The 142,681-nt window shown below is 41.3% G+C and overlaps 7 protein-coding genes, 6 non-coding genes and 1 pseudogene across 21 annotated transcripts in view; 4 read left to right on the top strand and 10 right to left on the bottom strand.

The window, feature by feature from the left end:
- LOC102777511 (NLR family CARD domain-containing protein 3-like) overlaps positions 1-16,481 on the bottom strand; it is a 21,005-nt gene extending 4,524 nt beyond the window's left edge. Inside the window, exons 1-7 of the mRNA XM_087834849.1 lie at positions 16,366-16,481; positions 15,480-15,587; positions 14,796-14,900; positions 14,327-14,413; positions 2,650-2,819; positions 513-2,289; positions 117-290 (exon numbers count right to left, since the gene is read on the bottom strand). Coding sequence (XP_087690975.1) covers positions 117-290; positions 513-2,289; positions 2,650-2,819; positions 14,327-14,413; positions 14,796-14,900; positions 15,480-15,568 — 2,402 coding nt within the window. The 5' untranslated portion in view covers positions 15,569-15,587; positions 16,366-16,481. The remainder of the gene's footprint in view (positions 1-116; positions 291-512; positions 2,290-2,649; positions 2,820-14,326; positions 14,414-14,795; positions 14,901-15,479; positions 15,588-16,365) is intronic.
- Positions 16,482-26,992: 10,511 nt separating this feature from the next.
- Positions 26,993-27,074, bottom strand: trnas-gcu (transfer RNA serine (anticodon GCU)). Its single transcript has one exon. It is a non-coding gene; the product is annotated as a tRNA-Ser (tRNA).
- A 7,650-nt stretch (positions 27,075-34,724) lies between these two features.
- trnas-gcu (transfer RNA serine (anticodon GCU)) lies at positions 34,725-34,806 on the bottom strand. The gene has a single exon. It is a non-coding gene; the product is annotated as a tRNA-Ser (tRNA).
- A 1,083-nt stretch (positions 34,807-35,889) lies between these two features.
- Positions 35,890-35,971, bottom strand: trnas-gcu (transfer RNA serine (anticodon GCU)). The gene has a single exon. It is a non-coding gene; the product is annotated as a tRNA-Ser (tRNA).
- Positions 35,972-37,031: 1,060 nt separating this feature from the next.
- On the bottom strand, positions 37,032-37,104 carry trnaa-agc (transfer RNA alanine (anticodon AGC)). The gene has a single exon. It is a non-coding gene; the product is annotated as a tRNA-Ala (tRNA).
- Positions 37,105-37,742: 638 nt separating this feature from the next.
- On the bottom strand, positions 37,743-37,824 carry trnas-gcu (transfer RNA serine (anticodon GCU)). The gene has a single exon. It is a non-coding gene; the product is annotated as a tRNA-Ser (tRNA).
- A 1,178-nt stretch (positions 37,825-39,002) lies between these two features.
- Positions 39,003-39,084, bottom strand: trnas-gcu (transfer RNA serine (anticodon GCU)). The gene has a single exon. It is a non-coding gene; the product is annotated as a tRNA-Ser (tRNA).
- An 8,212-nt stretch (positions 39,085-47,296) lies between these two features.
- LOC102777793 (transmembrane protein 184C-like) lies at positions 47,297-54,786 on the bottom strand. 4 transcript variants are annotated; one of them, XM_006806080.2, is made up of 12 exons: positions 54,462-54,786; positions 53,326-53,483; positions 52,919-53,049; positions 51,857-51,893; positions 51,488-51,693; positions 51,332-51,406; positions 50,450-50,543; positions 50,004-50,116; positions 49,806-49,905; positions 48,856-48,933; positions 48,148-48,241; positions 47,297-47,941 (listed from the first exon to the last, which is right to left on the bottom strand). In XM_006806080.2, the coding sequence occupies exons 2-12, from the start codon at positions 53,440-53,442 to the stop codon at positions 47,667-47,669; spliced, it is 1,320 nt and encodes a 439-aa protein (XP_006806143.1). In that variant the 5' UTR covers positions 53,443-53,483; positions 54,462-54,786; the 3' UTR covers positions 47,297-47,666. The 4 variants fall into 4 exon arrangements, with proteins under 4 accessions (XP_006806143.1, XP_006806138.1, XP_006806139.1 ...); XM_006806075.2 differs by having other exon boundaries at positions 54,485-54,786; XM_006806076.2 differs by having other exon boundaries at positions 54,491-54,786.
- A 1,337-nt stretch (positions 54,787-56,123) lies between these two features.
- LOC102788017 (endothelin receptor type B-like) lies at positions 56,124-67,568 on the bottom strand. The gene is made up of 8 exons (XM_087834329.1): positions 67,453-67,568; positions 64,174-64,948; positions 63,492-63,619; positions 61,437-61,638; positions 58,227-58,379; positions 58,012-58,148; positions 57,820-57,928; positions 56,124-56,705 (listed from the first exon to the last, which is right to left on the bottom strand). The coding sequence occupies exons 2-8, from the start codon at positions 64,681-64,683 to the stop codon at positions 56,607-56,609; spliced, it is 1,338 nt and encodes a 445-aa protein (XP_087690455.1). The 5' UTR covers positions 64,684-64,948; positions 67,453-67,568; the 3' UTR covers positions 56,124-56,606.
- A 7,778-nt stretch (positions 67,569-75,346) lies between these two features.
- ttc29 (tetratricopeptide repeat domain 29) lies at positions 75,347-85,297 on the top strand. Its single transcript, XM_087834339.1, has 12 exons — positions 75,347-75,369; positions 75,855-75,946; positions 76,955-77,041; positions 77,592-77,651; positions 79,650-79,813; positions 79,996-80,172; positions 80,422-80,634; positions 81,783-81,868; positions 82,818-82,909; positions 83,198-83,321; positions 83,454-83,543; positions 83,873-85,297. Exons 2-12 carry the CDS (start codon positions 75,873-75,875, stop codon positions 84,038-84,040), a joined length of 1,335 nt encoding a protein of 444 aa, XP_087690465.1. The 5' UTR covers positions 75,347-75,369; positions 75,855-75,872; the 3' UTR covers positions 84,041-85,297.
- Positions 85,298-85,549: 252 nt separating this feature from the next.
- Positions 85,550-96,017, top strand: slc10a7 (solute carrier family 10 member 7). 2 transcript variants are annotated; one of them, XM_006806086.3, is made up of 12 exons: positions 85,550-85,801; positions 87,712-87,794; positions 87,889-88,025; positions 88,657-88,732; positions 88,814-88,852; positions 88,980-89,015; positions 89,745-89,828; positions 89,907-90,072; positions 92,495-92,546; positions 93,032-93,105; positions 93,498-93,643; positions 95,069-96,017. In XM_006806086.3, the coding sequence occupies exons 1-12, from the start codon at positions 85,702-85,704 to the stop codon at positions 95,099-95,101; spliced, it is 1,026 nt and encodes a 341-aa protein (XP_006806149.1). In that variant the 5' UTR covers positions 85,550-85,701; the 3' UTR covers positions 95,102-96,017. The 2 variants fall into 2 exon arrangements, with proteins under 2 accessions (XP_006806149.1, XP_087690581.1); XM_087834455.1 differs by lacking the exon at positions 95,069-96,017 and adding an exon at positions 93,760-93,812.
- A 3,320-nt stretch (positions 96,018-99,337) lies between these two features.
- reeld1 (reeler domain containing 1) lies at positions 99,338-102,848 on the bottom strand. The gene is made up of 4 exons (XM_087838217.1): positions 102,641-102,848; positions 102,156-102,471; positions 101,906-102,066; positions 99,338-99,978 (listed from the first exon to the last, which is right to left on the bottom strand). Exons 1-4 carry the CDS (start codon positions 102,846-102,848, stop codon positions 99,338-99,340), a joined length of 1,326 nt encoding a protein of 441 aa, XP_087694343.1.
- A 14,057-nt stretch (positions 102,849-116,905) lies between these two features.
- LOC148103814 (uncharacterized) lies at positions 116,906-123,916 on the top strand (annotated as a pseudogene).
- A 7,116-nt stretch (positions 123,917-131,032) lies between these two features.
- The window catches only part of LOC102780375 (uncharacterized), a 20,260-nt gene continuing 8,611 nt past the window's right edge, over positions 131,033-142,681 (top strand). Inside the window, exons 1-7 of one of the 5 annotated variants that reach the window (XM_087834034.1) lie at positions 131,194-131,442; positions 132,861-132,903; positions 133,120-133,573; positions 137,202-137,387; positions 138,942-139,622; positions 140,197-140,257; positions 140,352-140,425. In XM_087834034.1, the coding sequence (XP_087690160.1) occupies positions 133,375-133,573; positions 137,202-137,387; positions 138,942-139,622; positions 140,197-140,257; positions 140,352-140,425 (1,201 nt within the window). In that variant the 5' untranslated portion in view covers positions 131,194-131,442; positions 132,861-132,903; positions 133,120-133,374. Of the gene's footprint in view, positions 131,074-131,193; positions 131,443-132,526; positions 132,904-133,119; positions 133,574-137,201; positions 137,388-138,941; positions 139,623-140,196; positions 140,258-140,351; positions 140,426-142,681 lie in introns of those variants that run through there. The other 4 variants (XM_087834025.1, XM_087834039.1, XM_087834030.1 and 1 more) reach the window with 4 other exon arrangements.

Here is a 142,681-nt window from a genome sequence, read left to right as displayed (position 1 = left end):
TATGAAGAACAAGACCTGTGCTAAAATAACTTCTGCCAGGTGATATCTGTTTCACTTTGTAGGAGGTTGGATGGGTTGTCTGTGTTTATATTATGATACATAAAAATTTAATGTACCTCAGAGTTTCCAGTCTGCAGCACTGACTCGACAGTCCTTTACAGAGCAGGTCCACTCCTGAATCTTTCAGGTCATTGTTGCTCAGGTCCAGATCTCTCAGCGGTGAGAAGGGATATTTGAGAGCAGCGACCAGATGATCAGCCCACTCTTCACTTACTTTACAGTCTGCTAGTCTATGGAGGGTGATGGGTGTTTATTAATTTTTATAGAAACAGATAGATGTAAAGGAAAGGCATGTTTAAAGATACTTAATGGCCAACCATGTGATTCCCATTTGTAAAACAGAGGACTTGTCCCCTCTCCTTCCTCTTTTGCATTCTAGCTAATAGTCCAGTTTGCTGAAATTATTTAAGGGTGAAGAGTTTATCTCACAAACAAGAGTGAAAAAAACTTACAAGGCCTTTTTGCTGCTCCTCACAGCCGGTATCAGCCTCCTCCTGCCCTCATCTGATGTGTTGTAACTCTTTAAGTCCAAGACTTCCAGATCATTCTTCGATACCTGCAGCATGTAAGCCAGTGCAGAGCAGTGCAGGGGTGTCAACTCTGTTTTTGAATGATCTGACAATTTGAGATATTCCTGAATCTCATCTTTGACTTTGTGATCTCTCATCTCGACCATAGTCTGGAAAAGGTTGATGCAGCTGTCTGGAGAGAGGTTCTTCCTTCGCACAGATTTGATGTGAGTCAACATTTTCTTGTCAGTATCTTGGCTTTGATCTGTTGGAGTCAGCAGACCATGAAGGACTCTGTGATTGGGCTCAACCGTGAGGCCAAGGAGGAATCTCAGGAAGAAGTCCAGGTGGCCATTTTTCTTCTCCAGCACTTTGTCTACTGTTATTTTAAGAAGTTCAATTAAAGTATGCTCCTTGCCCTTTAAATCAAAGAAGATGCTGAGCTCTTTAGTATCATTGTTAATGAAACAGTCATAGACGTAGATGGCTGCAAAGAACTCCTGCACAGTCAGATGCACAAAGAAGAAGACATTTTTCTGGAAAATTATTTTTTCTTCCCGAAGAACTGTGGTGCAAAATCCAGAGTCAATGGATGCTGCTTTAACATCAATGCCACAGGCCTCCAGGTCTTCCTCATAGAAGATGAGGTTGTTCTTCAGCAGCTGCTCAAATGCAAGCTTGCCGAGTTTCAGAAGAAATTTCCTCTGTGTTTTCAGAAGCTTCTCTTTGTTTGTCTCAACCTTCTTGTCATATTTTCTACTTCTGTGTTTTGTTTGGACACAAAGAAAGTGTGCCATCATTTCTGTAAGAGTTTGAGGAATTTCAGTTTTCTCGTCTCCACCAAAGACTTCCTGGAATAACACTGCAGAAATCCAGCAGAAGATCGGGATCTGACACATGCTGTTGAGACTCTGTGAAGACTGAATATGTTTAATGATCCTGTCAGCAAGACCAGGTTCATGACTAAATCTCCTCCTGAAGTATTCAGCTTTTTGAGGATCATTGAAACCTCTTATCTCTGTCACCATGTCAACATGTTCTGCAGGGATCTGATTGGCTGCTGCTGGACGGGAAGTAATCCAGAGGTTTGCATCAGGAAGAAGGTTACCCTGGATGATGTTTGCTAGGAGATCACTCACAGGTGCTACTTCCTTGACAGATGTTATAGTCTTAGTGCCTTCAAAGTCCAGCTGAAACCTGCTTTCATCCAGACCGTCCAGGATCAGGACAGTCTTGGTTTTGGTATAATCCACTGAATCTTTGAGATCAGACAGTGTGGGGTGAAATAAAGTCAGGAGCTCATGTAGGCTTTTTTCACCTGTAATCAAATTCAGCTCTCTGAAAGCAAGACTGAAAACAAAGTCTACATCCTGGTTTGCCTTCTCTTCGGCCCAGTCAAGAATTAATTTCTGCACAGAAAATGATTTTCCAATTCCTGCGACGCCCTTCGTCACAACTGTTCTGTGAGGTTTGTCTTCATCAGGCAACGGTCTGAAGATGTCACTCAGACTGACTGATGAACACGTTTCCAGTTTACTTGTGCCATATCTGAACTCGTGCTCTGTACGAGGCCCTTCACTCTCCCCAGTGGTGATGTAGAGCTCTGTATAGATGTTGTGCAAAGGACTCGGCTTGTCACCATTACCTTCAGACACCAAAAAAAATTTCTTTTGCATCGCTTCTTTCCATGTCTTCTTTGCCTCAAACAGTTTGATGTCACCTGTAACAATGAAATGCAAGATGAACAAGCCCAAAATTACATTGTTAATACCAAATGATTTCCTTTTTTTAAATAGGAAAAATGCAAAATCACAAAATGACAAAGAGAACAAATCTTGAAATTAAAGTTTTCACTGGTTTAATTGTTTAAATTTTGGGTAAGATGAAAAAAAATTAAAACCCAGAAAATTCACCAATTACAAAGAACCCTACACACCTAAAAACTGTGTATAAAAGAGATGTTTTATTAACAAGAAAATCCCAAATATTCAAACATTCAAAATACCACTCAAACTCATTTTACATCTAATGAGAGTTTAAAATGTTTCTCATAGTAGTTCTACAAATTCTTAATACATACCATGGTCATCTTCAGTATCTTTCAGGTTTTTCAATGTTATTCTGGATTTCTTTCCACACTGTGGACAGGAGTCCTCTGCTGGTGAATCTGAAGTGACACACTGTCTGCAGGACTCATGTCCACACATAAACTGGACTGGATCCCTTAAAACCTCCTTGCACACTGGACAGCTGGATTAGATGGGAGATGAATAAAACATTTCGTTATTATTGTGCATCACACACAGTGATGTGACTGTATCTGAGGCAGCATTTGATCTACAAACAAAGAAATTATTCTCCTGTATTCAGAAACCTGTTGGTCTGGAGATTTATATCTATACTGCTATGGAAAATAAACAGCCTTGAAACATCACCTTCATACACCATCAACACCACATCATACACTTCTTCTTTTTATTACTTAAGTTACTGTGTCGTGTCGTGCCAACGTTGGACAGTTTTCCAATTTCATTGTACTATTGTACTCTGTATGACTGTGCAATGACACTGAAAAACAAAGTTTTATCAATTTAGAGTCCACAAACATCAAACGTAATATTCCTCAGCAGAAACTAATGTTGCCCCTTTAGCAGGATTAACCTAGATCCTGTTGAAAAGACCTCCAGGTTCTTCAAGTATTTTGTCACATGATGCAGAATTCATCATTGAATTTGTGACTGTTGGAAAACATTGATCTATATTCTGCATGAAAGCTCATTGTTGTTACTAGATCAAGGTTTTTCTTTGAAAAAGCTATCTATTGTGTGCCAATATCTTTTGAGGCCACATAACTCTTTCGCAATTAATCTGTTCTATGATATTATTCCAAAAAGCCTGCCTTTGTGTTCACGAGCAAACTAGATTTAGTGTGATGTTTCTGTATGAAAGCAAAGGGTTTTCCTGGTAAAATTCCATGCAGCTAAAACGTGCTGAACAGCTGCACTTAACAACACCGACAGTTGAAGAGCACATTGTCTCATCAAATTTAGGGCCCTTGAAGATTTCTTTTGCATCAGATACACTATTGTTAGGCTAAATTTAATGAAGCATTAAGCATTACTCCACCAAAGTGACTGTGAGTGCTCTGAAATCGAATCCAGTTTTGTATTATGCTTCTTAAAGTGAAATGATTATAACTTTTTCAAGTAATCAAAATCTGAATCATAGCATGAGCGAATCACTCAGGACTCACTCACCCCCTCCCTCCTGGCTCCCAGCTTCTTTTTCTTGGTTGGCAACTAATGTTAAGGCGCATTACCGCCCCCTGGCTCACAGCTCAGTGGACATTTACATGAGAAAATATATATTTGACACATTTGAGGAAAACACTAATGAGTTTGAGTGAAAATGTAAATTTTTTGCACTCTCTGGGAAACTGACTAATTGACTCAAATGAAGCAAAAAATCCGATTCAATTTGGTGAGTGACTCATTCAAACTCGATTCAGTAAAAATAATCAAATTTACCATCACTACTATGATGCTCATACACAACTTTGTGATCTGTAGTGAGAGTAGGGAACAAGTGGGAAAGAACCAGGAGAGGTGGAGTTATGCTAATCCTCTGACTATTAGTGCTAAAAGTCCGCTCCTCAGTATTATACTTCGGATGGGAACATGTTCAGTGTGGTTCAGCACTGCTGAGAGGTGTGTCGGAGGTGTAACGTATTTACTTTCCTTTGGGAGTTAAAACTGTGTGCGTGCTTACCACGTGAGTATTGTAAGATAAGAATGATGTTTGTTTAACTTTATCTGTGTTATTTGCTAAGTAGCTAGTCCCATTGCTATCGCTAAGATGTGGCTTTGGGCTACTACAGGCAGCCTTGGTTTTAGCCCATATTTCATTTTATATATGACTTACTATTGTAGTTGTGAGTGGATGTAGCTATCTTTACGGTTATTGCCTGAGTAGTTGTAACCTGTAGATTTGCCAACAGATATGTATATATATATATATATATATATATATATGTATATATATATATATATATATATGTATATATATGTATATATATATATATATATATATGTATATATATATATATATATATATATATATATATATATATGTATATATATATATATATATATATATATATATGTATATATATATATGTATATACATATATATACATATGTATATATATATATATGTATATATGTATATACATATGTATATATATATATACATATGTATATATATATATACATATGTATATATATATACACATATGTATATATATATATACACATATGTATATATATATATACACATATGTATATATATATATACATATATATATATATGTATATATATATATATGTATATATGTATATACATATGTATATATATATATACATATGTATATATATATATACATATGTATATATATATACACATATGTATATATATATATACACATATGTATATATATATATACACATATGTATATATATATATACATATATATATATACATATATATATATATATATATATATATATATATATATATATCAGTGCCGTGCAGAGAGGTTTAAAGGGGCGGGTGCTCAAAGTTAAAAAGGGGCACATTGAACCAGGCTGAATAACAACAACACACATTCATCAAGAATCTAATATGGGAAGGGCAGGGCTGTGTTGATCTGAGACTGTAGACATTAAAAAGTCCATAGGAGAGATGGTAGCTGATTAAACAAGTGTCATGAGATAATAACAAAATGCAAAGATTGGTAACAGCGCTTGGAACCATAAGGCAACAAAAAACTGTGAGAAATAATTTAGGCTCTGCCTGTGAATCACTCTTTGCTTCTCTTCTTCCTTCCATCATTTCATATATCACTCTCCACTTGCTGTCTATCTGAGAACAAGGCACAACTTGCTATTGCAATAAACTATAATCTAATTATCCACACTGTGACAAAGTGGCTAGGAAAGAAGTCATTTGCCATTTGTCACTTGTGTATATTGTTATTCTGTGTTCTGTTATCTTATAGTCTTTCATAATGCTTTAATGTAAACACAGCACATGTAACCTTGGCTCTACATACTATCCCGGGTCTGTTTGTGGTAGCATTGGTTATATTCATTTCATCTGTGCAAATGTACTTAAAGCTAAAGGTCACTTCATCATTAATTGATTTGAATCTTTCATTTGTTTATGTAGTTTGGTTATACTTACCATTGTGTGTGTTCCTCTGGACAGGTCCTATGTGTGAAACAGGTATGTGGGAATGGCCGCCCCAGTACTTCCTGATTTTATAGGATATGATGTCACTGATCATGTCAATTGGGTGTAACCAAATGAAGGGGTGTTTCTTTTGTGTAAAATTGTTTATTTCATTTAAAATAACCTCATGAGTCAGTAAGTGAAGAGATTGACTTTTCAAACTGTTTAGTTGGGTGAATGAGTTTGTTAAGTGGAAAAATTATTTTATTTCTGTTTCTTTGGACTAGACTGTGTTATTTAGTCTACCCTGTTTACCCAATGGTGGAGGTTAATGAGATCCAGGTGTGAGTAGAATTTTATATAAAGCAGGTGAGATTTTGACTGAGAGGTTCTTATGTTTTTTGAAATAATTGTTGAAAGGCGACGCCAGAAAATAAAGAATGCTTAAAAGAAACTTGAACAGTCTGCAGATGCTGTCTTCCTATCACCTTCCATGCTGCTTATGTCACGCTACTTCACAAATGGTGGCAGCAGTGGCTCCAGGCCAATAGGTGATAACAATGCAGAAATCAACCAAGTCAAGGAAACCTCAAGGGCCAACAGATTTTCCCCCAGAGGAGGCCCAAGATGATGGCCACCTGCCAGAAGCTACGGGTGAGCACAGCACGGAAGTACAAAGTCTCTCAGAGCTCTCAACTTTATTAAAAGGCCTGATGCAACAGCATGCTGACCGTGAGGCAAAATGGGACCAGGACAGACAACGCCAGGATGAACGGTGGCGTAGAATGCAACACCAGTTCAGCCAACTGCAACAGGAGGTCCAGTCGGAGCGCCGGGAGCATCAGATGCTGTTGGAAGGTGCAGTAGATGATTCCGGCACGCCTCTGAGCCCCTCAGTGCGGCAAAAGGTGCAGCAACCTGTTCAACAGAGAGGAAACCACCCTGAGTCTTCCACAGCACCACAGTCATCCAATCTGGGCAGAGTAAGCGGCTGGAAAGGCCCGAAGATGCAGCCCTATGGTGAGGATGAAGATATTGAACATTATTTAACCACTTTTGAGAGGATTGCAACAGGATGTCAGTGGCCACAAGAAGAATGGGCACTGCATCTGGCTCCACTTCTTAGTGGTAAAGCACGTGCGGCATATGTTGCTATGGACACTGAAGAGACAATGGACTATGATAAAGTAAAATCTGCCGTTCTTGAAAAATTTGAAATAAGCGCTGAGACTTACCGAATCAGGTTCCGCAACATGACGGTGAAGGACGATGAGACACCCAAAGAGCTGCGAACGCGCCTTAAAGACCTATATGAAAAGTGGATGCTTCCAAAGGAGAAGACAAAGGACCAAATAGGAGATGTCATAGTGATGGAGCAGTTTCTCAGAGTTCTTAACCCAGAGCTGAGGACCTGGGTGAAAGAGCGCAACCCCACCACTTCAAAAGAAGCTGCAGAGATGGCAGAGGCTTTTCTTGCAGCCCGACGATCACAAAAAGGGTACATGGTAGGAAAACCCAGTTCAGCCCCTGTATTTGTGGGTAAGTCAGGGGGTGGGAATGGGTACAGAGCTAAAAGCCCTAAACAAAGTTTCCCAATCACTAGCAGTAGCCGTGCTAGAGAAGTAAGGCAGAGAGGCCCGTTGGTGTGTCATGCCTGTGGTCAAGCAGGTCACTTTAAGGCAGATTGCCCAGGTCAGCAAGTCAGTAAGACTTACATGTGTCTTTCACCACAGTGTTTTGACTTGTTAGAGGAAGAAACAGAGTCTCTAGTACCCTCCAGTGATCAGGAGCACACTATCTGTGTTTTCATTGAGGGAAAACCGTGTGTTGCCCTCTTGGATTCAGGCAGTAGCCGCACACTTGTCAGACAAGATTGTCTCCCTAGCGACACCACATTTTGTGGTAAAGTGAAAGTCTGGTGTGTTCATGGTGATAATGTTGATTATCCTATTGCCAACGTTTGCCTTCAAGTTAATGAAAAGGAGTATATACTTACAGTTGGAGTAATTGATAAACTTCCCTACCAGATTGTGTTGGGCCAATTCATGCCAATTCTTGGGGAGTTATTAGCAAAGACAGAGAAGGACAGAGAAGAGAAGAATCTGCATGTTCCATGTGAAGGTCTGCTAGTAGTCACTAGGTCTGGTAATAAAGCTTCTCATTCTGAGCTAGGTTTGAGTGAGTTGCCCTATGCAGATAGTGAAATTCCAGATATTGACAGACTCAGTAGGCCGCATATAAAGAAAAGTAAAATGCAGAGAAGACAGGAAAAAGTGAGGGGGACAGAAATTGCTGAGTCACTTCCTGAACCAGAGATTGATGAGCTCTTGGTTGTCCCGAGCAATATTGTCCAACTCCAAAGGGAGGACCCCTCTTTAGCACCCCTGTTTGCTAAGAGCACCCAAGAATCAGCACAGATTACAGACAGAGTACGGGAAGTATTCATTGTTAAGAACGAACGACTATATCGTCGTAGCAAAGTTGGTGACCAGCTGGTTGTTCCCAAAAGCTTAAGGCCTGTAGTCTTGCAGTTGGCTCCTTCAGTTCCTTGGGCAGGCCATTTAGGACATCTTAAAACCTTTTCCAGAATGGTAACTCGTTTTTTTTGGCCACAGCAATTTTCAGACACTGTCCAATTTTGCAAATCATGTCCACAGTGTCAATTGACAGCCCCGAGTAGGAAAGGTGACAGAGCCCCACTCATTCCTATGCCTGTGATAGACATCCCCTTTTCTCGTGTTGCCATGGATATTGTTGGCCCATTGGAGAGAAGTAGTTCAGGGCATAGGTACATTCTAGTGATCTGTGATTATGCAACAAGGTATCCTGAAGCGTTCCCATTGAGAAGGGTCAAAGCCCGCCAAATAGCTAATTGTCTGATACAGATGTTTTCAAGGGTGGGTATTCCCAAAGAAATCTTGACAGACCAAGGCTCAAACTTCACTTCCAACCTGTTGAAGGAAGTCTACAAACTTCTGGGAATTACCGGAATCAAAACGAGCCCTTATCATCCACAAACTGATGGACTTGTTGAGAGGTTTAATAAAACCCTGAAATCAATGCTGAGGAGGTTCGTAAGAGAATCAGGAAAAGACTGGGACCAATGGCTTCCATTTTTGCTTTTCGCCTATAGAGAGGTACCACAAGCATCAACTGGATTTTCTCCATTTCAGCTCTTGTATGGCCATAATGTCAGAGGGCCACTGGATGTACTTAGGGAAGCTTGGGAGGAAGCTAGCCCTGAAAAACAGTGCTCTTCCCTCTCTTATGTGTTGAAAATGAGGGACAAGCTTGAACAGTTTCAGGAACTGGCTCATTGTCACCTAGTAAGTGCCCAGCAACGTCAAAAACAGAACTATGATAAGACTGCTCGCAGGAGGGCCTTTAAAGAAGGACAAAAAGTGTTGCTGCTCTTGCCAACCACTGAAAGCAGTCTCTTAGCCAAATGGCAGGGGCCATTTGTGATAAACAGGAGGGTTGGCCCTGTCACTTATGAGCTCAACATGCCAGATCGTCGTAAAAAACACCAGGTGTTTCATGTCAACATGTTGAGGGAGTGGATTGGGAAGCCAGAGCAATCACTTCAGTTGTGGGCTCGTGTTGTACTACAGGAAGAAGAGCCTCAAGAGCAATTCTTTCCCACCAGTACTGAAGAAGAGCTATTTCCGGATTTGAGCCATCTATCACCAGAACTGCAGGAGGAGCTCGCGGCCATAATGCCACAGGAGCTTTTCAGCACAAAGCCAGGCTACACCCATCTTATTCAGCATGACATACGCCTGCGTTGTCCGAATCAACCACCCATCAGGGATACCACCTCCAGAGTTCCAGCAAAGCTAATGCCAGCATTGAAACAGGAGGTGGAAGAAATGCTTGCAACGGGGATTATAGAGCCATCTAGAGGTGAGTGGTGTAGCCCTGTGGTACTCGTCCCCAAGAAAAATGATGCAAGACAGAGATTTTGTGTTGACTTCTCAAAACTTAATGCTGTCTCTGTTTTTGATGCATATCCTATGCCAAGAGTGGATGAATTGATTGAGCGCTTGGGTAATGCTAAGTACCTCACAACACTCGACCTTTGTAAAGGTTATTGGCAAGTCCCCCTAACAGAGTCCTCAAGGGATTTAACTACATTCAGGGTTCCCAGCGGACTTTATCGTTTCAGAACTATGCCTTTCGGACTACATGGAGCTCCAGCCACGTTCCAGAGGCTGGTGGACTTGGTTCTGAAAGGAGCTGATGGCTATGCAGCAGCGTATATTGACGACATTGTGGTATTCAGCAAGACATGGGAGGACCATGTGAAACATCTGGCTGATGTCCTGCAACGCATCAGAACAGCTGGACTAGTCATCAACCCTGGAAAGTGTCACATTGCACAGACCGAGGTGGAGTACCTGGGATATGTCATTGGGGGTGGGGTCATCCGCCCTCAGGTGAGTAAGGTCGAGAACCTTGCCTCTTGTCCTCCTCCCACTACAAAGAAAAAGTTGAGATCCTTCCTGGGTTTAGCTGGCTGGTATCGTCGTTTCATCCCCAATTTCTCTACCAGATCAGCTATTCTTAGTGATTTAACTCGTAAATCATGCCCCAACAAAATTAAATGGACTCCAGAGTGTGAGGCTGCATTCATGGATTTGAAAAACTGTTTGTGTAATGAGCCTGTGTTGCAGTGTCCGGACTTTACGTGCCCATTTATTGTACAGACTGATGCTTCAGGAGTAGGGCTGGGAGCTGTGTTGCTGCAAGGTGATGGAGAGGACCAAAGACCTGTGCAGTACATAAGCCGTAAGCTCTTCCCCAGAGAAATGAAGTATTCCACAATTGAAAAAGAAGCTTTGGCAATAAAATGGGCTTTGGACACTCTGAAATACTATCTACTGGGAGGTGAATTTGTGCTTGAAACCGATCATCGAGCTTTGCAGTGGATGAGCAGAATGAGAGACACCAACGCAAGAATCACGAGGTGGTATCTTTCACTGCAGTCATATTGTTTTAAGATTCAGTATAGAGCAGGGAAAAAGAATGTTGTGGCAGACTTCCTTTCCCGTTCCTATGAAGAGTAACAGACTTAAGGGGGGGGGAATGTGACAAAGTGGCTAGGAAAGAAGTCATTTGCCATTTGTCACTTGTGTATATTGTTATTCTGTGTTCTGTTATCTTATAGTCTTTCATAATGCTTTAATGTAAACACAGCACATGTAACCTTGGCTCTACATACTATCCCGGGTCTGTTTGTGGTAGCATTGGTTATATTCATTTCATCTGTGCAAATGTACTTAAAGCTAAAGGTCACTTCATCATTAATTGATTTGAATCTTTCATTTGTTTATGTAGTTTGGTTATACTTACCATTGTGTGTGTTCCTCTGGACAGGTCCTATGTGTGAAACAGGTATGTGGGAATGGCCGCCCCAGTACTTCCTGATTTTATAGGATATGATGTCACTGATCATGTCAATTGGGTGTAACCAAATGAAGGGGTGTTTCTTTTGTGTAAAATTGTTTATTTCATTTAAAATAACCTCATGAGTCAGTAAGTGAAGAGATTGACTTTTCAAACTGTTTAGTTGGGTGAATGAGTTTGTTAAGTGGAAAAATTATTTTATTTCTGTTTCTTTGGACTAGACTGTGTTATTTAGTCTACCCTGTTTTCCCAATGGTGGAGGTTAATGAGATCCAGGTGTGAGTAGAATTTTATATAAAGCAGGTGAGATTTTGACTGAGAGGTTCTTATGTTTTTTGAAATAATTGTTGAAAGGCGACGCCAGAAAATAAAGAATGCTTAAAAGAAACTTGAACAGTCTGCAGATGCTGTCTTCCTATCACCTTCCATGCTGCTTATGTCACGCTACTTCACACACACCTAACAACTCTTGCACTTAATCTATAATAAAATGATGACAGAAAAATGTTATAGCCCTGCCTTTAGTAGCCTCTCACAGCTCCTACTGTTTCCTCCTCATGTCCTTACCAGCCATGTCTGGACAATGTTATATCATGAGTAATATTTTTTTTAAAAATCCATCTAAATAAAACACACACATGCACACACAGTGACATTTTAGACCTTCTTCAGAATACTGTATATACTATTGGCATCATGGTGCTGATTCAGAAACCTTACATTATTATTTATTACTAGAGCTACAATAATAAAACAATGAGGAGGGGGAAGTAATAAATATGAAATAATGTATTTATGATGATTCCATTTGTTTCACTATCCACTCTGTGCAGGCAGAAAGCTTATTACATTTTTAAACTGTAGAGATACAATAATTTTACTGCTGTAAAATCCAAATTTTGTCTTATTTAAAATATAAATCTAATATAATCTGCTTCTTAATGTATGTTCTTTAAAATACAGCGTGTGTTTTTTAATATATTATAATTATAATAATGCATAATTATGTGGACATGCATATTAGATCGTTTTTAGTGAAATATAATCCCCCCAGAAAGGCAGGAAAAGCTCTGTAACCTACTCTAAAACTAAATATGTTCTAAATACTTTAAAACTAAATATGTTCCCTAAAACGGTGACAGAGCTACAGACCCATGACAGCCTTACCCAGGTAGCCAGCAGCTATGACCAGCACTACTTGTGCAGTTATTAAAAGGACAGTTAATGTTTGTCACGCTGTTGCACACACAGCACGCTCGTTTGTTTCAGTTCGTCAGATGCAACAAGACAGCTTACCAACGTGTCCGTAATAAGCTAATACTCCTGTGTGCTATACACTACAGTGTACGCTGTACACCTACTTACTGGTTTTGTCGCATCAGTCTGTGTCTGTGAGTTAATTTGTGTTTCTCCTACAGGTCCGGACCGCAAAAAATGCGCGTGCTCTTTGTGAGCTCGTTCCCGGCTCGTAACCAGCACGTTCTGCCGTCAAGGGCGATCATTGGTTAAATGTGATCATGTGACTGATGCAAGCCAGATCCTTTTATTTAGCAAAACTGTGATTAATATTTAAATATTATTGTTGAGGGGCACAGACAGGACTCCGCACGCACACACACATTAAAATTTTTTATTTTTTTTTAAAAAGTTGCCTCAACAAAAGGGCACTTTGGGCACCCATCAGGAAAGGGGCGGGTGCTCAAGCCCCTCTAGCCCCCCCTCTGCACGTGCCTGATATATATACACACACACACAGGCAGAAAATTCATTTATGGTCTTAGGGTGCCATCTAGTGGCCATGTTGTTATATTACAGATGGTATAACATTATGCTGAAAACCCACAGTATTGTATAAGCAGTATAGTGTTTGACATAGTGGTTAATGCACAAATTAATTCTTTCTGTTTATAGATGACCACACACACACACACACACACACACACTCAAACCTCATTTACCTGCATGTAAATATATTGTAATTCAATCACATCCCTACCAATCCTGTTCATCCTGTTTATGCCATCTGCCTTCTCCTTCATTAAACTTATTTGAACTACATCAATGTGGAGTACCATTCCTTCTGACAGAAGACGACTCAGTTGAAGCGTGATTGGCAATCAGTGCAATCATATATTACAATTAGCATACCTGGAGAGAAGAGGAATGATAGTCAGTGGAAACAAGACAGAACAGGTGAGAAAGAGAGAAAGACGTGTGGGAAGACAAACATGCAGAGATAGTGAAATGGAAAGTTTAAATACCTGGGGTCAACCATCCAAAGCAATAGACAGTGCACAGGAGATCTGAAGCATAGAGTGATGGCACGGTGGAGCAGGTGGAGATGAGTGTCATGGGTAATTTGTGAAAGAAGGGTAGCAGTAAAAGGGAAGGTTTACAAGATCAGAATCAGAGACTATTTATCCCCAAGGCGCAATCACGAAAATAGCAGATGGCAGTAAGAGCTGTTACAATGTACGGTTTAGAGACGGTGACTGAAAAAGAAACAGGAAGCCGAGTTGAAGATGGTCACATTTTCATTGGGAGTGAGCAGAATGGACAATATCAGACATGCGTACATCAGAGGGACAGCTCAGGTTTGGAGACAAAGTTAGAGGTAAGGCTGAGATTGTTTGGACATGTGCAGAGAGAGGATGGTGGATTTGCTTGACAAAAGACTCTAACAGAGAGCTGCCAGGCCGGAGGAAAAGAGGAAGACTTCATGACCATGGATGTAGTGAAGAATGACACGCAGAGGATTGTTGTAAAAAAGGAGCATGCTGGGAGCTTTATGTGACTCCCAAAGAAGATGAACACAGCCTATATAGGTGCTGTTTTAAGAGGATCAAACATTTACTTATTCAGATGGGTTTGAAAACTCAATGTGAAAACATGTCTGGGTGGAGTGTACACTTTGTTTCCATGCATGCTATGATTTGGGTAACTGGGTAAATATTGGGATCAAATTGAAAATTGAACTGAATAAAATTGCCATGCAAAAATCCAGAAAAATCAACATGCCACATGTGAAACTGCAGGTCAGTCAAATCAGTCTGTCACTTAATCTTTAATGTGCTAAATTTATTCCTTTGGGGGGGGGGGGGGGGGGGGGGGGGGAACTTTACCTTTGTGTCTTTCTAAAGTTGACTGGTATGTACATGGATTCTTCACTCTTCATAGAGACAACACTGGGAGCTCTGGACTCAGTTCCACTAAAAACGGAGATATTTGTATTTATGCCAGAAACAAGAAACCATCTGTGTTTCTATTGTATTTGTTTCCAGGAAAAGTGAAAGAAGAATAACTAACTAACTAACTACTAAATTAATGGAAAACATTTTAAAGTACAAAATAAGGATTACCCCTGATGTTGCTTGTCACCAAAATTAGCTGGCTGGTACATGGATCCTTCACTCTTCATAGAGACAACACTGGGAGCTCTGGACTCAGTTCCACTAAAAACGGAGATATTTGTATTTATTCCACAAACAAGAAACCATCTGTGTTTCTATCTATTTGTTTCCAGGAAAAGTGAAAGAAGAATAACTCTAACAAATTAATGGAAAACATTTTAAAGTACAAAATAAGGATTACCCCCGATGTTGCTTGTCACCAAAATTAGCTGGCTGGTACATGGATCCATCACTCTTCATAGACACACGGCTGGAACCAGGAGAGTCATCTCTATTCTTCTGTGAACTGTTCAGAATAGGATATGAATCTTTTTTTTTTCCTTTAAAAAAATAACAGTGAACCTTGATCCACGATGGACCTCTGAGCTAAATGCTAATAGGATGGCAGAAAACGAATGTGAAGGCAGGTGACAAATTAAAGGAAAAACAACAATATGTTGGTGCGCTGGTTACAAGAAGTGCATCAAGTGTCTTGTGAACTTTACGTGAGGGTGAACTCCATTCTCCTAAAAGATTTCCCTCTCACCTGATCAAGAAGCCCCAAACTTTTCCACAGCTGTTCAGCTGTTTGAGATCAGGCAAACATGTTAGACCAGAGTAACATTATTTTCATCCTCATCGGATCATTCAGTGAGACCTCATGTCATGTTCTATCACTCAGAACAACTCCTGAATAATTTATAGACTCTTCCCTCTAAGGGGCTCCAAATCCTGCCAGCATAACATAGCCACTTTTTTTCCTTTAATATGTCACCTATCTGTAAGTATTAAACAAAGAGAGCTCTGTGTAGATAATAAACTGTAACCACACTGCAATAAAAACCGTTTTCCAACGTAGAGTTTCTTTATTTATGATCGGACATACCTGACTAACCGCCCACTGCGGGAGCTGATTGGCTGTTTGGAGAGTGAGGGGGCGGAGTCAGCTTGTTTTCTCTTTCTTGTCTCAGGCATTTCTGCAGCTGAAACACAACTAAATGAAAAAAACAGAGAATAGTTTGTAAATAATAAAAATCCAGCTGTACAGACTTCATACAGTTTATTGGCAATTCCACTGTTAAAGATCCTTCTTCCTGAACCTGAACTGAGCTGCAGTGACAGCTGGCAGCCTGTAGGTGGCAGCTGTAGCTTTATTTCCCCTCCCAGACACTAAATGCACTTTTTTAATATTCAATAAAGTTATTCTTTGTTTACAGACCTAATATTTTTGGTAATCACTGCACTGTCAGGTAAGATTTAAGATTATCTAGATTACTAGTTAATCACCAGCAGCAGTGGGTGAGTAAAGTGAAGTAGTGCGACAGTGCAGGGCCTCTTTAACTGTCTTTTGTTTACACGGATGATCAATGACAGCGTGAAGGTGACGCAGGTATTAAAAAACAAGTTAGAGTATCTATTTCCATCATATTATAAAGCAAGTCAATGGAAAATGAAAGTAAAAGACTTACAATGCGAATTTGACTCGGTTTTATAACGTTACTGGAGCGTTTATAGGGTTAAACGTGGACATATGGATAAACACACGCAGCACCCTCGATCGCTCCTAAATAGTGAATTATAAAAATAATCGATGGCAGAGTTTGAGTTCGTTCATACTGAGTCGCCGTAAACTGTGAAATCTGCTGCTGCGATGATCCTTCTTATGTGCGCAGTTACTGCAGTAAAACAAAAATGTCGGCCGATTAAAAAAAACACGGATCGCTCTGCCCGACAAAAGTCGACATGAAGCAGGAAGATAGGCGGAGACTTACTTTCACGCCATAAGAGTTTTCTTCTTTCTTATAACTCAATCAAGTATTCGTAAGTTTCTCAAGGTTCTCCTGACAATGAGACTCGCTGCTGCACTACAGCATGGCGCAGACGAGATACCCTCTATGTGTGTGTGTGAGCGTGTGTGCGTGTGTGTGTGTGAGCGTGTGTGTGTGTGTGTGAGCGTGTGTGGGGGGGGGGTTTTGTTGTTGTTGCTTTTTTTAAGTTTCACTTTCGTTTCTATGCTCTTTTATGCGCCTTGTTTGTCGATCAGGTCTGTTGCTGATTGGACTGGAGTGTTAGAGCCACATTAAAAAAATATATTTTTGATCTTTTCGAGAATGAAGCTGAAATTTTATTTGTTGTTTCAGGACGAACTGCCAAAGCTGCTTATCTGTCTACAAAATACCTTGTTTAGATGAATTAGTGAAAACTTACTTCATAATCAGATTTTGTAACAAAGAAAAAAAATATTTCTCAGGATAAAGACACTGAAACAAAACACTGGTGCAGACAGCTGCATCTTGAAAGAGTGGAGTTGAACAAAATGAAAAGTCTGGTAATGGACAGATGCAAGTTCATCCATAATGAGGATGGTTAAAACCTCAGGCAATAAAGAGGATGTTTGTTGCATCACAGACATGATAGGATGTTTCACTAACTCATCTAAACACGGCATGTTGTGGAGGGCATAGCAGTTTGTCTTGAAACAACTTTAATCTCGAAATTTTGACTTTATTCTCTTTTTTCTTCTTTTGGGGCCTTAATACTCGGCCATAGTACACTGTAAACGGTTTTAGTAAATTTAACAGTATTTTTACAGGAATATGTATGTATAAGATACTCTAAAATGTTTTTAAATTATTTTACTGCACAAAGCAAAGGATTGTGGGAGACTGTACATTCACTGCTTTAATTTGTCTGTACTGTAAATTATTTTTGCAGCAGTGATCCAACGCGGGAAAAACTGACCAATAACAACAGAGATTTATTTCAAACTTCTTTTTTTTTAAACGTTCGGTGGAACCAACGGTAAAAGGAAAAAAGGATTATTTTCTGGAGAAAACATTAACTCAACAAAAGGTTAGTAGATTCTTATTATGTTTTAGAAAACGAAGCTATTTTCTAGAATCATTTACTTCTAAGCTGATTTCAACTTTTTACAGGTAACACTAAAGTAGTGTATAGTGGAGTAGTGTATTGTCATACACTGGTCATAGCTTGGGCAGCACGGTGGCACGGTGGTTAGCACAGTTGCTGCACAGCAAGAAGGTCCTGAGTTCAATTCCAACACCAGGCCGGGGTCTTTCTGTGTGGAGTTTGCATGTTCTCCCCGTGTTTGCGTGGGTTCCCTCCGGGTACTCCGGCTTCCTCCCACCGTCCAAAGACATGCAGCTTGTGGGGATAGGTTAATTGGAAAATCCAAATTGCCATTAGGTGTGAACGTGCGAGTGAATGTGAGCGCGAATGGTTGTCTGTCCCTGTGTGTTGGCCCTGCGACAGACTGGCGACCTGTCCAGGGTGTACCCTGCCTCTCGCCCTATGACAGCTGGGATAGGCTCCAGCGCCCCCCGCGACCCTGAAAAGTATAAGCGGAAGCGAATGGATGGATGGATGGTCATAGAGACCATCAAATGTTTAAATAATAGTTTTTGGCCTTATTCTCTTCTGAAAATTATTTTTTTAATGCCGTATTCCTACATGATGCCATAAAATATTTATATTTATAATTTTATATTAAGAAACAGAAACTAGCAGGAGTTGTGCAAGTGCAAGTGGCAAGGGAGGAGTTATTTAAGCATATTTTATATTTTCAAAAGCATCTTTTTTTCCCCTTCAAGCTTTTAGCCAAGTCATCATTAGTGAGGTGTTCACTGGAGCCTTTTCTGGCTGGACTGGGTTGGGAACTCGATAAGCTAACATGACTGAATTAACTGAAGTAAACTGAAACTAATGACAAATCAAACGTGCATCTATGTTCTTTGCCTAATGAGTTTAGATGCTTTCTGCAAAAATGTAATTTGTCAAATAACTTTCATTCATTGCTGAATAAATTAGATGCAGACCACTGTGTGTTTTACATTTTCCTCTGTTCTTCATAATTCAGTTCTTGCTTTAACTTCGACCTCTTTTTCTGTTTTCAGTGAAAACTGGACCAACACGTTTCTTAAGCATCATAAGCCATAGCAACCTTTAGCAGTTCATTAATGTCACCAACTTGCTCGATACCTGCTGTAGACTCTGCACACGCCAATCAGAGATCGTACACTGTTAAACTTCCAACATCTGAGTTTATTATTAGCTGTTGAGGTTAAGCATTCAGTCAACACAGAAACACTGGGGAGGATGTTTTCTGTACTCTATAACGACCAGCGATGGATGTGGGGCTGAAGCCTTTAGGTTTATATTGTTAAAAAGTAATTATGAGAGAATTTGTTTCAGGTCATTTTTCAGAGTAGCATGAAAGTAACATAATGAATAATGTAACAAATTAATTTTTAGTAAACTACTACATTACTTCTAAGAAAGGTGTTCTGTGTAATATGTTTATTTATTTCTCAAGTAATAATCTCAACACTGGTAAGCACAGATAATTTTTGTTGATGATGAGAAACTGCTCATTAAGTTTTAAAATTACATTTTAAAAGTCGAATGAACAAAATGTGTGTCAAAACAAGCATTTAGCTCGATTTCAACTTCTCTGGTCTCTGCAGTAACCTCTTTGTGGTGTATTTTCTTCCACTTTAACAGATGTTTCTTTCCTATCTTCCTGTTAAACAGTCAAATATTAACCACAGGCACTAAAACTGTGTCCTTTACATCTGCTTCCTCTCTATTTTATGGCCCGAGTCTCACAGAGAGCAGTAGTAACATGTGGTGTAGCTTACTGATGGCCACTTTAACATGAATTCAAATTGAAATTTCCACAAGTCATAATAGCTAAACCTGGAGATTTAAATTCTTTTGGCACTTACAATCAAGGCCTGTGAGCACCAGTCAATTTACATGAAAGTAAATGAAGTGTAAAATATAACTGTGCACAGTTTGTAGATTTTCTGTGAGTTCCTCATTTTTTCATTTCTTAGCAGTCATATAATGCTTATTTTCTTTGTCACTTATTTGTGTATTTACTGTGTAAACGTTTGTAATAGATAAGTCAGAGCAAGTTTGTTGACGGTGTAAGTCTCATTTATTCTCCAAGTTTCAGTACTGTTGTTTACTGTGGCTTGATTTTCTGTAGAAAGTGCAATGAAGAAATCTTCTGTTATGAAACAGCACATTCCTCATTTCAAAAGCGCAAATTAAAAAAATTATACAATTAATTGTTTTATTTTATTTTTTAGAAAATAACGTAATTAAATACAGAAATAAGACTGAGACTTTGCAGAGCTCTGCACAGAATCCAACACGAGCTCGGTTAGCACGAAAGAAAAAACCCTTGATATGGGCCCCCCTGTTATGCTTCTATGTTTCTGTTTAAACTTGTCCTGTGTTCATTTCCTTTCCTTTCTTTTCACTTCATTTCAACATGTCTGAACACAAATGTTTTTTCTTTATTTCTAATCTTTTCTGTCATTCTTGCACAACCTTAAATCATTGCCACACAGCAGAATGGCTGATTTCAGGTGGACATGGTTTTACAGTCAACTTTGTGCAGAATATTAACAAAAGTATTAAATTTAGGAAAAACCCAAGTGTGAAAAGAGGAAGTAAAAATAAAGCCATGTAGGGGAATGAAGCTGTGGGGCCCAGTGCAAGAGGACCCCGATGTGAAACGTGAAGTAAAACTAAGGTGATTTTTTAAAGGTAAAATGCACAGAAAATTCTCAAAATTATTGATAATTTTCTTAAATTCTTCACAGAGAAATTCCTTGTCATGAAAGTTTTTAGAGTCTGAGTTGGGTCAGATTATTCTGGACACTGGCCCACAGTTGGGCCCCCAGGAAGCAAGAAAGAAAACCTTTTTTTTTTTTAAAGGCACCAGGATTATATTTCCTTAAATATTCAGTTTTAAAACCAATTGGAGGACATAATTTAGTAGTCTGTTACTAAACTGTCCAGACTGTCTGCCAGACTCAGCTGAGTTTCTGGTAAAACTTCTAGAATCAATGAAACAAGAAAATGAAAGAGGAATAAGACACCGACCTGCCTCCTTTAAGGAAAAAACACACCATAAAAATGTAGTTAATTTCTGAGTTACTGTTCAAAAAGATTGAATGCAGGCTGACGCAGAGGCTGCAGCAGCACATGTGCTCAGACTGCTTCATTTTCAGTTTTGAGATGTGATGATTGCTTTTATTTTTCCAGTGAGGTGGAAAAAGTTTGAGGAGCAGCATTTCAGAGGAAGTTAACCTTAAACACACTTTTATTCTAAAAGAACGAAACAGTTTAAACAACGTCAGAGGAGGTCTTAATTTTATGGCAATGATTCACTGACAAGAAAACTTAATTTGAATAAAATATTTTGTGTGAACACTCGCTTTGGAAACTGCACATTTACAGCAGGCAAGTTCACAAATGTTGCAGGAAATTTGGCAAAGTACGAAACAGTAATTATGGCTACAGGTAAAACTAGTTTCTGGTTAATGAAAAGATCTAAAAAGTGTTTGCAGCATTATGTGTTTATATGATGTTTTTATATTTAATTTTTACAGTGAAAAAGATCATCTGTAATTAAATATTAATAGCATTTACCATTATGTCCTCTCTCCTGTCCCTGCCAGTGTACTGAGCTGTACAACACGACCTGTGGCTGTAATCTGGGGGAGTAAAACGTGACTAAATGATACAACAACTGCCATATGTGTGCACACACATGGAAGGTCAGACACAGCATCCCATTAAGCTGCGCAAATTTTATTGTAATTAGAGCTTTTAGAGTATTAGAGTATTCGGGTTGCAGGACTTATTCTGGCACAGCTCCATACTGAAATATCTTGAGGGTTGACCGCGTGCTGAACTGAAATACACTGCATGTGTCAACGTGCTCTGTCTGACTCTGACAAAGTATTTGTGGGAAATATTTTGTAAGCACTTTTTTTAGTTAACTGAACAGCAACATGACAAAGACACAAAACACACCCCTAACATGCACCAACAAGAATAAACTGCCTTCAAGTTTTAAGATCAGCTTCTAAAAGTTGTAAAGTGTACTTACGTCTTTAACAAGAGGCCTTCAGCTTGAGCTTTGTGGCTTTTAAAAGCGCGGTAATTTCTGCTTATCTCACATGATCACATTAACTGACATTTCCTTCTTCTTTGTGTTCAGTTTTTTTACTGTCTAAACTTTTCAGAGAGTCTGCCGCACAGTGGACAAAGGGTTTACGGGTAATGTCACTGCTGAGACTCATGGCTAATCAAAAATCTTGCCTGGAGAAAAGTTGGATTACAAAGATGATGTAATCTTGGTAGTTTGTAAAAAGTCTTCATATTGAAAAAACCCACTAGGAATATCATAAAGATTTATTGACCTTTGATTTTTTTTAAAACATTAAAACCAGTTTGTTACTTTTTGTTCAAACGCCAGTTTGGTTCCTACTGACGATGCAAATCTCCTTAAAATAGTTCAAATGAAAAGATCTCGGTGCTTATTTAGCCTTGTTCTTGTTCAAATCTAAGAATCTGAGGACTTTTCTCATAGATGTAAACATTTACAGTTCCTGGCCCCTTCATTAGGCACATCTTGCTGGTACATCCATGATGTGAATCTCCCGTTCCAGTAAATACTCTACTGGATTTAAATCTGGTGACAATAGAAGCTGTTTGGGTACAGCGAGCTCATTGTCATGTTCAAGAAAGCACTTTGAGATAATTTGAGCTTTGTGACATGGTTTTTTATCCTCCTGGAAGTAGCCGTCAGAAGATGGCAGTGCTTTGGTCATGAAGGGATGGACATGGACGCAAAGTGTGTGGAAATATCCCCCACACCATTACTATAGCCTGAAACGGTGAAACAAAGCAGGATGGATCCATGCGTTCATCTTCTTTACACCAAATTCTGACCATCTCAAAGTTGTAGCAGAAACCTCCACTGTGCAGTTTTGGTGACGCCTAAGTTTCTTGCTCTTATTTGAGAGAAGCAGCACACATGGTTTCCTGCTGCTGTAGCACATTTGATTAAAAGTTCAACATTAAGTGGTTATTTGAGTTACTACCACCTTCCGTTATGCTCGAAGCAGTCTGCCCATTCTCCTTTGACCTCTGACATCAACAAAGGTGTTTTCTCTGCTGCACATGGGATAGTTTGTCCTTTCTCAGACCCTAGATTCCCATTAAAGTCACTTCAGTCATCTATCTTCCTCATTCTGATGCTCACTTTGAACTTCAGCAGAATAAATGCACTGATTTTCTGCCTTGTGATTGGCTGATTAAATGTTTGATTTAGGAAGCAGTTGAACAGGGGTCCTAACAAAGTGAACAGCAAGCACAGACGCCAGAATCGTGTCTACATGGCCACTAGGATGCTCAGGGGGAGCCCGGCTTCATAATGCCTACATGACTAAGTAGCCAGGGGTCTACACACAATTACAAATTATCTGAACTTGCTGAATCTTTGACTGATTTTACAGAACTTTAGTTTATCACAAATATTAAAGTGTAGGCTATGGTTACGTTTCATATTTTAATGTGGGCTTTAATACCAAAATGTTTATTTTTGTTGATAATTAGAGCTGCAGTTAGAAAGTGGAAGCTATGGACATTTGATGAAGAAGTGATTTATCTAAATGATAAATGACACATGAACTGGATTCATATTAACCACTGAAAGAAGCTCAAACCTGAGCTGGAGTGAAACTCTGTTTATGTATGCATGTGTGAAGCACGTGCTCATATGGGTGGTTAGTGTAAACAGTGAAGTTCACAGAGAAGTGAGGTCATTAGAATAGAATTCAACTTTATTGTCATTGCACATGTCACAGGTACAAGGCAACGAAATGCAGTTTGCATCCATCCAGAAGTGCTTAAGCCATGATATAGATATATTACAATATATATTAGCAATAATATAGATATGAAATGGGTCTGTTATCGTATGTTATAATGTACACGGTATGAAGTATGTTATGAATATGCTATAACTGTACAGGCTATGAACAGGATATAAATATTAAAAACTATACAGAAATATGAGATATACAGCTATACAGAAATGTGAACTATGCAAGTAATAAACAGCTGTAGAATTAAAATTATCGTATTTTACAGAAGGATTATTTATACAGAATTATACAGTAGTGCAGTTAGGATAAGCAAGATATGTGGATAATTTCTACATTACTTCTCTGAATATCAAAGGGTTTGTGTCGGTGCTTCCTCATTCAGCTGGAGTCAGTGTGGAGAGAAAGTACACAGAGAGGTAAACTTCATATTTAACTAGGTCTTCCCATTAACACCTGACCTGTCCAGAGGTTCAGTCAATGAGCTTGTAAATAGCTTCAATGCTAAAATGTTAAATGTTATCGACACTATTGCTCCCATTAAGGTGAACGTTATCTCTGGAAGGAAGAAGTCTCCATGGAGAAACTCCACACTGGTGAAAAATGAAAAAAGAGAGTGTCAGAAAGCTGAGCGCAGAAGGAGAAAAACAAACCTCCAGGTTCCTTATGACATCTATAAAGAGAAACTTCACAATTATAATTTACAACTGAGGAGTGCAAGGAGGTCCTACTTCTCTGACATCATCACCAAAACAGTCATAATGCTCGGGTCTTATTTTCTACAGTTGACAGGCTAACAAACCCTCCTGTGTCAGTGGCAGCTGAACTTCATTCGACCATGGCCTGCAATAACTTTGCCAAATTCTTCACAGACAAAATCCAAAAGATTAGACAAACAATTGGTACATCAACAGCAGATTCAGGATATGTACTGTGTCCACTGAAAAACAGTTTAAACACCATCAAACAGTTTAAACCCTATTAACAGCAAACACCTGAAGGACATCTTAGGTCAACTGAACTCCTCCTCTTGCTGTTTAGATGTCCTGCCAACAAGTTTTTTCAAAAAGGTCTCAAAGACTTTGGAGTCAGACCTGTTACAGATCATCAACTTTTCTTTATTATCAGGTGTGTTTCCAGAATCACTAAAAAATTAAACCTATACTGAAAAAGGACAACCTGACAAGACACAAATGAACAACTACAGGCCAATCTCAAATCTCCCATTTTAAAGTAAGATCATTGAAAAAGCAGTTTCTCAACAGATCAATTACTTCTTAAAACAGAATAACTGCTATGATGCTTTCCAGTCAGGTTTTAGACAGAACCACAGCACTGAAACTGCTCTGACCAAAGTTTTTAATGACATATGTCTGAATACAGACAGTGGAAAAATGTCAGTCTTAGTTTTACTGGATCTCAGTGCAGCATTTGATACAGTTGACCACAACATATTACTCAAACGACGACGGAGAACTGGGCAGGTCTTTCAGGAACTGTACTAAACTGGTTCAAAACATACTTAGAAAACAGGAAATACTTTGTATCAATAGGTAACTTCACATCTCATGTGGAGTTCCCCAAGGTTCCATCTTGGGACCCCTTCTGTTTAACACTAACATGCTCACACTGGGAAGATTAAAAAGAACAACAAAACTACCATAGCTATGCAGATGACACACAAATATATATCACAATGTCACCAGGAGACCGAGACCCTGTACAGGCTCTTGGTAAATGCATTGAGGAAATTAATGACTGGTTGTGCCACAATTTTCTCCAGCTAAACAAAAACAAAACTGAAGTAATAGTCTTTGGCGCCAAAGAAAACGATTACAGGTCACCAGAGAACTTCAATCTATACACCTAAAAACCACAAACCAGGCGAGAAATTTGGGTGTAGTGATGGATGCAGACCTAAACTTAGAAAAACACATTAAGACAAAAACAAAATCAGCTTACTATCACCTCAAGAATATTTCAAGGATAAAAGATCTGATGTCTCAACAGGACCTGGAAAAACTAGTCCATGCATTCATCTTTAGCAGGCTTGATTACTGTAACAGCATCTTTACAGGTCTACCTAAAAAATCAGTCAGACACCTACAGCTCATTCAGAACTCTGCTGCTCGAGTCCTCACTAAGACCAAAAAAGTGGACCACATCAGTCCAGCTCTGAGGTCTTTACACTGGCTGCCTGTCCGTCAGAGGATAGACTTTAAAGTTCTGATGCTGGTCTATAAAGCTCTGAATGGTTTAGGACCAAAATACCTCAGTGACCTCCTGACCCAGTATGAACCTTCCAGATCCCTCAGGTCATCTGGATCCGGTCTTTTATCAGTCCCCAGAGTCAGAACCAGACATGGAGAAGCTGCATTCAGCTTTTATGCTCCTTATATCTGGAACAAATTCCCAGAAAGCCTCAGATCAGCTGAAACACTCAGTTTATTTTAATCCAGGTTGAAGACTCACCTGTTCTCAGCTGGATTTGAATAAAACACCAAATCCACACTTTTAAGCTTAAATTTCAAAACTTACATTTTTTAAATCAATTTTAAATCATCATTTTTATTTGATTTTGTTCTTTAATGTCTCTGTAAAGCACTTTGAATCACCTTGTTGTTGAATTGTGCTATATAAATAAACTTGCCTTGCCTTCATATTCTGTCAGTGAGTCATATGAAGTTGGGATTTACAGTATTTCAGTTATTTCACTGTATCACTCACCTTATTGATGTGGTTTCTGAGGCTGAGGCAAGGTTTTAAAATACCTTTTGATACTGAAGTAGTCAGTTGGATGAGTGACGAAACGTTTCTCCCAGAAAACGCTACGTCCAGATGAACAGAATCAACTTTTGGAGATTTATTTTCCTGGATGATTGAGAATGCATCAAGACATACCTTCTTGATAATTAGAATATTATTTAAAACACTCTATAAACTCACTGAAATACAGGAAAATAAGATACCTGTGGCTAAGTATACGTCTGATGTGTACAAGTGTGTGTGTCCAGTCTGCTCTCTTGTGAGTAGGGCTGGGTATCGATTTAGGACTGTTACTGTGTTTATATCTTTTTGTAAAATCCGTTCACCTGCTCTCATTTGCTGTTTGGTTGTTGAAACAGTTATGTGAGCTTTAACCTGAGACTCTGGCATTTTTGGTAAAATACATTTATATTAAAAAAAAAATGATTCAGAATTTAACAAATAAATATCACATTATTCAAACTAAAATCATTTTGAATCAGAAAAATCAATTTTTCACCTTTCAGCTGCTTCTGGAGAAAAAGAGATGTCAGACTGGACTGGAGGCGTTGCTGCGTGACTCTTTGCTGCCATTGGCCAGTATTGTGAAGGTAAGAGGGGAGACAATCACCTCAGATGGACAAACACTGATGAGGTTTAAAGCCAGCGTTAACCTGACCGTACCTGAAAGGTACTCAGAGGAGACATGCAAATAAACATTTGCCAAAAGAAGCCACATGCGTTTGTTTGGAGCACTGACTATTCTGGAAACAAAGTATCTTTTGGCCATTGTATTAGCAGAGCATTCTCTTTAACGTGACCTGTGCAACAAGACCACATGGTGAACTATAGGGAGTACTGAGCCAAAGAAGAGCTGAGGCATTGCATCATGCCTACTTTGGCAGCCAATCTCACAACATGCATTAAGATAAGTAGAAAGAGGACTCGCCGAGGATGGGATTCGAACCCATGTGTGCAGAGCACAATGGATTAGCAGTCCATCGCCTTAACCTCTCGGCCACCTCATCTCCCTGCTGCTGCTTTTTTGCCAGCAGAATTGGGAATTTATTCTGTGAACATGTAGTCTGGATGGACAAAATGCGAGCTGAGCGCTAGTGCATCGACGCAGGGAATTCTACTCCAGATTCCCGACGAGGGGCTGCGTACCACTTTGGTAGAAGCCTGGAGTGATGCTGGCTTCTTCTTTGAGCCTGTTCTTCTTGGGGGTTGCCAGAGTGGATCATCTGCCTCCATCTCACCATGCCCCTAGCATTCTCCTCTGTCACAGCAACCCTCTTCATGTCCTCCTCAACTAGATCCATGAACGTTCTCTTCCGTATTTTTCATTTCCTCCTGCCTAGCAGCTCCATATTTTACACCCTTTTCCCAGTATATCTTATATTCCTCCTCTGCACATTTCCAAACCACCGCAGCCTTACTGGTCTAACTTTGTCTCCAAACCGCTCAACCCCAGCTGTCCCTCTGACATACTCAGTTCTAATCTTGGACACTCCCAACATAAAAAAACGTACCATCTTCAACTCTGACAACTCCATCTCGGCCCATGCCACAGTCATAAAACAATACATCAGAGCAGTTCTCACCACCATCCTGTAAAGCTTGCCTTTCACACCTGCTGCTATCCTGGTGTCACAAATCACCCCTTTATTTCGTCTCCACCCACATCTTCCCTTCAAAGTACTCCTTCCCTTGTTAGCACATTACCATTTCCACCCTTAATGACTTTAAACTGCTGTCCCTTTCTCCATGCTTAGTGTCAAGGCTCACATTGAAGTCACTATAAGGCTTTTCCTTTGACATTGGTCTAGCATCCCTAGAATTCTTATTTACATGACAGCATTACTTTTTCTTTTCATGCCTTTTCCTTTGAATGCTTCCCTAAAGTGATGACACAAAGCCTTGAAAAGTGAGTATAATGAGTAAAGTCATAATGAGACAAAACCAATGGATTGGCTACAGAGGATGCTGGTGGGCTGCTCGGGGATGTACAAAGGGTCCCTGGAGAATGCGGGTATCGATCCCGCTACCTCTCACATGCGAAGCGAGCACTCTCCCATGTGAGCCAGTTCCCCTTTGTTGGTTGGGAATTGTAGCTTCATCTTGTCATATGGACCTTTAACTCCAGCGGATCTAAAGAGGACGTCTCGCCTTCATGGGTTTCTGGGCATGCCAACTACAACAAGACCCCGTGGTAGAATCACTGCACATACGAGACATTAAGGACCAACTCTAGTCTGGGCACTACACATTATGCTGGGAGAGTGTCACCGTTTGTGGAAGCACCTTTCAGCTGCTTCTGGAGAAAAAGAGATGTCAGATTGGACTGGGAGCGTTGCTGCGTGACTCTTTGCTGCCATTGGCCAGTATTCTGAAGGTAAGAGGGGAGACAATCAATGACGTTTAAATCAGCTCACTGAGACAGTGGTTTCTTTACAGAACCCCGGAAGAGGTGTTCGGCCTTCACGGGCTGGCTCGGTGAGTTGTCGCCGGTGTCATCAGCCAGGACACTTTGCTAGGGAGTGCACTGGGGAGCGGGCTTCACGCCACCCCAGAGCAGGTTCTGATTCAGGCCCTCCTTATACCGCAGTTGGCAATCATCTTCCCGCTACCCAGTCGGAAAACTAAAGCCCTCTGAGCTGCAGAGTCACAGTTCAGGTGGGGAGTTCACTAGCTCACAGAAAGATAGGATTGGCAGGCTAATTTCATCGTGTCCAAAGATAGAATGTGCTGATTAGTGGGGTGACTGTCCCTTGTTTGGTGGATACTGGTTCCATGGTTTCCACCGTCACGGAGAGCTTCTTTTTGGCACATTTTGCACCCTGGGGACAGGAACGCCTCCAGTCATGCCATTGGTTGCAGCTTCGGGCCGCCAATGGGCTGGCCATTCCCTACATTGGTTATTTGGAGCTCAGTGTACTCCTGTGTGGCAAGGAAATGCCCTCTTGTGGGATCCTTATAGTGAAGGACCCTCCTGGGGCTACGCCCTCTGTCCCTGGCATTTTAGGAATGAATGTAATCCGCCGCTTTTATCAAGAACTGTTTGGGGCTTTCGGTGGCTCCTTGTTTAATTCTCCTTCTGTGTCACAGGCACCGAGACCAGTTTTGGAGGCCTTACATCAGTGTCACCAGTCTGCAGCTCAAGTCCCAGAGGACCCTGTCGGTACCATTAAGGTACAGGGCCCGCGGGCCGTGCGGATACCTGGTGGTGTCATGCAGCTGGTGGCCACCACCTGTTCTCAGCAGTTGTCAGGTCAGTCTGTGCTTTTTGAGCGTCCTGAGTCCGGGCTGCCAGTTGGGTTGCTGGCCTCTCCATGTTTGGTCCAGGTGGACCTGAAGCTGTCCTCCACCCACGGACCAATTTAGGAGTGATAAGCCAAGCTACTGTTGTTAGCCTCCCTGCTGGTGTTAGCGAGGAACACTCTTTTCCCGTCACCGTTTCCTCCCATACAACCAGCAGCCCTGCTCAAGAGATGGTGGATGCGATTGACCTGTTTGCTCTCGCTGAGTCAGAGCAACATGAGGTTTTGAAGAAGTACCGCTCTGTTTTCTCCACTTATGAGGGAGACTTGGGCTGCACAAACCTCATTTCACACGACATACCGCTGCTCAATGATGCACCTGTCCGGCAGAGGTACAGGCGAATTCCTCCTTCTGATTATGAGGCTGTCAAGTCCCATATCAACCAGCTACTGGAGGCCCAGGTAATTAGGGAGAGTAGCAGTCCTTATGCCTCTCCCATCGTGTTGGTCCGCAAGAAGGATGGAAGCCTCCGTCTGTGCGTTGACTATCGTTTGCTGAATAGCAAAACAAGGAAGGACACCTTCCCCTTACCTCGCATCGAGGAAAGTCTGTGTTAGGAGAAAAACCTCAGGAAAGCAAAGAATCACGGGCCCAGAGTTAATTCATGTACATGGACGATTTCTGTGCACGATCTGTCAACTACAAAGTCAGTGCAGAAATGCGCGCCAGGCATCTGGTCAGACTTTATTATATACTGTCCTACTCATGTAACACTCATGGGTGGAGTACAAGTTAGGAAAAAACAACTCTTATCTGGTGATTGCATATGAGGCTGCACAGAATGCAGCCTTGCAAGACAAAGATGGACAAGTTGATTAACGATCTTATAGTGGGTTAAAACCATACATGTGGGTGTTGTCTAAACTTGAGCAACTTCCTCATGTGATCACTTTGTTCCAGCTAAAGAATTTGCTGACACGCTATGTACAGGCATTTCTGTGCAATTCAAATAAGCTAAACATAAACATTTATCACTGTTGAATATTAATAAAATTCAAAATCTTTTAACAGTCTGGATGCCCTTGCTGGCACACGCTGGTTATCTACCATCGACCTGGCCAGCAGGTATAACCAGGTGCCAGTTTCTGAGCAGGATAAGCCCAAGACTGCTTTTTGCACGCCGTTTGGCCTGTTCGAGGGGAATCGTATGCCGTTCGGGCTGTGCAATGCTCCTGGTACCTTCCAGCGCCTAATGCAGAGGATGTTTGGGGATCAGCAGTGCCAGTCATTACTGCTGTACCTAGATGACATCATTGTGTTCTCCTCGTCTGTTTCTCAGCACCTGCAACGGCTGGAGATGGTGATGGCAAGGCTGCAGCAAGAGGGGCTCAAGGCTAAGCTAGAAAAGTGTGCCTTTTTCCAGCAGAAGGTTAACTACTTGGGCCATGTAATCTCCCGTGAGGGTGTCTCCACCGATCCAGCCAAGGTTGACACAGTAGCCAAGTGGCAGTGTCCTCATTCCGTGTCAGAGTTGCAATCCTTTTTGGGTTTCGCCAGCTATTACCGGCGCTTTGTGGAGGGGTTTGCCACATTGGCAGCTCCCCTGCATCAAGTGGTGGCTAAATTGGCTGGCACCAAGACATAAAGGGCTCGGGACAGAGTTTGAATGCTATTTGGACACCTCAGTGTGAGGAGAGTTTTGAGGCCCTGAAAGCAAAGCTTGTGTCTGCCCCTGTGCTGGCGTATGCTGACTTTGCACGCCCATTTATCTTGGAGATTGACGCCAGCCATAGTGGTTTGGGTGCAGTTCTCTCCCAAGACGTAGAAGGTATTGTTAGGCCAGTGGCTTATGCCAGTCGCGGTCTTCGGCCCCATGAGTACAATATGGACAATTACAGCTCCATGAAGTTGGAGTTTCTTGCGCTCAGATGGGCCATGGCAGAAAAGTTCCGGGAGTACCTGCTGGGGCAGAAGTGTGTGGTTTACACTGATAACAATCCACTCAGTTACCTCTCTTCAGCTAAGCTGGGCGCCACCGAGCAGAGGTGGGCCTCCCAGCTGGCGGCATTCGATTTTGAGATTAAGTATCGCTCAGGCCACAGTAATAGGAACGCTGATGCTCTCTCTCGACAGTATGAGACGAGCTCCAGCTTGGCCGAGGGTGTGTTGCCTGGGACTCCTGTCCCAACTTCACTTCAGCAGGCTCAATGTCCAGCAGTTTTGCCCTCCGTTACTCAGTTGGAGATTGGGGGCTGGGGGATATTCGTGCTTTGCAGGAGGCTGACCCCCTCCTCAAGGATTTCTTGGTATACTGGAGGAGGCACACCCCGCCCTCTTCGGAGGAAAGGAGTCAGGTCCCCAAACCAGTCATGGTTTTGCTGCGTCAGTGGGATCGTCTGGTGGAGAAGGATGGCATCCTTTATCGCCGTATTTTGCATCCGGGTGGAGGTGAGGAAGCCCTCCAACTTGTTCTTCCATAGGCTCTGAAGCCTGAGACCTTGAGGCAGCTGCACCAGGACCATGGGCACCAAGGTATTGAGCGTACCACTGAACTGGTCAGGCAGCGTTGCTATTGGCCCGGGATGTCCTCTGACATCAAGCAATGGGTTCAGCGTTGTGAACGCTGTCAGGTCGCAAAGGACTCAGAGTTGGGGTCTCATAGTTATATGGGTCACCTGTTGGCGTCTAGGCCAAATGAAATCCTGGCCATAGACTTCACGGTGTTGGAACCTTCCCGTAGTGGAGTTGAAAACGTCTTGGTTATGACTGACGTTTTTAGCAAATACACTGTTGCAGTCCCTACCCGGGACCAGCGGGCCTCTACTGTGGCCCAGGCCCTGTTAACAGAGTGTTTTTTTAAGTTTGGCGTTCCTAGCCGCCTCCACTCTGACCAGGGTAGAAACTTTGAGAGTTTGGTGATGCAACAGCTATGCGAGTTGTATCGGGTAGCCAAGTCCCGTACAACCCCTTACCACCCAGCGGGTAATGGGCAGTGCGAACGGTTTAACCGAACCCTCCACAACCTCCTACGGACCCTGCCATCATCTCGGAAACGCGACTGGGCTGTGTGCTTATCACACGTGCTCTTTTGCTATAATAGCACACCCCATCAGGGCACTGGAGAGTCGCCGTTTTTCCTGATGTTTGGCAGGGATCCTAGGCTGCCTATTGATTTCCTTCTAGGCCGCGTTCAGGACCCAGTGCCTGGAGAGGGACAGGACTGGGTGGCCGAGCACCAAGCCAGGTTAATAGTGGCTTTTGAGGGAGCTCGGGCACGGTTGTCGCTGGCCGCTGACCGTCGCAAGGAGCAGCATGACCAGAGAGTCCACCCTGTTCCTTTAAAGGTCGGTCAGCTGGTGTATCTTCGAGATCACAGCACCCGGGGCCGGCACAAGATCCAGGACCTGTGGAGCTCTGTAGTCTATCAGGTGTTGAGGGCACCCCAAGAGAATGGGGCTGTTCGACATGTCCATCGTAACATGTTGAAGGCACAGGTCAGCCTAGGACCTCTTACACCTGGTCCACAGGTTCCACCCCCACCTGTGCCTGCTGACTCAGAGCAGACCTCTCTGAGTGACGACGAGTTGTGGCTCCTTGTCCCTGAGGTACCCTCACACCCTGTAGCACCTTTGGCGTCACTTTACGATGCCTCTAGAGTCCCTTCGGTGGAGCTCAGGTCTACTCCCAGTGTGATTGTAGCACCCTCGACCTCTGCTCCCCCAGGTTCTTCCTCAAGCTCTGTTGAACAGTCTGAGGTGAGTGGGCCACACTTGCAGAGAACAGCACGTTCGACAGCTGGTCAGCACTCGAATGTACATCACTTGCCACGTCCTGTTGAGTCTGTACCGGTCGCCAATCCTCAGCTTGCCATATTCAGGCCATGGTGTTAGGTTTCTTGAGTCATTGTCAGGGTGCCAATGCAAAAAAGGGGGGTAGATGTAGCCGGATGGGCTACTCGCCCTTCTTTTTCTCTCTTTCTCGCTTGCTCTACTACCCTCGCTCTCTTTCCGCTGCACTCGCTCCTTGTATCGTGTGATTGGGTTAATTAGGAACCCACCTGCATATTGATTACAGGGTGGTATTTACCTGTATAAAGGGAAGCCGGTTTTTTTGTTGGATTATTCCTCCCGAGCTTCTGGTGCGATACAGCAGTAAATGCTGGTCTATTGGTTAATTTACCGATACGATCAGATTGTGTGACTGCTACAGGTAGGCCTCCTTTTGACCTCTGATTTCTCTCAAAAGCCGGTAACTAGTAGTCATATTTCTCCGGCCCGCTACAGCGCAGCTGTTTCTCTTTCCTTTACTCCAGCCGTGGTGGAGAGACGCGTGAGTTGCATTCACCGTAGAGTACAGCGCCTCCAGTCTTGGGGTAAGCCGCTTATATTATAGCTGCTAGTATTTGTAAATTAGAGAATATTAAGGTTATCTTTGCCCTTTTTTGTTTGTTTGTAGGGTTTGATTGCCGCTGCACCCTCTCAAGGACCAAGTGCCTGATTTTAAGCGAAGAGTCGAGATGCCTGCCAAGCTGCTGTCTTGTCTTGCCTTGTTTTATCTTGTGTTCTGATCTGTTGGCCGTACAGTCTTGTTTCTGCTGCTTGCCTCGCCCCTGGGGGCTTTGGGTCTCACGCTAAGCCCCTTGTTGGACTATCGTTTCACTCCAGCTTTCGCGGCTGGTCGGGGCGATCTTCAGCTGCATATTGGGCGGGTGTTACAAAACTGGTACTGCCTCTCCCTTTTCTCCCAGTTGTGGAGAGTTGCGCGAGACTGAGTGGGGTTACGGACAATCGGAACCAGCACCAGCTGTGGGCTGGCTCGCAGAGTACGAGTATTTCCAATCTGTGCTCTGTGGTGTGTATGTGGGTGTGTTTTATTGCAGATCTTCGTTTTTCTTTTCATTTCTTTTTTAGTATATAGAGAGCCTGTTTATGTCCCATGTTTTTATCCTTTTTAATGTGTATATCTTGTGCTTTTATTTCAGCGAACTGAGGATCTACCACTGGCCGTGGGATCTTAGGTGGCGGGTCGTTTTCCACACTACTTTTGTTGTACAGCACAAGGTGAGTAGACTATAGTGGGGTTTTTTGTGTGGTTTTCTTTTGGTCCACCGCTGCTGGTAATTCCCAGTTGTGTGTTTATTCTTTTTGGTAATTTGGGACACCATTTTAGACATTTAGTGTGCTGTCCTTGTTGCTTTGTTTTTATTTTTTTTTAATAAATAAAATTGTGTTAATATTTGAGCTGGCCTCAGTGTGTATCCCTGAACCTGTGCAAACGTTGTTGTTGTTTTAATTACATTTTATTTCTAAAGTTCATACTTCCTGGGGGCTAGAAGTCCCCCCCAGGTGGCGTTGTCATTTTATTATTTCTTTTATAACCCCGCCGACCACTTGGTCACAATAAGCAGAAAGAGGACTCGACGAGGATGGGATTCGAACCCACGCGTGCAGAACACAATGGATTAGCAGTCCATCGCCTTAACCTCTCGGCCACCTCATCTCCCTGCCCCGATGCGAGCTGAGCGCTAGTGCATCGACGCAGGGAAATCTACTCCAGATCCCCGACGAGGGGCTGCGTAACACTTTGGTAGAAGCCTGGAGTGATGCTGGCTTCTTCTTTGAGCCTGTTCTTCTTGGGGGTTGCCAGAGTGGATCATCTGCCTCCATCTCACCCTGCCCTTAGGATTCTCCTCTGTCACAGCAACCCTCTTCATGTCCTCCTCAACTAGATCCATGAACTTTTCTTGAATGCTTCCCTGAAGTGATGACACAAAGCCTTGAAAAGTGAGTATAATGAGTAAAGTCATAGACATAATGAGACAAAACCAATGGATTGGCTACTGAGCATGCTGGTGGGCTGCGCAAAGGGTCCCTGGAGAATGCGGGTATCGATACCACTACCTCTCGCATGCTAAGCGAGCGTTCTCCCATTTGAGCTAATTCCCCTTTGTCGGTTGGGAATTGTAGCTTCATCTTGTCATATGGACCTTTAACTCCGGCGGATCTAAAAAGGACGCCTCGCCTTCTTGGGTTTCTGGGCATGCCAACTACAACAAGACCCCGTGGTAGAATCACTGCACATACGAGACATTAAGGACCAACTCTAGTCTGGGCACTACACATTATGCTGGGAGAGTGTCACCGTTTGTGGAAGCACCTTTCAGCTGCTTCTGGAGAAAAAGAGATGTCAGATTGGACTGGGGCCGTTGCTGCGTGACCCTTTGCTGCCATTGGCCAGTATTGTGAAGGTAAGAGGGGAGACAATCACCTCAGATGGACAAACACTGATGAGGTTTAAAGCCAGCGTTAACCTGACCGTACCTGAAAGGTACTCAGAGGAGACGTGCAAATAAACATTTGCCAAAGGAAGCCACATGCGTTCGCTTGGAGAACTGACTATTCTAAAAACAAAGTATCTTTTGGCTATTGTATTAGCAGAGCATTCTCTTTAACGTGAGCTGTGCAACAAGACCACATGGTGAACTATAGGGAGTACTGAGCCAAAGAAGAGCTGAGGCATTGCATCATGGCTACTTTGGCAGGTAATCTCACAACATGCATTAAGATAAGTAGAAAGAGGTCTCGACGAGGATGGGATTCGAACCCACGGGTGCAGAGCACAATGGATTAGCAGTCCATCGCCTTAACCTCTCGGCCACCTCATCTCACTGCTGCAGGTTTGTTTTCCAGCAGAATTGGGAATTTATTCTGTGACCATGTAGTCTGGATGGACAAAATGCGAGCTGAGCGCTAGTGTATTGACGCAGACAATCTACTCCAGATCCCCGACGAAGGGCTGCGTACCACTTTGGTAGAAGCCTGGAGTGATGCTGGCTTCTTAATTTAGCCTGTTCTTCTTGGGGGTTGCCAGAGTGGATCATCTGCCTCCATCTCACCCTGCCCCTAGCATTCTCCTCTGTCACAGCAACCCTCTTCATGTCCTCCTCAACTAGATCCATGAACTTTCTCTTCCGGATATTTCTTTTCCTCCTGCCTAGCAGCTCCATATTTTAAACCGTTTTCCCAGTATATCTTATATACCTCCTCTGCACATTTCCAAACCACTGCAGCCTTACTGGTCAAACTTTGTCTCCAAACCGCTCAACCCCAGCTGTCCCTCTGACATACTCAGTTCTAATCTTTTTCCATCCGGGACACTCCCAACATAAAAAAAACTTTCCATGTTCAACTCTGACAACTCCATCTCGGCCTCTCGTCTTTTCCTCCATGCCACAGTCATAAAACAATACATCAGAGCAGTTCTCACCACCGTCCTGTTAAGCTTGCCTTTCACACCTGCTGCTATCCTGGTGTCACAAATCACCCCTTTATTTGGTCTCCACCCACATCTTCCCTTCAAAGTACTCCTTCCCTTGTTAGCACATTACCATTTCCACCCTTAATGACTTTAAACTGCTGTCCATCCTTTCCAGCTTCATCTCTCTGTCATACCAATTGGTACAAGTCCCTTTCTCCATGCTTAGTGTCAAAGCTCACGTTGAACTCACTATAAGGCTTTTCCTTTGCCATTGGTCTATCACCCCTAGCATTCTTATTTACATGACAGCATTACTTTTTCTTTTCCTTCCTTTTCCTTTGAATGCTTCCCTGAAGTGATGACACAAAGCCTTGAAAAGTGAGTGTAATCAGTAAAGTCATAGACATAATGAGACAAAACCAATGGATTGGCTACAGAGCATGCTGGTGGGCTGCTCAAAGCGTCCCTGGAGAATGCGGGTATCGATCCCGCTACCTCTCGCATGCTAAGCGAGCGCTCTCCCATTTGAGCTAACTCCCCTTTGTCGGTTGGAGATTGTAGCTTCATCTTGTCATATGGACCTTTAACTCCGGCGGATCTAAAAAGGACGCCTCGCCTTCATGGGTTTCTGGGCATGCCAACTACAACAAGACCCAGTGGTAGAATCACTGCGCATACGAGACATTAAGGACCAACTCTAGTCTGGGCACTACACATTATGCTGGGAGAGTGTCACCGTTTGTGGAAGCACCTTTCAGCTGCTTCTGGAGAAAAAGAGATGTCAGATTGGACTGGGGGGCGTTGCTGCGTGACTCTTTGCTGCCATTGGCCAGTATTGTGAAGGTAAGAGGGGAGACAATCACCTCAGATGGACAAACACTGATGAGGTTTAAAGCCAGCGTTAACCTGACCGTACCTGAAAGGTACTCAGAGGAGATGTGCAAATAAACATTTGCCAAAGGAAAACACATGCGTTTGTTTGGAGGACGGACTATTCTGGAAACAAATTATCTTTTGGCCATTGTATTAGCAGAGCATTCTCTTTAACGTGACCTGTGCAACAAGACCACATGGTGAACTATAGGGAGTACTGAGCCAAAGAAGAGCTGAGGCATTGCATCATGCCTACTTTGGCAGCCAATCTCACAACATACATTAAGATGAGTAGAAAGAGGACTCGACGAGGATGGGATTCGAACCCACGCGTGCAGAGCACAATGGATTAGCAGTCCATCGCCTTAACCTCTCGGCCACCTCATCTCTCTGCAGCAGTGTTTTTGCCAGCAGAATTGGGAATTTATTCTGTGACCATGTAGTCTGGATGGACAAAATGCGAGCTGAGTGTATGTATCGACGCAGGGAAATCTACTCCAGATCCCCGACGAGGGGCTGCGTAACACTTTGGTAGAAGCCTGGAGTGATGCTGGCTTCTTCTTTGAGCCTGTTCTTCTTGGGGGTTGCCAGAGTGGATCATCTGCCTCCATCTCACCCTGCCCCTAGCATTCTCCTCTGTCACAGCAACCCTCTTCATGTCCTCCTCAACTAGATCCATGAACTTTCTCTTCTGTATTTTTCTTTTCCTCCTGCCTAGCAGATCCATATATATATGCCATTGGTTTAGCACCCCTAGCATTCTTATTTACATGACAGTATTACTTTTTCTTTTCCTGCCTTTTCCTTTGAATGCTTCACTGAAGCGATGACACAAAGCCTTGAAAAGTGAGTATAATGAGTAAAGTCATAGACATAATGAGACAAAACCAATGGACTGGCTAAAGAGGATGCTGGTGGGATGCTGGGGGATGTGCAAAGCGTCCCTGGAGAACGCGGGTATCGATCCCGCTACCTCTCGCATGCGAAGCGAGCGCTCTCCCATTTGAGCTAATTCCCCTTTGTCAGTTGAGAATTGTTGCTTCATCTTGTCATATGGACCTTTAACTCCGGCGGATCTAAAAAGGACGCCTCGCCTTCATGGGTTTCTGGGCATGCCAGCTACAACAAGACCCCGTGGTAGAATCACTGCACATACGAGACATTAAGGACCAACTCTAGTCTGGGCACTACACATGCTGGGAGAGTGTCACCGTTTGTGGAAGCACCTTTCAGCTGCTTCTGGAGAAAAAGAGATGTCAGACTGGACTGATGAGGTTTAAAGCCAGCGTTAACCTGACCGTTCCTGAAAGGTACTCAGAGGAGACGTGCAAATAAACATTTGCCAAAGGAAGCCACATGCGTTCGCTTGGAGCACTGACTATTCTAAAAACAAAGTATCTTTTGGCCATTGTATTAGCAGAGCATTCTCTTTAACGTGACCTGTGCAACAAGACCACATGGTGAACTATAGGGAGTACTGAGCCAAAGAAGAGCTGAGGCATTGCATCATGGCTACTTTGGCAGGTAATCTCACAACATGCATTAAGATAAGTAGAAAGAGGTCTCGACGAGGATGGGATTCGAACCCACGCGTGCAGAGCACAATGGATTAGCAGTCCATCGCCTTAACCACTCGGCCACCTCATCTCACTGCTGCAGGTTTGTTTTCCAGCAGAATTGGGAATTTATTCTGTGACCATGTAGTCTGGATGGACAAAATGCGAGCTGAGCGCTAGTTTATCGACGCAGGGAAATCTACTCCAGATCCCCGACGTGGGGCTGCGTACCACTTTGGTAGAAGCCTGGAGTGATGCTGGCTTCTTCTTTGAGCCTGTTCTTCTTGGGGGTTGCCAGAGTGGATCATCTGCCTCCATCTCACCCTGCCCCTAGCATTCTCCTCTGTCACAGCAACCCTCTTCATGTCCTCCTCAACTAGATCCATGAACTTCCTCTTCCGTATTTTTCTTTTCCTCCTGCCTAGCAGCTCCATATTTTACACCCTTTTCCCAGTATATCTTATATTCCTCCTCTGCACATTTCCAAACCACCGCAGCCTTACCGTTCTAACTTTGTTCCATTTTCACACCTCGGCTCATGTGATTAGGTAGAGGATCATCAGGGGGTCCTCTGTCCCTCTTTGGGGGGAGGTTTAGGTTTAAATCTAGGTTTACACCTAGATTTAGGACTCCACTATTTGACCCTTAGAACTGAATAAGCTTCTCAGATGAGATGTGAAACGTCTTCAATGAACTTAAACAAGTCCAGACGTTTTTCTTTCCAAGCTCCTTAGCATACAGCCTATAGATGGCAGCAGAGCTTTTCTCCTCTACACTGGAGTCAGTTTATGGCTTTGGACCAATAAAGATCAAAACGTTTCATCAATACAGAGTATGAGTGGGTCCATGAAGTTCAGTGGTGTGTGCAGAGGCTCACTACAATGATTTGTTTACACAGACTTTCATAGTTTGTCATGTGGAGGTGAAGCAGGTTAAACAACAACAAACATATGAACACTACTTACATCATCATCATCTTCATGACAAAGTGAAAAACAAACCTTTTAAACTTGAAACTTCAGTGTTTACAAGTCACATGCTTTTACATAGATTTCTCTAAATGTAAAATTCTAAACTCGGCTGCAAACACAGCTCTTAGTTTGTCATCAAAAACATTTATTATAAAAAATACTGCAGTTTTTATTAGTTCATGAACTCACCGTAAGCTGTACCTGCTGCTGCTCTGGTGACTGTCCCACACATACTAAAACTAAAACAAAACTACATGCTGACATTATTTCTTGAGGTAAATAGAGAAATATGTCCACAAAACTGTGTAATCTCCCTTTATAGATTACACTGGCCTCTTCCCTACCTGTTTTTAAGTCACTCCTGAAAACCCATCTCTTTACCATGGCCTCTGACACCACGTGAGATGTTGTTTTTTAATATATATATTTTTTTATTTTAGTCATTTTTAGTCAATTTTATTTTTCTTTTTAAATATAGGGGTGTTTTAATTTTTATGCATTCTGTGTTTTATTTATTTATGTTTGCTGTTTTCTGTTATTCTATTGTTTTTAACTTGTGTTCTGTTTGGTTCTTTATAAATAAAATTGGTTTGAATTGGATATGTTGGTACTTACTTTCACAGTTGTGTTGTTGTTTAGCGAAATTTGGATCAAATATCCTGAAACCTTCCTGATGAGGAGACTCAATGGTGCAGCACAACATGGACAAATCTCTGAATTCTTCTAACTTCCAGTTTTGTTTCTGGTTTCTCTGAACTGAATTTAACTGCAAATATTTACTCATTTTACCCTCCACAGAATAAAATAGTGCCATGGTCCTGGGTCATTTTGACCCCGCGGTTTAGGTTTCCTGTGTTTTTCCTGTTTATAATTTGTTTCCTGTTTATGTTGAGGCTTACTCCAGGTTTCCTAGGTCATTTTGTTCTGTATTAATGTCTGTGTTGTTGCCCTGTGTCTTCCTCTGTGTGACTGTGTACATAGTGATGTGAGTTATTGTGCTTTGCTCCCACTCCTTGTGTTCCATGTTTTCCTCTTTCCATCGTGCTCCTTCGTGTTCTCTCTGCCTCTCTTGGCTGTCTCTGTACTTCCTGTGTTACGTTTAATGTCCGCGTCTTGGTGTCAGCGTTTTCCGTTCATGTCCTCCCCACTTGGTCATGTGTAATTGTCCTCAGCTGTGTTCTCCGAGTGCTTAGCCGAAACATGACAAATAGACTCTTTTCTGAAAGGCTTTGATGGCAGAATGAGATGCAATACAAGGCCCCCCCCAAAAAAGCCTGCTTCCGACAAGCTTTAAAGTCAATATTTTGGAAAGTAAAAATCCCTGAAATATTTCTGTTGGGGAGTTTGTTCATTCTGTGCTCCAGATGGGTTGATTGCATTAAAAATTGTAATCGCATTAATCGTGATGTCAGCGTTAACGTGTTAGCGTTGACTGCCCTACAAAACACACGAAAACTGAAGATATCCTGATACAGACTTTTTGCACTGATGTGTTTTCTAAATTCTATCGGGGGGCCTTCTTCCAAATAGTGCACATTTCATTCATAATATTGTTAATTACAGTTTTTTCTGAATGCTTAAACCCTAACTGTGATTCTTATAGCACAATTTCTAAAACTATTAATACTTATAGCAAAACCACTCACTGAGTTTGCAAATCTAAAAGCACAAACACTGCTTTGCACTTAGTTTGCCATTTTGTAACACACACTTTGCAAACCTGTAGCTACAATCCACTGCACAGCACTCTTTTTGCAGAACTGTAAACACAACTCACTGCTTTACACTCAATTTCCAAATGATCAATGCACTCCTAGCAAAACTATACACATTTAAGGCCATTATTTACACTATTTTGCCAACTGTCTGGCACACTGTCACATGTGAAAACTTTTTTAGATAATTAGTTCACTTTGCAGTCAGCCTAAGCACTATAATACAGGTAAGCTCTGTGTGTGGAGTACAATGGAGGGAGCAGGAAGAGTGAGAAGTAGAGGAGGCCGAGGAAGAGGACGTGGAGGTGAAGAAGTAGGAAGAAGAGGACGACAAGGACAAGGAGGAGCAAGATGAGGACGAGGAGGGGGGAGAGGAGGACGAGGAGGGGGGAGAGGAAGGGTAAGAAGAGTAAGAAATAGAATTGCTGATGACATCAGAGCTACAATAGTGGACCATGTAATCAACTGTGGAATGACCCTGAGGGGAGCTGGCCAACGGGTCCAGCCTAACTCAAGCCGCTACACTGTAGCAAGTATCATAAGGATATTTTGAAATGAGAATCGGTTAGTACAGTCACTTTGCACTAAGATTTGTAGCACAACAATACCATAGATGTAAAAATACTGAAATTGTTACTTTACAGAATTGCTAGACAACCAGATGCTGGGGCAGAGGAAGCATGTTCACTGCAGACCAAGAAACCCATATAGTCAACATGGCGATTGCAAATAATCCTATACTTGGTAATAAACACTTGTGTTTGTTTTGATGTGTGTGAATAAACACCAGTACTTGAAGTTTGGATCCCTCTATGCTTACGAATCTATGACAAAAGTATGAGCTCAAACTGACATGGCCTACCTTGTGCACAGAGAAAGCAAAAGCCAGATGTGTTTTGTATTCATACCATCAGTGTGCAGTTGGCGCATTGTGTGCTTAGTAGATGATGGCTTGTGTGTACTGTTTGATACGAAAACACCATTTTTACGAAGGTGTGAAGAGTTAATCTAGCTGTGTTCGCTTTTGCAAGAGAACTACAATGTTTTGATAATTGGGTGACAGGTTTTCTTATTTGTGTGTAGAGTTTTGCAAAAATAGCCAATAGTTACAAAAAATGTGCTTAAGCAATCAGAAAAAACTGTAATTATTTTTCCTGGGTTATGTGAACTTCCAGGGGGAAAAAAACCCTATACAAGGTGTAGGTCTATGAGTTTATGTTGTGGGATTGGGTGTTGATACTGGAGTGCAAAATTACTGATGAGAGATGGACAAGAAAAGGTCAAAGCCATCAGGTCCTTGAAAAAAACAGAAAAGAAGAGGAGAAATAAACAAGAGGGCGGTAGAGGGAGTGTTCACCCAGGGCACCAAACAGGCTAGGACCACCCCTGTATAAGAAATATACAATAAAATATGTATGTACACATATTTTACTCTATGTACAAATATGGCATTCTTCCTTGTTCTCTCTTAAATGAATCTGAACTTATACTAAGCATAACAGGAGAAACTGAAATCAGACAGCTCATGTTGCCAGCAGCCATACAAAAACTTAACAAAAAAAAATTGGTTGTATTTCAGGTTTGAAAAGATAACTGACAAAAATAAGCAGTAACATAACAACAAAAACCACCAGGGGGCAGCAGAGTCACAGATTTAAGAAAAAAATAAGCGCTCAGTGGGCTGTAAAGATGAGAACATTGAGGTGGGTTTGAGTCAACGTGCTTCTCAAAATAACATCTCTGAATATATCATTGATCTTTATTTTTCTCGTAATGCCACTAAAACTATAACAAGAGCGTTTTTAGTCCATTACAGGGAAACAACCTACATTTTTATGGTTCTTAATTCTTTAGTTGTTTTATCAATATGACACATGTTATTTATTCAATATTGGAAAACAAATTCACCTTACATACTGTGCAAGAAAACATAAAACAGGATTTACTCTCATATGAATCCTGTTTTTTTCTCTGTATGTCATGTGATATGGGTATTTATTGAAGTCAATATTTTGTCACTTTATGATTTAGACATTATACTAAGACAATGCTAATCTTTGAGTCCTAGAAAAAACAAACTACATGAAAGTGATTGGTTTGGTTTCAGAGCTGGACACTGCCTGCACGCGTCTTGTATTGTGGCTCTGCTGCAGGCTCTGAAAGGGAATCTAAATATATATTTAATGAGATCATCTGCATTACAGTTTTTCTCAGTTGCTTTGGTGCATTTCTCACAACAGAATTAAACTTTGCACCACTACTAAGGCTCTTCTCAAAACAATTAGTGCAAACTGCAAAACATGGTGGATAACTTGCAAAAGTGAGTCACTTCATCAAAAAGAAAAGTCAGTTGTTCAAAATAAGTAGTCAATGCTTCAAAAGCAAGTCCCTTAATCAAAACAGATAATATATTCATCAAAAGCAAGTACTTATATCAATCAAAGTGTCAGGGCTGTCACAATTACAAGTCATAACACCAGCACCTTTGGTCACAAAATCAAATGGTTTGAACATGTTCTCATTGTGACGGATTTCTTTGTAGGTGCTTCCCAATGACATGTCAAGTCTGGACAGCATGCATGGCATGTTGAAAACCATAAATTGTAAAGGAAAATCAACACACTTCATATGCACTCTTGATAATATTCAATTGAAACTGTTCACAGCATTGTGCAACTGGGGAAATACAGTAAATCAAACATTTTACAGCAAACACAAACTCACTTAGACAGTAAACCTTACTGCAGTAGTTATGAAACAAAAACAAACAAACTGAAAAACAGACACTGCTGCATATCAATCATTGATATCTAGACGCTCCTGTCTGTCTGCCCACATATTTGCATCAACATCACAGCGAATGTCAGCTCTATCGATGCATCGGGGAAAGTATCTTCTGGAGTGTCGAATCCACCCTCTGCAGGACTCTGCTGTGATGTCATCACAAGCTGCATCCATAGCTGCTAGCAGGGTCATTTGGGTATGTGGATGCCTGTCATATACCTTCCACCTCCAGGAAGAGAAAAACTCCTCAACTGGATTTAGGAATGGAGTGTAAGGGGGAAGAAACTCCATAAGCATCCTGTCGTGTGCTGCAAACCACTGCCTGACTACAGCAGAGTGATGGAAGCTAACATTATCCCAAACCACTATATACATTGTCCGATTGGTTCACCAAGGTTCACCTGAGAAAAGTAATTTATGGAGATTTTCATGGAAACTCCTTAAAAATAGGGTTTTCAAAATGGGTGTACAAATTGTTTGACAAGATGTTCAACAATTTTGAGTGCACTGACACAAGCAATGAAATGAAGACTATTAGTTGTAAGGACAATGACTATTCAGCCGGTACAAGTATAAATAATTGTGACATTCATGATAAAAGCAAGGAGATAGTGATGAATAGCAAGTCAAAAGTGACCATTCTTTAGATATTTGTACTTACTCAACTGCTTCATGTCCAAAGGCATTTGCCATTGGACGAAATGAACATGAAACCGCCACAAGGTTGTGCCAAAACGACTACATGTTGTGGAGGTTGAACTAACTATTGTGCAAAGTTTAATTCTGTTGTGAGAAATGCACCAAAGCAACTGAGAAAAACTGTAATAACTGTGTCCACAGCCGGATTCACAAACACTCTGCGCCCATCTTTTCATGTTACAAAGCTCCGGCTGGGATTTAATGAAGAGTTGCATATTGGCCTTATTGCACATGTATTTGGTGGAGCTTCCATTTCACAGCATGAAATCCTGGGAACAGATTATTTAAATGAGTTACACACATGTGATTTATTGTAGCTGAACTATTCTGTTTCAAGTATGGAGTGATTGTAAAGCATGCATGTTTAATTACAAGAATTGGGAGCTAGAGTTTGAATGTATTTTGTATTTTATCTAATCCACACAGGGTCAAAAGTATAAATAAATCATCACTAATACTTGGTAAGTTCCACCTGAACTGGATGTTTTTGGTTGCCATCAACAAGCTTCTAACATAATTCTGGTTGATATCTGACCACTTGTCATGACACAATTTGTAGAATTTATTTAAATTGGTTGGTATAACTTTCAAGTCAACAAATATTCAACAGGGCTTTGGGAAGGCCATTCCAGAATCTTAATGTTAGCCTACTTTATCCATTACAAAGACAGTTTTAATGTGAGTTTGGGAACATCACGGTTGTGTCCAAGTTTATAGCCGTTCATTTGACGGAAAGTTGAAGAATTTAGAGCTAGTCCTCCTTCTTCATTATTCCAACCACTCTATGTAGTGTACCAGCACCACTGGCAGCAAAACAGCCCCAGAGCATGATGCTGCCACCACTATGCTTCACAGCAGGTTCAGTGTTCCTAGGTTTGAAATCCTCACCATTGTCCTTCCAAACATACCTCACGTCATTTTGCCGAAACAGCATAATCTTTGTTTCATCTGATTATAAAACTTTTCTCCAGAAGGCGTTTGGTTTCTCCATGTGTGCAGCTGCATATCAAGCTTCAAGGTGCTGACTTTGCAGCAGCGGCCTCTTTGTTGATCGGGCAGATTTATGTTCAGCTTGTTGCAGTTGTGTTTTTGCTCATGTGATTTTAAATTAGGGTTATATAGGGTTATATTTATCTTTTTTGATATGTGAAATAAAATGTTCATGTTTTTTTAACATGACATTAAGCAGTGACAGTTTATTTCAGTGTGATGATACTCACTCGATATTCTAATATTTTCATTATTAATCTATTTTAATTTATCAAATGCAACAAGAGAAAGCATAAAACAACTTCTCACAAGTGGAGCTTTTTTTCCCCAATGCTTGGTTTTTCTTTCATTGGAAGATCAAAAAACGTGACAAAGTTAAGTCAGCGCTCACAGTCAGACTCACTGAGCAAAGTGACAGCAGCACATCTAATCAGCCTGGAAGCAGCATTTCCATGTATGTATATCTATGGTTTCTGGTTCACTGGTTCACACTTAGATAAAGGATCTAATGACTGAAGATGATTTACTATGCTGATGTTTATTCTTGTTGGATTATAATATTATTTTATGCCATGTTAGAACCCTAATTAAAGATTGTGAATTATTATGTAGTTTTAGTTTGCATTATTCTCCTGAATTAGAAGAAGGTGATAACTATTACATTTGGTAAACTGATTTGCATTACATTAGACTGCTGATTTATTGTGAATGAATGATATTGTTTTATGATGCATTATACTGCTGAGTTATAAGAAATATTGTTCACAGAAAGTCATCGCCTTATTTGTCTGAACAGAGCATACTGCCCCATCTCAGCAGGAGCAGATAAACAGGGAGCCAAGGTCGTAGCTTAGGCGCTGTGTGAGAGAAAGAATGTGAATGTTTAGGCTTTATGATTAGGTGGGGGCCACTAGAGGCTATAAGAGTTTGATCAATGCTCCACCATTTTGAGATCTGATGCTGTCTGCTGTATGGTGTCCATCTCCCACGCATGTGTCCATTAAATCATCATTTGACTTGACCCGGCCGGACCAGTGTTGTTATTTTGGTTTTTCCTCTTGTATCCATCCCCAATATTTGAATCCGTGACATTCTTCAGATAGTTAGGGGGTGTTTTTGAGTTATCAGAGGTACAGGACTACACTTGTGATTGCTCATAGCACAGTCTGTTTATTTATGTATAATAAGTTAGAAGAAATAGTCAAAGCTAGCTCGAATAACCTGCTGAAAACTCTCCAATCCTTTTCCTTCACACGCGACAGATACATTTATCAAAATTACATCATTTGACATCAAAATACATATTCAGACATTGAAATCTGAGTAGTTATTTTTAAATACCAAAGATTTCCAACAAACATGGCTTTAACGTTACAGTATGCTCGTATGCTTGGCCTCGGGTTTTTTTAAACGTAAGTGCAGAAAGTTCAGAAGAGTTCATGTTTATAGTTTGTTTTAGATTTGAATACAGGCTGAGAGTCTCTTTCTCTCCTCTTTGCTGTACATCCCTGTTGTTATTGGGCTCCACCCGCCTGTGGAGGGGAACCTTCGCTGTCTTCATCCCAAGACGAGGACGTGAACCCAGCAGGAGCGGAGATAGAGTGGGGTGCCGTGGTGTGGCCGAGCCCCTGATAGCGCCCACTTGACGAAGGGGAGGTGGGCATCGACGTGGCTGCCACGGCCATGGGGTCCTGCGAGGTGGCTGCGAGGAGGCCGGTGTGCTCAGTGTGCTCGGGTCGAGCCGCAGCACCGAAATACATCTTGTTGGGACGACCCAGGAACGTCCGGCCTGAGAGGGGAGGGAGGAAACAAACATGTAACAGCTGCAGTGTCTTTTTCCCCTTTTTCTACACTCAAAATTAAGAACATCGAAAACAGAGAGAACAGTAGCACCAAAAGCAGTTTAGCCCCATTTCCAATCACTGATGTGTTCCTCAACAAACTGCTTCAGTGTCATTTCCACATACTGTGATGATTTCTGAGTCAGACACTCACCAACATGGCGGACTTGCTCACTGACATCAGCTCTGATATCAGAGAAATCCCACATGGCCAAAAAGCTGTCAAAACACGACCCCTCCTCTGCTTCCTGATGGACGGAAACAGATAGATAGATAGATAGATAGATAGATAGATAGATAGATAGATAGATAGATAGATAGATAGATAGATAGATAGATAGATAGATAGATAGATAGATAGATAGATAGATAGGTAGATAGATAGATAGATAGATAGATAGACAGATAGATAGATAGATAGATAGATAGATAGATAGATAGATAGATAGATAGATAGATAGATAGACAGATAGATAGATAGATAGATAGACAGATAGACAGATAGACAGATAGATAGACAGACAGATAGATAGATAGATAGATAGATAGATAGATAGATAGATAGATAGATAGACAGATAGACAGATAGATAGACAGATAGATAGATAGACAGATAGATAGACAGATAGATAGATAGATAGATAGATAGACAGATAGATAGATAGATAGACAGACAGACAGACAGACAGACAGACAGACAGACAGACAGACAGACAGATAGATAGATAGATAGATAGATAGATAGATAGATAGATAGATAGATAGATAGATAGATAGATAGATAGATAGATAGATAGACAGACAGACAGATAGATAGATAGATAGATAGATAGATAGATAGAATGATAGATAATAAGATTACCTGTACATAGGGCTTGTAGGTGAAGGTATAGTGGTGAGCGATGGCAGCCAGAAACATCTCTATGCAGATGATGAAGTCCTATATGAGTTAAAAACTCAGTTACCTTTCAGAATAGAAACAGCAGCGTAAAATGTGTTTAACTGTTTTTAAAAAAAATTGATTTCCTTTTTTTGTGCCTTGTGTTTTTGTGTGCCTCTTGCAGTCATTTCACCTTAAGAAGTCAGTTTTTCTGATGTTTCATCCTGTTTCATTTTAGCTGTTCCATCAATTCGTGCAGAAAGACCAGAAATATATACAAATTTGTACTGAATAGTTTACTTTTCCATCATCTTTTGTGTTGGTTTGATTCCAGATGTGAGAGTCAGAGTTCTGTCTGATATCAGGCAGCTTTTCTGTCATATTTCGAGGATGTACCTGTTTAAATCCCTCCCTGCTGCTCAGTCTTCTTCTTCTTCTTCTTCCTGGACCCTCAAAGTTATCAGTGTACCTTACTGTTTTTACAAAGTGCCTTAGGAAACACTGCACTGCTGCTGAGTGTGATCCTAATATCACATTAATGATGTTTACAGTACTTCATTTCACCTAATTCTCCATATTATTTTGTGACTTTGCTTCTGTGATACTTCATTTTTTGCATTTTTAGTTCAACTCCTTGATGTTTGGGCTATTGTTGGTTTCTTGCCAGTTTTTCTGCAGCACCCATCAGCAAGTGTCATTAAAGTCCTCTTTTTATTCTGCTACTCAGTTTTCATGCTTTATCTGAACACTGTGTCATTTATTTTCATCACTTTTACTGTTTTTAGTTCATTTGTCTTCTAATGTGTACAGAAAGCTGAACGTTGCTAAATTTTAATCTCTGCTAAAAGTCCAGGAAATCTCACCTGTTATCTAAACATGAAGACAAATACATCAAAGGTCAGCTGACTGTGATGCAGCAGTATGATCTGTACCTGCAGACCAGTAGCCACGGCCTCCACGCTGTCCCAGTCCCAGGTGTGTTTGTCAGAGATCACACCAACTTTCACCAGCAGTGCTATTAAAACCGCCTGCCTGGAGACAAAATGAATGTATCAGCACTGCCGCTGTTTAAAGGGAAAAATGAAACGGCTCAAAACCCAAAGCTATTACAATCACACTCCCATCCTTACCAGAAGGAGACGAACACGACCAGTTTGACACAGAGGAACTTCCCCACAGGCCTGATGGGCATCAGCTCCTCCCTGAGAGCTCGATAGAGCAACACCAGACAATACATGGCAAACTGCAGAGAAAGAAACAAAAATATAATTTTGGAATTTTACTTGATCTCTTGTTCACAGAAATCATAGATTTGAAAATTAGTATTAACTGGGATAACCTAAAAAAAAAAAAAACCTGTGTGAAGGTTAAACAGGGTTCAGATAAGTTTCGGGCTGGGGGCTAATGTTTGTACTACATGCTCTGATGTAATGCAGTCTCATACCAGATGTTCAAATACAAAAAAACCCCAAAATAATCCAGATGTAACCAGGTGTGCTAACAACCAGAAACAGGGGTATTTGACACACTGGGAATGTGAAACTGCTGCTCTGTGATGATGACGCTGAGTCTTTACCAGCTGTGATATGTTGTTGATTATGACCAGGTAGGACCAGGCGTTTCTGAAGCTGAAGTTTGCTTCATCATAAACCCCACAGAGCTGACAGATGCTGCACACAAAAGCAATCAGTCACTTTAGCAGGTCACAAACTTCACTGTTTTTTCAGTTTGCTCTCAGATTACAAAACATATGAAAACATCTACACTTTCCCAAACTGAGGCAGAAAAATAAAGAAAATGGTGTACAGTACTTTACTGTTCCATGTGGATATCGCTGTGAATACATACGTGGGAAAAACAAGTTACTGTAAATTTTTACAGTAGGAAAAACGAATTTTATTCTCATTTTCAGTCAAGTCAGAGGTGATTTTCATTCTGCTGTTTTTTTAAATATTACTGATGTTAGTTGATTTTGAACATTATTTTCTAGTTAAAGTAAAAATATCAAGACAGTGATGTTTATAAAATAATATATAATGAAAACATTTTGTTTCACTTATAAATCAAAACTGTTGAATGAGGTTTGAATAAAAATGTCATGGTTGCTAACAGCAGGATTCTGTACAGCCTTAACAAGCAGAAGATCAGTGAAAATGCAGTAAAGAAAATACTTCCTGTTAGGCTCATGTGATGAGCACAGCTCTGAGTAAATGTCTGTTTGGACCACAGGAGAGTTTTAGGTGATAAAATGGGCCACGGCTGCTCTAAGTAGGTTAGCAGTGATTGAATTATCACACTAAACACAAGGAGAGGTTTCATCCTGCATGTTGGAAAAAATAGATATATTTCAACAGCTAACAGAAAGACTACAGCCAATAGCTGGAATCAACATCAAGTATTACTGCTACAGTTACAAACATTAGGCTATAAAACATTACAGTTATAGCACGAAACTCACAGCGCTATCACTGTGGTAACTGGTCTGACCACAGTGTACTGCAGGACTCCCAGCTTACACCTGAACAGCAGCACCCTGACAGAGAGAGAAAAAACTTAACATGCATCCATTCATCACACACTTTGAACTCCCTCTCTGTGACCTCCCTCTTCTTACTCTCCCATGGGCCATGGTGGGCAGCAGCACAGCGGGGGCAGATGTGGCTGCTGCTGCTGGACCTCCAGCATGAGCACCAGGCTGGGGTACTGGTTACTCAGGAAGTTCAGCAGGAAAACCAGGAAGTTGTAAATGACGTAGGCCTCGTAGCACTCCCTGCACGTGTCCACGTAGATGGCCAGGTTGGGATATCGAAGGGCCAGCCACTGAAAGACGTTCAACAAGCAGAAATCATAAAGGTCACGTGAGGGAAAGAATTTAATGAATTTCATTAAGTGTAAAAGAGTTATAAACACGGCAAAGGAAGAAAATACTGAAGGGTCTGTGTCGCTGGATGTCTGTGTTTGTTTGTGTGTAACAATGACTCACACTGTCCAAACTGTAGATCGGCACCATCCACAGTATCCTGTTGAAAAGAGACAGAGAGGGTCCTAAATGGACTGGTTGGACTGGTAAACAACAAGTTTACCCAATTATGCAGCAAGTTATCATTCTGTGACCCTCAGGGTAAAAATGAATTGTTATCATGTTGATATCCAGTTTCACTAACAGTTCATCTAAAAGGTTTATGCTATGAGTATAATTCTAGTAATTTATTAGTGTGTGCATTTACACCTGTACAGTTTATGGATGCACCATGCTAACAAAGCAAGCTAGCTTTAGCTCATAAGTTAGCACTCCACTAAACATCGCACAGCCACTTATAGTCCCAAAAACAACATGGCGACAACCATAATGCTAAAGTTAACGCTTCAGAACAAGAGATTAAAAAATAGTGGGTGAAGTCAAAGTGGCTACATCCAACGTTTATATACAGTCTGTGTAAGTTATGCCACATAGTCAAACCACTTCAAGTTCTGGAGACCAGCAGCTCTGCTCAGAGTTGTTCTTATCATTTTTTTTCAAACTCTTGTTTGACTAAAAGAATCTTAATATAGTGTGAAGCAAGTAATTATAACAATTTCACATCAACTGATACATTTGGATTTAGACTTATTTTGAAAGGCAGACTCATAAATGTTCCAAGTTTGTTTTAATTAAAAATCAAATGCTGAGGCAGGTTTATCTTGCTGTAATCATCCCTGCTGCTCACATTGGCCTTTCTGAAGTGTTCCCAGCGTAACAGATGGAGGAAAACATCCTCAGAGCTTCTCCGCTGAAGCTAATTTTAGACTTCAGTTCAAATTAGATTAAATTTAATAGCTACCAACAAGAGTAGGCTTTTAGGCACAAAATACACACTTTCTGCTTTTTCCTTCAACTTCAGCATCCAGCTTGAAATCTGCAGCTTATTTCATTTTTACACCTGACGCCTCGTAGCTGACGTCAAATACAACAGTCCTAAAGTCAGACTCTGTCAGACCTGCTTCAGTGTATGTGTGGAGACATTTAGAGTGTTTGAAGACAGAAATGAAGTGCGTGTGTGTTTACCTGATGATGGGCTTCTGCAGCTCAGGCTGTGTGTAGTGCACCATGTGCTGCAGGATCCCCCACAGCGAGATCGGGATGGTCAGAAACACAAAGATGCCAGCGATGAACCAGGCTTTACTGTGAGTGCCGACCTGCACGCAGACACAGACCGCAGGCTTTAAAGTGTATCCAACATCCTTCCTGCAACATCACAGTTAGTCACTGCAGGACTGTTGTGTTTTTTTGTGCAGTGAGAACACTGCATAAATAAAACTCCACCCTTTTTATACATTAAAGATAAAAAACAGATAAACTACTAATGATGAGTCCATCTTTTATATACAGTCTGCTTATTACAGCATGAACAGGGGGCTATGAGATCATCTATGATGTTTGGTCCACAGATGAGCACAGGTGAGGTGGAGTACTTTGTCCTTCTGCAGCTCCCAGATGCAGAGCGGCAGCACGGCGATCAGCAGGAGGGCATAAAGCACCAGAACCAGCGGGCGGATCCACCTCCTCCACTCTGCACATGTACACGGCATGACGGCAGCTTCACCCTCAACGCGGACTACAGGCACGCATCCTAAACCACAGACCACAGGCAGGTTGTTAAGGCGGAGACATTAAAATTGCTGCAGCATGTGTAATTAACCCGTTCATTTCATGACACACTCTTCATTTGACCAGAAAATCACAATTTTGTGCAAATGATTGCATAAAAATCTTAGCAAACTGCACAAAAACAGCACAGATTTAATTTATGATGGCATTTGTCTGGATTAATAATGACAAAAGGATGTGTAATTTGACTTGTGCTTACTTAACAACTTAACACTCTTCAAGCTGGCACTGATGCAAACCAGATAAACAGACATTTCTGGAGAATATCTCTGTGAAAAACCCTCCACACAATCTTTCAAATGTGAAAACACACATTTGAAAGTATGGACACACTTGTTACAGACACAACGTTTATGTTATGGCAGTTGGAGTTTTTAGTATTTAAAACACCTGTTAATTAGCCCATAAACAAACTAAAGTATGACACTAGTGCTGAGTGGAGAAAACTGCCTTATATTTATTTATTCTGTCAGTAAAAGCCAATAAAATATCAATAAAACTTTGTAAAACGCAACTTTAGACTTAAAATCTCCACTAACTGCCTAAAAAGTTTATTTATGGGTCCTACTCTTAGTTAGACTGATTTATAGCAATAAAACTCAAATAAACTGAAATCTGTGGGTAATATTTTGGTAAACAGTGCACTATGTGATCCCTATTATACCAAAAAAAACACATAAGTTTAATATCTTCAGGGCTTTAGGGACCACCACTGTATCCATCCATATTAATTAGATATATTAGCCTTAAACGTGTTAAAATGACCACTGGGGTTAAAGCATCCCTCATGTAGCCTCTTAAAGGCGTATTACAGCTTTAAATGTCGTAAAAATCTTAAATGTCCAGCGTGTAATAAGGTCAGTACACGGTGTATTCTTCAGGCATCACCACCTTTTCAGTTAAAAGGCTGCTGGTTCGATACAATAGATTTAAACCGAACTGTTAAAAGAAGAAAATGTGGACCGTTACGGCGGAAGACGTTCACTCAGAGCGACGGTTGGCCTGCTTTCATCCTCACTCCGGTCTCTGTTACCAGGCAACGCATCCCTCCTCCGCCCAACCACACACTGCAAAATGAAGCACAGCTGATCCCCTTTGATGTTTTCAGTAGACCCCAGATCACTGTCAGACCACCGGACTGATCCGGATCGATCGACCACACACACCGATGTCCGTGTTCGCCCTTTCCCGTGTTTACGCGCCCACGTCATAGGCTGGGACCTCACCCAGCTCCCCGCTGTCCGTCAATCACGTGGTCAGCGGAAAAGCGCCACAAACAGGGCGTGAACTTTCAAATTAAATTACCTCTGCTCAAGGACATGTTGTTTTTCGTAATGTATGGAAGCTCGTTGACGCCAATAAAAAAAAAAAACTTCTTAAAATATTTTTAGACTTAAACAATATTGTAAACATTATTAGTAATAATGCAGAAAAAAATCAAGATGATAAATTACAATTATGAGATTAAAAGTCAGAATTATGAATCTAGTAATTCAAACTATGAGACAAATTATGAAATTAGAAAATAATAAAAGTATCTGAAAACAATAAAGTTATGAGACAAAGAAAATGTATGAGATACAAAGCTAAACTAATTTATAAAACATAAAATCATCAGATTAAATATTGTATAAAATTTCAATATATAATCTGAAATATGTAAAATAAAATTGCCTCACAGAGCTGACAGCGTGATGCGTGTCCCTCTGAAAGCCCCATCTGAGAACCAAAGGACTGAGTGCATTTACAGCAGCTCTTAACTGCAGTGCACTGGAAAACGAATCAAATCAGACATGTAGCGCTCACACACACATATAAAAACCAAAGCAGAGCTTCATGAGCATGTGGAGAATATACTTTTATTAACAAACATGTATAATGCTTATTAAACAAGTCACAGTAAGTATAGAAATAAAACAGATGAATAGTTCAACACTAGTAACTTCAGTCCATGTGCTGACATGTTTAGAGACTTTGGTGGAAGTCAGATCGTTGGTCTGATCGCTGCTCCACAGCACACACAGGTTTTATATTTCACTTCATTTAAATTTCAGCTTCAGCTGCGAAAGCAGAAAGACCCTGACGTTTGCATTTACCATCACGTGTGACGTTTGATGTTGTGCGATGTGATGCAAAATTTCATCCTCTAGAGGATGCTATTGTACCATTTGACATCACAATTGTTTCTGTTTGCACTAACTGAATATTATTTTACATATTTAAACAATAATAAATAGGATCTATAAAAGAAAAAAGAAAAAAATGGCTGCGTGCAACTCAGACACATCTAAGATCTAGAAAAATGAAACGTTTCTGTTAATTCAGAGAAAATGTACTGTTTTTGTGAACACACTTCAAAATCCACAGAAAAAAAGATCAAAACAAGATTTTTTTTTTTTATCAAGTATGAAAATAAAACAAGAAATTCTCTCTTGTTTTAGATGGTTTTTCTATCATGAAAAAATATTGCTATTTCAAATTGATCTGATAAAATAAAATTTTGTTAATTTTCTTTTCTTTAGTAAAAACAAAGATTTGCTGTCATTTAACAGCTTATCTGCAGTAAAGACAACAGAGGAAATTGTTTTCTATCTTTAAAATGAAAGAAACGTTTTCCTATAAAAAGGTGTATTTTGTCTGTTAAAGGGCACAAAAACACATTATTTATGTTATCATAATTAATGTAATACTTTGTTTAGCCACAAGAGGCCCAACACAGACCTTGGGTGATGAGGTCCGGCTCATTTGGCTTTCACATTCATCCCAAAGGTGTTGGATGAGGTTGAATTCGGAGCTCGGGGTTTGAGGAAAACCTTTTTCTTTTCTTTTTTTCGAAGGAACTCTCTACTTGTCAAAACATTTAAACGTCACTACACTGCAGCTATAAGGTCTGACTCATAGTATAACTATATCACATATAATACACATAATATAATACAGAATTGAATAAATGTACTAATAAAGGTAAAGACTACACATGAAAGCGCTGGTGTACTCTGTGCTGTATTTCACACAAAGTCAGTGTCTCTGTGTGGCTGCTGGTTCAGCGCTCAGAGCTGCAGATGGAGGCGAGTGTCCTGCTCGCTCAGTGGTCAGTGTGTTTGTACTGCAGGCTCGTCCCGTGGTGGAGAGGCAGCATGCTGTTAGAGAGAGAGCCAGAGTAACACCAGCAGCACAGACAGGACTGCAGAGAGACAGACAGACAGAGGGGAGTCAGGTTAAAGGCCTTCCTCTTTCAGGTGGGCGACTCACAGGAGACACATTGTTGAAAGAGCAGAGAACCACCTCAGCACCTTTACTATCCTGATATAGCATTATCATCAGCTTGACCTTCAGATCAATCTATTGACCTTGAAGAGGAGGTCAGAGGTCAAATGTGGCATGATATTTTAAGTCTTTATAGGGTATTTTCTCCTGTATGTGTTGCATACACACCACACGTGTAGGGATCATAGTTCATAAGTTATAAGGCTTTAATTCAACCATTAATTCGTTGAGTTGACCTTGAAGGTGTTGGTGGATGTGAGCTAAAATTTAATGGATTGTTAACATGACCTCACTCACACCCCTACAAGGTTTTATTGGAATTCATTCAAAACTTTTCGAGCTGTCGTGTTTACAGACAGAATGACAAGAACCAAAAAACATCAGCATAACGTTTTATTACCTAAGGTTTAAAAATCTCCACTGTAAAAAGTGTTTACTGTCTAGGATTGGACCTAATCATTGTTTTAGAAATGAAACGTCCGAATGTCTCTTTGCTCATTTGCTAAATTAAGTGAACAACAGTTAAGTATCAGTATGACGTGCTGTTCTTTTAGGCGCATGTGCTGCTTATTTAGATGCTAACTGGTCAAAAATAGTCAGTCCAAACAGAAAACCAAAAAGGTTTGCACACGAGAGCGCTCTGACATGAACATCATCAGCTCTGTATGAGATCTGCATTTGTCCTAAAAGTCATCAGCTTAAACACAAACATCACTACAAGTTTGACCATGATGACCTTTATGTGCTAATTCGGTGGAGTGCCTCTTTAACCCCACAGAACTAACTTCCCATAAGTCTCCTATCAAAGGTCACGACCTTTCCATGTTTATACATCTCCCCTCTCATTCTGTCCTCTAGATAATTCCATTCTGGGAGCATCTGATAACTCTCCGTTTCTCTGTTATATCTATCTCACGCCCTTTGACCCTGTGACCTTGCTGCGATGCTACGCTGGCACAGAAACAAGCAGATTCTTGGCAGTCTAGATTAAAAACTCGCTCTCACACAGCACAGCCATGTTCAGTGTTTACCTTGAAGCAGTTTTTGAACTTCTTGGACACAAAGAAGAGGATTATGGGATTGATGCAGGAGTTGATGGTGGCCATGTTGATGCCGATGTAGTCGAGGACCAGCAGGAAACTAGAAAATGTAGACACGTGTAAACAGCCAGAAAAAAAACAAACAGAAGTTGTTTTCCCAGCTGTGCATGATGGTTGGCCTACTTCAGGAGTTCACATCGCTGCTCACTGAGGTCTCGATCATAGATGATCTTCTTCAGCAGGCGACCCAGATGGAGAGGAAACCAGCACAAGGCGAAGATCAACACCAGGCAGAACACGACCTTAGCGACTTCTCTCCGCTGCAGAGAGGACTTTGCATAAGAAGCTTGTTTGTGTGTTAAAGATAAACAGCCTTTTCTTTCAGTGTTGGTGATCACCTGCTTGAGGTGCTCGGTCAGCGAGATCTTCAGACTTTCTTTCTCGTGTTGGATCATCTCGCAGGTCATGAGGCTGTAGAAAATGGCTGAGCAGGCCAGAGGGATGCAGAAGTAGAAACCAAAAAACCACCAGTCCTTGGCTTCGATGTAGTGCTGAAAAACACAGAAACAACCACATTACACCCACAGACTGTACATAAAGGATGGACACAGTAATGTTGGTTTTGGAAACTTCAGCTTTAACATTCTGGCCACCATCGTCTTGTTGTTGGAGACACGAGTGACCATATTTCAATGCTAGCCTGTATTCGCAGATTTTTTCTGGATGTAAAAACTTTCTAGAATCTGTTTGCTCACATCACAGTGTTCTAGAACCAACAGCTGACACATGCAGCACAGACCTGAAACAGCTTTACTACATAGCATCCTGCAGGTGTTTTATACCCATCTCTCTGTGCTCTCGTTTTTTCTCTCAGCAGATGGTTACCCGTCATAAAACCCTCCTCACAGGCAACTGTCTGGTTGTTCCCCATAAACGTGCCCGTGTTGGCCCACCATGGGTAGCAGTGGGTAAATGAGGCCCTGTATGGCCTCGTCCGGGGTCACTGACCCAGTGTTTTTGAGTTTGGGGGCTTTCAAGTTTTGTTTATTTAAGTATTCTGCTTGTTTCTGAGTTTGCTTTTTGTTTAAATATTCTTCATGTGTTTTCTTTAGAGTGTTTAGTCTCATTCTTAGTTTCTGGTTGTATTACAGTTTAGTTACCCTCAGTGTATTTGTTCCATCCTCTCCTGTTAGTTTCCTAGTATTAAGTTAATTTGTTTCTGCATGCTGCTATTTAGATTTCATCCATCCATCCGCTTCCGCTTCTCCTTTACGGGGTCGCGGGGGGTGCTGGAGCCTATAGGGCGAGAGGCGGGGTACACCCTGGACAGGTCGCCAGTCTGTCGCAGGGCCAACACACAGGGACAGACAACCATTCGCACTCACATTCACTCGCACATTCACACCTGATGGCAATTTGGATTTTCCAATTATCCTATCCCCACAAGCTGCATGTCTTTGGACGGTGGGAGGAAGCCGGAGTACCCGGAGGGAACCCACACAAACACGGGGAGAACATGCAAACTCCACACAGAAAGACCCCGGCCTGATGTTGGAATTGAACTCAGGACCTTCTTGCTGTGCGGCAACAATGCTAACCACCATGCCACCGTGCTGCCTTATTTATTTATTAGATTTCACTTCCTGCTTTATTTTGATAGTTATGTGTCCTTTTGTTTTTACTTTGTTTATGGATTTTGCATAATATTTATCTGCCAATAAAGGTGGTTTTTTTTCTGTTTAATTCTTACTGCCTCCACACATCTGCATCTGGATCCTCAGTTTCACTCTCCACACAGTCTGTAAAATCCACAGACTGCAGCAGTGTGGGCAGGACAAACCCATGTTTATCTCCCGTGATCCCCAAACGAGTGCACATACACAGAGTCGACAGCAGTTTAGCCCCTTTGGGTTTTCTATAGACATACCCACTATGGACTTGTCCAAAGAAAACATGTGGGCCCCATAGCTGTTGTCCTTTTGGGCCTCCATATGGGCCTCAAGGGGGCATGTATCGGCTCTTAGGGCTTTTTATCTTACATTATAAATCACCTCTAGGGTATTGTTTGCGGTTCTGTATACTATATAAAATTGATCCTGGATTTGAGTTCAGCTGGGACCTTTATGTTAGCAATTTAACCCCCCCTCCTTGCGTAAATCTCTCCTGACTGTACAGAGATGTGCTTGGTAGGTTAACTGATGATTCCAAATTGGCTGTAGGTATGCATATGAGTGTGAACAGTTGTCTATCTCTCTGTGTTGGCACCATGATGTTCTGACTTCCTGTCCAGGTGTACACCACCTCTCACCCTAAGACTACTGTGATAGGCTCCTGAAAATCTGCAGCATACTGTAATTGGCAGCTGGATGTTGGTGTAGGTGGAGGGGTTGAAACAGCAATCGCTGACATGGTGCATTGACATGTTGGAGGAAGAGATGGGAAATTAAATAGACTGACAGTTTGCGAGGGTGTGTTTGGTTTTCTGTTGGTTATACTAACTTTGCACTTGTTTTCCAGAGATTCAGGAAAAGGAGGAGCACAACAAACACCAGCAGGCTGATAAATCAAATTAGCGTGTGTGGATAAATATGCTGGTGATTTGATTACAGCTCCCTTCTGTGTCAGATCCAAAACATGTTGGAAATGACTCATTAATTAATCCATGTTCCTTGAATGCTGCAGGAAGCTGCCATTACCATCGTGAATCAAAACTTTTCCATGTAGGAGAGTGCAACATTAGAGTAAACCAAGCCCACAGCCACACTAATGGGAAATGAACTGGGTTAAAATAGACCCATGTTATCCTTTAATAAGCCCATGTGAACATGTTCGTCTTTCTAAACTTTGCTTTTTGTTTATGACCACGATTGTGATCTGTGTTTGGAGCTGGTAGCTTGTACTTGAACCCAGCTGCTTTGTTACGTCAAAGATTCAGTTTTAATATGCAAACACAACACCGATTCAGTCCAAAGACTGATAGCAGGTCAGCTGACCCAGGTTCAGATTCAAGTGCCTGTGCTGTTTGTTTGTGCTACTCATGACCTGGAGACATAAACAGGAAATGTTGTCCTAAACGTCTGAGTTAAAGAGGCCTCGCCCAGAGACGTAACAACCACCATGGAAATGGACGAAAGTGGCCACTTATTTCCCGTCCATGGAGACCATTCATCTTAAAGTGGCATCATGATCAAACCTGACACACGGCTTCTTGTTTTTACCTGATATCTGTTAAACTGTAGCACAAAGTACCAAAGTGCCATGTCTAATGTTTGTGCAAACACTCACACTGGTGCCTCTGGTTCAGTATGTTTCCCAAGGATACTTTGGCATGCAGACTGGGATAGCTAAGAATTGATAAATGACTCTCTTTACCACTCCCTACCAGCTCATTCTCTTATTGTTTTACCTGCAATTTTCTATTTGACATACCACTTAAAAAAAAGCTTCCTTACAGGTGAAAAAACTATTAAGAGACACATGAGAGCTGTGGAGGATGTGAAGAAACTGTTGTAGCAGCCACTAGTCAGTTTTGAGGGTTAAATATTTATCAGATGTTCCCATAAAAACACACATGCCCACATACGCAAGCTCTCAGAGTGCAGACTCACTTTCAGGAAGGGTGTGTTCCTGTGTGACAACATGCAGACATTGAAGCTATGGTTGTTGTATGTGGAAGGGACCATAGTGAAGGTGACAGCATCCGGCACAGCAAGCACCACCGACAGCACCCAGATCACCATAATCTCCACCGCTGTTACCGTGGGGAGACCCGTGCCCTGCACCCGTGACCAGGATGCCACAGCTCGGTACCTGGAAGTAAGGTGGAACAGTTTCAAAAATACGTCTTCTGTTAATGTTCATGAAAAATATTCATTCCACAAATGTTAGTTTCACACATAGCTTTAGCACAATGACAAATTTAAATCTAATCTGATGCTGATCTTGTTTCGTTTTCATATTTTCACACTTATAAAGTAGATAAACCTCTTGATTTCTTAGTTTTTTTTGCATATTTCTCACACTTACATGTCTCACATCATCAAACCAATTTTAATGTTTGACAAAGATACCCGAGTAAATGCAAAATCCAGCTTTTAAATGATGATTTAATTTAATAAGGATGAAAGTAATCCAAACCTGCCCGGCCCTCCTAAACGTAATAACTGGTTGGGCCTCCGTTGGCAACAAAATTAGCTAGATAACTAGCAATGAGTCTTTCTAATCACTGTACAGGAACTCTGGCCCACTGTTCTTTTCTAGAATTGGTTTAATTTGGTCCCATTGGAGAGTTTACAAGCATGTCAACACATCTCAATCTAATCCAAGTCCAGACTTTGACTAAACCACCCCAAAAACCTCTCCTTCTTCTTCTTTTTATTTATTTTTTGAGGTGCACTTAACCCAAGTTTACTTGTCTCCTAGTATACAGTATTTTCTGGTAGAAAGCAGAATTTATGTTTCCATCTATTATGGCAAGTTGTGAAGTTAGTTTTATGCCTGATGTAACTCAAACCTTCCAAAAGATTTCACCTCATCAGGTCACAGAATATTTTCCCAAAGGTTTTGGCGATCATTAGAATGTAGAAGGCTTTTTGTTGTTTTTGGTCAGCAGGGGTTTTCTCCTGGACTCTCCAATGGATGCCATTTTTGCCCAGTTTCTTTATTGTTGAATCATGAACTTTGACCTTAACTGAGGCATGTGAGGCCTGCAGATCTTTGGATGTTGTTCTGGACTATTTTGTGACCTCCTCGACGAGTCGTCAATGTTCCAAGTTTTCTCTATTTGTGGATAATTGCCTTCAGCGTGGTCCAGTTGAGTCCAAAAATCCTTAGAAATCACTTGTTAACCCTTTCAGATTGATAGATGTCACTGACTTTGTTTCTCAGCTGTCTCTTTAGACTGTAGCATGATGTGCTGTCTTTTGATATCTTTTTACCTGCTTTACTTTATCAGACAGGTTCTATTTAAGTGATTTCTTAATTCAGCTGGTCTGACAGTAATCAGACCTGGGTGTGACTAGTAAAAATTAAACTGAGCTTTCCAAAATATTTGGATAATCACAGTTAATTTGTGATTTAACAAGGGTGGACGATTAATAGGGTTTTTTTTTTTAAAAAGGTAGGTAGGTTTGGATTTTTTCCCTCAATGAATGAAATCATCATTCAAAATGTGCATTTTGAATTTACTCCAGCTCTGCATACAAGCATCGCAAGGCCATGCTGGTCTCTTTAGACTACGGCAGCTTTGACAAACAGTAGCCTTTTTAAAACAAAAAGTGCCACTATTTGAGGTTTAAGACTAAGACTAGAGGCTGATGACAGAGTCTGTTTTTTTAGACATGTAGTTGTGATATTTTTGATAAAGGGCATATCCGGATACGATCATCAGCCCATTGTTCCTTCAGTGGGCTGGTTTCAGTCATTATGCAAATGTATTGTTTATAATAATGTAATAATAATGTATAGTTATTGTAATGTATTGTTTATAATGTTGAGGAAACCTGCAGTCAGCTGAGACTGAAGAAATCACTTGGATGAGTGACGAAACGTTTCTCCCACAAAACGCTACATCCAGATGAACAGAATCAACTTTTGGAGATTTACTTTCCTGGATGATTGAGAATGCATCAAGAAGATCATCAGCATAGTAAAATTTGTATTACCTGTCCACACTCAGAGCACACAGGCTGAGGACGGTGATGCCGGCTGAAGCTTTCTGCACAAAGGGAACCAGCTTGCAGAGGAACAGCCCAAAGTCATTCTCGGCAAAGGGCCACCTCATCGCCAAGGGCTGCACACACACACATACACACACGGACAAACCGAGAGAGCTTTAAAACAGTGTGTGAGCAATCACAATCAGCAGGATATTTTTGGGTTGTTATCAGTACGACACTCAACTTCCTGATAGAGACACTCTACTAGGAAGTGGTTTTGTTCCCCCATCATATTGTCCATGTTAGTGCTACACAAGTCATAAATATTAAACCTCCTGATATTGTCAAATGTACTCTTAGAGTTAGGCTTTGATGTTATTTTAGCCACATGCTAAACTGGCAACTTTTCAGAAAAAGATTCTTTGGCTTCCAGTAAATCTCAGACTCCCGCTGATATCCCAGATCCACTGAGACCTCGTTCCAACCTCTCCCACTATCTGATCAGAGCCTTTTAACTCTTCTACTCTTTTGAGCTTCTTGCACTTAAATTTTCTTCAGGACTTTAGGTAAAAACTTATTAAAGGTCACATGTTTCTTAAATGCTACCTTTTGGGATTTTCAAGTCAGTAGATTATGAAAGCGATTGACATGTTAAAAGGATTAATACATATAAACTTAAGTCCGGTACCTTATAGACATGGATCGGCATGACTATTGCGATGTATATCAGGTCCCCAAGGGCGAGGCTGGCTATGAGAGCGTTGGGTCCATTCCTCATGCTTTTGTTTTGGGAGATAATCCTCAGCAGGGTGGCATTGCCAATGATTCCCACAATAAAGATCAAACAGGAAAGCACGACATTGATGTACCTGAAGGTTGCTTTCATTTTCACATTGACTGAGCACCTAACCACCGTAGATGTATTGGTGGACGGTTGCTGTTCTTTGTGTTGCTTCAGCTTTTGGAAGTGTTGCTTTCCGTGACCACTCTTCTTCACATTATTTTGCAAATGATTCAAGCCTGGGTCTAGAGGTTGGTCAGTGCCATGGAAGCCTGGCAAATCAGACATCACCAGATTTGAGAAAGATGGCTCTGATGTGGGGATATGTTGGCAGACAGCTGGATCAATAAATGACAAACACCAGACAATCAGCAGCAGGATGAACCCAAAGGGCATGGAGGAAATTCTGTGTCCCATCCTGGAACCCTTCACTGAATTAAGGACTGCTACTTCTAAACCACTTCCCAAATTTAGAGAAAAATCTGGAGGTAGTGGTATTTCTAAAACTTTCTGTAGCTTCAAAACTGATTCCAGAAGATCCCTGTTTGGCTGCTCAGATTCAGAAACTTGTTCAAAAGTCCTGAATCCTGGGACTCCAGAATTTTTGTTGCTCTTTGTGAAGCTGGACTGAAAGGGGACGTGAAAGTGATCGGGGTCCTCAGATGAATCTGCTGTTTTTGGTCTGTGAAGAGGGTAGAATGAAAGTGACAGGTGACTGGTTAGTAAAGGCCACTTTTGAGGATTTTAGTTATATATTTAAAGATATTAATCCTATAAGATGTTGATATTTGGCTAGATATTTCTACTTTGAGATAATTCACAGGGCTTGCAGAGGTAATCCCCAAGGAGCAACCTCCAGGACTGGAAAATTAAGCCTGTGAAGTTGCAAATTCCAGTTCTTGTGAGTTCTTGTCCAGTTCAGTAGTGAGTAAAGCCCCATAGACTCCCGTGGTAAAATGTTTTACAGCAACTTTACAGCATTACATTTTTTTAAATAACTCACCTATCTGAATACTGGAGTGAGGAGCTGACTAAAGTCTGCTGCACTCAAAAAAGGAAATTGGTGGTTTTTACATTTACAAAAATGTAACTTGTAATTTGTGCAAAATAATTTAATGTTTATGGTGAACCTAATTAAATCATGTAGTATATGTATGAAATTCAACAACTTAATTTATTCCTGTTGAGATGACAGGATGCAATCTAGTATGAGTGGTTGGTTGCCTGGGCTCATGAAATTCACAAGATCACACAAAATTTCAAACCGCAGGGAAAACACTGGCGTTATAAACGCAGACAACTATACACACACCACGTATTGAATTTTATTGTGGTTCCACCTGTCAAGGACAAAAATGTAAAGAAAATTCTGCATAAAGCTTTGTAATCCTAGCTGACTGCTGTGAGGCAGCGCAGTGGTTGGTACTGTTGCCTCACAGCAAGAAGGTCCTGTGTTAAGTTTTTCCCTGAAAAAATGGGCAGATGTGATTAAAATTTTTGGTCTTAATAGGGAAATAGGGTTGCTGGGATGGCCAGCGTATCTCCCACGCTTCCTTCCAGCATTGTTAGACCATAAATTCAGGGAGTGGTCCAGGCATGGAATCACTGCGATCTGTAAGATAGTGAAGCATGGGGAGCTGATAAATTTTGAGGACATGTGTCAGATTTACGAGATTGGCAGGGAAGATTTTTATCGTTACCTACAGGTTCGGAGCTTCTTCCGGAAGGAAATTAAAATGCTTGACGCAGATGCTAGTGGGGTGATCCAAATATTTATGGATGCTTATGGTGACAACATTATAAGAGGTACTATAGGCAAAATATACAGAAGTTTTACAGCTATGAAAAAGACCTCAACAAGATATGTCAGTCATCGATGGGAAAAAGAAGCAGGTATAACTATCTCAGAGGAAGATTGGTTGCGGATGTGGAAGAATGTGTTATCTACCACAAATTCTTTAACATGGCGAGATTTTGGATGGAAGAATTTAATTAGATTCTTCATCACACCAAAGCAGAAATCCAAAATAAGTGGTTCAGGCGCTTCATGCTGGAGGGAGTGCGGGGAGGTCGCTGCAGGTTGCTTCCATGTCTTCTGGTCATGCCCTAAACTGAAGACCTTTTGGGAGGAGATTAAACAAATGGTGATGGATGTGCTGGAAGTAACACTGGACTTCTCCTTTAGTACCATATACCTTGGGAATATCCCTGAGGATATAAATAACAGAGACTCATATTTACTGAAAATAATTATGGTTGCATGCAAAAAGGCAATTACTAAGTGTTGGTTACAGACAGGCCCCCCCACACGGAAGCTGGTCATAGACATTATTAACACAATTCATCATATGGAACTGATTACCCTCTCACTGCGGCTGCAGAAGGAGAAAGGAGAGAGACTTTGGGAACGATGGGATCGTTATACGTCAAGAGACTAGAGACTGATAGCTCTGTGATGCAGAGGGACCGCTACGAATTTGTTTGAATGGAACATGCACCTGTGTAATATGTAATATGTGTAAGTAAAACAAGCCGTTGTGTATTTTGGAATATGTGAACATATGTGAATGTGTTTGTTTCCCTTGCCCTCTTTAGTTCTGTATGTAAAATAAGATGAAAATCAATAAAGAGAAAGTGTTAAAAAAAAAAAGAAGAAGGTCCTGTGTTCAAATCCATAATTCTGCTAGTTTGCGGTGGTTTCTCTGCAAACTAGCAGTTTCCTCCCACAGTTCAAAGTCATGCATTCATTAGCACTAGGTTAATTAGTGATTCTAAATTACCTGTAAATGTGGTTGCAAATAGTTGTTTGTCTCTGTGTGATAGACACCGGTGCAAATATAATGACAGCAGACTGACTGAATGTGGAAAAGAAGAACTTATTGAAAGTGTGTCAGGATCATTAAATGTGTGAGTGTGTTCAGAATATACTTCTTGACACTTTATCTGGTTTTACTTGTTTGGGCCACCTCAGATCAGACTGGGCTCAGTGAACTCTCACTTTACTCCTAAACCACAGACATAACAGAGACGTGTTTGAAGGACAGAACAGTCAGCTGGTATCAATAAGACAGAAAAAATTAAAGACAGATCAGAGGTGTGAACTTTTCAGAATACACTGCTGGCTCACAATTCAAATTTATGTCTGTATAAATGTATGAAATATGAAAAGAAGTTTAAAAATCTCACCTGTTTGAGTTTTTCTGTCTTTGTCTTTCACTTCCTCTTGAAATAAATCCTTCCAAAGTCAACAAAGAAGAAGAAGATTAGTTCCTTCTGCTCAGTCCAGACTAAACTGACTAAAATCAAACTGAGCTCAGTTTTCACTTCCTCACTCCCTCTTTATCTCTCTCTCACTCCGATTGCTGTAAATGCTCGGGCGTCCCCCTCCTCCCTCCCTCCTTCCTTCCTTCTCGTCTCCCTGTTCACTTGCTGTCCTCCTCCCCTCCTCTCTTTATTTCAGGTCTTAGTGGAACATCTCATAAAGAAGACATGAAGACTTTTACCGTCAGTGAGCGTAACTGAAACCGAGCCAGATTTCCCACTTGAGAGCTTGTTGATAAAACAATGTTGTGGAAATTGAAGCTGTAAAGATTTACGACTGCGTCACGAGCGTTTGAACACGAGCGATTCCAGACTCCAGAGTCGGTTTATTACTGCACACGGAGCTCGGCGTTAATCCCTGAACTCATTTTACTGACTGATTCAAACAGTAATTCAACAAAGCTCCCACTCCAGCCCCAGTCTTCACAGCCATCACAGGAACATGCTGAAAACATATCAGGACAGTTTATAGAGTTTTTTATTTTTATGAGTGAGAAACACAAAGTAAACTGTGTTTAACTCAAAGCTTGAACATTCATGGTGGTCACAAATTAATTAACTGATTTATTAAATGGAAATTATTCAGCTCAGTGCTCAGACTGCACACATGAATTTAGAAGAAAGCCGTGCAGCTGTCCTGGATTTGAACCTTCCCTGCGCCTTTGTTCCCATTGTTTCCACCTACAGTTATAAATGCAGATAGACCAGAAAATTGCTACACAAATGCCCGAATGAATCAACACATGTGTTGTAAAGACCCACCTTTTAGCACATCCCAGCACACCCACTCACTTCACCAGATGCACCTTGTTTAGTTCTCTCACCTTTGATTGGGTGTGGTGCTTGTCCTTAATTGCACTCACCTGTCACACATTATATTAGGACTGCATTCACGTTTGGCTCACTCTTTCTTCACTCCCACACGGGGCGGCAGCAGAGCTGAGGTTCTGTTTGGGTTTTTGATTTTATGTGTTGTTTAAGGTAATGAGTAACTTAAATCTGTTTTCTTTCAGCATTGGCAGTCCACGTGTGTCTTTCCTTCCTTCTTTGCTTTATTGATTTGAGAATAAAAGGAGAACCCTGTGAATGATTAGATGACTGCTTATTCTTATTCTAATCGGATGAGCCCATGATGCTGATTACTTAAACCCTGAGCCTTCCTTCCTTCATAACAACATGCCTAATTCTGCACCTTAAAATGTTATTTTTTTCTCTCATTACAAAACTGTCACCAAAGGTTCAAACCTGGTTTCTGTAAGGCACCAATCAGGGTGACCATGGATCTCTACTGATGTCCAGACATGATAAGCACACAGCTGAAATATTATTAACCAAGGAAACACTCATTCCAGTGGATAAAAGAATTCCTATTTACGATTTTAATAAAAATGGAATAGATTTTTTTAATCAGGAAGTACCGTTAATCTCAATCTCTTTCACAAGGGAGACCTGGCCAAAGTGATTGCTATAAACCAAAGAGCCAATAAATAAAGCACAAATTTGAATTTGAATTTATGTATTTAAAAAGAACAGTGCTGTTTAACATAGTCCAGGTACAAAATGAAACTGGTTTAACGCACATAAGTTTATAGCTATTGCTAATTATCAGTTGCTATCTACAATATAATATACAAACAAACAGCACCATAGTCTCTCAAGCACCAATCCGTCTGTCGATCTCCCGAGATAATTACAGAAAAAAGTCAATTTCTTGTGACAGCCTTCCAAACATTTGGTCATGTTTATTTTTCAAGGTGGATTTTTCTTCTTTTAGCTGCTCCCTTTATAGGCCTCCACCGCAGATCATCTGCCTCCATCCCTGTCACACCAACCCTCCGTCTGTCCTTGTTCACTACATCCATGAACCTTCTCCGTGGTGTTCCTCTTTTCAGCTCTAACAGCTTCCTGTCTAGTTGTCAGTGCCGCCAGCCAAACATCACAGCAGGTCTCACTACCATCTTGTAAAGCTTCCCTTTCACTCTTGCTCCTATCCTTCTGCTACAAATCACCCCTGACACTCATCTCCACCCACTACCTGCACTCTCTTCTCCACCTCTCATGTGCACATAGTGGGTGGACGCAGGTATTTTAACTCATCAACCTTCGCTGCCTCTGCTCCTTGCATGTTCATGTTTCCACCTGTCTTCCCCTCATTCACACACATGTATTCTGTTTTTCTTCCGCTGCCTTTCAATCTTCTTTGTGCACTGGAAAGAAGAATGAAAGGCAGAACACCTCCACTGCTGCAGGCTCTTTTTGCACCTCCTCCCAACTTTCACTACAGATTAGAGTGTCATATGCAAACATAGTCTTTTCCTTTGTCCTTCACCCAACAGTAGCACTGATTCCACTGATACCCTGTTGGCCAGCAGGATCAGAGACTGGGCCCGGATCAATCCAGTATGAATCTTGACCATCATCCATCTGTTTGAAATGAAAATTTTAGTCTACCTCTTAGAGTCAATGTGTTCCCCATCTTCCAATAAAAAAAAGTACTTTTTAAACTACATAAAGGCTTTTGAGATCTCATCGCACTAAAAGCAACAAGTAATGTCTTGTCAAGGCAGTGTATCATTTGTTGTTGTTTACAGTTTTTGGAGTGCCTAGAGAAAAGTGATAATACCTGGCTTAAAAAAAACGTTTCTCGCTGTTCAGCAATAACAGGAAATGAGAAAAAACTCTGGATCTCCTGTGACCATGGAAACATTTAAACATCTGGCAGAAGCACACAGCCCGTGTTATTCCTGACTGGAACATGTTTGTGGGAGCATGCATGGTTAAACATCTGTGACACACGTGTGTCTGTCTTCCGGTTATCTGTCTGTCTTTTTTTGTCTCTGTATGAGTTTGATTTGGCTCCGCTCAGCGTGACCTTTGACCTCAGAAAGTTGATGTCGGGGCTAAATGCGCCTTTACGAGAAGTCCGTGTTATCTGAGTCTCAGCGAGATATGCAGCCCAGTGTGTGTGAGTGTGCGTGTGTTTTGTTTATTTGTGACAGTAAACTCAGAGATAAACACATCAAAGCTCTACGTGACTCAAAGCATGCAGCCAGATAATAACTCTTTTTTTCTGGCACAAATACACACATATTACTGCCTGGCTCAAAGCCCAGGGAAGGAGCTCGTAGACCTGTGACCTACATCAGAGGATGGCCCTCTCCTTTATTCTGTGCATGCCGCACAGAGGGACATATTTGTGTCCACAAGATTATTATCATAGGGAGACATTTATAAATTATTACCCTGAGACATTTTATTTATATATATATATATATGAGACAGTTCTTTGGGCTTTTGGTTTTGCACCCACGCGTGCAGCTTCTCCGCTGCTCTCCTACACACTCTCCCACACTCTGCTGCGGCCTCACTAAATCAACAGGGAAGAGAGAGAGCGCTCATTAATAAAACACCACATACCTGTACCACCAACCTGACTGGCACTGCCTCTAGCTGAGCCAGGGACCACACCTCCACCACAATATATATTTATTTAAATTGTCTGTTGACCCACATTCAGGTATTTGTACTTTACATTCTGAGACAGCATTTGCAGGAAAATATCTGAAAAATTATTAAAGCTAAAAACCTAAAAATTTCACTGCTCATTCTTATAATCAAAATGGGAATTAAAACCCCATTGAAAAGGAAAAGCAGTGCCAATTTCGCAAAAATACAAATGTTTTTTTAAAAACTGTTGATTAATTTTCAGTCAAAGATCCTTTTTTAATTCGAATTTCAAGGCGAATTGAACACGTATGACAAGCTAACACAAACAGAGGCTCCATGTGGTGCTTGAATTAAAACTCAGAAAATACCTTTTTATGTATGAGCATATTTATCATTTTTGAGACTTACTACCGTGGAGCATTCTTATAATTCAGCTTAAGTTTAAATTACAAAATTGATCCAATACTATCAGTACCAACTTTGGTATCAATAGTAGGGATGCAACGATACCAATTTTTTCAAACCGATACGATACCGATACTTGGATCTGAGTACTTTCCGATACAGAGTACAAAAACCGATACTTCTACCACACACACACACACACACACACACACACACACACAAATACAATGAATTGGAAGACAGGTTTTATTATATTCCCTGCCGATAAAAAATAAAATCTTAATAAAAATGACCACAAAAAAAATTCAAGTGAAAAATAAGCACTTCTGTTAAATTATTGCAGAGTCTCCACATTGTAATTTTACAAAATATCACTGAACTATTGGCACTGTCTCGAGCTTTCAGAATAATAAATAAACACTTCTGTTTGGAATAAAATAAATGCAAATTAGGTTTGCAAATAAATTAAACTTTTAAATTATTGCAGAGTGTCCATATTGTAAACAAACAAACAAAATAATTATTATTAAATAAAAAATAAAAGAAATAAAAGAAAAAAAATTATAAAATAAATAATAATTGGCCCCCTAGTGGCCAATCTAAAAAACTACAACAGAAATGACAAGCCACCCTCTGATTAATGAAATAAGTTGGTATCGGTTCATGGTATCGGTTAACTTTTACGAGTATGAATACACACACATTTTACAGTATCGGCCCCGATACCCGATACCAGTATCGGTATCGGCGCATCCCTAATCAATAGTATTGATATTTGGCTTTGGTACTTTCTTTGCCTCCTTTGTTCTGTTTCAATGCCTGTGTTCAGTTAGCCTCTTCAGTATCTACAGCTGTTCACATCTCAGACATTACTTACTTTTTACTGCTCTTTCTTCCCTAGTGTTCTTGGTCAATGTTGGAGTTTCTCATGTGTGGATCTTTCCCTGCCTTTCTTACCCCTGTCCACATTAAAGACTGGATTTTGCAGTTTAAGCAGTTGCAGCCCGTAGAACAACATTAGCGTTTATCTGGCTTTTGGTTTTTGGCCAACTTGACTCATCCAAGTCCAGTATCCACTCTCACTCAGCTCTGTTTATGCTCTTCAAATAAATCCTGAGAGTTGCTAAAACAATTTCCACTGTATTCCCCAAACATGGGCGCACACTTGTGTATGTGTGTGTGATAATTTTACCAGTTAAACTAATGGCTGGGACGTTCAATCAATCAATAACTTCATCTAATGAAGCAGATTATTATTGATCACGAAATCATATTTGGTTTTCACGGATCCATATTTTCATATCAACTTTAATAGCAGGAAATTACTAAGGCATCTTTGTTCTCTCTTTTTTCCATATTCTTCAAGTAACCTATATTTAACAACAACATAATAAAACGGGAAATGCTGTTTTTGGTGTGCCACTCCAATATTTTTAGAGCAAACCTTTGAAAAAAGTCTGGAGGTGTCCCCAGATTGTGTACTTTTAATATTTTTATACTGTTGTTTTTTACGAGCGTGCCCTTTTAGAAGAAGTCCTCAAAAAGCCAGCATAGTCAGGCAGCAAGTAGTAGCGTGGATTTGTGCATCACTGTGTGAAATCAGTGACCCCTCTGTCGGAGATAACCTGTGAGGTAATGTGCTGCTCTTATCACAGTAAACTGCACCCATGAGGAGCAAAGAGCTTGACAGGCCACATGCCAAGACTAATTTTATAAATGTAATCAGTTTTATGGCACGGCTTAACTGCAGAGATGAAAAAGATGTGCTGTGTCTGTGAACAACAAATGCTTTTCATTTGAAGCAGAAGCATGTACAGGACCACCAGGACCGAGGGCTGCACTTTATCTTCAGTGAGCGCAGGTTTCGTTCTCACTTTCGTCTTGAAGTGCCGCTGATAAAAAGATAAATTACTCTCGCAGCTAAGAGGGGCGACGAGAACAAACAAGTTAATTTAAACAAGCGAATCAAGCCCACTGAGACAGACAGGAAACAGCCTCTACGTCCCCTCAGCTGCTGATGATTTCCACCCTGAACGTGAAACTTTATTATAAAGCTCTGAAGAACCGCAGAGAACACGCAGATCCACACTATTTCCATCCAGCTGTGGTGAGGCTGAATGGAAAAGTCTCACTGCGGGAACCCGAACATCTGATGTGTGCAGAGTGCAAACAGGGAAAGAAGCAGATGAATCGTGAGGAGGAGAGGATTTAATGCAGTGTTAATAAGAAAAATTTGTGTATCTTTTTGAAATGGCTCCTTTAAAAGCTTTACTCAACCCCCGCTGACTCCACTGCTGCAGTTTTACTGCGTTTTTTTTGCTCTGTCAGCGCCCACAGTCAAAATCATTCTTGGCTTTTGTTGTTTTATCCGGACATTTTTGTGACTGGCTGTGGTTTAAAACTCTGTCTGCAAGATTTCTGCAACCATTTGTGCTCACGTGCAATAACTAAACTGATTTATGAAGAACAAATTAATGAAAAATAAATTTAATGAAATGAATGAACCACTCTCTGCAGCATCCTCTGGTGTGTAATGTTACTATTTACAAGCTCCTCATGAACCTCTGTCATATGCAGGTCACAAATTACTGATAAAAAAAAAAAAATTCCCCCCTCGCCCCTTCAGGTGGTCTATCCAGAGGCCTGGGAGCTTGAGTGTCCTGCGCAGTATCTTAGTTGTTCCTAGGACTGCGCTCTTCTGGACAGAGATCTCAGATGTTGTTCCTGGGATCTGGAGCCACTTGCTTAGCTTGGAAGTCACTGCACCTAGTGCTCCGATTACCACTGGGACCACCTTCACCTTCACCCTCCACATCTTCTTCTCTGGTACTTCTCGAGCTTCTCCTGATGCTTCTTTTTGCTGTTGCTTTCATTCAGTATCGCTACATCTCTCACTACAGCCGCTTTCTTCTGTTTGTCTACCACCACTATGTCCGGTTGGTTAGCCACCACCGTTTTTTCCGTCTGGAAGTCACACAGGATCTTAGCTCGGCCATTCTCCACCACCCTAGGACTGCGCTCTTCTGGACAGAGATCTTGGATGTCGTTCCTGGGATCTGCTGGAGCCGCTATCGTTTTTTAAAAGTGCTTTATAAATAAAATTGGCTTATTATAATATATTAAATATTTGGAAAGATTTTGATCAGATTTTGATCAAAAAGCACAAAGTCATTGTATGCCACCTCCCACAGGCTGACTCTGAGTCTGGAAAACACCCTAACTAGATAAATAAATGATAAATAAGTAAATGAAGTATCAACCCATTTGCTCTTTTATTACAGCTGAGGGCCCGTCAACATATCAAATTGAAATCTTTCGCCATTACTTTCATGCTTTTTCACACGAGTGTTTTTCTCATATAAAAACAACAACAAGTTTTGATATGTCAAATGTTTAACTTTCTAATTCAAACATTTGACAAGATTATCTGAAATTTATTACGTCAAAATTGTGGGAGGATATGACATTTTGACACATGAATAAAAAAAATTATTTTTCATTTTTTTTGTGGTGGAAAGAAGCTTTATTTAAAGTCAGTGAAGCTTCTTAAAAATTAAGCACTCTCGGAGATAAAGGTGTAAATTTACAGGGAAAATACTGTCAGACTTTATTCCTCTTCATTCTGGGATTAATGCAAAAAAAGAAAAGAAACTTACCTGTTAGAAGAGAAAAAAAAGAAAAAAAAAGGACTTTATGAAGTTTTTGTTAAACAGTTTTTACAAGATGCACATTCGTCACCACGAATGCAGTAATAACAAACCCATGGAATAAATAAAATTAATATACACACACAAAAAATGATTGTTTTTAATGGGACCACCTGACCGGAAGCAGTTCAGCTCGTTGCTCTGGTCGACTCACGCTTGGTTCGGTGTTGTCATAGTGACGAAGTTGAGTTTGCTGAAAAGATTTTCTCTAATAAAACTGGCGGTGAGTTCGTGTTTCTGCGCTTCTTTCTCCGTGTGTTACATTTGAAATCTTAGCAGGGTTACTGTTATTTTATTTTATTTATTTTTGTTATTCCGGTTTAATGACATTAGCTTCACGTTCTAGCTTCATTCCGGAGCTTTTCGGGTGCACCTCACCCGCTTCACCGTCACGAGCAGCTGGTTGTGTCTTTCTTTCGGTAATTCAGGAGCTCTGCGTGTGTTTTTAAAAAGTGCAGCTGTAAATATCACAATTAAACTCCAGAATAGTCTGCCTAACCTATTCTCACTTAAATTATTGTAATTGTATTTAAACGACCTGCGCTCTTTGGTGACCCTGTTAGATGCAGAAAAACTGTTCAAATCAAGATAAAAATATAATAGTGGGAAAGACAAACCCTGTGATTTTAGAAGAGGCATCAGTGTTAAACTGATTGAAGTTCATACATAAAGTTTTCTGTGGGGTGGGGTCCTCTCTCTCTCCACCAGGTTGACCTGCAGGTGAAGATGAACACAGCGGTTGGGTTTCTCCCTGAAATTAATACCAACAAAAGCAAACAGAGGAGCAGCACTTACTACAGGTAAGGACCGGCTGCAGGGCAGGAAAGGGCAGAGAGCAAGGAGGATATCTCACCCTATCCCTATCACCTCCTGTCACATCATCTCTCTGCATGTCCTCTGTTATTACATCCACCAATCTCCCTCTTTTCCTCCTTTTTCTTTCCTGGAACACCCACACAGACATTCTCGTGACCTTGTCTTTACTTCTTCATCAACATCAAAGCAAACATTACTTGTGCAGTGCTTATCTGTGTATTCGCTAAATACTAGGGCAAAGTATTCCACTGCTTTCTTTATCAAAGATATTTCATACTCAGGTAATGAAAACAAGCACCACATAGCTGACAGGTTGTTGTATTACTGATGTGCTTTCTGTGTCATGCCATAACCTGCTGATATGCTTTACATCTTTGACAGCATGGCATTAGTGTGAGGACAGAAGTAGCCCTCAGAGTAAACTTTAACCTCACTTTCAGTGTTCAGTGCAGCTCTTACAGCTGCTGGTTGGTCTCTTGAAGACAGGGTGGAACTGAAATACGCCCTTGCCTTTTTACAGACAGAAACAGGAAGTTGTAATCAGAATATGTGGCGATTTACCCCGCTATCAGATGTGTTACAGTCATCACTTACTCCATGTGCATCTATTGTGTTTCAGTGTCATTCATTTCCACTTACTATTAACAGATGAACTGTGGGACTATTAAAGAATATTTGATTTCCTTCAGTGATGACTGACGCAGTCCTAAAGTATTCAAACAGTGTTTCCTCAGCATAACCAAACTATAGCAATAAGCAATAACTGCGCTCCACCTACAGAGTGTGCTTAGAAAGCAGCACTGGTGCTAACTGCAGGTCTTTGGAAGTAATTTCCACTTAAGGCTTCTTTGTTTAGAGCAGCACTCAATGTGCTGGAGACTGCAGTGACATAGCAGCAGGGTATCAGTCTCTGAAGTAATGATGGGAACTCAACTTCCCGTGTGTGTATGTGTGTGTGTGTGTGTGTGTGTGTGTGTGTGTGTGTATTTTAGCAGGATGAAACAGACGAAGGAGTCCCTCAGAGCCAGACTGGGCCCGGCTCGACCAGCAGAGAGTCTGACCAGGAAAGAAATCGCTCTGTGAGTTCATCCTCAGTGTCACTTTAATCACCATTTTATCATATTTGATAATGTCTCTGGTTGGAGCAGTGGGCACTCATAGGGATCATTTTATGCGAGCGCGCTCAGAGCCTGCAGCAGAGAGCGCAGCTTAGTAGTGAAAGTTTATAACCACCATCGTAGTCCCTGTGATCTCTGACTGTGGTTTGATATTTTGTGGAGTAAGTCCAAATCACTTTTATCTATATAACGCCAAATCACAACAACAGTTGCCTCAAGGTGCTTATTGTAAGGTAAACACCCTACAATAATACAACTAACACAAAGAAAACCACAGCACAGCTCTCAGGTATACAGGTGCCAGTCAGCAGTTAGTTTAAGGAGTTACAGATGTACTGCTCAGCAATCGTGACCGTGAAATCTGAGTGGTGTGAGCGCCCCCTGCTGCAAAGAAAGGGGCTGCAGACTGATTTTTTCTCCTGTGACATGCCCACACTGAGCTGCCTAACATCATCTTCCTCCTCTCTCACATCTGTAATCTTTACTCCTCTTCCTCCGTCTCTCACATCAGGTTCAGAAGCAGTCCGAAGCAGAGCATCTGTGTGCGGCTGCTGCAGGAAGGCTTCCACAGGTATCTGTTTTTCTGTCAGCAAGATAAATGTTTAATGTCTGACTCAAAAACAAGAGTCTGCAGTCGTAGGCTGATTGTTGCAGTTTTGCTGATGTACAAAAACAAAATCACCGTCAGTGTGATCAAACACTCACAGACATGATAAACATGTTTTTTTATAATGAAGAACTGATTGTTCATCAGACATGCAACACATTTCATTATTTCACACAGAACCCAACCAACACTGCTTGTTTCCTATTTTCCTACAGCACCCAAACACCTCAGAGCCAGCTGTTTTCCACTGTACAATGATGTTAAATATCTAGCTGAGCTTTTCCTTCATGCCATCAACACTTTCTGAGTTAGAGACCCCCAAACTGTCAGTGTTGGGAAGGTTACTTTTAAAATGTATTCCATTACAGAATACAGAATACATGCCCCAAAATGTAATTTGTAACGTATTCCGTTACGTTACTCAATGAGAGTAACGTATTCTGAATACTTTGGATTACTTAATATATTATCATGCTGTTTACAACTACATGAATGTACTATTGCTGTGATTTATTACTGTTACTGAAGGTCCGCGGCTCCGAACCGTAGTAAAGGGACCTCTGGCTAATACGGTGGGTTCTGTGTCGGGCTCGTAGCCGAAAACTAGCTTTACTTTGTTGTCTGGGTCAACTTTGCTAGGCGTTGAGGCGTTGAAAGGCTGCTCCAACAGAACTTATTGTTTCGGAGGAAAACACAAACAAAGTGTACAGTCGAGTCTTAATAGCTTACTTACAACTGGGCTCGTCAGGCTCTCTTCTTGGCTGCAGTGGTTATTATTATATTTACATATATCCAGCTCCCGTTTTTGCTCGATGACAGCTGTACTTTTCCTTTTTCTCCCTCCCTCGCTCACAGACACATAACGTGTATGGCAGTCCATTCTCCCTGCAGCACGGACTACACTGCCCATGATGCTACATTCTTTAGAGCTATACCTGTAGCATTCTGCCTATTAGCTTAGCACAACAACAACAAAAAGGCCTCTCTCACCCAGGAAACACGCAGAGAGAGAGCGTCACCCTGTAACCATGGCAACTGTAACGCTGCCGCCTGGAACAACAGAACGTAGCTGTCAAACAAAACCCAAACAGTCCTGACCCGCCACAATATGAAACAGGGAAGTACCGCCGTGTAATCCATTTATTTCAACAAAGTAACTGTATTCTAAATACCACCTTTTTAAACGGTACCTGTAACGGAATACAGTTACTCATATTTTGTATTTTAAATACGTAACGGCGGTACATGTATTCCATTACTCCCCAACACTGCAAACTGTACAGAGTGGCACTTTTTAAGTCATCTTATTTTGACAGCAGCTCTGAGCTCTCTTAAGTTTGTTAGTGCTGGAGACAGGTGTGTGAGATTTTTTCAGGCTTTGTTAAAATCTGCAGCCAAAGATAAAACCTTCTCATGGTGTACGTCTCAGTTTCAGCAGCAACACTGCATTCATTTAATGTCTATGACACAGGGGGAAAAGAGCCGGTACTCTGGAGAAACCTTCAAAATTCATTTTATGTTTTGTTTCTCCCCCACATGTTGATACCAGACTCATCTCACTGCTGTGATTCCTCCCGTGTTATATTGAATCTCTGTTTGACGGTTTGTGGCTGATGCAGGCGCAGTGAGCATTTGAAGTTACTGCTATCAAAGAAAATCCATCTTGGAATAATTACTGGCTGCGGCAAACTCCAGTTTCCCTTTGACAGGATCATGAGAAATAGACTGTACAACAAACATTATAAATAAAAAGGAATTCATGGAAGATGGAGGCTTCCACAGTTGATGTTTAGCTTCAGTGCAGCACATTTCTAACAAACAGTGGACTGGTGCTCTGACGTGCTTTGGTAGTGGCCTGCTTTTCTCATGTGGTCATTTGAGTTTTTATTTGATGATATCTCCTTAGATTTCAAAATTACACAAAGTTAAAAAGATCCCCAAAAATGTCTTTCTGTCATTCAGGTCGTTCTCTGAGCTCGTCTCTCTGCTGCGCTCTGATCAGGACTGGAGGGCGACGGCTGAACCGGGATTACTCAGGCTTCGTGCTCCTCCTCTGGTGGAACAAAGACACAAAATGGAGACCATTAGCCAGCACCTGAGCTTGGCTGAGGAGGCTGAAAGGACCGGTACACACACACACACGCGCACACAGAGCCTCGATTCAATCCTTCTGATTCCAGTAAGGCTTCATTTAGTGATTAAATCAGTGGGTTTGTGTGTCAGTGACATAATGAGTGTAAAGTTATTGTTGGTAGAACACAGAACAAGACTGCATCCATGGTTCAGGACCAGGTGACTTCTGTTGCAGGTACCTGGTCCACTGTCTGCGAGGAGCGTCTCCTTTTGGGTCGGATCTTCTCAGACCCCGAGGACCTCTGGCTCCGCTTCTACTTCTACCACAGCTGTACTGACAGAGAGAAAGGGAGGTTCTCCAGAGCAGCCACTGAGGCCCGGGCCTGCCTGACTGAGCTGTACCTGGATCAAGGTGCACACACTGAGTATAGTGACAGTGAATGATCAGAATCACAGCACTTTATTAATCCCTGAGGAAAGTATGTGGTCACAGTTGCTCCAAGACAGATGATCTAAAACTCAATCTTATTGCCTCAAAACCAGCTAGATGTTTGGTATTTTTATTTGATTTTGTTTTTTTGTTGCTGTTTTTTCTCTTTATTTTCCTGTGACGGTTGAACTCATGTTGCACCCACTCTTATAAAAATGCCACCTCTCTCAGGTGAGCTGGAGGAGGCACGGCAGCAGGGAGAGCTATGCCGCAAACAGGCGGAGGACGGCGGCTGGCTGGACTCAGACGGTCAGCCCTTGAAGCTCCGGGCCTGCCGGGATCTGTGGAAGATCTACAGAGAGCTCGCGGAGGCGCCGCTGGCCGCCGAGGACCACAACAAGGCCCTGACACTGCTGCACGAAGGCAACAGCAGGGCCGCGGAGTGTAGGTGGAACCAGGGCTAAAAACACAGTGAGAGGCAGCGCATCGGAGTAATCTATGCACGGAAACACACACATGTGCAACATTTAGATTAAAAATAGACCGAGGAGGAGGTGTTTGTGTTGAGAGGATCACAGTGAAGGCAGGAGCAGAGAAATATTCAGCAAAACAACGAGTACCACGTTTTCAGAGGGGGTTAAGAATTGGTCCTGATAGCTACAGAGTTTGAAATGTTTATTCTTCTGAAGAAGGAGATTTGTCTGTTTATTTATTCTGTTTATTAAAATAAATTACAGTTTTTTTTAACCATAATCCAAGCGAAAGCCTCAACTCAGTCGCCAAAAAGAATTTCATTTTTGATGCATCAGAAGAATCGAGCAGAGACACTCTATATAGTATATATACTATATATAGTTCATTTACGTTACGTTCATTTAGTACAGTTTGTTATTCACCTCTAAACCAGCCAATAGTGCTGTTATCCATCTAAATCAGGGGTGCAAACATAAGGCCCAGGGGCCAAAACTGGCCCACAGAAGACTCCACTTTGGCCCCACTGGACAGTTTTAGAAAACACAAAGGAAGGCTTGAAGTTTGGATTTTTAACTGCGTTTTCATAAGTTTTACAGCTTTATGTTTATTGTTTATTTATTGATAATTGATTATTTATTGATATTGATGTCTCCCATTCGTGCTACACCAAAGAAATTAACAAATATATAATTTATGTTGAAAGCTTTGTGGTTCAATATAAACATTAATAACACCACCCTCAGTGACCTAAAGGTCAAAGGTCAGAAAGGTCTGAAAATCTTGTGAATGCGAGACAAGGATTTTCAGTTGATACCATGGGTGTATCTACTACAAGGTTGGGGGTTATTGCTGGGCATTTGATAAACAAACATCTATTATTATTATTTTTAAAGTATCTTTTTACAAAAATCCTGATGATTTTACTTTGAAAATCACAGGAAGATCTTTGAACTCGAAAACTAAAACCTATATATGGATAAATTCCTCAATAGAAGTCAGGCCTGCTAAACAGACATCAGATCGACTCTGCTTAAAAAAGATCCTTTAAAGTGAAGCTTTCATATGATCACAGAAGATTAGTGTTTATAACGTAGTTTTTATTTTTACGTCTGTTTCAGCTGAAGACAAACACATGCAGGGGGAGGCGGCTTTCCAAGTAGGCCTGGCCTATCAGAGAGCAGGAGACCACAGCACAGCCAAAAAGGTACCAAAGATTGTGTTTGACTTCAGACCACTCTGCTGAAGATATTACTCTTTGAACAGCTGGTCAGTAAAGTTTTAACAGCTGTTACTCAAAGACGTGAACAAAGTGTCATAAAAGTTGGAGCAAAAGGTAAGCTTCAAGCAGGTAAAGAAAATCAAGGGCTCTGGGAGAGAGGGGAAGACACGACTCTATAAAAAGGAGGACCCCGATGAGGAAGAGGAGAGAGCAGAACAAACAAGCTGGGAATCAAGAAGACAGACAGGAAGTAAAACTCACAGGACAGTGAAGAAAATGGACTTTAAAAGTAAAATAGGAAGAAAGCAAATGCAAACATTAAACAGAAAAGAAGAAGGACTAAACAGTAACAGAGAAAAAAGGGAACACAGGAGGTTAATGAGATTAAGGGTGGTTTCCAGGAAGTCGGAACTTCTAAGTTCCCAGTCAGAATTTTCATAGGCAGACACCGAGCATTCTCCATCCACGAACAAGCTGCAGCTGCCTTTTTTAAGTGCAAAAACACAAATATTATGCTGTATTACTAATGATGCATGAGTGGCTGTGTTTACTAACTAGAAAAGCAAATCCTGTTTTTCACGCTTTTCCAGCTTTCCTGCTGGAATACAATAACTCAGGAGGGATGTTACTCCTGACGTCTCACACGCAGCTTTGAAGTAAATGGAATAAGACTGAAACCAGGGAGACAGATTAAGAGGTGTTAATAGTAAAACCCAAGAACAGAAACACAGAACCCGAGGGGAAAAGGCAGTTTAGGTGGGACTATTTTAGGCTGCGGATGAATCCACATGTGTGTGATGTAGGCAACAAGTCACACAAAAGAGCCACTTACTGTGTTTTTAACAGATTTCAGTGGAGCCCCATTTCATACGCACATCCACCCAAAAATTATTCAACTGTGTGTGTGTGTCTGTGTGTGTGTGTGTGTGTCCAGTTCTTTAACACCAGCATGGAGATTTTTCACAGCTTAGACGGCACAGACAGAGCGGTGAAGGCCTGCATAGCTTCGGCAAAGTCTCTAAAGAGGTACACAGACACACACACACAAAAGTGTATTATAGTGACTAGAACTGAATTAAAAACATTTAATTTAGTTACAGTAAAGAAAAAAAAGACTTTAGGTAAAAAAAAAACTGCTTACAAATCTAAACTAATTAAAAAAAACACAAAAGAAATTTCTACAGTTTAAGTTTATCAGCACATTGTCTGGAGGTCGCTGTGCAAATGTGAGTCAAGTAACCTTCTTGTAGTCAAGTGTTCATTTTCCATCTGTGTGTGTGTGTGTGTGTGTGTGTGTGTGTGTGTGTGGCACAGCGAGGGATACTTCGAGGAGGCGGTCACGTGTCTGGAGAAGTTAGTCGCCATGTCTCGTAGCAGCGGACTGCATCACAGACTGATCGACGTTCATCTGTGTCTGGGAAACATCTACTTCAGCAGGGTACCAATCACACCCCACAGTATTCAGTGCAGGAATCAATAGCCAATCACACTGATTTATAGCAGCTGAAAAATGTTAGCTTTGCCTCGTAAACACCTGGGCTCGCTTCCCCATCTCTGTGTGTCTCTGTAGAGTCAGTATGTGAAAGCTGCTGAGTACTACCTGCAGGGCTACAAGGTGGCCTGCACCACAGAAGATGTGGCTCGTCTGCAGAGAGCACAGGTCGGTCTTTTCTTTACGTCTTTAGCAGTCGGCCGTAAAAGCCTGATGAGGTATCCTTGTCACACAGTTTGTGAATGCAATACCTCGGGAACAAGGAGGACATGTTACCTCTTTTATACACTTAAGATAAAAATAGAGTGAAGGATACACTTGTGCATCCTTCATTAGAGTCCTATTGCCTGTCCTTCAGCCTGTGAGCTTTGAGACCTGTGACTCAGGAAGTAGTCATGAAGTTAAATTGACTGAAGAGTCTGAGGACATTTCCTCACAGTTTATGTGGATCCAGATGTCAACTGTAAGGCCTGACCCTGCTGCTTTTCCTCCATCAGGTGTTGTTGGCCTCCGCTCACGCCCACGCCACGATTGGAAAATACAGCGCCAACCTTACCTCAACCTCGCCCGCCGCTCTGCAGGCGCTGCTCGCCTGGAAAGTGAAACGAGGACGCGAGGACCTCAGTGTGGATTCCGAGGACTACTACTCTCCTGCCTGTTTTTAACAGGCCGTCGTTTGACAATATGAGGGAGAGAAAGGAGAAGAGTTACCTGTTACCGTGAATAAAGATGAAACCCTGAAACATCTGCTGTGTGCTTTGTCGAGGCCAAACGTTTTGGCAGCAGCACAAATTTACTGTTTAAATTTTTCTTCAGATGTTTTTTTTTTCATGTGGCATCGAGATATCATACAGATGTGATGGAGTGGAGAACAATCATGAGCATTTCATAACATGCAAAGACTTTTATTCATAAACAAATCTAATTTATACAAAGAGTCAGTATTTACAGGGCTGACCCTGTAAACTTGCTATAGGTGTGAATGGTTGTCTGTCCGTGTTATCCCTGCGACAGTTTAGCAACGTGTCCCGCATCTCGCCTAAGACTCATTTTTACTGTCATTCAAACATTTGAAAGGAAGGAAACACAGATCACAGTAATGAAGCATGCTAACAAAGACTATAAGATGCTATATGATAGCTGGGATAGCCTAGAAACATCTACAATCGTTTACCCAAATCTCGCCTCCGTATACTATCAATTAAAAATAAGAGTGAAAATGATAAACGCTAAACTAAAGATGGCTCCTTTAGAAACCTTTCCTTCTCTCGCACTGCACTGTGGTTTACTTTTGAATTGCATCAGCTGAACGCCATCATCCACAAAGAAATGTACAACAGTCGTAATGATGTCATTACAAGGACGCTCCTTATCACACAGGTCTAATCACAGCATGTCACGAGATCCCTTTTCTGCATAGTTAACAATGTACTACAACCACACAATTCATCTGTACTCAAGCACTTGTAATGTTTTAATGTCAGTTTTAATACTCAGTGTTAAAATGTAGTTTTATTGACTTGATATATAGTTTGTTTGTCATTGGTTATTGTTCATAAGTCTTCTATTAAAAGTGCCCTTGATTGTTTTAAAAGACGTTAAATACTGAATACAAAACTGTGGTAAGAAGAGAAATGGACATCAAAGCATGAGGTTTGGGATTTCAGCCTTATTTACATGTTATATACTGTTGTTCTCCAAGTCAATTAAAATTTGTCTATTTTGTTTTGTACAAACTTTAATTTTTTAAAATATTTTTAGGACTTGTTCACCTAAAACAATACCTCATTATAACAATTTTCTAAAAAAAAATTACATTTTTTAAAATGTTTGCTATGATTATTTGTTTATAGTTAAATAAATGGCACATATTTTTAATAAATAACTTTTTAAATATTTACTAAAATGTGTTAATGTTATACTGACCCTTACATCCATTGTTTCTTTACCTGTTTCTTACACAGCTTTATTTATAACAGTATTATTCATACTTTTACTTGTATTGTTTTTTTTTAACCTATAAATAATGAAACTGTATCCTAACATGTAATCTTTTATTGACATTTTTCAGATTCTGATCGTTACACGCATGTTGTGCTGCTTTTAGTAGTGTTACGGTAATGAGTTAGTCGGTGCGTCTCTAATCTGGTCTTTACGGCTAGTTTGGGCCCATGTGTCCGGAAGCAGCCTCGGCTTCCACTGCCTGTGTTTTGTGACAGTAAAAGCTTCGTAGAAGAAGCGCCGGAGTTGTGGGAACTTCTGTCCCGGCTGCTGTGACCGTGGGGGGCAGGCGGGGAGAGCCGGTGGACCACCGGCGAGCTGAAACATGGGCCTCGTGGCGAGGATACGAAAGGAGTGGTTCATCGTCGGGATCGTGCTGGTCATCTTATCGGCCAAGCTGCAGCCCAGCATCGGAGTGAAAGGAGGTGAGTGGGTCGGAAGTTCATCACTGAAGTTCAATGGTGTTGCTTTAAAATGTGTTCACTCTTTGAATGACTCTAAATTAACAAATATTCCGTTTATTAAGTGGTCAGTTTGGGGCATTTTACTGCCAGGCTGTGAAAGAGTTTGCCATCATTTTACTTTTCTCTCAGGGCCAAAGGTGTTCTTTCAGGTAAAGACTTAACACCTTAAATCAATCGTTAGGATTCACAAAATAAATCGCCACAAGGCTGATTTACCTGACAACATTTGATCTTCCATAAACGAACAACTTCTAGACTTTATTTAGCGCTGTTTCCCTGAAATTTGAAGAAAAGTGTGGACTATCAACTTAACATTGCATTATTCTGTGAATACGACCTAAGCCGAAACAAAGTGCAAATACTGTTGGTTTTATTTATTTATAACGTAGTGATGTAATGAATGGAGGTTTTGTCAGACTATAACAAAGTGTACATTTCAGGATTTTTTCTTCAGTGGTTCCCCTGCATGCTGGCCCTGGGACAGCCAGGCTCTACGTCACAGTGGTTCCTTGTGTTTGTGTGTGTCTCCCTCCGTACCTGAAGTTCCGCTGTAGTGACACGTTGCATTCAGTAGGTAATGTCAACACGTCAACCCAACTCCGTGCTCCGCTCCGCGCTCATGTGTGCGCGTCCACGAGCACGTTATCGGCATCTTTAATTACTCCCAGTAAACTAAGTGAGGAGAAAGCATGAGCATTGATAACTACAAATCAGCCGCCACCGGAGCTGATAACCCCTCCGCTCATTTTTCCTGTAGATTAGATAAGACGCCACTATCGGTGTGGTGCCTTTAGGCGCTGCTCGTAAACGCCGCCTTCAAATATCAGTGGGTTTTCTTGCTCATATTTGCTGGACTCTTATTTTAACGTGTTACCATTGACTGTATATAAAAGATGGTCAAATCCATTGTGACGTCACGCATTTTGAAGTCTCAACTTCATAACACATTCACATCATTACTACAGTGTTTTTTTTAGCCAATTTGCATGTTGGGACTTTGGAGCACAAAATCCCAACATGGAATGTTGATGCTTTGGAAGTATGACATCAGCACAGGTGTGGTGTGTTTTTGTTTCTTTGCTGCTGTTGTGTTGAAAACAGTTGCACCTTAGTCTTGTTTCGGCTAAAAGACATGTACCTCTCATCTTTTGTAAACTGCGAGCATGGATGACACAGCTGACTTGGAGACAGAAGTTGTGGTGCGATCAGTCTTTGTTCAGTTATATATGAAGTTTAAAACAAGGTAGCTATTGAAGAGTCAGTGCGTAATCTGGGATGATCAGTTAACTAGCCTCCAGCTGGTTATCCAGAAATGATATGAAATGCCATAAAAAGATTGAATGATTCTAGCTAAAAGAAGCTGGTAAAAAGAAAATAACAATGAACCCGGGAGTGAACCTTGTGGAACCTCACAGGTCATACAAGCAACGTAAGAGGAAAATTTGCACACCCTAACAGAGAAGGTCCTTACAGATAAATAAGAGGAAAACAAGTCAAGAGCTGAACCAAAGACACCGACCGAAAGTAGATCCTATTAAGGAAACTATTATGTCAACGTCACAAAGGCAGCACTGAGGTGAAACTGCATCGGATGCCATTAGAAGATCATTACCTCTATTCTCACATTAGGAGATGTTGCAAAAACTTTGTTCAAACATAATAATAATGATAATAATAACATACTATAAATAGAATATATATTATTAATAATATTTATCCCACTCAATGCTCTGTGAAAACCCTTTGATTCCATACTGCAGTAAAAACAGGTCTCCATGCAGAGCTACAGAGAGCAGATGACTGCTTCCTCTCCCTGCTGTATTACACAGACTATGTCACATTTGAAAATTTGATCTGTTTCTCTCTGTCAGGTCCTTTAAAGCCGGAGGTCACCGTAGCGTACATCGCCGTCTCGCTCATCTTCTTCAACAGCGGCCTGTCGCTAAAAACGGAGGTGAGCTGCTCCCATCCTGCTTCTGTCCTCAGATATGGAACACGCAGCGTTGCATTCAGGTGCAGTTTGGAAAAGTCTCCGTCTCTGTGTGCAGGAGCTGACCAGTGCGCTGCTTCACGTGCGGCTCCACCTCTTTGTTCAGTCCTTCACCCTCATCTTCTTCCCACTCGCCATTTGGCTGCTGCTCAAGGTGCTCGCACTGACCGCCATCGACCAATGGCTGCTCAGAGGGTAGGACCCTGTGTGTGTGTGTGTGTGTGTGTGTGTGTGTGAGAGAGAGAGAGAATGTTGTTCTTTATTCTCACAGTACCTGGAGGGCTGGCATAAAGACACACATTCACAGATTACTACAGACCCGGTTCTATGTGTTTGTGTATAATGTGAGACTTCCCTCTTTCCAGCTAGCCAGAGAAACACCAGGAACAGGATGTTTTATTTTCTTTCACAGTTTTGTTTTGAGGTCCGTCCAAGTGAAGTCATCAAATTAAAATAAATAAATAAAATTGTATCATCAGTTGTAAATAAAATATAGATTTATAAGATCTGTAAACATTTTTTCTATGTGGAAGCAATTCCAGACTTCAGACGGCTCTAAACTCTTTATGTTTCAGGCAGTTTTTTCTGATCTTTATGACATCACAGAGGGGACATATTCCTTATATGGTCATCTCAGTCTCACACAAGCCCCTCCCACCTGCAGACCTGTTTGCGTGACATCGTATTGCATTGTTTTGTTTTCTCATTTGTGAAAAACATTCCTCCATCCTCACAATTTCCTCTGAGGAGGCAGGCAGTGACTCAGATCTGTTTCATCCTCATCCTCCTCTTTCTTCTTTACCCTGTGGTTGTTGTGGTTGCCTAGGTTACAGACGGTGAGCTGCATGCCCCCTCCGGTCTCTTCCGCCGTTATTCTCACCAAGGCTGTCGGAGGCAACGAGGTAACACAAACACAAAGATTAGCAGGTCAGATTAAACCTGCAGTGTCACCAAAGTGATAAACTGAGTGCGTGTTTGTGCAGGCCGCCGCCATCTTCAACTCTGCTTTTGGAAGCTTCTTGGTAAGACAGTTTTTTTTCTGTTTCACGTTCCTTGGAGGATTGTGACTGTAATGAAGGGATCCCGCAGTAATGAACAAAGAGTCAAAGCTGTAATCCTGATTTCTCTTTTCCTTTTTTTTCCCTGCAGGGAATCGTCGTCACTCCTCTGCTGCTGCTGCTCTTTGTAAGTCTCGCCTGCCACATGACGCCTTACGAGGCTTAGACGTTTGTAAGGACGTCCTGGTCGGGTTATGAACATAAAACAATCATAAACAGATCCATGGCAACCAAACTGAGACATAAAACAAGCAAAATGATCACTTTTAAATTACAGACATGCTACAAGCAAGTTACCAAACGGCAACCAGTCCAAATATGAAGAAAGTGAAAAATGGATCAATTTAAACTTTGTTTGCGATTTGTTTGATGTCCAGATAAGAATATAAATAAGTATGCATGCAAAGTAAATATCTCTAAACACAAAAAGAGCTCGAAAAACCACAAATGAGCTAAAATAATCACACAAAGCAACCATAAAGAGATTTGAAATGACCGCGAGGACATTAAACACAACCGAACAGTCACAAAACAATAAAAATGAAAATCAGAATAAAATTAGAACCAGAAGAGCTTTAAAAGATGTACGAATAATTAAATAACACACACAGTAACTGATGAGAGTTTTTATTTACCTTATTTTTAAAGAAAAAAAGACACTACGCAACCAAGGGTCATAAAAAATGAAAAGTAGTCATAAAAGAACTAAAATTAAGCACAAATTTTTTTTAATGATTATTGGGGAGTAGTTAGGCCATTTTTTTTGTTTTTTTATTAATTTTTTTATATGATAAATAATTTGTGTATTTCTTGTGATAATATTTGTATTTATTTATTTTTCCTCTTCCTCCTCCAGCTCGGCTCCTCGTCCTCTGTTCCCTTCTCCTCCATCTTCTCTCAGCTCTTCATGACGGTGGTGGTGCCTCTGATCCTGGGTCAGGTATGAAGCGGCGCACGTCCTGAAGTCTTGGTCTAAAGTCTGAACTCTAAATCAGCTGCTTTGCTCGGTTGTGCGCAGGTGTGTCGCGGTTTCCTCAGGGAGTTTCTGGAAAGGAAAAAGCCCCCGTTCGGCGCCATCAGCAGCGCCGTCCTCCTCATGATCATCTACACCACCTTCTGCGAAACCTTCAGTAACCCCAGCATCGAGCTGGACCCCACCAGCCTGCTGCTGGTCGGCCTTATCAGTCAGTACACCGTCTGCATGTCATCAATGGCAGATTAATGGAAATCAAATGTAAATTGTAAATTTGAACTAAACTATCAGAGGAAGTGTTAAAAATAATGCTGCTAGCGCTGAAAAGCTGAGTAAAGTTCAACCTTTTAAGCATCCTGAATACATTTCTCCTCGGTTACTCTGAGAACTGCCAAAAGTTCAAGTGGACTTCATATTATATTCACTGTAAACTGAAACCAGTGGCTGAGAATATGAGCTCATCTGGAAAGTGTTACTGAGGTCAGACAGCTGTTATCCCACAGACCTCTATAACACTGGAAGCCTGTTTGCAACCACAGGTATCGTCCTGTCCTTCAACTGCCGACTACCGAGTTTATGACTGAAGTCCTGACTCTTCCTTTTCTTTATGGCCCGTAGCCATGAGCTCATAAAGTTGTCAAGGAAACTGCTAAGCACATAGATCAAGGCAGATAAGGGCTGTTTTCCCACCAACGTGCGTTGAGCTGACCCAACTGATCTCAATAGATTGTTCAAGAGTTGTTTGCCATGTTGAACATGATTTAACCTCTGGTTGCTAGGGAAGCGTACACTTCCTGATTGGTTGGCACTGGTTTCTGGAAGTTTCTGGCTCTTGTTAAAATCAGTGGCAGAGAATGTGCTGCACCAAAAAAACCCAATGATTGTGTTGGTTAAGCTAGCAGCTATCAGCGATCTTCCCCTGCTGGCCATTAAAAATAATGCAGGTTGAAGACACTTCTACACTGGCTTCACTTTTCACACCCAAAAACTACCTCTATCTGTTCAGATGACATTTTTTCAAATGCTCCAGCATACCGGCCACCACCCAATGAAATCCTTTACTTCCATTAGCCATTAGCCATCCCATGGTGTAATTAAGCCACATGAGATGTATAATCCCTACAGAGAGTTCTGGGTGTATACCCTGACGTCCACTTTCTGAAGTGAGGCATCCAGAAGAGATCCTGGTCAGATCCTTAAACAGCCAACCACAGGACTTATGACTGAAGTCCTGACTAATCTTTCTTTTCTTTATGGCTCGCAGCCGTGAGGCCTTAAAGTTGTTCTTTTATATTTCCCATAAAGAAAACTGTCTGCTAAGACCGTTTTCCCATAAACATAGGTTAAGCTGACCCAACTGATCTCAAAAGATTGTTCAAGAGTTGTTTGCCATGTTGGACATGATTTAACCTCTGGTTGCTAGGGAAACGTGCACTTCCTGATTGGTTGTAATTGGTTTCTTGACGTTTCTGGCTCTCAGTAAAATCAGTGGCAAAAAAGAAAACAAAAAAACTCCTAATGATTGTGTTGGTTAATATAGCAGTTTGCCAGTGTTTCCTTCTACTAGTCATTAAAAATAATGCAGATTTAAGGAAGCCCACCTTTCAGACCTGGAAGTCACGTCCAGTGTTTTTATACTCTCTGTGTTGTTTATTGAGGTTAGCAATAAGCAGGCTCAGTTTCTAAAATGACGATGCCTCATGTTGCTCACTGTCGACCCCGGGGCCAGGACTGAGTATAATCATCAGAACCTGATTTCTTTGAATGTTTAAGTAATTACAGCCACTGCAAGCATCTGGCAAAGGATTTAAAAAAGACTTGAGATTCCCTTTATTTACAATTCGACTAAGTGTGATCTACAAATAAAAATATCAGAAATGAATAAACAGTAGTCAATGTTTCCCAGTTGACTGCTCTAGCCACTAGAGGGCGCCAAATGACCATAAAATCTCTACAGCTCTTGTCCAAATCAACATTAACTGGATTTAATCCTAAATTTTACCTTGGTAACTTGCCAAGCTAACTTAAAAGGAAATAATACAGTAATCACTGAATATAGGAACACAAATACATTGAGATAAAATAAACAGTGTTTTGACTGAACACAAGCATAGAAACAGTATTTATAGACTATTAACGTGTACAACTATTCCCTCACAAACAGTGTGGTGTTTCATTTTACCCCTCGGGCTAGCTGGTCTAAAAATGAAAACTTCCAGAGACAATGTGTAGAACTAATACATCTCAGTATCCATACATTTTTATTAATTTAGAATAAAAATCCATGATAAATCACAAATGACTCACACAACGTCTTTTACAGATGCTTAGTACAAACTACAACAGCTGCAAAGCAGCTGCAGTGTAGAAGAACAGATATTGGTGAATCAATCCAAAAAAGGGCTAATCGAAGAACCAATACTAAACTAATAAAATCAACCGTTACTGAAGGAGTTACTGAAGATTTCCACCACAGGTCACTCCACAGACTGTTGGAGTAATGAATGGACTGTTTTTTATTGTTCTTATTATTATAAGATCTAAAATAATATTTTAAAAAGAAAATCTAAATGTGATTTTAGCTTAATATAAAATGAGAAGTTAAATTTGCCTTTTTTTTTCTTGCTCTGCAGTTTTCTCCATCCAGATCAGCTTCATGCTGCTCACATTTGCCTTTTCCACCAGGTAAGCTTCCTCCTTCTCAACCTGTCCTTTTTTAAATATTCATTATATTGATTATTTTTACATAGCTCTGCCCAGAAATGTAATGAAATGTTTTTCTAAATTTTATTTTTTTTTATTTAATTTTCTTAGTAGCATTAAGTGGCTTTCAGCATTTATTTCTTGTAGGTTTTGTCATCAAGTTACTTCCAGAAGAATCAGTATTAAACCCTTAATGTGAAAATTAAGAAAAAACAACAACTTTGATCATATCTTAAATTTTAAGATTTCATTTCTTCTTTTTTCACAGTTTGGTATTTACATATATATATGTGAATATATATTCACATTATACATATTTATTCATCATATCCTTATCATTCCATGTATTGGCTCCCTAAAACAATAAGAACTGCTCCAACATTTTGCTCTGGGTTTAAAGGTCACCACCTGCAAACCGTCTGGAGGGTGACAGATGACACGTTTTAACTTCCTGTTTGTCTCTGCAGGCCAGGCTCCAGGTTCAGCCCCGCGGACACCGTCGCCATCATGTTCTGCTCCACACACAAGTCTCTAACCCTGGGTGAGTGCATGTACTTAAATGTACCCTAGCACGCTGCGTCTGACATCCAGATTAGACGCTCAGATTTTGTGTTAGAGAGAAACTTCACATCAAAGTTGTGTTTGAAGAGAGCTCCTGCATGCGCGCAAAAACTTGTATAAAGTGTCGGGTATCTCCTGAGAACTCTGTGGAGTTTTAAGTTTGAAAGTAAAGACAGGAGAAATCTGGAGGAGTTAGAAAGAGCTTCTGAGGCCTCTGAAGCTCTGAGCTCGGTCGTGAGCTCTGCTGCAGGTCGGAGCTGGCGTGAAGTGAACAAAGTCATCTCGTCTACGCTGCATCTCATTCTGAAGTCTAATTTTAAATGCTGGGTTAGCTTTAAGTCCATGAGGTCTTTCTTATTTATTTAATCACAGGTATCCCCATGTTGAAGATTGTATTTGAGGGCTATGAGCACCTGTCTCTGATCTCAGTCCCTCTCCTGATCTACCATCCGGCTCAGATCCTGCTCGGCTCCGTCCTCGTGCCGACCATCCGCAGCTGGATGACCAGCCGGCAGAAGGTACACACACACACACACACACGTGCACTTTGAGGACGATGTTAAATCAAACTCTCCTGCTCCTCGACGTGGCGGCTCCATGCCAACACTAACCTCTACACCTTGTCCCCCTACAGTCTAGTCTGTTGTTGCGATAAGGCTGCATGCCAACACTTCTATCTGACCCGAGTGAGTAAGAACGGACGGAAGAGCAAATTCAGTTATTTTCTGTAATTTCCAAAAAAATCTCTACTTTGACTTCCCTGGGTTTTCTTTTTATTTCAAATATGGAAGCCCAAAGTGTTCAATATTAAATACATTAAAGAAAAATGAATTATAACAATAATAATAATATTCAAGTGTGACTGAACCATGAATATGGTATGTTGTTTTCTTAGTAATACTCTGATTTATGAAAGCCCTTTACTGACACACTGACAAACAATTTTCCTTTCATACATTTTGTACAATTTTAACTTTTTCAGCTTGAAATTTTGTCTTTTTACTTCGTTTATTGTTCGTTTGGGCATTTAAAAAAGTCAGCTGTGTAAGTCCCATTACATTTAACAATATACTGCATCTAAATAATTATGTAGTCTCTGTTGAATATGAGTCACTACAGAACAAACAAGAAAAAAAAAGACCGATCACGATCTGTGTCATTAAAAATCAAATTCAAACACAAATTATGTTTTTAAACATGTTTTATTCAATTCATTAGAAACAAAAAGAAAATAAAGCATCAAAGTGTCATTAGATCTAAAAATGTGGGCTTTTTTGTTTATTTTTAGTTATTGTTTCTACAGTTTTGAATTCTGTTCTCAGAATATTAAATTCATGAATTAATATTTTGACTGTTATTTCAAATTGTTCACTTTTGACATTTATTTAATAATTAAATGATTGGGTTTTTTAGTTTTTTACAAAATTTTATATGCATAGCTTGCATTTTGTTTGTCGTCATGCTACTTCCATAAGAATGAGCTCTATTAAACTCCATTATATTCACATTATCCCATGTTATGTTGTCTGTTTTATCCACATATTTAGTTATTTAATATTGAACACTTTGGTGTGCCACTATCAGATGAATAATTCTTTTGGACGTTCTCTTTAATTCTGCGCTCTGGGTGCAACAGCGCCCTCTGGTGTCAAACTGATGTTGTGTTGTTGGTGGGACATCGACCTTTTTGCTTCACTTCACTCTGTTTATGAAGCCGGGTTTCTCTCGAAAAGTTAATGACGAGCGGTTCAACGTTGTGTTTGTACAAGCTTCAGCTGCCTGTTGTAAGTGTGCTGCTAGGATGGGGAAAATGAGTAATTGGCTTCATGTTGTTGGTCATTAAATAATTCCAGAGTTTTCTTTGTCCTGGTAAATGACTCGTTTTTTGTCTAATGTTTTTTCTTCTCAATCTTTTCTTTCTCATGGCTCTTGTCTCTGTTCAGGCGGTGAAGCTGTCAGCGCTGCAGCCCATCTGACGAGGATGAAATGTTGGCTTTTGTGAAGTTACTGGTGTCTCGTACAAAAGGGAACTATGGTGGAGGATTGCAGTAGTCACACGTGCCTTATTGCTACCAATCAACGAAGACCTCAGCCTAGCGGAAAGAACGAGAGGAACCGCGTGCCTCAGTCATTTTCTTTCTATGATGAGCAAAGACTCCTCTTTCCAGCATATATATGGTTTTATATTAAACTAAGTGCGAGTTCTATTTTTATATGGATTTTGGAGCCAGAAGGATGAAGTTATTTGGACCAGTCTTTTCTCTTTTCTGTTGTTTTCAACATTTTTCTACTTTCCCACTAGCGGTCGCTGCCTGCGTCAGTGTTTGTTACATGGACTATCTGGATTATCTGATACTTAATATACAGTATTGTAACAGCCAATTGGATTTTCGACACTTTCTAAAATGCCGTTTGTCTTACAAGTAGTTTTTACATTAATACTGGAGTAGTGAGTCCAAGTTTACAGGTCAAATTTTTTTGTTTTTTTTAAATATTTAATGACTTGGTTCACTTGTTTTTTTTATGGCTGTCTCAGTTTAATTCCTGGCCTGCTTCCCTCAGATTCTAACCAAATCTGTCACCCATAAGGGCATTTATGTCTCGGACCAATAAGGAGAGCTTTGGGCTCTCAGTAAGGATCCTGTTAAATTGTAACAAAGCACAAAAAAAGCAGGAATGGGTAAAGCTGATATTATTGTTTGGTATGAGATACCTGCCACTCTGTTGTTATTGGCATTTAATATTGCAAAATTTAAAAAGTAAAGAGATGGGGGACAATTTTCTTACAATGTCTTGACATTGCAGATTTTTTCCTGGGGGGCACTCTGCAACGTTCCTGTTGACACGCGCTCAGAATTCCACAAACAATCGGAGCAGGCAAAACGTGAACAAGTAAATGTTAAAGAAAGCGAAAGCGGAATATCAGAGTTTTAAACCACCAAGTATCAGTATCAGTCTCAGAAATCCTGCATCACTCAAGCTCTAGAATAAAGATCTAAATAAACCTACATAGCTGTAGAATATGGTATTATCTAAGGAAATAATATAGTTGATTATATCTGTATATCACACCAACCAAAGTCTACGGTAAACACGTAAATGTTTTTTGGGAGGAAAAATCTAGAACTCTAGAGTCTTAGAGTCCAGGTTCCTCCACACTCTAGAGTGCTAGGCTCCAGAGCTGCAACTTTAAAGTACAATAATAGATTTCAGACCTCTAGAATCTAGATTTGCATAACAAAATGTTGTGACATGAGGTCTGGAGCTGCTTTACCTTATTCAGAGGTATGACAGCGAATGCGTTATCTCAGTTAGAACAGCAGCACATGATAGTCACTAAAACGTTGTTCTAGTCAAGCTCGTTCTGTGGACCAAACCGAAATGCACACCAGTGAGGAAAAGGGTGGGAATTTGCTCAGGGGAACTTTGGTAGTATTTTGTTCTTTGCTCTAACGACTTAGCCTTACATCCTTCTGGTAAATTAAGACAACTCTGACTTCCATTTTTCTTTAAGGGCTTTCACGCTACATAATAGCACAACTCCATCAAGCCTCAGAGGACACACTGGAGGGCCTTACAGTAGCTCTGTGCACAGCTAACTCTGTATCTGTTGTAGGTTAAAGTAGTGCTAGCATGTTAAATTACCATCACTATCCTTTCTAACACTGAATTACAGATAGCAGCATCATGAGGTTTTAATCCTACTCTGCTTTGTTGGTACGTCACTACAGATGCCTGTTGGTTTTCACCACCATGCTGCTCAACCAGTCAAATCCAGTAGTGAGCAGATTGTATTCAGTTTCAGTCCCACATTACAGTATTTTTTTAGTCTGTAGTTGTCATGTGTACCTAACCTTACACTGGAAAAAGAAGAAACCACACATTGTCCATCCTTTGAACTTATTTCAAACACACTCCTGAATATAGATCTGTTGGGGATCTATATCCAGGAGACTCCTGTTAATTCTGGCTTACATTATCACCAGGGATGCAAACATAGCCTGTGGAGTCGCAATAACAACATTAATGGGATTATAGCATGGTATTTCTGTCTTATATTATTAAAGTGAATTGAAGTGATGGACCAAAAACCTGCAATACTGATTTTTAAACCACTTGAGAACAGTACAAACAACTTCTAAAGTTGTTTTCACAAAAGTGACACAATCCAAGTCGGTGTCATTAAAATTTCTAAGCAAAGTGTTGCTTGATTTAACAGCAGACAACACCAATGTTCAGTTGGAGTGGAGCTCATGTCCGCCATGTGACGCCAAGTTCTTTTATCTCTTGTTTTGGTCTTCTCCACCTATGAAACCTTAATTGCACAAATAAAAAAAACAGATTGCAAAGTTGACATGTCAAAGTATTATCTCAGATGTTTGAAAGTTGAAGTTAGAAAGTCAAAACTTTGAACTATGGATGGCATTTTTTTTCTTTTTCCAGTAGCAGAAATGAGCTTTTGTATCCACCTAAGACTGTAAAGCCTCCAGTCTCCTTTCACATGATTGTTGCCCTTTCAAAAAGATGTTAACATAGTGTTGAAAATACTGTATGAACATTTTGGTGTCTCTGACGGAGAATGTTACCACATTCACTTCAATTCTGAAGCCTTTACAGCACAAATGTCATTTCTTATGTCGTCCAGCTTATAGTGAATCTCTGTTCAGTCTATTTGCTGTGTGGTTGTTTTGTCATTGTAATTTATTGTGGGGAGAAAACAATGAGTGGGACATGTATGTGTCTGATTTTGTTTGTTTTATTAAAGAAGTTTTGGAAATGAAACACAAAAAGGCTTTCTCTTTGTAACACAGTACCACAATTTGAGCAGAGACTATTTTCTACACACCGATAGCCTACTAGCTGTTAGAAGTACCTGGAATGTGTTTCTCTTACTTCTTTAACGAAGTCTTAACAGCCCTAATGAGTGCTTCGTCCTCTGAGGCCAGAAGCACTTTAGAATAAATCCTTGTATTTGTTCTCTGACCAAATGGGCCGTATTGGCCGCTCATTAATTTCACTGACCCATCCTTTTCTGGACAGATGGCTCTTCTGTCACATCATTTGGAAGGAGTAGTCGTAAAATAAACCAATAAAAGCACTGCCAGCAGACCGCAGTCGCTTTGTGCTGTTTTTAACCCTCAATCAAACCTAATTTAAAAACCAGCGTTTAGCCTCGAACTCCGGGAGCTGAATAAAGAAATGAAAAGTGTATGATACTGAAAATATACTTTTTATTTTTGAGTGCATTCACATGACTTAACAATTTAATATGGATGTTAGTGATCAGCAGTGTAGTCTCTTTCTCCACAGATGCAAAAAACTCTGCTTGTTAAAATCAGCCTATAAAACCTAATCAGAGCTGGACTTACAGCCCTCCTGTCATTGTCTATATACTGTGGTATATTTAGACATGCATGCAGAAAACATACCTATTCTTCTCTGTTAACTTACTACTCAGATTGTAGCTTTATTCTCCTACTTATGTTGGAGACAGAAAGATTTAACCGGGAATATTTTCTTCTGCTCTTGCTGATTCTTCTTAGAAAGTGCACCAGTGTGTGCTTTTGTCTATGAAGTCTATTAATGTGCTCTGCTGGCTTAAATAATCTGTGGATGATCGTGAACATTTACAGCGAATTTCGTGACAGCCTGCCAAGCTCCGTTTTGTCAGGGACCGCGGCTCAACGGGACCTGAAAGGTCCTCTGGAGACCCTGCTTGTTTAAAACTAATGAAGAAGCGGAAAAAGCTGTCAGAATATCTCTTTCAGCAACAGACTGACCACAGTTTTATCCTCTCATAGTCATCCCTGTGGAGCCTGCACTGCAGTAGACGACAGTGTTTGCATTCATCTGTTCTGTTGGTTTTTGAGCTAATGAATTTCAAACAATAGTTACTGAAAATCTGGAAGGAGAAAGAAAATTTCAGAACTCGGCTCGCATCCGATGTGGACAGCGGATCAGCAGGAGGCACGATCGAAGATTGCAGCGGTCCCAGATCCAGCTGTACACACTGGAATATGTCCCCATGATGATATCTGTGCATCCTTTTTCTCCTGAATTACCCTTTTGTGTTACACATTTCAATGTTTTTCCTTTTACTACCAAGCCTGACCTGTCTCCCCAATGTGATGTTTGTTGTAGGGAAAAAAATCAATCGGAACATTGGAGGAGTTAATCAAGATTTTTTTCTTGTCCTTAAAGGGTTTTGGTATCTAGCATCTTTGTTGGCAGCCGGCATTTCTCTCTCCAGGTGGTGACAGTACATCATACTCTGCCAGAAGCACTAAGCTGTTCTCTCTGATTTTTCGGACTCTAACCAAATCTCCACACTCCTGGACGTGGATCAGTCCTATCTCTCCTCTCCCATACTCTCTCTCCCGATCGTTCAGGGTCACCGCTGTCCGTTTTCCACAAGCCTGGCGGTACAAGTACCTTATTCCAACCACCAGTACCATACCCAAACCAGCTGAGCTGCCCAGCAGCATGCCCAGCTCCCAGGCACTGTGTCTGCGTACGTCTGGATATTTCCCTTCCTTGTCTGGAGTTGCAGGAGGACTGGAGGGATGTTTAGCATCACTATTTGGAAGCTTTGGTTTCAACTCGTGGCCAAGATTTTCCTCGATGTTAGGGTGGGGTTTGGGGTTTGGATGAATGTCTGTTCTTGGTGTTGGTGGGTGTATACTTGGATCAGGATCAGATGATGCAGTGTGACCTTCAGTATGTTTCTGGGAAGGTGAGGGCATGGAGAGGTTGTACAGAGAGCGACGGGGAGCTGGAGAGGGTCCTGAGTGAAGGGAGGTAGCCTGGGCAGCAGGCGGGGAGGTTACAGATGGGATATAAAAAGAAGAGGTACCTTGATAGGAGGAAGAAGTTGCTGAGGTCGAGCTAGATGAAGTGGTAGAAGAAACAAAAGAAATGGAAGAATTTGTTGAATTTGTGATGCACTGGGAAGAGGTAAAGGTAGGCAAGGGAGCTGGAGTAAACAAGAGATCTGATGATGGATGGTTAGAAGTATATAAATAGGGTTTAGTAGACGAGGCAAAGGAGGATGGCTGTGGGGAAGTGGGGGTAGGTTGAGAAGATGACAAATAAGGGGGGTTGGAGATTGGAGAAGGGGAGGGGAGAGCAAAACGAGCTGATGACGTTGTCAGTTGGTTTCTCGTGAAGGAAGAAGGGATGACAAATGTAGACCTAATGGATGGACGCATAGTTACAAGGGGTAAACCTCCAGAAGAATGAGGAGAATTGGTAGACCTATCGTTAACTGTAGGGGGCAAAGTATTGGAGAAGGAGAAAGATGAAGCGGAAAGGGAAGGAGTGGCTGAGGGCAGAGCAAAGACTGGGCGTGTAGTTCTGATCTTTGCGTCAAACTTAAGGTCCACGTGACTTTTTTCCAGTATGGGAGTTTGGTCAGTCCTCAGTGTAAAGAGCAGTGGGCTAAAGAGAGACTCTGAGGATGGAGTTTGTTTCTGTTTCTGTGGTTGAGGAGAGTTGTTTGAAACTTCAGGTGATATCTCAGACTGGGAGTAATCTGTCCAAGGAATGCTAGTTTTACCCTGACTTTTAGTTGTAGTAGTTTCTGGCATGTCTTGGAGAAATGTTCTGATATACCCACTGTGAGGAGAGCTACTCAGGACAGTAGCTGTAGTTTGAAGCTTAGAGAAAGGTGTACTGGTTTGCTTTGGGCTACTTTTGGTTTCTAAAGGGCTGTTTTCAGAGTGGGTAAGGGACGATAGTGTGAGAAAGGACTTAATGGTGGGAGATTTGGATGGTGGAATGGAGTGTAGAGACGAGGTTTGGGAACGAGAAAGGAATTTGGATGAAGATGCTGGGGGAAATGGATAAATATGACTCCTACTAGTTTGGGACCGTAGAAGAAGTATGGAAGTTTCAAAATGACTAATAGGCTTGGGTGAAGAAGTTTGGGAGTGAGGATTTTGAGACCCGATACCTATTTCTGATTTAACTGCATTGGTTTGGGACTCAGTTACACTAGTCCTGTGAGGCTGGACTGAACCACTCTGGGTCTTGAACTTTGCTGAACCTTCTTCTTCCTGGATTGCTGTTTTTGGATTCTGGGTTGTGGGTCTTGGGAGCTTTATATTATAAAAACTGTGATTAGTTGAGTGGTTTCTGGTGGTGACATCTTCTAATTCAGGTTTCTTAGGCGCTTTTGGATCTGGTAAATGTAATTTTGGAAGTTCCTCTTCCTTCAGAGGGATGACAGGAACAAGAAGGGGAAGAGGACTACTTGAGGCTTGCACTGTGTTGTTTAATGAAGAAATGGTGGTCGTTTTCAATCCTGTAGCCTCAGCAGAGAAGAAAGATGCTGTCAAAGGACTTGAGCTCTTAGGGTCCTTTGGTGAAGGAACGGGGTCATTTTGTGCCTCTTCCGTCACACCTGAAAATGATCTTAAAGGTGTTTGAGAACCAGTTTGATGATATTCTGAGGTCATTTTCTTCTTTTTACTGACTTCAAAGGATGTCAGAGTCTCAGAGCTGCTCCTGTCCAAGGCTGGATGAGTTGTTTCTGTTGTTGTTTTCATAGATTTGTAGTTGTAAGGTCCACTTCTTGCTCTTGTAATAAGTTGTAGAGTAGTATCTGGTGTATTTGTCGCATTTGTTTCTTGCTTTGATGCTTTAAAGGCTCTGAGAGCTGCAAGACAACAAGGTGAGAGAAAAGAGTGAATAGAGAGGCAACAATTGTTCTATTTCAAAGCACCTAGCTTGCATTTTGTCCCAAATTTACGATCACATAATAACTATGTAAATCAGCTTACTTGGCAGGGCTGTAACTTTGTCTTGCAGTAGTGCGGAAATTGCACTCACTCCATTCACTCTAGTTGTGTTACTCCCATTCCAAAGCCTACGACCCGCGTCGCGCACCAGTCCAGACTCGATACCTGCCCAGTAAACAAAGTAGGACTGTACCACCGTGATGCTGGAAAACAGAGGATACTCAGTTTTGTGTTTTCTTCTACAAAACTTGAAATTCTGTGAAAACGAATCTGTTATTATTTGTAGGCTTACTAGAACCGTATGTCTCCCACTGGTGAATCAGGAGCCCTCCATACAAACGAGAGGTTTCTCTTCAGCTGTTTGTCCGAGTGTGTGACAGTGTCACCCTCCGAGAGGCAGCACAGAGTGTGGGTGCCAGGAGGTGTGAGGATCCAGGAGCCGCCCACCAGCAACGGGCCCCGTCTCCTGGACTTCCTGACACCACTTCCAGCTCCGGTTTTGGGCCATGGCGTGACCCCATAGCTTCCTCCAAATTTGCTGAAGGCACCCTCTGCACGGCGTGCCTGGAGCAGGAAACCCATGAAGTCCCGAGAGCTCCGCACCATTACTGAACAGTCAAAAAAACAAAAGGTAGCCAACATAAACAGATCATGAAGGTGTTTTAATATCATTCAGCTCACATACCACATTAAAATAACTACATTTGAATAACTATCACAGCAGGTTTGTTGGTTTTTAGTTGGTTTGTTAAGCGTCGCCCATTGTGCTGATAGTACCTGTTATAAACTGTCCAGGGAGGTAGGAAGAGGCAGACGTGCGTATGGTGACCTGTCTGTGCTGCGAGTCCTGAGAGTGAGCACGGATGTGGCTGGGAATCATTTCCTGACAAGAGGCGTGGCTTGCACCACTGGAGAACGATGTGGTGGGCGGGGCCAGTAAGAATAAGACCGCACACACACCCAAACAGTGTAGGGTGGACAGCATCGCTAAAGGTAAATACAAAGTTTATATAGCTCAACCAATTCACTTGATGGACTGAGAGATGATGCAAACAAGATTTTGCTTATCAGAAACTGAGACTGGATACTGCAAGATAAAGTTGGATAAATGCAACATAAACCACCATACAGAACTCAAATATAGTGCAAATATCACAAAACAATAAAGAGATAAAGTAAAAAGACAAGTATAATGCGTATGAGCCAATCAACCTATTATTACACATGAACATGCATAATGAGCTATAAAATGACTGAACATGGTAAAAGAGAAGCAAATAAACCAAATTAGACACAAAAGAGGCAAACAAAGAAAAAACTACAGAGATCAAAGGTATTGAAACACTTCAGAAACACACAACATGACATGACTTCACATGAAAAACACAGGAGAAAAAATACGGTGAGGCACGAAACAACTACAACAAAAACCTAAAAAACAGCCAAACAGAAGCAAACCAACCACCACAAATATAAACATGAAATGACACAAATAAGATGCAAAAAAGAGGACAAAGACTTGCAAAGTCAACAAAAATAGACACACCAGCTCTGTTAAGAAAAGAAACGTGACTGTAAAGAGGTGCTGACTACTTAGAGTCCCAAAATTATTCAAATTAATGCAAAAAAAAAATGATGATGATGTGCAAAAACATGTAAAGCAGCGGTTCCCAACCTTTTTTGCGCCAAGGACCAGTTTATGCCCGACAATATTTTCATGGACCGGCCTTTAAGGTGTCGCGGATAAATACAACAAAATAAAACTAGTACCGCTACCGAAAAAAAGAAAATTTATCCATAACACACGTGAAAAGACCAAGGAAAACCGAGTAAACGATAAAAACGATAACAAAATAACGCTGAAAACCGATAAAAACCCTGAAAACTAAACATTTCACACCCGAGCCTCAACTCTCGTGGCCCGGTACCAAACGACTCACGGACCGGTACCGGTCCGAGGCCCGGGGGTTGGGGACCGCTGATGTAAAGCATGAAACACACCAACATGAGAGGAAAAGTCCCAAAACAAGTGACGCAAAAATCTTAAAAGGCTGTTCATCAAAATAGAAAACTAAAAAAAAAGAATATGAACAAATATAGCTAATATATAATTTTAGCTGTAGCCCTGCAACAGACTGTCAACCTGTCCAGGGTGCACCCTGCCTCTCACCCTAAGACAGCTGGGATAGGCTGCAGCTGCCCCACGATCCTGAAAAGGATAAGTGGAAGAGGATGGATGGATGACAAAATTCCGAAAGAAAAATATGAATGTAGAGTCTAAATATATCAGGCTATGAGAAAATTACATCAGTTATACTTTTTATTTAAACCAATAAAACTCAATAAATCGTTTGGTACCGGGCCGCAAGAGTTGAGGCTCAGGTGTGAAATGTATAGTTTTCAGGGTTTTTATCGGTTTTCAGTGTTATTTTGTTATCGTTTTTATCGTTTACTCGGTTTTCCTTGGTCTTTTCACGTGTGTTATGAATAAATTTTCATTTTTTCGGTACTGGTACTGGTTTTATTTTGTTGTATTTATCCGTGACACCTTAAAGGCCGGTCCATGAAAATATTGTCGGGCATAAACCGGTCCACATAAGGTTTATTTCTTGCTTTTTTTTTTTTTTCTTTTTTGCTCCTTTGATACATTTTTTCCCATTTTTAAGCAGCCTTGTCTGTTTGTACATCTTCCTAGGAAAGAGTTCACATGTGAATGGATGAATGGAGCAGTAGTGAGTTTTATTCTTACCTTGTCAGAGCACTAACTTTCAGGATGCCTTTAAAACAACAGCAAGCTCCTGCTTCTTCTTCAGTTTGCACAGATCTTCTTGTCCTGTCAGTTCAGCTGTTGTGGGAAAAACCATTTAAAATACTTCAGCCCACAGCTGGGGGAATAAAGTGCTCCTGGAAACTCTGAGGATGAAAGAGTGATCCGGGGCTCCAGGATGTGGAGGAAGAGGGGGGAGGGATGTAGATCCAGAGCATGTAGAGCTGCTGGATTAACAACCTGTGACAAAACAGTGCATATGTGACGCTGTGTACAGCACAGTACTTTAACTTCTGCATCGTAACTTTCAAGAATAAACAAATATTAAACACAAAAATACTCCTCATAAAAATAAATATATTTTAGATGATTACCTCAGAGGGGTCTGTGGTTAATTTAAAGCTGATTTATCTGCATTAGGTGGACCCTGCAGGTGCACTGCGTGCTGTATATAAACCTTCTAGATATAAATAAGAAAACAAGATTGTCTTTTGTGTGAACAACAAATCTAAACAGATTCATGTCACTGTGCCGTGTGCAAAGGTTCAAATACCGTCTGTTTTAAGGATTAATGTATTAACGTGACAATACTTATGACAACACTATATACCCAAAAACACGTAATCTTAATTTGTATTTATTCAAAACATTAAAAAAGCATTTATTTAAATTCATTTTCACCATCCACCATGAAATGGTGCAGAAGGAATGCAAACTGCCCGCATATATAATTTCCCACTCAGCCCATACGCCAGAACGCAACTATTACTACGACACCGTTTCATCAATTGTTAAATTGTTGATATGTATGAAAGTAACAAATAGTCTGAAATACTTTATGAAAAATATGTCTCAGTTTTTCCACGTTCTGAAAAAAGAAAAATCAGCTAATTTAAAATGACTTAATGATTTATGTTGTGCTTACTTTGGTGCAGAGTTCAAGGTCATGGGAGAATGTTGTTGGTTGAAGGAAGGCTGTAAGGCTGAGGGCAATTCAGACAGAAATGAACAGTTCAGGCTCTCATGATGTGATCCATTCTTAAGGTCAAAATATAACCAAAAAATTCAGAATTTAAACCCTCCTACTCAGCAATACTCCACAGCCATCCCGCAGGCTGGATTGGACCCTTTGATGAGACAGTTCTGGACCCTGGGCCGTATGTTTGGAAACAACTTTATGGTGGATTTGAAACACTGTCGCCTTTTTATGGATACATCAAAAGGGAACACTTACAATAAAGTCTCTCTGCACTTTAACGTAATAGAATTTGATCATTATTACTCTTATTGCTCTGTTTAAAGATTTCTCTTCTAGTGTGAGGTTTTCTATGGGATTAAGACCTCCCATCACCCCAGCCACACACTACCAGGATGTACACCAGCTGTGGCCGCCTCCCTCCAGGATCTTGCAGACTTCTCCACTGACCTCTTCCTCCTCGTCCCTCTGTTCTCATTGTTCTTATTTTGTTGTCTTTCTTCTGCTTAAACATCAGTGATGTTACTCTTCACTTTGAGACATTATTCAGTAGTCACTATCCACTATCACAAGAGCATATATATTATAAGAATAACATCAGCATTAATTCACGAGTCATTAAACTCAAATTTGAATTTTAAGGTTAGATTTAACATCAGAAGAAGGAAGAAATTTATTTATAAAAGACGATTCAACCCAAAAACCTTCACAAAGAGGTCAAAACGTTTACGTCAACATTAAAACAGAAGTAAAGTTGGTTCAACAGGACCCACAAGGGAAGAAATATCTAAACTGGACATCAATGCCGGAGCTCACTGAGTTTTCATTTTCATGGACAGAGTAAAATGTTGTCTTGCTATTTCTCTATTATTGTCTCTACTTTTTTCTAGTTGTTTTATTTTTCATTCCAATGCCTTCTAAGTTAAGTGTAAGTTTGCAAAAAAAAAACAGGTGTGTCTTTGACATCTGTTTTCTTCCATCTCTTCACAGCTTCAGATCACACCAGGAGTGTTTCATAAGCATTCTGTCACGGTTCGCTGAGGACTCACGCAGCACTCTGGAGCTTGTGATGATAACAGTGGGATTTTTTACATGTTTCACCAGGTGTATGTACAGACAGTGGGTTTAGAAGTGGGATTTTACTTAAAAAGGGGGTAATAATTCACAGCCTGGCGCAAACGTGAGGTGCTGTCTAACAGCTTGATGTTTGTTATATTTTAGCTATTATTGTCACATGAAAGTAAAACTTAATGGGATAAATTAGGGTTTATGTTGTCTTTTAAAAAAGACGAAACTGGGGTGAACTGTCATGTATTTAATATATATTCTTAGTGCTTATTTGCTGATTATATTGTTTTATGTATAAGAGAGGCCCAACTCTGAGTACAGTGTGTGCCAAAAAGTACTGACAGGAAACTGCATGCTTTTGCAGAGAAAATAGGAGCTGCAGCCAGAAAGTGAAACTAAGCAGAGTGTTTGATCAAAACTTAAAGTGTGTGGGACGTCTAGAGCAGCTGTCCCCGGTACCGGTCCGTGAGTCGTTTGGTACCGGGCCGCGAGAGTTGAGGCTCAGGTGTGAAATGTATAGTTTTCAGGGTTTTTATCGGTTTTCAGTGTTATTTTGTTATCGTTTTTATCGTTTACTCGGTTTTCCTGGGTCTTTTCACGTGTGTTATGAATAAATTTTCTTTTTTTTGGTACCGGTACTAGTTTTATTTTGTTGTATTTATCCGCGACACCTTAAAGGCTGGTCCATGAAAATATTGTCGGGCATAAACCGGTCCGTGGCGCAAAAAAAGTTGGAGACCGCTGGTCTAGAGGAAGAATATAAATGACCAAGCTTGCTGTTTTTGCTTCAGACTTCAGCGTTGCTGGGTGTGCTGAGTCTCCATATTCCGGAATATGTAAAATTAACAATCATTTTTTGAGTTTGACCACTTTGAGCCTTGAGTCTTTCTTTGCCGTGAAGAATACAAAGAACTGGATTTAATAGCAGGAAACACTGCTGTATACAGTGGTGACAGGAGTATGGGCTCCAGTGGATCCAAGGTGGGGAGGACAAGGGGAAAATACTCGCTCTTCTTCGATCACTCACTGCTCGCTGCCAGCCACTCTCCAATCACTCACAACAAGGAATCCTCTCAGGGAACACAGGGATGGTATGTATGCAGAACATGCACGCTAACAAAGGCACAGAAGGAACAAGTGCTATATACTTTGAGAGACAAGCTACACTGACCCGAGTCACACAACGATCCTGTAATGAATACCTGCCATCCCTCAGGTTAAATGCTGACAGTGCAAATGAGGCTCAGGTGTTTACTCTTCACAGGTGCGTGGGCCGAGGGCTTGAACCCGCAATGAGTCCTGCCCCTGCTGATCCACTGGGCTGTGACATTCAGCCTGCATGAGGTCTTTTATTTTGAAAACTCGCTCCACGGTGAGGAGAAAAGTTTCTGGATGCTTCTGAAACGTGTCATTGTCTTGACTGGGTCTCTGTTATTATGGTTTTTAAAATTTCATATTTTACTTTGAAGGGGGCCTTTTTCAGAAATTCACATTGTGATTGCACATTTTGCTTTGTTGTTTTGTTTCACCTGAGGCTGATTCTTCCCACCTCCGTGTCTCGTGGAGTCTGCAAATAAGGCCTGCAGTCAAATAGTCACAAAACATACTTTCTACTTCTTCTTTCTAATCACCTGTAGACCCAAAGGACCCAACGCGACTCCGATTCTCGCGTTTTCCTTTTGTTTTATTCACAGTGTTCTGTTTTGTTTTTCATGGTTAATTCTGCACTTCAGCACTTTGCAGAGCACAATGGTCCACGCGCTGCACATGGCTCTCTGCTCCAGCAGCTCTCTGCTCCAGCAGCTCTCTCTCTCCTCTCCAGCCCGGCTGATACTGAAATGGGAAGACATGATTAGATGATGCTGTGAAAACCAGCCTTCCCTGGCACCACAAGCTGAACCCGCTGCTCTACCCATCCCCTGCAGCCGAGCCACATCACCACATTAATCACACTCTAGATCTTGTTTTAACATATGGCATAGAAACTGAACATTTAACAGTGTTTCCTGAAAACCCTCTCCTGTCTCATCATTTCCTGATAACATTTACATTTACAATAATTGATTACGCAGCAGTGGAGAGTGGACGTTATCAAAGTAGATGTCTTTCTGAAAGTGCTGTAACTAAGTTTAAGAATATAATCCACCCACTGTTATCATCGTCAATGCCCTGTACCAACACAGAGCAGAGCAGCTATCTGAACGCTGCTCCAACAGAGGTCGATTATCTTGTTAATAATTTTACCTCCTCACTACGTACGACTCTGGATACTGTAGCTCCTGTGAAAACTAAGGCCTCAAATCGGAAGTACCTGACTCCGTGGTATAATTCTCAAACACGTAGCCTAAAGCAGTGTGATGGCAAAATTCTAGTTTTTTTTTCACACTAAGATTTAGGTGGTTAGATACATACGTACATAGCCTTTTTATTTCTTAGGTAAAGGACGTATGGGTCAATATGAACTGGTGTAGCCTGCTTAACTATGTTATCTGCTGACTGTATGAAAATTCCCAGGGAGGCCGCGGGCTGTTGCTGGGAAAGCACGTATTGTAACTGAGAGGATACAGTGAGTTGTGCTTGAGGGTATAAAAGAGGAGCTGAGACATCCCAAGGGGAGTGCTCTCCTCACTTTATAACTGTGACGTTTGATGTCTGTTTCAATTTCTGCCTGCAGTAATTAAAAAGCTTGACCACACCGTGCTGCAGACTTTATGAACAGCAGATAACTCATAAGCTGGAGAGGACATGGCATATCAGAAATTTAGTATGTCATCATTTAGCCTGGAGAAATAGTTTGCTGCTTTATAAATTAATTAACTGAATAAAATTTCATGAATTTAATAAAATTATGAAAACAAATTACTCATCTAACCCCATGTCACAGATAACACACACCAATTAGTTAACCTGCAGGAATGTCTTAAAGACAAAGACCTGGATGGCCGCTAACTTTCTGCTTCTTAATTCAGATAAAACTGAGGTTTTTGTACTCGGCCCTGAAAATCTTAGAAATATGGTATCTAACCAGATTCTTACTCTGGATGGCATTACCTTGGCCTCCAGTAACACTGTGAGGAACCTTGGAGTCATTTTTGACCAAGACATGTCCTTCAATACACATATTAAACAAATATGTAAGACTGCTTTCTTCCATTTGTGCAAAATCTCTAAAATTTGAAATATCCTGTCTCAGAGTGACGCTGAAAAGTCCATGCATTTAGAGAGCTCCAGTTACTCACTGGTAAAACTTCCAGCAGCAGGTCCACGTTCCAACAACAGGAACATTTCAACAGCTACAACATTCTCTGTATCTTGAGTGTCACTCAAATGTTGGCTTTTTGTATTTTTTAAGCTTCAGGGCTTAAAAGGATCAGGGAGTTGTCAGTAAGGTCGTATGTAAAGGAGAGGGTGAGGTTTACTCCGACATCATCGTAGTGCAAAGACAAGTGGAAGCAGACAAAAACAACAAGCACGCATGCTACAAACTTTACCCGAGTCATTTAGACAGCCGTTAGCACATGATTCTCCTTATGGGGACCTGATATGTTTAATATGCTGCTGAGAATATAGCCCAGAAGAAGCGTATAGTATAGCTTTTATTTTGGAAAGAGACATTTCTCTGTAATAAACTCTCTTTTCCAAAGATGAGTGATTCCTCAATCAGATAGATTTATTCTTTTATTACTTTGTTTTGTGCTTCAGGGCTTAAAAGGTTCAGGGCATTGTCAGTAAGGTCGTATGTAAAGGAGAGGGTGAGGTTTGCTATAGAAAATCTATCTGAGCTCAGGTAGTTAGGTAATGAGGTCTTCTTTATGTATAGTTATAAATGTATTTCACCCATACATCAGCAGCTATTGCACTTCTCCTATTAAAATCATCCAAGAAGAATATTTCCTGTTTATGAAAGAGATGAATCCTAATAAAAAGGCCCGGTTACCTTTGCATAAAAATCAATGGTAGAATTTTCCTTCATGAGCTACTTTTCACTTTCATACTTTGAGTCAATTTCACAGTCTGTACATTTTTACTTTTGCTCCAGTAAATAAGTTGCTCCAATTCATCAGCCTTCGCTAGGTTATTTTTTTAAAACACAATATCTGCATTCATACTTAAATGAAGAGTGTCTGGACGTCTGGCACCTCTTCAGACACCACACCTGGAAGAGTCATAGTTTCTAAATTCTAAGGCTTTTTGTCAACTTTTCGCCAATTAAGTATTAAGTTAGCCTTAAGGACCTTGGTGGATGTAAGTCAAATTTTAACACACTATTAGCATGACCCCACTTTACACCCCTGCAAAGTTATATCATGCAGCTCAGATACAGTGGGGCAAAAAAGTATTTAGTCAGCCACCGATTGTGCAAGTTCCCCCACTTAAAATGATGACAGAGGTCAGTAATTTGCACCAGAGGTACACTTCAACTGTGAGAGACAGAATGTGAAAAAAAAATCCATGAATTCACATGGTAGGATTTGTAAAGAATTTATTCGTAAATCAGGGTGGAAAATAAGTATTTGGTCAATAACAAAAATACAACTCAATACTTTGTAACATAACCTTTGTTGGCAATAACAGAGGTCAAACGTTTACTATAGGTCTTTACCAGGTTTGCACACACAGTAGCTGGTATTTTGGCCCATTCCTCCATGCAGATCTTCTCAAGAGCAGTGATGTTTTGGGGCTGTCGCCGAGCAACACGGACTTTCAACTCCCGCCACAGATTTTCTATGGGGTTGAGGTCTGGAGACTGGCTAGGCCACTCCAGGACTTTCAAATGCTTCTTACGGAGCCACTCCTTTGTTGCCCGGGCGGTGTGTTTTGGATCATTGTCATGTTGGAAGACCCAGTCTCGTTTCATCTTCAAAGTTCTCACTGATGGAAGGAGGTTTTGGCTCAAAATCTCACGATACTTGGCCCCATTCATTCTGTCCTTAACACGGATCAGTCGTCCTGTCCCCTTGGCAGAAAAACAGCCCCATAGCATGATGTTTCTACCCCCATGCTTCACAGTAGGTATGGTGTTCTTGGGATGCAACTCAGTATTCTTCTTCCTCCAAACACGACGAGTTGAGTTTATACCAAAAAGTTCTACTTTGGTTTCATCTGACCACATGACATTCTCCCAATCCTCTGCTGTATCATCCATGTGCTCTCTGGCAAACTTCAGACGGGCCTGGACATGCACTGGCTTCAGCAGCGGAACACGTCTGGCACTGCGGGATTTGATTCCCTGCCGTTTTAGTGTGTTACTGATGGTGACCTTTGTTACTTTGGTCCCAGCTCTCTGCAGGTCATTCACCAGGTCCCCCCGTGTGGTTCTGGGATCTTTGCTCACCGTTCTCATGATCATTTTGACCCCACGGGATGAGATCTTGCGTGGAGCCCCAGATCGAGGGAGATTATCAGTGGTCTTGTATGTCTTCCATTTTCTGATGATTGCTCCCACAGTTGATTTTTTCACACCAAGCTGCTTGCCTATTGTAGATTCACTCTTCCCAGTCTGGTGCAGGTCTACAATTCTTTTCCTGGTGTCCTTCGAAAGCTCTTTGGTCTTGGTCTTGGCCATGGCGGAGTTTGGAGTCTGACTGGTTGAGGCTGTGGACAGGTGTCTTTTATACAGATGATGAGGTCAAACAGGTGCCATTCATACAGGTAACGAGTGGGGGACAGAAAAGCTTCTTACAGAAGACGTTACAGGTCTGTGAGAGCCAGGGATTTTCCTTGTTTGAGGTGACCAAATACTTATTTTCCACCCTGATTTACGAATAAATTCTTTACAAATCCTACCATGTGAATTCATGGATTTTTTTTTCACATTCTGTCTCTCACAGTTGAAGTGTACCTCTGGTGCAAATTACTGACCTCTGTCATCATTTTAAGTGGGGGAACTTGCACAATCGGTGGCTGACTAAATACTTTTTTGCCCCACTGTATGTCCTCCTCTGAGACTAATATATCTGAGGTTTGTAGCTTACATACAAAGTATTTTATTGTTGGATCTTCTTAAGGTTAAGTTTTTAATGCTTAAATAGTTTTAAACAGTTCACAGTTGTTGAACAGAAAGGTTTTGAGTCTGTGGTTTTTCTCATTTGCTGATAAACATGCTGCCCACATTAGCAAAGGCACAACAATCAAGTCAAGTCAGCTTTATTTGTACAGCACGTTTAAAAGATATCAAGTGTCAACCAAAGTGCTGAACAGAGGGACAATGTAGTCTAAGTGGGTGAGAGATTTAAGAGTTTTGCTCTCAGGTTACAAAGAAAAAAACTGGTCCAGGTCATCAAAAACCCATCTATGTTTACATATGGTGATATTGTTGGTTATCATTCATCAGGGACCGGAAAGAGAACTCTGAAAATGAATTTCTTTTGGTTTAAAAGTCATAAAAGATGTACGCTGTACAAGCATATGACCCTGAAAAATAAAGTTCAAAGAAAGCACCAAATTACCATGACATACATTTCCATGACAAATGTATGCAAATGTCTGACTACAACTGTAATACCTCTTCTATTAACGTGTGTTAATTATACACTTTCACATTTATATATTTTATAAGTGAATGCATTATATTCACATGTAAAATCTGGTCATCCCCAACTGGTCATGTCAGATAGCCTATGTGTTTATACATCACTCTACATTTAATCAGTGGTTAATCAGGACAAGCACTCGATCCCTGGCTGCTCCAGTCTACATGCTAAAATATTCTTGGGTAAGATTCTGAACCTCGAGTTGATCTGATGCGTTCCTGCTGGAACTCCTTCAGTGAACTTCTGAAAATGTAGTTTTAAATACTTTATATAATATTTCTTATTTTAGATAAGTGACCTACAGTAGTGGCTGAACTCATGTTTTTAATTTCATTACATGAATGTTGTCTTTTTTTAAAAATTGAAACAACATGGATTATTTCTGTGACCGGCAGCTGAAACTCAACACTGATTGGACAACATGTGTTGGAATTTAAAACTTAATTTTACATTTTAAATGCAGACGAAAAAGAGGAGTATAAAGTACTTCATGCACTAAGATGTAGGAAAACAACACGACAGCTTCGACAGTTAGGCTGCTGCCATTTGGCATCACCTAGTTCTTTATTTAGCCTGTCAAGATTCAGAGAGCCACTCCTTAAAATGTAGACAGTTTGTTAGTCAAGTTGTTTGACTTGGAGGTTTAAGTCTTCTCACCCTGTGATACTTATCCTGTCTTTTAAAAGACTCCTCTTTGTGAGCACTTCTCATTAACCTACAGTACAGACAGGTACACCCTGACTCACCTTTTTGTGATTACATTGTACTTCAGCATTTACTGTTTTTTTTTTTCACCTTTATGGTGGTTTAGTAATTCCCTTCAGATGTGGCAAGAGCCCTTTTGTGAATTTACATCTTCTCGGTGGCGCCACAGATGTTGTCAGGTACACTCATCATGTGTCACGGAGTGTGGGTTCGATTGGTTCTACATTGTTCGGTTTATTATTATTTCTCATTGCTTCCTGTTTTATGTATTTATGTTTGTAGTTCTGAGTTACTTCCTCGATTTAGTTCCCGATCCTGTCAAGTCTGCCTCCGCTCTGTTTATCACTTATCACTCGCCCTCCATTGTGTGTTTTGTGTTTAGCTTTGCTTCCTTCCATCTAAAGGACTATTTTCACAGCATTTGTTTTATTTGTTTGTTAAGACACTCAACACTTTCTGTGAATCTTTCAAGCATAAAAAACTGAAAAACGCCAACTAGATGATTTATGCAAGCATGTTTCCACCTCCATGCTTTACTGTGAGGATGGTGTTATTTGGTGTTATAGAGAGAGAGAGAGAGAGAGAGAGTTATGGCGTCTAGGCGCGGCCAGACCACAACGTAAAGGGTGATCCATCCCCGTCCAACCCCAAGCAGCACTTCACACAATTAATACTTTGTGACAGTGATTTATTTACAATGAGTGAATTTAAACAAAGGAAGGGAGCGAATTATAACTTCGGGGTGAACCCAAGGCCAAAACAACAAACAAAAGGTAACCTATCTCAGGAGTAAATACAACTTACCTAGTCAAAAGAACTAAACCAAAATACAATTACTTTCCTCCCTACCTAACAAAAACAGGAGAAAACTAATCAAACAAAAAGGCGGCCCACCCCTACATGCTCCTACATTAAACCAACATAGTGAAACACACGGTCTGCCGGTTGGGTTGGGCCGAGGACGAATGACCTGGCAATCCCTGGCGGTGTCTTCTTATGCGCTGCCTCCCGGTCGTTAGCCAATAGGTACGATCCATCCACCCTGAATGCACCAATCATGGAGGAGCACCTGCACACTCAAATTTACATATTATAATTACGACAACAGTCGGAAATATATATATATATATATATATATATATATATATATATATATATATATATATATATACAGTGTTGGGAAGGTTACTTTTAAAATGTATTCCATTACAGATTACAGATTACATGCCCCAAAATGTATTCTGTAACGTATTCCGTTACGTTACTCAATGAGAGTAACGTATTCTGAATACTTTGGATTACTTAATATATTATCATGCTGTTTACAACTACATGAATGTACTATTGCTGTGATTTATTACTGTTACTGAAGGTCCGCGGCTCCGAACCGTAGTAAAGGGACCTCTGGCTAATACAGTGGGTTCTGTGTCGGCTCGTAGCCGAAAACTAGCTTTACTTTGTTGTCTGGTTCAACTTTGCTAGCAGAGACAGAGAGAGGCGTTGAAAGGCTGCTCCAACAGAACTTATTGTTTTTGGAGGAAAACACGAACATGGTGTACAGTCGAGTCTTAATAGCTTACTTACAGCTGGGCTCGTCAGGCTCTCTTCTTGGCTGCAGTGGTTATTATTATATTTACATGCTTCCAGCTCCCGTTTCTGCTCGATGACAGCTCGTACTTTTCCTTTTTCTCCCTCCCTCGCTCACAGACACATAACGGGTATGACAGTCCATTCTCCCTGCAGCACGGACTACACTGCCTATGATGCTACATTCTTTAGAGCTATACCTGTAGCATTCTGCCTGTTAGCTTAGCACAACAACAACAAAAAGGCCTCTCTCACCCAGGAAACACGCAGAGAGAGAGCGTCACCCTGTAACCATGGCAACCGTAACGCTGCCGCCTGGAACAGCAGAACGTAGCTGTCAAACAAAACCCAAACAGTCCTGACCCGCCACAATATGAAACAGGAAAGTACCGCCGTGTAATCCATTTATTTCAACAAAGTAACTGTATTCTAAATACCACCTTTTTAAACGGTAACTGTAACGGAATACAGTTACTCATATTTTGTATTTTAAATACGTAACGGCGGTACATGTATTCCGTTACTCCCCAACACTGTATATATATATATATATATATATATATATATATATATATATATATATATATATATATATATATATATATAAATATATATATATATATATATATATATATATATATATATATATATATATATATATATATATATATATTTAGTTATATTTAGTTATATTTATATTTATTTATATATATTTAGTTCACAGATTAACTTTGTCTAAGGTTTATTTCTGGGATTTCACACAACCCAGGATTCAAATCATGAATACATAATGGGCTTGGATTTACAACATTATGAACCCCTTTCCACGGGTTGTGTGTGAGACATTAAATCATCAAAATATAAAATATAAATTTTAAATTGTTATCGATCCCTTTACCTCTAGTCCTAAAGTGTATATTTATTTTCTTACTCTTCTTATATACATTGTTTGTTTAATTGCACTGCTGTAACTGGAGGCTCGTCGTCTCGTCTCTCTATATGCTGGACTGTATGTAGCAGAGATGACAATAAAGTTTACTTTGACTTCAGCAGCGAGCAGGCTCACCGAGGGCTCTCGCGCTCACTTTTCGCATATAGAATTTCCATAAAACATAGGTGCAAATTATAAGTCTGTATCATAATGTCTGGTGTTTTCGTGTTTGTTGTTTTGTTTTATTTTGCGAGTTGGTTATTAGATGCTGCTCCAGCCAGCCAGAGAATCCCCCGTCGCCCCGCCCTCTCCTCTCTGTGCCGCAAGCAGCAGGCACACCTCGCAAACGGAGGGCCCCCTTACTCCCTTACGCCTATGCCATTCCCAATATGCGCTGGCTGATGTCGGGGCAGCATGAGCATGAGCGATTTTTTATTTTTTTTTGGCCGATACCCGTGATGCCGCCCCCACCATGATGCCGCCCCGGTCAACCGCCCGTATCAAAAACCGCTACTGCACACCTGTGTGTTCATGGCCCTATTGGCCATTAGAGGAACTGCAGCTTTAGAGGTACGTTCACTAGTTTCCCGCGTGCTCACTCAGGTATTGTCCCTGGCGTGGATTTGTTTGATGTCCTTTGGAGCAAAAGCGATGCACTAGCAGAGGAGATCATCCACTCGTACTCCTTCCTCAGAGAGCTGCGGTCTGGTCATGTGACAGAGCAGTGCTACTCCAGCTTCATGCAGCAGGAGGCGCTGTATTTGACCCGAGTGAGAAGCACTCTGGAGGTATGAGGTCACCATGTTTATCCCAGAATCAGCGGCTGTGAATGTTTTAAATTCTTACAACCTTTTTCCAGACCAGCTCTTTTCATAGACTTTTCAAGGTTCAAGGTTCTTTATTTGTCTCACATGCATAGTTATACAAGTATAACACACAGTGAAATGTAACCTGACACGCTCCTTGACATACAATGGGGTAGGGGAAGAACATTATATATATATAGTATATACATTGGGTGAATGTGCAGTAGTAGCAGCAAGCAGGTGAATTCTGTACATTAATAAGCATAGACATCTGACTATTTTACAGGATAGACAATATAAACATATTTAAAATTAAAATAATTTGAAATGTACATTGTGCCTGGTTTAGAGTGTCTGGAAGAGAGTCCTGTCTCAGTCAATTATAGAGGATGTGAGAGGGCGGGTGTGTGTGTGTTTAGGGCCCGGATGGCTTGGGGATAGAAGCTCCTCTTGAGTTTCTCTGTCCTTGCCCGGATGATGCAGAACCTTCTACCAGATTGCAGAAGTTGGAACAGTTTGTTGCCAGGATGGGATGCTCTAGTCCGGCATCTCCTGGTGTAGGTGTCCTGAAGTGGGGGGAGAGCAATCCTGCAGCAGCGTTCTGCTGTACGGATCACTCTCTGGAGAGCTTTTTAGTCCTTCACACAGCTGTTCCCAAACCACGATGTCATGACTTTTCTTGCAGGTCCTGATTCGTAATCTAGAGGAGACTGACGACATTAGGCCACTGCTGCTGGACACACTTAAACGCTATAGCAGCACAAACCAGGTCAAACCATTTTCCTGCAGCAGTCAAAAGAAAAACACACCACTAAAACAAAACAGATCATGCAAAATGAATTATATTAATTGTGATTCACATTGTCCTGTCCTTCAGAGCCTCCTGGCTTCACCTCCCCCACAGTGGCTCCATTATCCTCTCCAACTGTACCACTCTGTGGTTTTGGAGGAGTCGGTTTATTGGTTAGTGGCTCTGTCGGCCTGGCCCTGTCTACGTTACTTCCTGGCTCAAGAACTGCTTGAATAGCCACTGATTTCCAGGTCTATGATTAACAGCTTCTACCAGGAGTGGAGCAAAGACAGTCTGCATGAGGTCACCTGGATAAACAGGTAGATCACAACTGTTTGATGGGCGACGTTTGGACACGCGGTGTCGTGCAGAATGCCTACGCCCTTTCTCAGCATTCCTCTTTTCTAGTTTTTCCAGTGTTTCACAGTATCTGTCAGCATTTATTGTGGTCCCAACAGACAGAAAGTCAAACAACAATACCCCCTTTGGTCCCAAAACACAGTTGCGCATTGCGCGAGCGGCTATGGCAGGGGTATTGTAAAACTGCAACAGCGTCTACAAAAATGCATCGACCGAAATGGCGATTATGTAGAAAAATAAATAAGTCATCCAGCTTTAAAATTATGTAATAAATGTTTTTGTGTATTTCTTAAACAATAAGAGACCTTACTTTTGGGATTGCCCTCATATTTACACATACTGTACAAACATCATGGACGAGTAAATGAATAGAATTAGAGGGACAAAGGGTCCCACAAAGATACAGAAAAATGTAAAACAACCAAAAAAGTCACTAAATTGTCAAAATGTGTCATAATGAGACAGTAAATTATCAACAAAATAAATTAAGATCGCAAACAACCAAAAAGAAAAAATGGACACAAAGCAACAAAAAACAACTGCAGACACTGTAACAGTTGCTATTGTAATGTAGTGTATCACCACATGGTGGCGCCTCCTGTCTCATGACTGGTGTGTCACCCCCTTTTTTTGTTCTTCTTCGCACTCCTCCTGAAATGGATGCTCCCGTGTGTACGCGGACTAGTGTGCTCTTTAGTAATGTGTGGTAGAGGTAGCACTTTTATTTTTGATATTGTAAATAAATGAGTACTTTTTGGAAAGTCAGAAGCTGTTGCTCATTCGCTATCCACCTGCACACCTCCGCGGCTGGCTTCATCTCCACCGCACGTTACAACTGGCGCCCGAACTTTTTCCCCTTGGACTTCAGACGATTTTTGTATCCCGCCGAGGATTCTTCTCTTCTAGCACGTGAACTGTCTCGGAAATCCCCCCACTTTTGCGGACGCTCGGACGTTTTCCCCAGCCATGGCCGCAGCCTCAGCTCAGGTGGGACCCGACTAATTTCTGGATACCGCGGTGTGCCGCTGCTCCGCTTGGGAGAAAGAAAAAGAAGGAGCTGACTCCCCGCGATTTCAACGATATTTGCAGGCGTGGGAGACCACCGACCCATCGCTTGACACGCTCGCCTACCGAGGGAGAGTACTCCGTGGGTAACTGTACGGTCCGTCGGACCGCCAACTCAGTGCTGTTGGACCGTTACGACATCGGCGGCGCTAAAGCTAAGGCTAATGCGGCAGTGACTTTGACTCAGTGTTTATTCAGAGGGACGTGTTGTTTTGTGTAAAGCATTGAAGCATCAGAGTGTGCATGGACGCTCTCGGTCTGAGTGATATATGCGCTTAGGTACTGTGTGTGAACGCTCTTTTCACTTCGCCATAACTTTTGTGGGAGCAAGTTGTTTCCACACTTTTAAAATGGCGCCCCACGCAGACACGAGGAGTGAGGAGGATGGCTGCGACCCGGATGCTGAGGCGCCTGGCCTGACAAGGTACATCATCCCTCACTCTACACCTCTTTGCCTCAACCTTGAAGTTGTAAACTTGGAAGGGGAGGTCGAGAAGCCACGAGTTTGCTTACAGGCTTCGCTGGAGCTGCAGAAGAGCCTGCTGAAGTGTCTGGATCATGGAGCTACGGGAGAGCCGGGAGAGCGGCCATCTCCCCAACGAACCCCGCCGGTTCCCCGTAATGACCGCTGGTTGGACGGGTACCAGGTGGACTAACCGTTATCATATGGACGAACTTGAGGTTGACTGAGGGTTGGTTTCATGCAAGATGTATGTGATGTAATTATTCTGTTCGTAAGGGATGATTACTTGTTCTGTTCCACTAAACCCTCGTCACCACAGCCCGTGGGAGGCTTTTGGTTTGGTTTTCTGTTGTACTGATTTAAGCAACGGGATGTGTTGTATTTTTGACTGTTTTTCGCTTGTCTAGGACAACCTCAAGAGGATGAGTAGCCAGTAACACTGACTGTTCTGTATTGTTTGCTTGAATCACTAATTTTGTTTATTGATTGTGTTGATTGTATTGACTGTACCGATGCTGTATAACAATTCCTCCACAGCCTGCTTACTACCTAAAGTAGCTATGTATAGTGAAAGGGGGTAGCGGGAGGAGGGTTACCTGTGTACGGCTGAGGACAGCCTTTTTCTCACCAGGCTTGATCTGAAGTGAAATGTTTTGGTTAAACCTCTTTGATGCTGTCTTGTTGCATTGCTATTTTGAGTCATGATATGTAGATGTTTCTGTTTGCTCTACTTAATCCAGTTTTATGGCTCTTTATTGCGTTAAGGTTCATTCTTGGCGTTTACTTTTAAAAAAAAGAAAAAAAAAGTGAAAAACTAAGAAAACTGATTTTCCACTGTACATATTCGTCTTTTCTTCACCAATTTCATTTTTAAATGGTCTTTTGCCCTGTGTGTGTGCACCAATCTTAGCTGTAACCTCTATGTATAGGGTACTGTTAGGTGTGGTGTGTGCTTTTTCAGCTGTGTACGGCTGAGGACAGCCTTTTTCTCACCAGGGGGGACTATGTAACAGTTGCTATTGTAATGTAGTGTATCACCACATGGTGGCGCCTCCTGTCTCATGACTGGTGTGTCACCCCCTTTTTTGTTCTTCTTCGCACTCCTCCTGAAATGGATGCTCCCGTGTGTACGCGGACTAGTGTGCTCTTTAGTAATGTGTGGTAGAGGTAGCACTTTTATTTTTGATATTGTAAATAAATGAGTACTTTTTGGAAAGTCAGAAGCTGTTGCTCATTCGCTATCCACCTGCACACCTCCGCGGCTGGCTTCATCTCCACCGCACGTTACAACACAGAGATGAAGCAACCAAAAACTGATGATGGAGGCAACGATAGTGAGACACAAATGATCAGAAGGACATTAAACAACAACCAACATAAGACAGAAAACCACCGAAAAGAAAAATCAAACACAAAAAAGAAACAAAAGAGGCTCAAAATAGCCAAATACAACCTATAATAACCAATAAATATCTATGAAATTCCTAAGACATATAAAAGAGGTGGAAAATCAGAAGAAGTAATCACAAAGCAACTAAACTGATCATAAGACCTAAATGTTGATATCTTTAATACAATGTGCTGAAATCATATTGTATTATCATTATTAAAATGGGGATTGTGTTATCTTCACCCATCTTTGGCTTCTATAAGCTGTAAAAACTTGAGCTTTTACGATATATTTGTGAAGTTATAGCATCATCATAGAGCATCATAGTGAAAAATAAAGTGTGTTGCACAGCTCTCTCTATGCCGTTTCATGTGTGACATTACTCGACGTGGTTTCTTGAAATTAGTTTTTTCGAGGTCAGGTTTTACCTTCGGCTCTAACAATGAAGGTCAAGACTAAGTTATTACTAATCTCAAGGACTAGTACTGTCACGGTTCTGGGTCGGTTCGACCCAGCCTGCTGAGTTTATTATGTTTTGGTTTATTCTTGAATGATCGTTTTGTTACCTTTGTGATTTGTTGATTATTATTAGAATTCTATGTTTCTGTTTATTCATGTTTAAGGGTTTGTTCTTCGGTTGTGTCTCACGTTTAGTATAGTTCAGGTTCCATGTGTTATATTCTGTCTGTCTGTCAGTGTCGAGTCTGCGTCTTTGTATTTTCTTGTTTCCTGTTTTATTGTGAAGGTCTGCGTCTCATGTGAGTGTGTTCAGTTTTACCTCCCTTGTCTCGTCTCGTTAATTACTCCCAGCTGTGTCCCCCACCTGTGTGTAATCTCTGTTTCTCTGAGTGTATTTAAGTCGTGTCTTCTGTTGTAGTAGCTGCTGGTCCATCTGTGTATCCACCATGATTCATCTGTGTGTTCGCCCTGCTGTCCGTCGTCATTTACCTCTGCTCATCATCCTTCATGTTCAGGTCCTGGTTTGTGTTCAGTAGTTTAGTAGTTCTCAGTTTAAATAGTCTTCAGTCCCGTTTGCTGTTTCTCCATTTGCATTTTGTGTTCAATAAACCACCTCACCTTCACGAGTGCCTGCGACTGGATCCTCCTTTAATATTTCCACACGACTCACTCTACTTGCCGTGACAAGTACATGGTTGTGAAGCAGGTCATATAAGGCTTTTACTAATTTTCATATTTGGTGTGACCTTGATTGATTTTGAACTGATTTAAATTGAAGTTAAAATGCCTCAAGCTGTTATTGGTGTCTGCCATCCAGCGTTGGTCCAGTTACTTAAAAAAAAGTAATTAGTTCCTGAGTGCTTATTACTTCTCCAAGAAAGTAATCCCATTACTTTATTGATTACTTATTTTCAAAGGGAATTAGTTACTTACTTACTTTTTTAAAACATGATACACAACCTGAATAGGTAATAAAGCAATAGATCTTTAAGCTCAGTTCTATTTTTTCTGCATAATCCGTCATACAAAAGGTAATGAAATGAAAAAGTTTCCTTTTAAAACTTGTTTTAATCTCTTAACTTTATGCACATTGCACAAATATTAAGTTATATGCAAGATTCTCTGACTGGAAGAAAATCTTTATCATTTAAACCAATTCTCTGCATATTCCAGCAAATAAAATAACTTTTGTGTTTACACTCACTCTTTCAAACAGATGAGAGTAAAACACAGCAAAAAATAAAGTCAAAGATTCAGCGGCACTATATTCTGTCACTCTTAAATCTACTGTCACATGTTTAGCAGGAGGTGGATGTTTGCCCGGTGCCGCAGAGGTCCTGTCAGTGGGAGGATCTGTGTGAATTTCACATGCCCGTGGCAGCGTGCTCAGTGCTTGCTCAGATTTGAAGTTTAATTTTTCTCTGTGAAAAGAAGTTTTCTTCCCACGCAGAGTGTACAGCGGATGCTAATGTTTTTGACACTTTTTATGGAATCAAACTCAAAGTAATATCAGTACTTCCACGCTTTAAACGCTGCACGCTCATACTCTCTCCATATTATCCATTGTTGATCTGCGCACAGCTGTTGCCACGGACGTCGCACGCTCATACGTAATTGTCATAAGACTCTCACAAACACAATCACGGTTCAGTAACGCAGTAATGCAGAGTTCTTACAAGAAATTAACAGTAATCTAATTACTTTTTTGCAATACTCATCCCTTACTTTACTGGTTGCTTGAAAAAAGTAATCAGATTATCTGTCACTGCCCACCTCTGCTACCATCACACAAAATTTGGACATGATGTCTTGAAAACTGTGGACACTAGACAGACAAACAGAGCTGATTATATCCCTCGTCCTTTTGAAGGGTGAACAATGATGCAGAAAGGAACCACAGTGAGATCCTAATTGTCCCAATTTTCCTTTTTCTTAGTGTACCATCTCTGCTTATCAACCTTTGAGCTTTTGTGTTTTGCTTTTCTCCTTGTGATGACAACAAACAGCCTTTTTTACTCCCTCTTTCTCTCTCTCTGTGACACAGGTACAAAAAGGTGATAAAGGAGAATCAGGATCATATGGATGTATTTAAAGCCATCAATATCTTCAGAGAGCACCTGATGGCCCAGAAGGCTTTCTACAAGGCTCTGTAAGAACATATCAGTGCGCGTCTCTTTGTTTTCTGTTGCCTGGAGTTTTTAATGTGTGCGTCTCTGCTGCAGGGTCTGTTCATGTGAAGAAGGCAAACAATGAAGAAGTAAAGCAAGGTGGGTCAGCTTTACTGTAGAGTCGGCAAACTGTCAAATGAATTACCTTGATTGTTCTTGTTTGGTTTCAAAACTCAGCTCAGTCTTTCTGTTTTCAGCAGTTTTATGGACAAGTGCATGTTTTTTTTGCCTGCAGACAGACGTCACTGCTGGGATGAAGGAAACAACTTTAACTCTCTTCAATCAAGAAAGCTTGATTAAAAAATTGCTGCGTTCTGAGAAGCTTGGAAAGAAAAGCAACTGGACTTCTTTGTTTCACGTTTCATCTCTGAGGTGAAACATCTTCAAGAACCTCAAAGAGGTCCAGTCAGTATTCTTTTCAAGCTCCTTGGATTACCATGACCTGGATAACTGAGAACCTACACAGGCAATAACTACATTGTCAATTCTATTCTATTGAATTGCACAGAATCAGAACAACAGTCCCCTCGAGTCACTTTATTTCGTAAGGCAGACTATCTCACAGAGGTGTGCATCTGTTTACAGTCTGGGTCCTTTTTCAGTATTTATCCTCTTTTTGCATTCTGACACATTCAGTGGTGGTTTGTTGTTTTTTTTCTTTGAACTCTTCTCTATCCTCTTTTCTGAAATTCATGAAAAAGGGAACAAAATGTTCAGAAAGAGATATAAAATTACAGATTTGGTATTATCCTACTAACAGACAGTCCTGGTAGACATTGTCAAACCCAGTACCCTATCTCACAAATTTAAAGAACGTGATCTGGGAAAAAATTCTTCAAAATGTTATGTGTTGTTTCTCCCCCTTTGAACCAAATCTTCTGTTTTTTAATATACCTTGCCCAGGTTGTTTTTGATAATTAGCAAACAGATTATGTATTAGGTTTGAGATATGAAACATTTAATAAAAACACTGTAAAATGTTTAAGTTAAAACACAGTAATTTAGAAGGAAAAAATGTGAAGCATGAGAAAAGATAAAATCTGTTATAAAATCTGTTATGGGTTAAAGCATGTAAACCTATTCTAACAGAAACCCTAAATAAATAAAATAAAGATAAAACCCTCAAATTCTGAATTTGTGCAAAGCATTGTGTTGCCATTTTAATCCAAAGGGAGAAAAACCATTGAAACTCTGTATTTATGTGTGTTTATGTTTAAAGAACCCTGCATAGTAATAACAGACCATTTCAAACGGCTGTCTTTGTCTCCCCCTGCAGGCTCAAATAGGACATTGCACCATTTTAAAGACCTGTGCAAAGTAATTGAGTACTACTATTAGTACTACACTTATCCAACTTTACTACTACCTTACATTATTACCAATGCTACTATTTAGGAATACCTTCATTGCTTTCATTTCTAATACTGCTACTGCTTCTACTCTACATTTGCAAAAATGTTTGAGCAAACACAGACAAAAGAGGACACGAAAGAAACAACTTTGAATCTCTTCAAGAGTATTCAAGACTGTTGAATTTGATGCATATTTTTAGTTTGAACTGCAACCTATGAATTAAATAATTTTATTTTTTCTGATATGTGTATGCCAAAATTTCCACTTGACTCAAAATTTGGAGTTCGGTATCTCGAATTTTCCACTTAACTATAACTAAACAATAACTAAAGTTGAAAATAAGTTGAAAGTTTATCATAATAACATTGCATTTTGAGATAACTTTCAACCTAACTCTGCTTGATGTTTTTAATATATTCACAATGTTGTTGTTTTTTTTGTTTTGTTTTTATCATCGATGGGATCAGGTCCTGGCCTAACATTTTTTATTTAGGGTTATAGAATTTGAAACATCGAGCAGGTGTTACAGAACACCAGAGGATTATCGCCGTTCTCTACTGTAGGGAAATACTCGATGGCTAATTAGCATTCTGCGTTAAAGATTTTGTTGGCAATAACATAGTGTGATTTAGAATACAATTATTTGGCAATAGCTACTTGCAGCGCTGGCTGTTAAAGCGGTTTAAAAATGGACAAACCCTGGATATTTGCGTGAAATTGCTTAATATTAAACACAGAAGTCAGGGTTTTTCTATTGGATGACAGGCTTACGTTAACAGACAAGCTAGCATTACCTAACATTGAATAGAAAAAACACAATTTAGGGTTAGATTACCTAAATTAAACTATCCTTTTTGCTAATGTTGATCATACTTTCCACTGATGGACATATTCCAGTTAGGGCAGATGAGCTTCATTAGATGAAGCTGTTGTTCTTCAAGCTAATCATTACAATTTAGATGTGGTTGAGGCAGCATACTGGTAATGGCCTTTATTGATTTCTACATCTACTTCACTTCATGCAATACTAACATTAAACCATCGTGCTGTCATAGCAAAGATTAAAAAAGAACATTGTGAATACGTTATTATTAATAACATAAGATAACTTTGACCTACCGCAAGATGGTGACGTGAGCTGTCGCAGTGGCCCGCGCGCTGCACAATTTAGCAGCTTTCTTTTTTATTTTGAGTATTTTTATTTCACTTCTCCACTGATTAGCAAGAGCACATGTGCAGTACAGTAAAACTGAACAGCTCATGGTTCTAGACCACACAAACCTGCACACTTTCGACAACAATGTCTGGGACTCAATCCCCCCTGATATCCGAAGGAATACGGACTCCAACTTCACCATACAACCGCTGAAGTGGCACAGGCGACGGAGGCATAGGAAACAGAAGATGGGGAAGAGAGCGGGGCTAAGAGCTAAGCTAAGTGCTAACCCACACAGACCTGCTATTCCAAGTCTCTTCCTCATCAACTCACGGTCACTAAACAACAAGATGGATGAGCTATGACTGCGGACCGCCTCACGTTGTTTGGATTACTGTGCTATGATCACAGCAGAGACTTGGCTGGACTCTTTTACCCCAGACACTGCAATTGAGCTAGCGAGCCCCACTACATTCTGACCGGACAGGAGAGTGTAACAACACCAAAGACTGGTAAAGTGTTCCTGAACCAGAAGCCATGGCTCAACAGCGAGGTGCGAGCTCTACTAAGAGCATGGGACAGTGCCTTCAAATCAGTAGACCAACAAGTCTACAAAGAGGCACGCCAATCTCTGCTTAAAGGGCATAACAGAAGCCAAGTGCAAATACAAACAGTGCATGGAGGAACACTTTAACACAAACAACTTCAGAAACATGTGGCAGGGGATCAAGACACTTACTGGCTACAAAGACAGTCACATACAAACAAACTCCACGGACATCACCTTACCTGACACCCTAAACCACTTCTTCGCCCGCTTTGACCAACAAAACAGGGACACCATCACCCATCCTGCTGTTTCAGAGAGGGACAACGCCCCCATCCAGCTGGAGCAGCATCAGCTCAGAGCCACACCGCAGAGTCAACGCGAGGAAGGCAGCTGGTCCAGACAGTGTGGCAGGAAAAGTGCTTAAAGCAGGTGCAGACCAACCAGCAGAGGTTTTCACCACCATCTTCAACCTCTCACTGTTAGTCTGTAGTACCATCCTGCTTTAAGTCAACTACCATCGTTCCAGTGCCCAAGAAGAGCTGCTTGAATGACTACCGTCCAGTTGCTTTAACATCCGTAATTGCTAAATGTATTGAGAAACTCATCATGTTGCACATCAAAGCTGTCATCCCTGCAAACCTCGATCCATACTAATTTGCAAACAAGGCAAACAGGTCGACAGAGGACGCCATGATAACAGCTCTTCACACAACCCTCACACATCTGGACAGTAGTAACACTTATGTGAGAATGCTGTTTTTTGACTTCAGCTCTGCCTTCAATAGAGTTCAACCCCACAAACTGGTTAATAAAGTAAGCTACTTAGGACTCAGCAGCTCACTGTGTACCTGGATATTGGACTTCCGGAGCGATAGACCCCAGAACATCAGGATGGGAGAGCACACCTCCTCCACCCTCATTCTGAACGTAGGTGTCCCACAGGGGTGTATCCTCCATCCCTTAATATACTCTTCACCCATGACTGTTCTTCAATTCACACCAGTAACACCATTATAAAATTTGCAGGCGACACCACCATCATAGGACTGATTGACAAGAACAATGAATCAGCCTACAGAGACGAGGTTCAGCATCCGAAACAATGGTGTGACAACAACAACCTGCATCTGAACACAGCCAAGACCAAGGAGATGGTAATCGACTTCAGAAGAACAAAGCGATCAGTGCACTCCGCCCGAGGAAGTACAGGGTGGGCCATTTATATGGATACACCGTAATAAAATGGGAATGGTTGGTGATATTAAAGTCCTGTTTGTGGCACATTAGTATATGTGAGGGGGCAAACTCCTCAAGATGGGTGGTGACCATGGTGGCTATTTAGAAGTCGGCCATTTTGGATACAACTTTTGTTTTTTCAATAGGAAGAGGGCCATGTGACACATCAAACTTATTGGTAATGTCACAAGAAAAACAATGGTGTGCTTGGTTTCAATGTAACTTTATTCTTTCATGGGTTATTTACAAGTTTCTAACCACTTATAAAAATGTGTTCAGTGTGCTGCCCATTGTGTTGGATTGTCAATGCAACCCTCTTCTCCCACTCCTCACACACTGATAGCAACACCGCAGGAGAAATGCCAGCACAGGCATCCAGTATCCGTAGTTTCAGGTGCTGCACAGGTGGTATCTTCACACCATAGACAATTGCCATCAGATGACCTCAAAGATAAAAGTCTAAGGGGGTCAGATCGGGAAACCTTGGGGACCATTCAACTGGCCCACGATGACCAATCCACTTTCCAGGAAACTGTTCATCTAGGAATGCTCGGACCTGGCACCATAATGTGGTGGTGCACCATCTTACTGGAAAAACTCAGGGAACGTGCCAGCTTCAGTGCATAAAGAGGGAAACACATCATCATGTAGCAATTGCAAATATCCAGTGGCCTTGAGGTTTCTATTGATGAAGAATGGACCCACTATCGTTGTATCCCATAAACCACACCAAACCATCACTTTTGTTGGTCCAACAGTCTTGGAGGGATCCATCCAATGTGGGTTAGTGTCGGACCAATAGCGGTGGTTTTGTTTGTTAACTTCACCATTCACATAAAAGTTTGCCTCATCACTGAACAAAATCTTCTGCGTGAACTGAGCGTCCTGTTCCAATTTTTGTTTTGCCCATTCTGCAAATTCTGTCCGCTGATCTGGGTCGTCCTCGTTGAGATGCTGCAGTAGCTGGAGTTTGTAAGGGTGCCATTTGTGTGTAGCTAATATCCGCCGAAGGGATGTTCGACTAATGCCACTCTCCAGTGACATGCGGCGAGTGCTACGCTGTGGGCTCCTGCTGAATGAAGCTAGGACAGCCACTGATGTTTCTTCATTAGTGACAGTTTTCTTGCATCCACATTTTGGCAAATCCAACACTGAACCAGTTTCACGAAACTTAGCAAGCAGTTTGCTAACTGTAGCATGGGAGATGGGTGGTCGCGTAAGGTGTCTAGCATTGAAATCTGCTGCAATGACCCGGTTACTGCGTTCACCAGATATCAACACAATTTCGATCCGCTCCTCACATGTTAACCTCTTCGACATGTCAATGGCTGTGAACAAAGAGAAACTTGTAAATAACTCATGAAAGAATAAAGTTATGTGGAAACCAAGCACACCGTTGTTTTTCTTGTGACATTACCAATAAGTTTGATGTGTCACATGGCCCTCTTCCTATTGAAAAAAACAAAAGTTGTATCCAAGATGGCCGACTTCTAAATGGCCCCCATGGTCACCACCCATCTTGAGGAGTTTGCCCCCTCACATATACTAATGTGCCACAAACAGGACTTTAATATCACCAACCATTCCCATGTTATTACGGTGTAATAACATGGGAATGGCCCACCCTGTAGAAAGTGTAGAAGGCTTTACGTTCCTCGGGGTCCACATCTCGACCAACCTTAACTGGTCCACAAACATTTTCCACCAGGTAGGAAAAGCACAACAAAGGATGTACTTCCTCAGGAAGCTGTGTCCGGCCCAATTACCCCAGAGACTGCTAATTAACTTCTACCGCTCCACTATTAAGAGCCTTCTGACCTACTGCTCCACACTCTGGTTCAACTGCTGTACTGTGGAGGACAAGAGGAAACTGCAATGGGTGGTGAGTGCAGCAGAGCGGGCAATTGGCATTTCACTAACCCCCCTCAGAGACATTTATACTGGCAGACTTCAGCAGAAAGCTAGCATCATCATCAAAGACCCCTCGCACCCTGGACACTCAAAACACTGCCAAACTGTGTTTCATTGTTCTGGTAACAGTGACAATAAATATCTTATCTTATCTTATCTTATCTTATCTTAAACAAACAAAAAATGGACTTCACAGTTTCACCACTGCTTGGAGAGGAGTTGCCAAGTGTTTGCAGACATGCAAACTACAAGCACCAGCAGCGATCTGCTTCTGACCAAAGCAGTCAGCTATTTTCCTTGTGACCAGCAGTTTCCAGAAGGGTCACTGACCACTCTGGAGCTTTAGCAGTCAGTTTCACAGCAGCTGGCATCAACCACTCACCAACCAGTCAGGGAGTGCAAATTTTTCTCTCTAGCAACCAGCAGTGGTCTATGGCAGCCCAGTGTCACAGGTCCAAAATGATGCATAAGTTAATGTCACATGGTTAGTAGTTAGGTTACTGCAAAAACATGTGGCTAAACAGTTATGGCCACGTAAACTTGCCAAAATTTTAGGTTAGGTATGTAAAAAAAAAAAAAAGAAAAGAAAAGAAAAGAAATCCAAATTACTATATGTCTAAAGTTGGACACACCTAAAATCTTGAAATGCTGAAATAATAAATGAAAACTAAAACATTTTAAATAATAACCTGAATAATAACAACCTAAAAGTTCATCTTCTTTTGCAAACATTATCACTATTTGTATTGGTGCCAGCAGTTTGGGTATCAGTGTGTAATCTGACCTGGGAAAAAGTTACTGCTATAATACTGCATGCAGCCAACCTGATGCAGTATGTGGAAACAGGTCTGTTAGATCAGTATTCAGTGAGACAGTGGAGCAGTTGCAGCATCATGTCCCCCTTAAGAGTATCCAACATGCAGGTTTCTCCTCATGGTTCGTGCTGATGGAGGCTGTTAACATGTTATGTGCCCTGTGCAGACACACGCTGCATCTCCCTCACACAGACACACACACAGAGAAAGAGAGAGGGAGAGAGAGAGCAGGAGGAGGAGGCGGAAACCTCCATCTGCCCTGCTCGGTGACCGACCCGTCATCCTCGGGCTCGGGGAACAGACGGATCGTCTCCTCGCTGTTGTCATTTTTTTAATTTTAACTTTCACATCTCTGGATGAGGAAACCGCGGGGGGGATGATGTGACCACGGGAAAACGGAGAGGGGATTTAACACGGAGCAGATCTTCAGTCTATATATAGGCTATGCCCCGGACTGCACCACCACCACCACCTGCCCCCTCTGGTGCCGGTAAGTCACGGAGGGAAGAAGAGGTGGGAAGCTGGGAGAGAACCGTGGTGTCCCGGGGCGGGTTGGTGCTAGCCGTGCCTGGGTATCGTTGGTAACTGACCCGTGAAAATGACTTTTGAGGTCTCGTGAGGTCGGGTTACCGTTCAGCCATGTTGCAGGAGATCGATAGGCGAGGGAGGGAGGGAGGAGGTGTGTGTGGGGGGGCCGTTGGACTCTTGACACCTGCCCTTGTTCCCCATAACTGAAGGCAGCGCGAGGGAAAACCGTTAAAAATGTGTAAATTGGCAGTTAGGCGGCTCTAAATGGCGTGATGACTTTCTGACTCGGTGTGGCGGGGAGTCGGAGTGCCGTTCAGCCATGTTGCGGGGGGGTGTGGGGGGGGGGCGGCTGTACAGGAGGAGGAGGGAGGTAACTAGCTAACAGCGGGGCTCCGGGGGCTCTGACTCCGACCGACCGACCGACACCGAGAGGGACGTGAGGGGAAGGGGAGGGGGTGTTGTGGAGAAGCTGGTGCCCGATGATTGTCGCCTCCCTGCCGGATGCGGCGGAGGCAGCAGCCCGCGCGGTGTCGCTTAGAGACGGAGGCAGGAGGCAGAGCGAAACGGGGTCGACGGGGGTAGTGAGTGAACCGAGGCAACGAAGAGCCTGCCAGCCACATTTGATTTATTAAATAAAATTATTTAGTGCAATTTTTTAATTAACAAGGACCTAAATGTTACAAATATGAAGCAGTGAATTTAGCAGGATTTTTTTAAATTAAAATTTACTATTATTATTTAATTGCTATAGAAAATAAGATTTTTATACACGCACACACAAATATATATATATATTATTTGCACAATATTTTTGTGTCTCTGTCTAACTCGATTATTGACTTTTTTGGTGTAGTTTTGAGTCATCATGGCGCTACAATATTTTGATTTGGGGCTGATATTTTGACGGGGTTTTTTTTTACATTTTTAAAATGAAATGTGATTTATTGTTTAAAATAGTTTTTTCAACAACAATCATGTTCATTTTATTTTAAGATTTAAATTACGTGTGTTCTTGCAGAAAGCCTGTGTTCATGTGTTCATTCTTTTTTTTTTTGCACATTTAAATTAAGTAGATATTCCTACAGACACAGGCATGTTAATTTTTAAATAATTTATTTTACTTTTTCATTGATCTTTATTTAAATTACATTCCTACAATGGGACGCTGATAGATTATTATTTTTTTATTCATTACATTTTTATTTACTTATTTATTTGTTTATCTCTTTATTGTTAGCCTTCAAATTTAAGTATTTTCCTAGGATGCAGTCAATTTTTTTCCTTTCAGGGGCAAAAAGTGACCAAGGCTAACAGGCGGTGACAGGCGGAGTAGTTATTGATGATCACTGATCACAAGTGATGATTATTGTTTTTCAACAGGAAGGTCAGGCCAGGAGGTGACGAGGCAGGGTCCGTTACCATGGTGATAACAGATGATGATTTATCCCCTTATTGGGCCTTATCCATTCAATAATTTATTATTCACAGATTCACTTTGTTCCTTTTCTTCTCCTCCTCCTCCTCCTCCCTTTATCTTCCTCTCCCCTGTTCTCTCTCGCCCTTCATCCTCACTGCTTCCTCTTCCTCCCCCTCTCTCGTCCCGTTCCCCTCCGTTCGTCTTCCCTCCTCTCTCTTTCAGGTCACCGAGAGCCAGCAACAGCTCGCTCTGAAGATCAAATCCACCCTCGTTTCCTCTCTCTCTACGATGCTCTGCTCACGTCCATATGTTGAAGAACACACTCGTCTTATTTTAGCACCACTACCTTCCTCCTCCTCCTCCTCTTCCTCCTCTCTTGCCCTCCTCTCTTCTGAGTTTTGACTCCCCTTTTCACTCTCTCTCTCTTTGTCTCTCTCTCTCTCTCTTTCTTATTTTTTTCACACACGGAAAAAGAAAATGAAGCGTGGGTCGAGTGTGTTGCAGCCTCACTCTGATGCAGCCAAACGACACGCACACCCTGCAAACACACACACAAAGACACACACAGGCGATGACGCACAAGCCGCAGGTTCGAGCCCCTTCCCAGCAGCCACCTCTCTGTTCAGCCCTGATGTCAGCACCAAGATGGCGTCTGACCTCCTCATCAGGCTGTCAGGTAACACACACACACACACACACACACACAGTGGGCACTAGAGCTGCTGCCTAATGACTAATCAATCAATTGATTTGCAGATTATGTAATAATGAAAAGGATGGTTAGCTCCACCCCTAATGTCCAGAATTGCATCTTGTTTATGTCATTTTTGTGGATGCTAATTTGTGCTCACAAACACTACAAAAGTATGTGGACAGATTTTTCTTCTGTCCTGTCGTGGGAAATGGAGTTGCGTGGGTGGAGTGAAACAATAATTTATTACACAAGAATAATACAGTAATTCAAGAATAAATGAACAACAAGCCCATTTCCCGTGTGTGTCGTCCACGTTCCTGTCACTCCCTATACTGTCTTACCTAAGGAAGGCAAAGAATGGCCAAAAATAAAAGAATATATATGATAACTTGCATGGTGTTTATCCCAAAGTGAAACGCTTTATAAAGAAAAATCTAAACATAATACAAGGTTAGTAAGTAAACTGACCTCCTTCTTCCTGGCCACCTGCTCCACCTGTTCTGGTGGGACACAGACGTGCTCACAAGCAAAACCAGCTCATATACTATATCACCAAATGTATTCAATCCAAATCATTGAATTCAGGTGTTCCAGTTACTTCCATGGCCACAGGTGTATAAAGACAAGCACCGAGGCATGGATACTGTTTCTACAAACATTTGTGAAAGAATGGGTCGCTCTCAGGAGCTCAGTGGACTGCATGGTGGTAATGTGCAGCCCGTTCTCATTCCCAATGCGTGAAATACCGACAACTTGTCATGTCATGTCTCATGGGAACACAAAAGGTAACCTTCCGGATTGTGGATGAAATTCAATAGAATGACGCTCCCGGCGGTAACTGACGTTCCAGCTGTGTATTCCAGCCCTAACCTTAATCCTAACTCTAGCCATAACCTTAATGGTGTTAGATAGTGTTTTCCAAAGCGATTAAAGTAAAATAAATGTACATGTGCAGATTGAGTCCAAACGGTTCTCATGTTTCCTCCTGTTTCCGAACGCATAACATGGGAACATGTTGTGGCAGAAAGCATAATATACCGACGATTTGTCACATACAGTGATATGTTATGCTTTGGGAGTGGGAACTTGCTGAGGTGCCTAGTGCACGGAGATCACCAACTTTCTGCAGAAGGTATCAGTACTGACCTCCAAACTTCACGTGCCCTTCAGATAAGATCAAGAGCAGCGTGCAGAGACGAACCACGCTTCTCCGTCTCCCATTTGGGCTTGGCAGTCGCCAGGAGAACGGTACATGTCTAATGAGTTGAACCCTTATTTCCAGTGAAAGGAATTCTTAATGCTTCAGCACACCAAGACGTATTGGACAATTTAATGCTCCCAACTTTGTGGGAACAGTTTTGGGCATGACCTCTTCCTGTTCCAACATGACTGCATACCCGTGCACAAAGCAGGGTCCATAAAAACATGGATGAGCGGTTTTGGTTTTGGAAGAACTTGACTGGCCTGCACTGAGCCCTGCCCTCAACATGACAGAACGCCTTTGGGATGAATTAGAGCATGGGCAGACTTCATGTTAAACCCTATGGATTAAGAATGGGATTTGACTCAAGTTCATGTGTGTGTGAAGGAAGTCGAGCAAATACTTTTGACAATTTAGTGGATGATCTCCACGTGTCCCCTCTCTATAGACATACCCGAAACACCTCACCCTTAAGGCACCCAGGAGGCATCCTTGTCAGATGTCGATGTGGAGGAGCTCCCAAATGACTGAGCTCCTCACCCTGTCTTTAAGGGAGTGCCCAGACTCCTCATGCAGATAGCTCATTCTGTCGGTCACTCCACACAGCCTGTGGTCATACGTGAGAGCTGAAGCCTAACTCAATCAATCTTCCCTTTCACACTGTAGTCATGGGATTGGGCAGTCCAGGGGTATAATTTCCAGGGGGGTTAGGAGGGTTATGACCCCTCCAATAATCAAACCCCTTTACTTTTCTTTACTCATTTCAGTTATTACCAGCAAAATAGTTGCATGTTTAATCATCTGGGAATTTATCCAGATTTATTTATTTATTTCGACAGACATCCCCCCCCCCCCTCAATGTTCAGCACAAAATTAACGCTCATGAGGCAGTCATCCCATTCCTGCTGGGAATCATATCCTCAAACTTGGAGGTGCTACTCTCGTTCCCTCCACTTCACATCTGGGTGCAAATCACCCAGCTGGTTCAGCTCGTTCGATGAGCCCAACTGAGCAGAGAGGTGATCTGGATGCAAACCCACCTTCCACTGTGTTTGTACAGGGACAGACTAGCCTGCAACAACAACACGTGATATCCCATACTCCTCAAACACCCCCCTACGGGAAATAATGAGGGCCACGGTTGGATGCCTTCTCCACATCCATGAAACACATGTAATTATGGCTATAATACATGGGTTATTCCACAGGATGTTTCAGTAATTTTCAGTACAAAGCGGTATACTGTGCCTCCACCTAAGACTGAATGCATTTTCGCTATCTTCCACACAGCTCAGGTTTAACATGAAAAATAAAAAGAAGGACGAGGCCGTCTCACCCCGAGTTTTCAAGGTCTACTAAGGCTATTGGTGCATACTCAAACACACCAATCAGAGCATACTGATGTAGAGCCACTTCAGAGATCAGAAAATGTTATTATTAAAAAGGAATTTTTGACCTGTTCTGCGGCTGAATACGTATTCAGCCGCAGAACATATCTGAGCCTTATAACAGTGGTGGCACAGCATGTAAGGTATAAATTAGCCCATCAGCATCTCTAATAGGTGCAAATAATTATATTCTTTTACCACATGTGAGTACCCTGCAGACTTTTTACGATTATTTGCTACTTTAACTTTGCCTTTTTAATACAATAACAGCATGTTATGTTGCACTTATGAAATCATAGAACTAAAATAATGAAGATGATTTTGCCTTCATTTTATACATACAAAAAAATAAAACAGCTGTGAGGCAAAGGAAAACATTTTGGCCTTGACAGAACGGTAGCATTCAACATCCAAGGAGTGATGGCTAAAAGCCTATGCCAAGGCACCCGGGAAATGAAAATGGTGGAAAAAGAATAACGATAATGACAGCAATAAAGACAAATAAAATCAGTAAAAGGCAACATAAGCAGAATAAACAGTCAGGTTTTAAGTTTCTTTCACGGCTCTCCTCAGGCAGACTGAGGAGTAAACACCAGAAGCTGCTTCACCTCAGGTTTTTGTCCTGCTCTTTGGAGCAACTGAAAGCCCAGAAGACCTCAGAGACCATCGTCATTCACAGATCTGAAGCAAGTGGGCGGCTGCAAGAACATGAAGTACACGATTTTTTAAATCAATAAAAAAACAAGCATCCAATATCAGGTCTTTAAAACAGGGTGATATGTCACTCTCCGGTTGAATACTATTACTCTGGGTTTAACTCCCGTTGCAGTAAATTCCTGCTGCAGGTTTTATCTGCTGGAAATGAAGAGACGTGAGCGTGTAGGTGTCCGCAGACTTTGGGCATGTGTTGCAGGAGCCTGTGCGCTCTCATGAAGGCTTGAGTGCGGTTATCAGGCTGCAATTTGACCTCTGCAGTAATCTGTTTACAGTTAACTTGAATCAAATCACTCTCTGTCTCCAGAGGCCACCCAGAAGGCCCAGATGCATCCTGGGAGCCGAGAGGAAGCGGAGCAGCAGGATGAGCCAGGCGTCGCTCTCTCACCGGACAGCCCCGGGGCGAGTCCCGAGCCACCATCCCTCACGCACACGCCTGACGGCAATGCCGCTACGGACACGCTAGCTTCAGATCTGCTCCGGAAGCTAGCAGGTACGAGTTCGCCAAAACTGTGATGAGAGATACAGCACTGTGTAAAAGTCTTGAGCCAGTCCTTATTTTTTCATGTTATGTAGGGAAATGGATGCAGTGATTTACTGGAACATGTGCAAGCATACACAGCAATACAGTATACAGTACTGAATTTCCCAGAAGAACCCACCCGAGGGATTAATAAAGTTTTATCTTTTTTTTTTTTATCTTAACTTATCTTAGTATATAAGGCAATAACAGCGTTTGTACAGTTCTAAGAACTTTGGAATGACCACAGTTTTTCTTTTAGGCACCTTTCTTGTCATTTCTTTAAGTAGTCTTCAGGAATAGTTCTCCAGGACATTCAAAGCTCTCCTTTGGATCTTTCTTCTTTTTGTTCTGTTCTGTTTTCTTCTGGTCTGAGCTCTGAGGAGGCCAATCCATGACTGATAATGTTCCATTTTGTGTTTTTATATCCAAGTATACTTTGAATGCATTGGAAGTGTTTTGGGATTGTTGCTGACAAATGAAGCTGTTAAATTTTGATTAATTCTCTCATTACACACAGTGCCACTGATTTTTAGTGCAGTTCTTATGTAGTTTGGGCATGCCTCAGCTTTTCTCACTGTTTCTCAAGAATTTCTTCTTGAGAGCCACGCTAACACTCACACAATTTCTGATGGGGCTTCAGTGAACAGTAGATCAATCAACTGAAGGTCCAAGTGCATCTCTCGACTCCTATGTCAGGTCTTTGCTGTTTCTTAAGGACATGACTTTTGGATAAGCCTGCCATTTCTTCTTTTTTGTCCTCCACTTTTCCCGATTTCCTAGATTTGTTTAAGGATACACTGCACACCATGTCTAGACATGCAAAGGTTTTAGCTAAAAAATCTTTGGGTATGCTCTTGTTAGTGCAAAAGTGCTATGTTACGCCTGTCAAACTGTGTTATTTTTTAACATTTTTTATAGATTAAGCTAAAAAATAGGAACAAATAATTGTGTGTTCTTGCAACAGGCTGCTGGTAGCAAAGTGCCTAAAGACACTGATTAAAAATGGTTATTTGCCACGTTGTCTGCTTTGTATAGGCACAACACTGGTTCATCCCTTGAGTTACGTGCCTTTTTATGCTTGAATGATTCACAGGTCTGCGTTAAGTGGCAGTGTACAAAGAAACACTTTGAAAGACCTTCCGACAGCCTGGCGAACTACTGTTCAGCACCACAAAATATAAGAAAGTCTGACTTTGAGGCAAATATAGAGAGAAAAGAGTGGTGGTTCAAGACTTTTGCACAGTACTGTAAGTCATTTCTGACTGTTGGCTTTGCGCTGGATTCCAGCCCTGCGCTCCCAGTTATAAGCCTTCTGGTGTGGACGTCTTACTCACTTGTATTGGTGAACAACACAAAGTAGAGGTTCTATAGCTTGGAACCAGAACTCAGGTACCAGAGTCCAGCTGAACTGTCTGTTTTGTTTTGTTTGTTGGTTGAGGTCAAAAACATGTTTCCTTCTCTAGCTTTGAATGAACTTTCACACACTGCTTCTAATCATTTATTATTATTTCTTCCCAATCACAGAGCGTCAGGAAGTGAATGGCCATGTGGTGAGACTCAAAGAAGAAGAAGAGCCAATGGAAGTCGACACAGTAGCCCAGAGTCAAATAGTAACAGAAGACGTTACTCTGCCTGCCCCGAAAATGGTCAATCATCACATCTTCAGTGTTAAAACAGAAGATCGGGGCCTCACTGGGAACAAGGTGGCTGAGGAGTTGCACCCCAGAGCCAAAATGGCGGACCGGTGTCTCTTTGGCCTTAAAGTAGAAGGCAAGTTCTGTGCTGAAGGATGCCCGCCTGTCTCCGCAATGGCAGACAGTGCAGTCTCTGGAGCCAAACAGTTTCACTTTCAAGTGAACATGGAGGATGTCTCTGGAACTAAGATGTCAGACCACCTTCTAACTGGAGCCAAGATGGAGGACCAGCTTCTCTTTAAAGCAAAGTTTGCCGAGCGGCCTTTCTCTGGAGTCAAGGTGACCAACAAGTTTCTCTCTGGAGTCAAAACGGAGGACAAGTTTGCTTCAGGGGCCAAGATGGAGAACCAGGTTTTCTCCGGGGTGAAGATGGAGGAGCAGCTCTTCTTTGGAGCCAAGATGGAAGACCAATTTACCTCTGGAGCCAAGATGGCTGACCAGTGCCTCAGAGCAGTGCTGTGGCAGGACATGTCAGTGAACCTGGCGTCCACACTGCTGCACCAACTGTCAGGTAACCACTCAATTTTTCACGCTAAACTACAGGAGCTTTAAGATTAACCTAGATTAAATCTAAAGTTGATTGTCGTGTTTTTACTGGTCAGAGTTGCTCCCCGATGCCAAAACATCATCATCATACATAAAGCTTTCAAAAAAACAAAAAAACACAATCTTTCTTGAATATTTGTGAGTTGAATTTCAGAGATATTCTTTTTTTTTCCTTGAAAATATTTATATGCTCAGTTTTGTGCAGGTCTTTGGCCTCTGTGGAGGTTTTTTCACTAGTAACATAGTGGAAACCCCAATGATTGCATGTAAGCGAGCACATGGAATCAGCTGACTTCCTTTAAACAGGAAGAAGCAGCTGTGTGAGCCGATGGGCTGGTGCAGAGAGAACAGACCGAGACTTTAGGAAACAACAGATAAGAAACCCAGCGTATCAGAGACATGCAGCCTCAGAGGTGGAGGTAGCTGCAGAGAGAAAAATGCACATTGTCCATTGTTTGGGTTTTAGCCAAACACACAGGTTGCATCATTTTTTTCGGTTTGTACTCGAATGCGTTTCTTTTTCTGTCGCTCTTCTGCAGAGAGGGTCAGTAAGTCCAACAGTCAGCTGGTGGACAGGATGACTCCACCCATCAGAAGCAGGTAAGTGCACACTTCCATCCATCAGCGCCATATTTTGACCTCTGACCTCAGTCATGACAGTATCCTGTATGTGTGCGTGTTGCTTTCTGTGTAGTCCTGTTTTGAAGGGTAACGACGACCAGCGCCGCTCTTCCCCGGCAGTGATCAGCTCCCAAACTCCTCCACTTGGTAATGGACTTTCAATTTTTCACTTTTCATTTCCAACAGCGTTTAACAACCAACCCAGACATTTGTATCCACGCACTGCAGCACATGCATACTATTCAGGCTTCTAAATGCTGCAGATGACTTCTGCAGGCTCAGCTGGGAGAGGGATCAGAAACAAGGCGAAACGGTCTTACTTTTAGAGCTGTGAAGAAACAGAGTTTTACGTTTGTGTGCAGTGTAATCGATTTTTGGGGGTTAGCCTCTCCGCTATCAAGGTCTCACTATTCGTAGAAAAGTTTGAACCTCGATTATACCCCGCTCTTGACGCAGACACAAAAACCAGGAGACACGCCAGAGCGGCTTGAAGGCTGCTGGCGTAGTTGGTGCATTGTAATGCAAATTATCCACAGATGAGTCCATGCAGTCACAAAAACTTGGCTCCAGTGGAACTGCAGTCCCTTAGCGGACTTAGGGATAGAGAAATTATGATCAAGGCTTTAGTCTAGGTGAAGTTTCCAGAAGTTGACCTCTGCTAAAGATCCTGAATGTAACCACAGCCCAGCTGCTTTTATATAGAGCGGGGGTGGGCAAAGTCCAGGTTTTAGATGTGTCCTTGATCCAACACAGCTGATTTAAATGGCTAAATGACCTCCTGAACATGCTTTGAAGTTCTCCAGAGGCCTGGTAATGACCTAATCATTTGATTCAGGTGAGATTTAAAACCTGCAGGACACCAGCCCTCGAGGCCTGGAGTTGCCTACCCATGATATAGTGCATGGATGTAAAGTCTCTTTATTTGGAGAGCTGACGTAGAAAATTGAAAACTTGCATCTTGGTCAGGCTTAGCTACTAAAAACACAGCATGGTTAAGTTACACACTACAACTACCTGGTAAATTTAAGGCACTAAAACAAGTTTAATGACATCATTTAAGAATTACATGTTTTTGACACTTTATTTTGTAGTTTTCTGTTAATTAATCACACTGACATAATAACCTGGTTTGCACACACAGGTTAAGATTTACATGAGTGTCACAGTGTCCACATGAAAATACAGGAGCTCTGCGAGGATGCTCTGCAGCTGGAGGAGGTGTAGCTCCTTGATTATTAACCGTCTCCTGGAGGTGTTTTTCTTTTTTTTATTAATGAGTCACGGCGTTATGGGTTGTTGTCATTGATGTGTTTGCCTGCCAGTCTCGGGGTAATTTGCAGTGATGGAAACTGACACTGTCAGTCAGAGTGGAAGGATTAAAGGAGCTGACGGCTGAAATAGTGATCCAGCTAAATTTACAATGAACACTGGCACAGCAGGAAGGATGTCAGGTACAAGGATGCGAGCTCCCAAACCTCCAGCTGCCTTTTTAACAGCACACACTTCAGCATTTACAGATAAGCCCGGTGATGTTATGAATTTTTAATGCATTAGTCTGACTCTAAATACCTTCCCTAGTCGGAGAGTATGAGGCATGACTCTAAAAACAAATATAAAGTGTCACTTTTAAGTGATGGTCACTGTTGTTTCTATTAAAGATTAATGAAACAAGAGGAAACATTTGCATGCGTTTGATACGCACTTATTCAGTGTTTCTGACAGACTAAGTGAATATTGTTGGTTGGTTATAGAGACCATCACCAGATTTTATATTTGAAGTCAGATTTTGTGAGAATTTTGTGATAATGAGCCGACGATCAATTATTCACCATTCAAATCAATCGTTAAATCAAAGTTTAACGATGAAAGGTGTTCATTTTGGGGTTAGCTGGTGACGCATTTGGTTACATATCAGGATAAAAAGTGTTCATGCTTTTATTTGTGCATCAGTATTATTAGTAACAGATTTTTATTTTCATTTTAATTGAAATCTTGAGTCCAGATGTAAAACACTGTTTTGTGCAAAAACCTGTTTACCTGAATTTCTACTTCAGAGGTTGAGAATGATAAAGTTTATCTAATAGTCTGTAACAACTTCAAACTTCTAATGACTGAGCTGTACAGCTGTGGCACTAGTCTTGCAGTATTAATTGTAAAAATATGAAGGTAGCTCCATCGATTGGAGTAAGCTATGAACTACTGAGAAAGTCTTTTGTGGACCACCAGTTTATGGTTTCTCTGTTAGAAAGACTGGATTTTAAGTATCATCATAGCTAATTCTGTCACATGCTGCTTTGTGGACCTGTTTTGAAGCCTTGAGTTTGGCATTTTGGGGTCACCAAGAGCTCGATTCATATTCCCTGCTCGTTAGTGCTAAAATCCAGACAAAAAAAACCTAAAATT

The sequence above is a fragment of the Neolamprologus brichardi genome, chromosome 3, assembly GCF_056152115.1.
Source record: "Neolamprologus brichardi isolate AB-2024 chromosome 3, ASM5615211v1, whole genome shotgun sequence".
NCBI lineage: Eukaryota > Metazoa > Chordata > Actinopteri > Cichliformes > Cichlidae > Neolamprologus > Neolamprologus brichardi.
The sequence above is the reverse complement of the archived record's forward strand: the minus strand, read 5'-3'. Positions and strand labels throughout refer to the sequence as shown.

Bases quoted from the DNA above. Each gene is read 5' to 3' on its own strand.
- LOC102777793 (XM_006806080.2), bottom strand. From the start codon at position 53,442: ATGCCGTGTACATGTGCAGAGTGGAGGAGGTGGATCCGCCCGCTGGTT. The intron at 50,544-51,331 runs GTGAGTTTCGTG...TTTTGTGTGCAG, and splicing joins GTTACCACAGTGATAGCGCT to CATCTGTCAGCTCTGTGGGG. The intron at 48,242-48,855 runs GTAATCTTATTA...TCCGTCCATCAG, and splicing joins CCTACAAGCCCTATGTACAG to GAAGCAGAGGAGGGGTCGTG.
- reeld1 (XM_087838217.1), bottom strand. From the start codon at position 102,848: ATGCTGTCCACCCTACACTGTTTGGGTGTGTGTGCGGTCTTATTCTTA. The intron at 102,472-102,640 runs GTACTATCAGCA...TTGACTGTTCAG, and splicing joins CCCTGGACAGTTTATAACAG to TAATGGTGCGGAGCTCTCGG. The intron at 99,979-101,905 runs GTAAGCTGATTT...CCTCCTATCAAG, and splicing joins CAAAGTTACAGCCCTGCCAA to GTACCTCTTCTTTTTATATC.
- LOC102788017 (XM_087834329.1), bottom strand. From the start codon at position 64,683: ATGGGACACAGAATTTCCTCCATGCCCTTTGGGTTCATCCTGCTGCTG. The intron at 63,620-64,173 runs GTACCGGACTTA...GTGTGTGTGCAG, and splicing joins TGCCGATCCATGTCTATAAG to CCCTTGGCGATGAGGTGGCC. The intron at 57,929-58,011 runs GTAGGCCAACCA...TACATTTTCTAG, and splicing joins CAGCGATGTGAACTCCTGAA to TTTCCTGCTGGTCCTCGACT.
- ttc29 (XM_087834339.1), top strand. From the start codon at position 75,873: ATGAACACAGCGGTTGGGTTTCTCCCTGAAATTAATACCAACAAAAGC. The intron at 81,869-82,817 runs GTACCAAAGATT...GTGTGTGTCCAG, and splicing joins ACCACAGCACAGCCAAAAAG to TTCTTTAACACCAGCATGGA. The intron at 83,544-83,872 runs GTCGGTCTTTTC...TTCCTCCATCAG, and splicing joins CTCGTCTGCAGAGAGCACAG to GTGTTGTTGGCCTCCGCTCA.
- slc10a7 (XM_006806086.3), top strand. From the start codon at position 85,702: ATGGGCCTCGTGGCGAGGATACGAAAGGAGTGGTTCATCGTCGGGATC. The intron at 88,853-88,979 runs GTAAGACAGTTT...TTTTCCCTGCAG, and splicing joins CTGCTTTTGGAAGCTTCTTG to GGAATCGTCGTCACTCCTCT. The intron at 93,644-95,068 runs GTACACACACAC...GTCTCTGTTCAG, and splicing joins GGATGACCAGCCGGCAGAAG to GCGGTGAAGCTGTCAGCGCT.